The 144,179-nt window shown below is 35.0% G+C and overlaps 9 protein-coding genes, 2 long non-coding RNA genes and 1 other non-coding gene across 20 annotated transcripts; 6 read left to right on the top strand and 6 right to left on the bottom strand.

The window, feature by feature from the left end:
- The first annotated feature begins 3,412 nt into the window (after nucleotides 1–3,412).
- On the top strand, nucleotides 3,413–6,982 carry LOC109155406 (probable protein phosphatase 2C 34). The gene is made up of 6 exons (XM_019303107.1): nucleotides 3,413–3,678; nucleotides 4,567–4,840; nucleotides 5,384–5,692; nucleotides 5,821–5,938; nucleotides 6,041–6,264; nucleotides 6,659–6,982. The coding sequence occupies exons 2-6, from the start codon at nucleotides 4,598–4,600 to the stop codon at nucleotides 6,887–6,889; spliced, it is 1,125 nt and encodes a 374-aa protein (XP_019158652.1). The 5' UTR covers nucleotides 3,413–3,678; nucleotides 4,567–4,597; the 3' UTR covers nucleotides 6,890–6,982.
- A 1,687-nt stretch (nucleotides 6,983–8,669) lies between these two features.
- On the top strand, nucleotides 8,670–8,741 carry TRNAG-UCC. Its single transcript has one exon. It is a non-coding gene; the product is annotated as a tRNA-Gly (tRNA).
- Nucleotides 8,742–17,432: 8,691 nt separating this feature from the next.
- Nucleotides 17,433–29,875, bottom strand: LOC109155424 (phospholipase D zeta 1-like). Of its 3 annotated transcripts, XR_002049910.1 has the most exons (22): nucleotides 29,490–29,875; nucleotides 26,447–26,548; nucleotides 26,181–26,296; nucleotides 25,906–26,047; nucleotides 24,802–24,969; nucleotides 24,104–24,277; nucleotides 23,495–23,737; nucleotides 23,295–23,411; nucleotides 22,957–23,096; nucleotides 22,687–22,836; nucleotides 21,698–21,854; nucleotides 21,344–21,620; nucleotides 21,145–21,266; nucleotides 20,697–20,807; nucleotides 20,181–20,327; nucleotides 19,895–20,092; nucleotides 19,549–19,650; nucleotides 19,177–19,308; nucleotides 18,942–19,007; nucleotides 18,050–18,111; nucleotides 17,678–17,964; nucleotides 17,433–17,630 (listed from the first exon to the last, which is right to left on the bottom strand). XR_002049910.1 is itself a non-coding variant. In XM_019303129.1 (21 exons), exons 1-21 carry the CDS (start codon nucleotides 29,691–29,693, stop codon nucleotides 17,736–17,738), a joined length of 3,159 nt encoding a protein of 1,052 aa, XP_019158674.1. In that variant the 5' UTR covers nucleotides 29,694–29,875; the 3' UTR covers nucleotides 17,433–17,735. The 3 variants fall into 3 exon arrangements, 2 of the variants coding, with proteins under 2 accessions (XP_019158674.1, XP_019158675.1); XM_019303129.1 differs by having other exon boundaries at nucleotides 17,433–17,964; XM_019303130.1 differs by lacking the exons at nucleotides 26,181–26,296; nucleotides 29,490–29,875 and having other exon boundaries at nucleotides 17,433–17,964.
- Nucleotides 29,876–35,670: 5,795 nt separating this feature from the next.
- LOC109155368 lies at nucleotides 35,671–36,584 on the top strand. Its single transcript, XR_002049897.1, has 3 exons — nucleotides 35,671–35,833; nucleotides 35,918–36,152; nucleotides 36,184–36,584. It is a non-coding gene; the product is annotated as an uncharacterized LOC109155368 (long non-coding RNA).
- Nucleotides 36,585–51,829: 15,245 nt separating this feature from the next.
- On the top strand, nucleotides 51,830–53,109 carry LOC109155418 (F-box protein VBF-like). Its single transcript, XM_019303120.1, has 3 exons — nucleotides 51,830–52,216; nucleotides 52,325–52,443; nucleotides 52,556–53,109. Exons 1-3 carry the CDS (start codon nucleotides 51,959–51,961, stop codon nucleotides 53,034–53,036), a joined length of 858 nt encoding a protein of 285 aa, XP_019158665.1. The 5' UTR covers nucleotides 51,830–51,958; the 3' UTR covers nucleotides 53,037–53,109.
- Nucleotides 53,110–53,902: 793 nt separating this feature from the next.
- LOC109155417 (aldose 1-epimerase-like) lies at nucleotides 53,903–56,132 on the bottom strand. 2 transcript variants are annotated; one of them, XM_019303118.1, is made up of 6 exons: nucleotides 55,793–56,132; nucleotides 55,538–55,712; nucleotides 55,399–55,448; nucleotides 55,194–55,320; nucleotides 54,743–54,847; nucleotides 53,903–54,653 (listed from the first exon to the last, which is right to left on the bottom strand). In XM_019303118.1, exons 2-6 carry the CDS (start codon nucleotides 55,638–55,640, stop codon nucleotides 54,028–54,030), a joined length of 1,011 nt encoding a protein of 336 aa, XP_019158663.1. In that variant the 5' UTR covers nucleotides 55,641–55,712; nucleotides 55,793–56,132; the 3' UTR covers nucleotides 53,903–54,027. The 2 variants fall into 2 exon arrangements, with proteins under 2 accessions (XP_019158663.1, XP_019158664.1); XM_019303119.1 differs by having other exon boundaries at nucleotides 55,809–56,132.
- A 1,583-nt stretch (nucleotides 56,133–57,715) lies between these two features.
- On the bottom strand, nucleotides 57,716–61,462 carry LOC109155320. 5 transcript variants are annotated; one of them, XM_019303005.1, is made up of 9 exons: nucleotides 61,181–61,462; nucleotides 60,657–60,788; nucleotides 60,117–60,206; nucleotides 59,780–59,920; nucleotides 59,412–59,468; nucleotides 58,740–58,766; nucleotides 58,537–58,632; nucleotides 58,259–58,464; nucleotides 57,716–58,081 (listed from the first exon to the last, which is right to left on the bottom strand). In XM_019303005.1, the coding sequence occupies exons 1-8, from the start codon at nucleotides 61,397–61,399 to the stop codon at nucleotides 58,264–58,266; spliced, it is 963 nt and encodes a 320-aa protein (XP_019158550.1). In that variant the 5' UTR covers nucleotides 61,400–61,462; the 3' UTR covers nucleotides 57,716–58,081; nucleotides 58,259–58,263. The 5 variants fall into 5 exon arrangements, with proteins under 5 accessions (XP_019158550.1, XP_019158552.1, XP_019158551.1 ...); XM_019303007.1 differs by having other exon boundaries at nucleotides 57,716–58,019; XM_019303006.1 differs by lacking the exon at nucleotides 57,716–58,081 and adding an exon at nucleotides 58,092–58,184.
- A 7,693-nt stretch (nucleotides 61,463–69,155) lies between these two features.
- LOC109155364 lies at nucleotides 69,156–72,396 on the bottom strand. Its single transcript, XM_019303048.1, has 4 exons — nucleotides 72,219–72,396; nucleotides 71,159–71,895; nucleotides 70,798–71,064; nucleotides 69,156–69,970 (listed from the first exon to the last, which is right to left on the bottom strand). The coding sequence occupies exons 1-4, from the start codon at nucleotides 72,280–72,282 to the stop codon at nucleotides 69,305–69,307; spliced, it is 1,734 nt and encodes a 577-aa protein (XP_019158593.1). The 5' UTR covers nucleotides 72,283–72,396; the 3' UTR covers nucleotides 69,156–69,304.
- A 14,552-nt stretch (nucleotides 72,397–86,948) lies between these two features.
- LOC109155348 lies at nucleotides 86,949–89,261 on the top strand. The gene has a single exon (XM_019303032.1). The coding sequence runs from the start codon at nucleotides 86,949–86,951 to the stop codon at nucleotides 89,259–89,261; it is 2,313 nt and encodes a 770-aa protein (XP_019158577.1).
- A 12,160-nt stretch (nucleotides 89,262–101,421) lies between these two features.
- On the bottom strand, nucleotides 101,422–104,215 carry LOC109155347 (subtilisin-like protease SBT5.3). The gene is made up of 11 exons (XM_019303031.1): nucleotides 104,121–104,215; nucleotides 103,914–104,023; nucleotides 103,701–103,798; nucleotides 103,449–103,616; nucleotides 103,210–103,318; nucleotides 102,576–103,119; nucleotides 102,389–102,495; nucleotides 102,068–102,313; nucleotides 101,872–101,986; nucleotides 101,575–101,788; nucleotides 101,422–101,480 (listed from the first exon to the last, which is right to left on the bottom strand). The coding sequence occupies exons 1-11, from the start codon at nucleotides 104,196–104,198 to the stop codon at nucleotides 101,422–101,424; spliced, it is 1,848 nt and encodes a 615-aa protein (XP_019158576.1). The 5' UTR covers nucleotides 104,199–104,215.
- Nucleotides 104,216–111,168: 6,953 nt separating this feature from the next.
- Nucleotides 111,169–115,853, top strand: LOC109155346. The gene is made up of 5 exons (XM_019303030.1): nucleotides 111,169–113,306; nucleotides 113,520–114,127; nucleotides 114,307–114,600; nucleotides 114,688–114,875; nucleotides 115,059–115,853. Exons 1-5 carry the CDS (start codon nucleotides 111,169–111,171, stop codon nucleotides 115,851–115,853), a joined length of 4,023 nt encoding a protein of 1,340 aa, XP_019158575.1.
- A 677-nt stretch (nucleotides 115,854–116,530) lies between these two features.
- On the bottom strand, nucleotides 116,531–118,587 carry LOC109155366. Of its 2 annotated transcripts, none has more exons than XR_002049895.1 (2): nucleotides 118,265–118,587; nucleotides 116,531–116,649 (listed from the first exon to the last, which is right to left on the bottom strand). It is a non-coding gene; the product is annotated as an uncharacterized LOC109155366 (long non-coding RNA). The 2 variants fall into 2 exon arrangements; XR_002049896.1 differs by having other exon boundaries at nucleotides 116,531–116,644.
- Nucleotides 118,588–144,179: the final 25,592 nt, after the last annotated feature.

Here is a 144,179-nt window from a genome sequence, read left to right as displayed (position 1 = left end):
GTGACATTGATAATTGACATATTATGGAGGGGCATAAATTATAATTTTCCCTATTTTCAATAATTGAAAGGTCTTGTTTTATGAGTTTCAACTTAAGAGTTAAAAATGGAAAATAGTAGAATTAACTCGGATTACCCAGTATTGAACATTTGAAAATTGAAGGTGACGAATTATATATTTCTTCAACAACATTATTATCAATTTTGTTGTTTTGCATTTGGGTCTGTACAAAACGTGCTATATATTCTGCAAATAATTACAATGAAAATGCTTTATGATACTGTGAAACTGTGGAATGATATGACACCAAACCAAACGGTCCTCAATCACTGACTTCAACTCAGTAATACTGGCAACTCTCAATTTTTCTACTATTGGAGATGCTTTAACAGTGGACGCACATTCGGGTTAAGAAAAAAAGTCATATTCTTTCATTTTTAAAATAATATATTTTAAAAAAGACATCAAGAGGAGTTTTATTACTTTTTCATCAATTAAATTTATAAAAAATAATTTCAATATGAAATTAATTAACATGTTTGTGTTTATGCTAAAATCATAATAATCAAATTGGTATATGATAAAGTTATTTCAAACATTTGATTCGTTTAAACTTTTTTCAAATTTTTCTTTTAGAATAACATGATATATATGTGTGTGTGCGCGCGCGCTAGAATATAATATGTTTAGTAACGAAATACGTACAAAGAAAAATTTTTCCAAAAAAAAAAAAACACAGTGACATACACATTTTTTTTAATATGTTGTAAATTTTTGTGGTAAGTTGAGATTTTTTATTTTGAATGATGAAGTATTATCTTTCTTCAAATATGTATAACAAAAGAGAAATATGATATATTTATAAGAGAATTTTTTTAACTTGACACTAAAATGATAAATATATAAAAATAAATTTTATACTTTTTCAATTACATTATGAAAAAAGAATCCCACACTTATAAGTTGAATTTATTTTTCTTGATTTTAAAGGATCTGGTTCCTAATTGATATGAACTTTCAAAGTCAAAATCTTCATCAAGCGTAAGAATAATTTCCACTTTTTTGTTTTTTTTTTTTTTTTTTTTTTTTTTTTTTAAGGAAGAACTTTTCTGAGCTACCAAATGCCTTCTAAATTGTTGTTATTGTGTTGTTGATTTTGTGATATATCTAAGGGCATCAATTCTTTTATTATTTACTGGTTGGTAACATATACTCAACATTTTTTTTGGGAAAAGGGTCAAATAGGCCCTCGAACTTTAGCTTAAAAGTCAATTAGGGCTCTAAACTTTTTAAAGGTGCAATTACACACATGAACAATTCATTTAGGTGCAATGAAGCCCAAAAACAAGTTAATGACCTACTATCACAGGTCATTAGGGTTCAGGCCACCTTCCGGTGAATTTTCCGACAAAAAAATGTGACGAGCAACCGACCCAGATTTGCCGAAAATTTCACCGGTCACTTCTTTTGTCGAAAATTTCGTCGGTCACTTTTTTTTTTTTTGGCCGAAAAATTCGCCGGAAGGTGGCCTGAACCCTAATGACCTGTAATATCAGGTCATTAATTTGTTTTTGGGCTTCATTGCACTTAAATGAATTGTTGATGGGTGTAATTGCACCTTTAAAAAATTTAGGGGCCTAATTGACTTTTAAGCTAAAGTTCGAGGGCCTATTTGACCCTTTTTTCCTTTTTTGAATGCTACTAGCTTCTCAACCTACTGAAACACAATGAGCTAATAACGCCTCCAATTAGGCTCGAACTTACAATCTTCCAAATGGAAGTCCAACCCGAGTACCATTAGACCACATAATTAAATGTATATTCACATTATTATATTTTAAATGTTCCTTCATACGTTGAAGTGGCAATCTCACAGTTTTTGTAACTTTATCTTCCCTTATTATTATTACTATTATTAAATAAAAAAGAACAAGGATATTTGAGTAATTCTGTACTGTTAATATAGTCAGAGTGAGTTTTAATTTGACAATATCAATTCATGTCTTGATTGGACTGGAATCCAATGCCTAACAATATGAGGAGGGATAAGACTTTTTTTTTTTCTTTTTTTAATAAAAGACTTTAATTAAATATATAGATAATATATTAATTTTTTTATATTATCTTTTATAATATTTTTCTTATAATAATTATAAGTTAGTATCGTTATACATTTATTTTGATTATATAATTTAATCTTCATTTTTATTCATTGGACATTCTTTTCATTGTGCATTGTGCATTGTGCATGTTTATAACTAATTAGATTATTGAAAGTGGACCATTTTTAAACTTCACAATTAAAAGTGAAAATGTCACTGTAGTTGAAAATGATAATATTAGAGTTAATACTCAATTGAGTTCTACTGCATCAACTTTTAAATCTCACTTTTTAATTTTTATTTCTTGATGTGGCGGACATTGATAAACTACTTTTTTCATGTGGGTCCCAATACAAGTGTCTATATCAAGATTTTATGTGTGGGAGTAAAAATTGGGAGCAAAAAATGGTAGTACACATAGTATTTTTCTATTCAATTTAGTTCTTGATTGAGTTCTACTACATAGACTCCCAAAATTCTACTCCCTCATTTATACTCTCTGATGTGGCAAATCAGGATTGGTTATTTTCATCATGTGGGTCCACAAAAAAAATGTCTACATCAAGAGTATGTGAGAGGGAGTACAAGTTAGTGCTAAACTTTATGTGCTCAATTACGTCCTCGACTTTGATGATTTTACTCAACTGAGCCATCTGTTAAGATAGCTTGATAATTTTACCTCTATTAATATCCAATTTAGTTATTCGACTATATTGATTTTTTCGATTTAGTTATTGATTCTAACAGCCAATGATTCAATTGGTAAAATTGTCATAGTCGGGACCTAATTAAACATAAAAAGTCGTTTATGATTAAATTGAAAAAAATTACTATAGTCAAAGGCTAAATTAGATATTAACTCGAAAATAATAGAATTGTGTGTTATAGTATATATATGCTATTAAAAATAATGCAACAGCAATTTTAACTAATTTTGTTTTTTGTTTTTTTTTTTCAAATTTAATGCTTTGGATATATACATTTCATCATATTAATTAATGAACGCGGCAAATGAAACAAAAAGGAAAAAGAAAAATCAAAGAAAATCTTGTAGGGAAGAATTTCGGGATAACTCGAGTTCGATTTGTACAAGTGATGATTCTCTTTGGACCAATTTTTGTGTTTATCAAAGTGAGCGAGAATTAATCAGGTAGATCACTTGACCGTAAGACGGATGGAGAAAGACTCGAAACACCTAATGGTTTATACAAACGGAAAAAAAAAATGTAAAACATGATCAAGGCTAAAAATGTCATTTCAGACGTGAAGCATACTTTAATGGAAACTACCGCTTACAAAATGGCTGAACACCACACGTTGCGAAAGTACGTTGGATGTATGTATGTATGTGTCTACGCTTCCTCTTTGTTTTCTTCCTCTCTCTCTCTCTCTCTCTCTCTGCCCATAAAAAAGATCTCTTTGCTATGGATTCTCTTCTCTTCTCTCGGTTTCTCAGCTCTCTTAGTCGGACCTTTGTCGCTTTCCGGCTATCTCCCTCAACTCTCCGGCCACTCATTAAGCTTTTGGCTTAGTCTTCTCTTCTTCTTCCGATCATATTTCTCCGGAAAATTCTAAGGTTGTTCACACATATTCCCTGTTTACACCTCTAATCACTCTCTGGGTTTTCTTCTTTACTCAAATTCTCTATGTTTTTTAGCTTCATCTCCAAGCAATAGGAATGCAAAGTTTTGAATGTTTAGTTGATTTTAGACAAATTATCAGTTAATGTTTTTTTTTTTTTTCTAAAAAAATTAAGTTTTACTTTGTTTCTTTCTGCCCTTTTCTTTAAACAGAAATTTTCTTTGGTTTGGTTTGGTTTGGTTTTCAAGAAAATTTGAGAAAGTCGAAGAAAAAAGAAATGTTTTTTGCACAACTGTTAAATTTTTTGTACTTATAATGAAATTGGGTTTTTCATTTCTTGTTTAATTCTGCAATTTTTGTACTTTTTTCATTTTCTTCTGTGAAAAATTATTCTGTTTGGTTGCCCAAAAAAACAAGAAAGATAACATAAAAGGTAATGGGCTTTTCTAGTATTGTCTGAGCACATGTGGTTGGAAAAAGAACAAAAGTCTATGAAGAACTCTCTACATTCAAAGGCTTGATAAACTGTGTATTTTCTGACAGCATATTAACAAACAAACAAACAAGAATTCCATGTATAGTTGGAATTCCATTTAAGGAGTGCTAGTTTCAGTATTGTCTGCTTTTCTTGAACTGTTCACTAAAAAAAGTTAACTGAGCCCATCCAGATTCACCCACTCCTCTTGCAGTTTATTTATTTTATAATCTTTAGATTCTAAACTTTCCTAGTCAGATCAGTTTCTCTTTTTCATTAGATTGGAATATCATAGTACATGCATCATGTGATTATATATGTATGTATATAATAATCCCAGTTGTGGATAATATGTATCTATATATGGTTTGAGTGATATAAAGATCAAGAATTGTGGATTTGTTGTAGGGAATTGGGTAGCTGAGAGTGGGGGGGTGATATGAGGCTTTCATCCATGTTCAATGGGCTTGCTAGGACCCTCTCATTCAGGAAAGGGAAGAGCAATTCTGAGGATGGTGGGAGAGAAGCTGTTGTGGAAGCCATGGCTAAGATGGCCAAGAAAAATGATCTGATACTGAGATCTTCTGGTGCCATAAATGTTGATGGCTCTAGGAATTTTGCTTCTGTTTTCTCCAAAAGAGGAGAGAAAGGCACCAACCAAGATTGCTTCATTGTTTGGGAGGTAATCATGCCCTTCTGCTCAAACTTACCTTCAAATGTTTATGTTTCTTTGATTGTTCAGATTTTTCTCCTTGTTCTTAATGATTTTGTTAGGATCAAGCGCTTACAACTACACCAGAAGGTATAGTTAGTAGCAAAAAGGCTCAAGTTTCGAGAGTTAGGGTGCTAGACTTGGCCCTTTACTGGCCTCTGCCCAACAATTCCCTAGCCACGTGGTGTTGGACTTGGCTCTTACTAGCCCCTGCCCAACAATTCCCCTAGCCACATGGTGCTGGACTCTGCCCTTTGTCGGCCTCCGCCCAACAATCTCCTAGCCACGTGGTGTTGGACTTGGCTCTAACTGGCCTTCGCCCAACAATTCTCCTAGCCACATGGTGCTGGAGTTGGCTAGTTGGCCCTTACCGGACCCTGCCCAACAGATTTAAATATTAGTGTTGGTTTTTCAACTTTTTCTTGTGGACCAGTTTTTACTTTATTTAATATGTGGAGATATGCAACATTTTAGCCATCTCTTGAATCTTGATAGAGTTTTTGATGATGATAGGAATTTGGATGCCAAGAAGACATGATATTCTGTGGTATATTTGATGGGCATGGTCCTTGGGGACATTTCGTGGCAAAGATGGTTCGAGAATCTATGCCATCATCGCTGCTTTGTCATTGGCAGGAGTCACTGGCCGAGGCTTCAATTGATCCAGATTTTGGTTTGGATGCCGACAAAAAGCTTAATAAGTTTAATATATGGAAGAATTCTTTCCTCAAGGCTTGTGCTGCTATAGATCAGGAGCTGGAGCACCACCCGAGAATTGATTCATTTTATAGCGGAACCACCGCCTTGAGTGTTGTCAGACAGGTAAATTCATAAATTTTTCGATGAAGTGTTCTTGACTCTAAAACATGAAAGCGTTTATTTGCAAGATTAGTATGTTCACGTACTTGGATCCATTTCTTAGTATTCAAATTGAAGTTTTTAACCTACAGGGTGAGACGATTTTTATTGCAAACGTTGGGGACTCTCGTGCTGTATTGGCTACGACCGAGGATGATGGAAACATGGTCGCAGTTCAGCTCACTATCGATTTTAAGCCCAATCTACCTCGTGAGTCTCTCTCTCGCTCTCACTGTTGTACGTGTGCGTGTTCTCTTTTCATTAGTATTATTCAAGAACTCACTGGCATTATCTGTTTAATTTTGTTTCCAGAGGAAGCTGAGCGAATAACGCAGTGTAATGGGCGCGTATTCTGCTTGGATGATGAACCGGGGGTGCATAGAGTGTGGCTGCCCGACGATGAATCCCCGGGCCTCGCAATGTCGAGAGCCTTTGGAGACTTTTGTGTGAAGGATTTTGGACTTATTTCTGTGCCCGATGTGACGCAAAGGCATATAACAAGCAGAGACCAATTTGTCGTGCTGGCAACAGATGGGGTATGTTCGATGTTCTTCTCTCTTTGCCCCGTAACCTAGCTCTGATACCACTTGTTAGGATCAAGCGCTTACCATTACGCTAAAAGTTATAGCTCATAGTGAAGGCACAACTTTATTTCTTTATAGACCGTCATCACATTTTTGAGAGGCAGAGTGCTGGACTTGGCCCTTCACCGGCCTCCGCCCAACAATCCCCCTAGCCACCTGATTGACTTGGCCCTTTACCAGCCTCTGCCCAACAATAGAATATTAATTATTAAGAACTACTAAGTTATATTTCTTAATTATGTAGTTAGGAATATCTAACTAGAAATCACAAGGATTGAGTTGGCATACATGATTGGCAGTTGTGATTCTTCCTACCTTTAACAAACACTTTGATTGAATTGTGAAGGTGTGGGATGTGATATCCAACCAAGAAGCGGTGCAAATCGTGTCGACGGCTCCAGACAGGGCGAAAGCGGGCAAGAGGCTCGTTGAGTGCGCTGCTCGGGCGTGGAAGCGCAAGCGGAGAGGGATTGCAATGGACGATATTTCTGCTGTTGTACTCTTCTTTCATTCTTCTTCTTCTCCTTTGTGTCAGCAAATTGTAAGTAGTGGTCTATTGCTGGATGATAGCAGTTGATGGATGGACATCTCAAGTCAAGTCAATAATAGGGGTTTACTATTTCCTCCCAAGAATGGAGGGGGCCTTCAATTTTTGGTTTATTTCACTGCTTTTTTTGAAAATCATGATAGGTCACATCATCTAGTTACAAGAGCAATACCAATAGTTTGGTATTTTAATGGGTTTTTGCATACATAATTGGGAGATAGAAATTTGGAGAGAGCAAAAAAAAAACCTGAAACATGTATTAACGTGCCCAGTTGGCGTGTGCACTGCATGTGCCAGTTGTGCGCGAATGTTGCGCCTAACGCGCCTCAACCTTAGCTTTTGCTTTTTCTTGTTTTCCTAGTAGATTCCACAAAAAATCACATCTAGGAGTGTTAGCGAACAGAGTTTTCGATAAACTACTCGTGTTTGTGTTCGGTAAGCGTTTGTTTATGTTCGTTTATTAAAGTAAATGAACATTAACAAACAAAATTTAGAGCTCGGTTAATAAACGAATAGAGTTTAAACAGTTTTAAGCTCGTTTGCTAAGAGATTGTGAACAAGCTCGTTTCTGTTTGTTTAATAATGTTTGCGAACAAGCTCGTTTGTGTTCGTTTAATATTTGTTTGTATTTTCTTTGTAGTTGTGTTACTTGTTTGGTTATTTTTCGTGAACATAGATTATTTCTTGTTCACGAATGAATTGTGATCATGAACATGTTTATATGTTTGGTTATTAAGCATTCACGAACATGTTTATGAACGTGAACAAACATGTTCACAAATATTAATGAACATGTTCGTGAACGTGCTTGTTAACAAACATGTTCGTGAATGTGTTCTTTAATGTTAACAAACATGTTTGTGAACGTGTTTACGAACATTAACAAAAACTAATGAACGCTTAACAAACGAACGCGAACATAATTTTCAAAAACCTTAACAAACGAACATGAAAATGAACACTCCAAAAATCTTAACAAACAAACACGAACAATCTGTGCTCATTTATGTTCGGTTTGTTAACAACCCTACTTGCAGGGCATTCCTAATTTTCTCTCTCTTACGCTGTTTCTTCTACTCACAGTGGCTTTGTCCTCAAGGCTTAAAATCATGGAATTGTGCCCCTCAATACATATGTAAGCCCATAGAATGTGATTATCCATGGAAGCACTGTTTCAACTCCCAAAGCTAAGTTTATCATTATATATCACACCAAATTTGTTTTCTTTTCCAACAAGCTAAGAACTGCAACAACTGGAATACAGGATTGGAGGAATGTTCCAGATGATCAACAACTGAAAATACATTCCAGGAACCCCCTCCCTCCCTCCCTCCCGTTTCGAAGAATTAAAGCGAAAAAACAGCACATAAGAATACAATAAGTTTAAACGACAGAAGCGTCCCACACCGGAAACCTCTGAACTTGTATACATGAATATAAGCTGCTAAAGGAAGCAAAAAATCACGACCTTACTTGAACAAAATATGTTCTATAGGCTTGTACCTCTATATCCTTGAGTTCTAAAGAGACAGGAAACTAAGCCTGGTGGATGAACTGTGGTCAAGGAGCTAGAGCGTGAATAATAGTGCTGTTCCATTGGAGCGGAGCCTCGCCATAGAGGATGGCTCCTTGGTTGTTTGACTGGCTTCCCATCTTTTTTTTGCAGTTTGGCCACGCCAGAAAATGGAGATTCTGGGAAAGCTCCGAACCAGTATGGGATTGATTCTTGAAAGCGTGGATGCAAGGCTGGCTATTAAAGTTCCAATATCGAAATAATTCTTAAATATTTGCAATCCTAAGTCAACAACAAGCGTTTGTAGTCCAACGGTTAGGATAATTGCCTTCCAAGCAATAGACCCGGGTTCGACTCCCGGCAAACGCAGTTATTTTTTGTAATTTAGTTGTGCTCCACTCCAGCTCATTTTATGTTGAGTTAATTAATAATTTAATATTACGATGCTTGAACCTAGAACTTCTACCTCATGTTGGATATTACAAAAAACTAAGTAAAAATCATAAATGGGAATTGATCTTATCATTCTTATGCAAACTTAAATGTCACATCTTTTAACTACATTGTTTTATTCAACTGTGTTTATTAACAAAGTTAACAAATTTGTTTGGGATAAATATTACATACTCTTCTAACTTCTTCTTTTTTTTTTTTTTTAATAATACGGAAACAGTTAAATATAATAAGTCGTTCAATTTGTAACAATAGTACAATTGGACTTTTGTACTTTAAAAAAAATAAAAATAAAAATTCAATAGACCTTGAATTTGTAATATCACTTTTAGCATGTTACCTCTTAAGAATTAAGATATTTGATTGGGCTCTTTTAAGCGATTTAACATTTTTGAGTTGTGTATTTAAGAGTTGATGTGCAAAATAATTTGATAGTAATAGAAAAATTATATCATGGACCTGTTTATATATTTTTTTAATTTACGAGAAAGTCCACAATTATTACAAGGAGTCAAACATGAAAGTTTATGATTATCAAACAACCAACTATATATCCAAGCAACTCAATTAGGGTTGTCCCGATTCATTAAAATTTTAAATGTATCAAATATCAATATATGTTTTTTTTTTTTTTTTTTTAAAAATTAAGAGGAGGGCCAAGCCCGGGTGCCTTTAGCTTCGACACCCAATGTTGATGTCATGGTTGGATGGAAAACCAACCTTGTCCTCTAGAAGCGCTTTCGCTAAGTCCGCCGATTGGTCTTTCCATTCAATCCATCTGGTCTGCCTTGACTAACTCTCTTGGCCAAGCTAATCCCTTAAGGATAGCCCAGCCTTTTGCCACCTTAGCGTTATATTTATTATAACAATATGCAAGTTCATTAAAATGACATAAATTGGTAAATTACTACTTAAAACATTTTTTTTTTTTTGCATAAATAAAATCTATATATAAAAAATATAGGAAAAATTGTCAAATAGACTCCTAAACTTTATATGAGAAATTAATTAGGCTATAGAACTTTCAAAAGTAGCAATTAAATCTATCAACTAATAATTTTCGTACATCTAGGCCCAAGAACCGGTTAATTCCTATTAGTAAATGCCGGTAACCTTTTACATGGCAATTGTTGCAAGATTCTTCTTAAATAAATAAATAAATAAATAAATAAATAATAATTTAAAATTTTAATATTAAATTTTTCATAAAAAAACAAACAAACAAAGAATGCTACCATATCTTCCTTCCTCTTTCATTTTTAATCTCTAGTTTGGAGACGAAAGAAGGGAAAAAGAAAATTCTTTCAATTCTTGGTCTTTAGATCTAGAGGTGAAGAAGGAGAGAAGAAGAGGAAGGCAACCATGACCGTCATTTTTTTTTTTTTTTTAAAATTCTTTATCTTCTTTAAACCTTCTTCGTGTTTAGATCTGAAGACAAAGGATGATAGAAAAAGAAGACAGTCATGGCCGTCAGCCATGCCTTACTTCAACCTTGTTTTGTTTTGTTATTTATTTATTTATTTTGGGTTTTTTAAATTATTTTTTCTCTTCTTCGAACCTTCTTTGGGCCTTCTTTTTCTCTAATTTGGAGATGAAGGAGAGAAGAAGGTAGCTATGGCTGCCTTCAACCTTTTAAATAAATAAATAAATAAAATTTCCCTTCTTCCTTTCTAGATCTTTCAACCTTCTTTGTCTCTAAATTTGGAGATGAAGAATGGGGAAGACGAAGGAGGCAACCATAGCTTCCATCTTTGTATATTTTTTTTAAATTAATATTTATTTATTTATTTATTTATTTATTTATTTAAGGAGATTGATGTGCCAAATGTTGGAAATATATTCAAAATGGCAACAACATTTTTGGATATTCAACAATGACTAGTCCGTTATTTGTATACAAAGATGTGGCGGCATGGATTTGTTCAAATCCCACTCCCCTTGCTTTTCGTTGGTTTGTGGCTAGAGTGAGAAGTGACATCACTTTCCTATAGTATATAAAGAAGCAAACTAATTTTGTCGAAACACAAGAAACATACTCCATTTCCTTTCCTCCTCTCTCATCTGCCACTAAAGTTTGAGCAATAGTGAGGTTTGTCTATGTCTAAGCTAGTGCAAGCTTAGCGTAGTTTATTCTATGTTGCCTGTTGAAAGCGTACCGGAAATCTTGATTGCACTATCACCGAGCACATAACGCTTTTAAGGAAGTCTTATTATAACACGCCATTGACTTCGTTTCCAACTTGTTTTTGTTCTCCTTTAATAGAAAGTGTGACAACCTTCGTTGACGTTGCTTTTAAATTCCAATAGTTAAAAGCGTTATTCTTACATCAACAGTCAAATTTTCAGCTTGATGGCTCCTTCTGTCATACCCGATCTATCCAAGATCATTGCCCTTGATGGGAAAAGCTACAAGCGGTGGGCTCAAAGAATGCTTATACTTTTTGAACAGAAAAAATTGGTTTATGTGATGTTCTCAGACCCACCCGAACCTACTCCGCTAGTATTCCCTCTTCTTGGTCCTAGAGAAACCAACCTTGAACCAGATTGAACTCCTAGCCAAGAATTGAGAGAAAACAGCCCTGAGCTAGACTACAATCCTGGTCAAGAATCGGGTGTAACCGCGATGCAATTTAAAGATGACAACATGAAAGCCAGAGGATACCTTCTGTCACAAATGAATGACAAGTTGCTTGACATCTATGTCAAACAAGACTCAGTAAAAATTATTTGGAAAACGCTGTTAGAAAAATATGGTGCAATGATGCTGAAAGTCGAAGTGTCAGAATTGAAAAGAACAAAAGGAGTGGAAAAGTTGAGAAACTCAGAGGATGCTGTTCCGTGTGCGGTAAGCAAGGACACCGAGCATACCAGTGCTATCACCGCAAGGGAAAAACTAGTAGAGGATAAAGTCGAAGCAAATCGAACCTCAGATCAAGATGAGTATTCCATTTATTTTTAGTAGTAGTGATTTTGAGTAACACTTATTTGCTCTAGTTTCAAAGAGCTCACATAAAAGGTGATAATATTAGTACTAAATGTTAGTTGAGTTGACTAAATTTTGAATGCCAATTAATTCTTATTTATTTTTGTGTTGGTAGCATGAAAATGTCATCATTCTTGAACACTCTGTCTATGAAGGTGGCTTTTAAGTAAACTTCAGTTTCACCACTCGACCTATGAGTTTTAAGAAGTAGGGTGTTAATCATGAAGGCTAGTTGAAGCGCCACTTGATTTTCACCTGAAATGAGGTTGACTTTCATATGTTATTAAATAATCAGAGCCTTGCAATAGAAATTGTTGAAGTACGGCAATAATAGTGTTGATTTGCATTATATGAATACTTTATATGAGTTTTGAATTTCCTCAAGTGAAGGAAAAATTGTGCAAATGGAATAACTTTGAATGTTAAAGTTATACTTATTGAATTCACATTGTTGAAATATATTCTCTAATAAATGCTAGTTTGAACATATTCTTTGCATATGAGAGTAATTTCTTTTAAGAATATTATGCGAAGTTTGTGTTTATGTTGTTCAACATGAAGAATGCGAACAACTTTACCTCTTTGGCTTACGTGCAATGGACATTTATACATATGATCTAAATCTTGGTTGATAAAAAGTCTTTGTACTTGTTGCATTGTGGGGGTGATTAGCTCCTTATTTCTTCACAATAAGTTTCTCTATAGTACCGAGAATAACGATAAAAGATAATATTTCATGTTAAGTATGAAAATCTCAAGAGATTGTTTACGAGTAAAAAACACAATGTCAAAGTAGTGTACGTAAGTTTGATAAAAAGGATCAACTTACTTTATTAAAGAAGACCAATTATGAGGATTAGTCATTGAATTATTGATGGAATGACTTATAACCCAAGAGATGATGAATTCGTGGTGGATCCCCACTTGTGTGGTAAAATGAAGTCATGGAAAGAGTCACAAACCAAGGAAAAAGGTAGGAAGTAATTTACGTGTACTAAACGAGCTGAGGAAGAATGCGGGAAGAAGAAAAAAAATAAAAGAGAAAAATGAAATAAATTTGAAAGGACCAAAATACCCTTCTAATTATAACATATTATTTTCCAGTTGAAATTCCGGTAATATGTGACCGGAAAATTAGACCGAAGGATCAAAAGTGATACTAGTTAAAAAGTCATGCACCTAATTAGAGAAAAGCAATAGTTAAGGACTAAAAGTGTTCCACCTATGATAGTCAAGGGACCAAAAGTGATATTTACTCTTTCATATAATGGTAATAAGATAATGATTTGTATGCTTGTCCACAAAAAAATAATAATAATAATAATAAAATAAAATAAAATAAAATGGAGTAGTAATTCATGAACGGTTGTTGTGACAAATCTTGAATAACAACAGTTCACGAAACTGTGATAGGAAATTTATTTGTTTTTTTTTTTTTTTTTTTTTTTTTTTTTTTTGTAATTGTATAAAGTAGGAATGGGTATTTGTGAACGTTGAACAGGTGAAACTAGCCGTGGTTATATTTAACAGTGTGCAATATAGTTAAATGTTTGGATAGTTTATTCTCATTAAGCATATATAATTTGGACCACCTCTTGAATTGTGTGATTTTTTTTTATTATTATTATTTTTATTTTGCAAACGTGTGATTTTTTTTTTAATCATTCCTTTATATTGAGGAGTTGTACGTTTTGATCTATTTCATTTTCTAAAAACATAATAAGTCTCAATCAAAGTTATATCCTTCATTTATGTCCATGTTTTTCATGCTAATCATTTTGTACATTGTGCTTTTAGAGTTGTACTATACAATTTTTTTGACAAAAAAAACCCTTACCGTTATAACTTCCGTTATCTTTTCCATTACTTTTACTATACACATGCATCCACCATATCTTTTATTTTTATTCTTTAATGATAACAATATTTGTAAGACATTATATATTGAAATTAATATAATAAATAATTTTTATTTCATTTAGATTTTAATTAGTAAAAATTTATTAGTTATTTTTAAAAATATAAATATTGGGCATATATTTTTGCGCATCGCGCATAGAAAAGACTAGTCATCACAATACCTTTCAAATTTGGTATTTTCTTATTTTCATTCATAATCAATTTTAATGAAAGTGATGTTATAGAATTCCCATTCTACACTTTTCTTTATAACTTGACAAATTCGTTAAGCATAATTTTGAAAGCAAGTATGTGTACAGGTATATCAAGAATAGTCATTAATAACAGTACATAATAATTATAATTTATGTCTCTTCATAATATATCAATTATCAATGTTACCCCTGAAATATTAGTGGTGTAAATGTTGCCCTTTAATTTTCAAAACAGTACATATATCGCCCCCCTTGTAGTGTAAATGTTGTCTCTCAATTTTCAAAACGATACATATATTATCCCTCCTATACTGTACGGGAGGGACAATATATGTACTATTTTTGCGCATCGCGCATAGAAAAGACTAGTCATCACAATACGTTTCAAATTTGGTATTTTCTTATTTTCATTCATAATCAATTTTAATGAAAGTGATGTTATAGAATTCCCATTCTACACTTTTCTTTATAACTTGACAAATTCGTTAAGCATAATTTTGAAAGCAAGTATGTGTACAGGTATATCAAGAATAGTCATTAATAACAGTACATAATAATTATAATTTATGTCTCTTCATAATATACCAATTATCAATGTTACCCCTGAAATATTAGTGGTGTAAATGTTGCCCTTTAATTTTCAAAACAGTACATATATCGCCCCCTTGTAGTGTAAATGTTGTCTCTCAATTTTCAAAACGATACATATATTATCCCTCCTATACTGTACGGGAGGGACAATATATGTACTATTTTAAAAATTGAGGGACAACATTTACACCACTAATAATTCAGGGGTGACATTGATAATTCACGTATTATGGAGGGCCATAAATTACAATTTTCTCTTAATAATAACAAAACACATTTAGGACTAAATTAGAGACCAGTGACTTCTATTAGTCCAAGTAAATCCACATGCAGAGTTAATGCCATATGGGGTCATTCGAGTAATGTTTAGGGGGTGTTGGTTGGAAGTAAGGAATTAAGGGGGAAAGTAATTGTAATTCGGTGGTGAAAGAATAAGGTGGAAATAAAGTAGGAATTCAAATTACAGTGTTGGGTATGCAGGTGGGAATAAAGTAGGAATTCAAATTATAGTGTTTGTATGCAATAATAAGGCATGGAATTGAAAGGGAATAAGTGATACAATGACTAAAATGCCCTTATGTACTACTAATAATAATAATAATAATAATAATAATAATAATAATAATAATAATAATAATAATAATAATAATAATAATAATAATAATAATAAATTTTGGAAATAATAATAGTAATAATAACAATGATGATGATTTTTTTTGAAGTAATAATAATAATAATAATAATAATAATAATAATAATAATAAAGAAGAAGACAGCTAATAGGACAAAAGAAGAGTGAGGGTAAAATGGTCATTAACCTATTTTTTTTCTCCCTTCAATTCGACGAATTGTAATTCATAGGGGAGGGGGTATGAATTACAATTCAGTATTTGGAGGGAATTGCAATTCCCTCCAACCAAACGACGTAATTGTGGGTTGTGCTGAATTACAATTCAACTACGACTTAATTACGTCCAACTAAACAGCCCGTTAGTACGTCCTAGACTTTTAAATTGACCACGCGTGATCCTTTGACTTTCAAATTGTTACCATCGATGGTCCAAATTAACCACTCATGGTCCTTCAACTATCAAACCTTCAACTTTCAAAATTTAACCAGTTGTGGTCCTCCTGGAAGGACCATGAGTAGTTAAAATTTGATAGTTGAAAGACCATGTGTGGTTAACTTGGACCACGGATGATAACAATTTGAAAGTTGAAGGATCGCGAATGGTCAGTTCGAAAGTTTAGGACGTACTAAACGTGACAAAATCACTATACTCAAAGGACCCCATATGGTATTAATTCTTCACATGCAACCATTATAGAGGTCTAGAATGACAACAAAATTTATAGGCTTCTTTGACACACATAACATAAATGCATTTTGACATATTTAATTTTGGGCAACCAACTACCATAATTTTAAAAAATTTTGAACGGAATTCAAACTTGGCATATGGCATATCGTTGTCTTTTATGCCAAAAAAAGAAGCTATCTTTGACTAACAAGCTAAGCATTTCACATTTGATTCAACCATTGATTAAGATTTAATAAATTAAACTTATAATGAAAATTACCTTCTTTATGTAAATTGTAAAGTAAAGAGAACATTGTAATATTTTTATCAAACATGGTACAACCACTTGTAGTAAAAGAAACTTTATCACCATTATCACACATGACTAATGCAAAGAAAATTAAATTTTAATCCTTCAACCACAAGTAACACACCACTAAGAGAGAAAAAAACTATTAATACATACGTTTATTTATGATTTTTTTGTATACATTTGCCTTCAAGAGTAATTTGATCATTAGTTTTGCATTTCATCAATTTTATGAACCAAAAAGTACCACTCGTTGTGCATGTAAAAAAAAAAAAAAAAAAAAAAAAAATCCTCTATTGATATGGATGGATCCACAAAATCATTTGAGTGAGGTAAAGTTTAAAATACGTTAGAAATTAAATGTCAATTACAAAATATCAAACAACCATATATATATATATACATACATACATATAAAGGGGTGGGTGGGAGGAGGAGGCAGTTGCCCCACTGCCCCTACAATGGCTCCGTCTCTGTCTATTGATATATATACCAAGTGAAATTTTGTTTGATTTATAAAATTCAAATCAATATGTAAATCTTTTGACTTCTTGAGAGTTGGCTCTTGTGCATTTAACAACCCATCTTAATTTTTGCAAATACAATTTTGTCTTACTAACAAGTAAAACTTTTCGTTTGATTGGAAAATTACCAACTTAATGTTCATATTTTCACAAAGGAGGAGAAGATTTTGAAGTATCTGCGTGTAAAAAACAAGTTGGCTATTTGGCTGAATGAGTGAATGATGTACAGTCTAGCTAGTTGTATATAGCAACGCTAGCACCCATATTCTTTTATTTTGTAGATTTACTAGTGCGTTTAGACCAGGCTAATTTGACATTTTCGCAACACTTACAATTAACTCAGCCCCAAAATTAAAGGGAAAAAGAATAATTAAAAGCATAAGAAAATTATATTATTTTAATGACATTTTTTTTATCTCTTACAATGATGTCGACATGTCTAAAAGGAAAATAAAATAAACACTTTTGAAATAATTTACATTTTTTTTCAATTCTCATTTCGATCACTTAATATAACCAAAATATCTTCTTCTTTTTTCCCTTTTTTTTTTTTTTTTTTTTTTTTTTTTTTCCATTTTGAGAACAAACGGAGTAGTCAAGTAAGTATAACATGATTTTCGTACTTAAAGGTCATACGTTTGATTCTTACCAACACCCACAAGAATGATTTGAAGCTCAATTTTGAGTATACTATCAAATGCATAACATAATGTAAATATTATTTATTTTGGAGACATTTTCACAAATATGCCATAAACAACAATAGAAACATGTGGTCAATAACTTAATTCAATCATGAGCGTATTATTGAATATAAATAATCTGTACATCCCTGTGGTGCAAAAAAAAAAAAAAAAAAAAAAAAAAAAAAAAAGTACAACACTAACTGTAAAACATATGTTGGCATGAAATAAGATTCAGAAGTCCTGTTGTAACTCCTACTTCACAAGTTCCCTAACACTATGGGGTTTATAATTGTACATGACATTGATGATGATATACATACGTGTACCAATAATATAATTTTGGATGCTTGAAATTTGAATGGAAGACTGAAAGAATAGCGAGCCCTGCCCGGCCTGAGTGATCAATGGAAAACTTGAGGAGAAGTATAGAATTCACGATTACTTAGCATTGGTCTCAAATCATCATCACGCATGAACTCTAATGGAAAACAAACAAGATGCCCTTTTACTGACTTCAACTTTTCTACTACTATACTTTCCCCCTTCTCACAAACTTCAACTTTCTCTGCTGCAACTCCTAGATCCACTATGGCGTGCCCCAGTTTCTCTTTACATTGCCTGAATGCTGACCTGCATGCATGTATTTCGTCAAAACTTTGGGATATAATCATAAATCTCAAGTGTAATTGAAACAATGAGAGAAAGAGCAAAACACCTTGAGTGTATGGTGTCATTTGGGACACAAGAGAACACTTCTTGGTAGATCGCTTCATTATTCTGTGAAAATATATAAAACAAGTTATCAGAGGTTAGGTCTACATTAAAGAGGATTAATATATATATTCTCTGTATACAAGGCATTCTTGAGAAGCAAGAATGAGTAAAATTTCATAATTTGAAAATGCAATGGCTAATGAAGGGCGAAATATAATGTTTGATTAGAATTCATTTACTTGTTTATGAACAAATAGAAAAGAAAAAAATATGTTCATTTTTAAGAATGGTTGGAAAATCCATCCCCTCAACTCTCTTCTTTGGCTTCCATCCCTTTGAAACTAAAAATCCTTTACCCCCAATATTTCAATTACTTTTATTCTCGTTTTTAGGCTCAAAACCTACAAAGTACAAACTAGACACCCCCTTAGTACATTATATATATATATATATATCATTAAGGTGCGGACCAGCTTTCCCTTGCGAACTTCTGAAGGAATGCATGGTAAGTATTACATGAATACACAATAACTACTCCCATGTGCGGTAATACATGAATGCACTATACATGCGGTGCATTCGTGTAATAATTTTTGTGCATTCATGTAGTAGGTACGCACAGAGTTGAAGTAGTTGTTGTGCATTCATGTAGTACTTATCGTGCATTCCTTCAATTCGTAGGTTTGCATGAGAAGGGTGATTCGCACCTGAAGTGGACCCTTATATAAAATTAAGCTCAAATGAGAACCTCTATTAACATGTGAACCTGTGTACCATTGTACACCGTTGATCTTGCTCGACTAGATTGAAATTGCTGATTAGAGATAAATACTACTGTACTTATGACGCCCACTTAGTCTAACCACACTACTCCATATTAAATAGTCGTTCACCTTAGCAGTTGCCATCAGCAAGTCTTTGTATGTTGTATCAGCTATAGGATCTTTGATTTGGCAAATCTGGAAAAAGAGACAGGCATATTAATTGCAGTATTTCCTACCCTGCACGTAATATGTGAATTATTTTTGCATATAAAGCCCCCAAAAAGGGATGTCTCAACAGGAATTTTCACAAGGCATGTTAGTTGCAGTCTTAAATGATGCATATTTTGAAGACATTGTGACTGACCTCTCCAGAATGTAGACCCAGGTGCTCTGCCCATAATGAAACCCGAAGGCTATAACAAAACTTTCCAGCCATCCAAGGCTTTCCATTCATTGATGAGTCGATGAAACATTTATCCTCAACGACTACACAAATCTGAGATCAGAATTGAAATTTCTAAGTCAAAATGATCAAAGGATAAGGAAAATGAAAGGCCTAAAGGATCTGCTAGCTATTTTTTTAAAAGTGTGTGATAGTAAAGGATGACAAACAGGAATTAAGAGTTTATCTTTGCAGAGAAATTCAACATCTAAAACATAAAAGATGGTCTATCCTGTCCTGTCCTGTAACATTGATAACGCAACGATTAATCATGGGCGGGCTAGCAGAAATTACCTCAGAGTCCCGAGATCCAAGCAAGCTTCTGTCGTTAATATTAGATGAGCCAACCAAGGCTATACGGTCATCGACTATCATGACTTTACTATGAACATAAATCTACATAAAAAATTTAAAAATAAATAGATAAACAAATATTTGAAACTAGGTTCATGAAGTGCTTTATCAAGTATATAAAACTGCAATGTCTCTAATGTGGTTAAAAACAAGAAATGGCAACATGCAAGCCCATGCAAAGCAGATAACTATTCTGATGTGAAAATTAGACTAGTAAAGCAGACAATCTATGACCAAAAAAACACAAATATACATTAGCTTACAGGAATACTACATAAGAAACTACCTGATTCGTGACTAATGGACCGTCATCAGAAAGTCGGCCATAAGTTCTGAGACCATAAAAAGATATGAAATCGGATGTTTTAGGGCCCAACAATGCATTCAGGTTATGCAATATTGAGTTTTCTCCCCGGCATATTGTTCGATATTGCCAATGCATTAAGGCTCTCACTGTTGCTGCTCCACCATCATCCAGAGCGCCCTGTTAATTAGACAGTTGATGAAAATGAAAATCTAATTTAAAAGAAAAAAAAAAAGGCATTTGAAGGATCATTTAAATGAAGCTCTACCTGGTATCCTGGTAACAGTGGAATGACTATTACAACCCTGAAACATATCTTCTCTCTATGTGCTCGCAAAATGCGCTTGTATAAAGCATCAAGCACTCGGTTTTGTATGATTTCATCCCCAGAAAGGCCTGATATAAAAAATTGATTCTGGAAGTAGGGATTGGCAAAATAAAGAAATAATAGCAAAAAGTTAGACTCAACATTTTTCACTCTGATCATTATAGTAAGAACCTTAAGAGGAACATAAATAATGAGAAACAGAAAATATGCCATTTTGTTAGTGAGAAACTCAAATTAATCTATATTCTAAATAAAGAAACACCCCACCCCAAAAAAAAAAAAAAAAACTACCCTGCACCTTCATCAATCCACAACTTCAAGCAATGTTTGGTGGACAAGGATCTGATGATCCCCAACGCAAATATTATAATAAGAAGATAGAAGAAGCCACTAGTATGTGACACTACTTACTTGAATAAGTTTTATAGAGTATCGTCAGTGATGTTATATTAGTACCTCAATGAAGACAAAGTGTTCGGCTTTCTCAATGAGAGAACAATAAGCATTATGAATGCTATCTTCGGTGTGACTTGTTCCAGCAGACCACTGGCTTACACTTCTAACGACCTATAACACATTAGACATTGGATTTATTAATAATTTGAAACTTAATTCAAACACATGTGAAAAACAGGAAGTTAATGATGACATTGAGGAGAGACTATTTTAGTCCATTCGAAAAAGTTCATTGAGGAAGTACAGACAGTAACAAATTAACCAATACCAATGAAAACAAGTAACCGGTAAACAACTGAAAACTTCAAATCCTCTGATTCCAAGTTTACAAAATTGGCTGATAAAATAAGGGATCACTTTTGTTATTTGTTTATTAATAATTTTGGCACTGAAACAGGCTAACATCAGATATCACCTAACATTATCATATGCAATAGAAAATGCTAACCTGACAGGAGCAATTAGTTCGAGGACCAACTTCTGCCACTTCATCAGCTGAAAATTGACAAGCCCTCTCTTGTGTTTCCCACCAATCAACTTGCAGGTTTGTCATTGTTTGTTCTGGTCGGTCTGAAAATATTCATCTCAGATCTAAGATTAAAGTGTCATTTATAGGTTATTAATAGATGGAAAAGTACAGAACTGACCAGCTACAGTTGGCTGATCAAAAGAACCATGAATTTGAGCAAAACCATTTAGTTTGTTGTCTATATTAGAAGCTTCCATGTCACTGGCTTCTGGGGGCAAAAGCAATGGAACATCTTCAGGTGGTGACTCTGAAGGAAATGAGTCGTATTTTTCATTCACTTCAGCATTTTTATTTTCAATATCCACCTCTCGGCTTCTTCCCATGTAATGTGGGATAACCATGTGATGCTGTGGCATTAGCAGTGGTATCGTGTGTTCATTTGGAGCTTTACTTCTCTGTTTAACAACAGGTTATATTAGCAAATTGAAATTGAAAATTTTTAGAACAACCAAATTAAAGGAGAAAAAGAAACCTTGGCATGATTCCAGCGCTGAACAAAATGTCTAGCAATATCTCGGCACGGTGGTCCCCAAAGAGCAAAGTGGACATCATGCCAAGGCATTCGGGGGTATCTCTCTCGGTCAAGCTCATCTGTCATTGCATCTTCCCAAGAATTTGGTTCAGATTCTCTGTATAACCCAAACAGAAAGGTTAAACATATGAAACTCCACATTGTTCATTAGCTACACGCCTACACATCAAAGGTAAAAATCGCAAACAGTGGTCCATGATTCTTACTATCAAAATTGTTTGCCCTTCCCATTTATATGCAGGGTTGCAATATAAATGAATATATTTATTAAACATGGGTTTCAGTTAAAAGTTGGTCAAGATGACACTTTAATTTTCACAATCGATATGTGGTAGTTGCAGGGAATTGATCCTTGGAGGCCTGGACTTCTGTATGAAGTGTCAAGGCAATATCACCTGATTAAGAGATCCAACTTCAAAGATAAATGCTGATTAAGAATTGAATTTTAGTTTCTTTTCATTCCATGACTATTGATTAGTAATGCACATTCTGAAGAATGTCAAAAAAAGAATCTGTATAATATTGTTAGTGAAGTTGCAAAAGCATGAAGATGTAACCACTAAGATTTGATCAAATTGACATGTATACAACTGATCAATATGAAAGTTAAAGACAAATAAACATGCAACAAGTAACCCCTAATACAAGCTACAAGTCTAAAGGGACCGCCCTTTATTTATTTGAGATTTTGTGTTTCTTCCCTTTAATAGTTCTTACTAATTGGGGTGAAACATGAAATGCATATAATTAGATCGACTTTGCCCATGCTTAAATATTTATAATCAGGAAACTGAGTTTCCTACTCCAAGGGTCTCGAGGGGGGTTTCATTTGTAGAGCAACTACACCAAAGTCACAACTACCCAAACTTGCTTACAAAAACTAAATCATGAGAGTTGGTTCATAGGTGTGAAATTAGGACTGAATTTACCTTGGATTGTAATAGTCCTTTCCAGGCCATATTGAAGAAGGGAAATCACCAACTTTGTGTTCAGGTGTATCATAACGGCCAAAGCATAAATCTATTCCTCCAAAATGGCATATATGGTGATCTACAATAACAATTTTTTCATGGTGAGACCTGCATGTAGCAAGAAAAGTCCATAATTATTTCATGGTGAGACCTCCAAAATACAGAAACACATTTTATTCTTATATCAATTTAATTACAACAATGAGACAGTAAAATCAAACAGCATACCAATAGTATATCCCAGCAGGGAAACGGTCAGGATAGCGTAAAACTTTCACATTCTTGTGAATGGTAAGAAGCTTTCTTTTACTGTATGAGCTGTTAATTTTCAAAGCAAGAGCAACTTCCTTGTAGAGAAGAATGTAAATCTGTGTGACAATTGAAATCCAGTCAGATAGATAATTTGAAATCAAATTGGGAGTAAAAAAAAAAACCTACAAAGTAAAGCATATTAACTTATCATGTTTAACTTAGTGAGTTCAAATAAACATGACAAGAAACTTGTTAAAAAATAATAAAAACAAACGAACAAATAAAGAGCTTGAAGAGAGCATTCTGAATTGAACCTGAACCCCTTGGTTAGCTTTAGCTTCAAGTAAGGCATCTAGTCTGGAGGAACTGTGGTTGTGAAATGGACGTCTCAAGTACAGTTCTGGGCAAAGCCACCATCCAGTAATATATATCTGCACATACAACTTGCAATGAATTCTATATCACATATAACGGATAGATGGACACATTTGATGTGCCTAGTTAAGAGCTGAACCTCAGACTTTGCACTCTCAATTGATAAAGCAATTGCTTCAAATGATTCCTTTCCATCTATAAACCATTGGATGCAACTACCATCCTCAGTCAACCCACGTTGTGGAGAAAAAGAACCAAATCGCTGAGGGCTACACCAACCATCTTTGGGCTTTAGACCAGCTTCATTAATCATGGAAACCCAGTTCTTTACTTCAGCTGAACTTGTGGTTTTAAATTTTATGCTTCGATTCCCACAAGTAACCTGTTGGCCATTCCAAGTGTTACAAAACATGAAAATTAGAGGAAAATGGGTAGTTTAGCTGAAATTTTGGTCCTAAGTTCATGCATGGATCCCCCACAAGTAAACCTTCAGCCATTATATTCCTAATATTACAAAACATGAAAATTAGAGGAAAGTGGGGAAGGGAAGGGGGGGAGAGGGGGTGGAGGAATTAGAAAAGCAAATGGGCAGCAAGTATTGATGAAAGAGGGCCTCCAAGATTTACTATAGTTGATAACAATTACAAGCATGAAAAATTGACAAAAACAAGTAAACATGAAATAATTTTCCAATGTGAAATTGTTTCATTATCACTGAATAAATGATACCAAAGTTCCAGAAGCTTACCTTAAATGCATAGCGCAAAGGATTGCGTTCTTTTATCTCCTCTGCCAAATTTACTCGATCTTCTCCCTTTCCATTAACAAAAGGAAGTGCATCGAAGACAAATATGTCCAAGAGTTTGGTGTCAAAAGGGTTTATTAGCAAGGCCAAGAAACCAGGTTTCAAAACAGCCCAAATCTACAATAAAGATATTGAACTAATTAGCAGATGAATTACAAATGTCTCTCTGAGAAACAACAATTAGCCTGATTAAGTGTGTAGATGATAATCCTTTTACAAGTTGAAGAATCAATATACAGCAATTTGATGAGCTAACCAATGAAAAAGGAATAAAGAGGCTTTGATTACTCAATGCTACAGTCAAATGGAAGGCAATGTCAGAGCTTACAAACTTCTTTTGATTATGCATTATCTTTTCAAGTTCCCATTCTGTAGATTCATGGAAAATCCAATTCTCCTAATGCTAAAAACATCAATGAAATAGATATAAGCCCCTTTGCCAATAACTATTTCATTTATTGCTCAATCTGAATAGAGACAGAAGTCTTTGACCACATATGTCCATAGTATTATTTATAAATAACATCATATCTTCAGTTACCATAAATCTTACTTAAACTTGACTAGATGCGCTATGGTCATTCTAATCATTGAGGGTGGCAATGGAACAGTTAGTAGAGTTATTGATTAAGAGCATTTACCTTTTGCCAATTATTATTGCAACAGCCAGGCCAACAACACAAACAACATCTATTGTCATCACCCTCTGAAACCAATGATAAATGCTTAACCATTACAAAATTCTCTTTAAGCTTTGGGCCATACTCAGGTAAAAATGATAACTTTGAAACCTCTAAAAACCTGCACACCTGGAATTGAGGTAGCACCCAGTGGATTAACACCAGGGAAAAAGTGTAATGAAACAAATATAAAAACTAAATGGCAGAATGAGTTTCTCAGTAAATAGTTTTAATAATAGAATTTCCACTATTAGTTAAACAAAATAGGGAAAGCAGTTACTGGAACAACCAATGACTTGCCTGATGACCCCCAACAGTCTTAGACAAAAGAATTGAACATAAAATAAATACATTTCTCAAACATGAAACATAATGTTGATAGCTTAAAGATAGTAAACATACATTATACTATTTCCTTAAAATTGTAAAGAATTTAGCCAGTACTCTTATTGCAGTTTAATGTAACATTCGAAAATCAAAATTAAAATGGAGATAATGGTGAAAAAAAATTGTGGTTTTTCTATTATTTCCATCATCATAGAAAATTTTGTAGTTCTTTCTAGACTTGTGCTAATCTCAAATTACCTTCACAAGTCACTGCTTTTCAAATGCCAAACCCATATTTTAAATCATGAATGTTGGCCATTGGTCATCTAGAAACTTCTTTACAATAACCCTAATCATGAGCAGTACAGTCCTTTGACTGACAAGAAAAAGGAGTGCTTCTCCAAGCTCACTTATTATACCACACAGAGTAAGTTCCCAAACTTTTAGCATGAGCAAAGATGACACTTGTGTCACCCCAGATATGAAAATAATTAGGACAGTTAAATACCAAACAAGAAGTGCATAAGATTTTTTAGTTTTTTTAATTTTTTGATTTGCTGAAAAGTAGATAGGAAATAAAAGGTCCAGAGGTCTAAAAGAATGTAACTTGCAATATGTATACCATCTCTCCAATGATATCAAGAGATAAAATATGCATTTCAATCATATAACTTAAATTCCTTTCCATGAATAAACCAGCACTGAATATCATAAAGAATTTGAGAATCATGATCACACCTCTCTAGAGTTTACAATATCCAAGTTTCCCAGAAAATGATTCAGGTATTCTTGCATTGCACGTTTTGCTCTATCTGAGATGGTCTGCTGCTTACACAAGGATGGACGAATGATTGGCAAAGCAGCTCTGGATGGTACATACCTGCACAATTAAGCTGTGTGTCAAAAGCACAACTTTTACTGCACAAGAAGGTTTGGCATAGGAGAAACTGCAAAGAACTAGCCATTGGGTCAAGGGAAGTGAAGAAAGAAAAGGGTTTGGTTTTTTTCTTCACATTTTCTTAACACTATCTTCATTATACAAAGGGATGACTCCATCATCTGGTTCATCATCATCCAGCAGGCCTGTTGTTTGTTCTCCTATTCCTATGTGGTGAAGCCATTCCTTAACCTATCACATTGAATCCATATGAAGCATGCTAAGTTGCTTAAATATTCATCCAAAGCACACAATACAGATGACACATTAATATATGATTATATGTTGATGGTGAAATCAAAATTATGAATGGAAAAGATAAGCCAAACCGATAAAGAGAACCTGCTCTTGTTTTTCATGGAATTCCTCAATTATAGAGCGCTTCTTCAATGCAAAGTGCAAATAGATTACTTGTGACGCCTTCTTCAACAAGTTCCATTTAAACTGTTAATAGGACAAGAGAAGTAAGCACTTTGATATATGAGTAAGCAGCACTTCTCAAGAAAACAAAAACCATGAAATAAACTGGGTCTAAGGCAGTACAAAATCTCAAGAAAATAGGGGTCAATATGTTTTTTTTTTTTTTCTTAAAACACTCCATGTGAGTATTTCTCCCAACATTAGTTATTTTCTAAAGCATAGAAAGGGAAATCATAAACACCCCAAAAAAAAAAAAACTTTTGTAGATGAGGTATTGAAAATATCTACCACATAACACTAGTTGCAGAAGAAAACAAGTATAAAAGAAGATCTTTCCAGTTGTAATAACTAAGATAAAACTAGTAAGTGTGGTTCACGGAATGTTAGATTACCTTAGAGAATGTTAGATTGCTGGGAATGTTAGACTCCTGTGTTTGGTTTAAAACTAAGGTATGTAAATAAGGCAACGGTAATAAGACAAATTGATTAAAATGCCAAAAGCCCAAAATTAGTAATAAGACAAGGGAATGTGAGAATACCTAAAAAATTGGAGGGTATCTCACATTCCCTTCCAAGAGCTAAAAACTTTATGTGGAGGTTATGTGACATTCCCGGGTAAAATTACATAACCCGAACCACACATGGGAATCTTATATTCCCAAGCAAATATAACCTTAGTTATCTTATATAATTGAACCAAACACCCAAAAGTGAAAGGATTGACATAGTTGCAGATACAATGTACTATCCTACTGGCCAAACTGTCAAGCTGTCTGTAAAACCTTTTTGACATTAAAGTAATGTAATATTCCCAAGAGCAGGCATTCAAGATTTAGCTAGTAACTGTTTGAAATGTCAATCGCCAGGAAAAAATGGAAAAAGGAAAACAACTAAGCAGTTTTTGAAGCATAGCTGGTGGAAAAATTACACCATTTCTGGATCAGCTAACATTGTCTACATATAATTTCTCATCATGTGCAACATAAAGAATAGAAGACAAACTGACAAACCATATGGTACAGACTTCAACAGTATAGAGAACAGAATACCAAGTTTGCTTCCCACTGGCCAAAGGAATTATGGTATACAGATTTTACCCATTAAAAATAAAGGCTTAACACCTAGGATTATGTATCATTTGATTCCTTTAGCAAAGAAAACTCAAGCAAAATAAGAAATCAGATTGATTAATGAGCACATCTATTTTTCAGAGCTTTAAGAATGTGTGCTCCTAGTAAAAATCAACCAAACAGTTAGTATATTATACCATAATCCATTATCTGGAGAGTCAAGGTATCCTTGTACATGCAATATCAACTACAGTTCAAATTTTATCAGGAAAACCAAAATTCCTCTGCATTTAAAATGTGTTGCTATCACCTTCAAATAGGTGTCATAAGAAAACCAGAAATTCACTTTATTCCGAAACTTAGAAATTTGTCTACATTCCTTCCAATAATTTGTTTTAGAATAACTCTGGTGTAAAACTATTCAAGTGAGATGTATAATACTAAATACTTTTTAACTAAAATGTAACACTTTTGTAATCCATAAAAATATTAGTACACTTTAATTAAAAATTATTATGTGAGACAATCTAACACAATTCACTTATGCCAACATAATTAATAACCTTAACTTAAGCCATCATTTTTTCTGTGAAAGCTGCAATACAAACTTATTGCCCTGCCAATCATAGGCATTTTTTTTACTCAAAACTCATAAAAGTCAGAGCATATAATAGAAAAAAAAAAAAACAAAAAAAACAAAAAAAAAAAAACTATCTTTGAAATGTGATTCTTTCACTGTGGATAGGTATTATCACACGGGATGAAAGACAAATATCCTCAAATTAAAAGATGTTTGAAAATGGCTATTCAAATGTTTGATACTAAATTGAAACTTTAATTGCTCACTCTATGCTATAAACTAAGGTATCACTAAAACCTCAATAGAGAAAAACTAATACAGAGTAGTAATTAGTTTGAGTCCTACTAGGAACAAATTTGAGTATGGGGTATATAGTCTACATATTTCTGTATTTAGTCCCTTTAATTTGAGGAATAACATTTGGTGTAACTAGGGGTGTAAAGGAGCTGAGTCAAGCTCAAGTTCGAACTCAAGCTCGATAAATAATAGGTAGGCAAAAATTGAAGCTCAGCTCGGTTATGAAACGAGTCAGTTCGAACTTGAAGTTGACCGAGCTCGAGCTGAACTTTGACCGCACAACTCGCGAGCCATTATATATATATATATATATGTGTGTGTGTGTGGTGTGTGTGTGTGGGGCTCACGAGCAGAGCCACAAGCCTAAAACATTTGAGCTCGAGCTCGATTACAAAATGTGCTGACTCGAGCCAAACTTTGACCGGGCAGCTGGTGAGCTGCTCAGCTCATTTACACCCTTAGGTGTAACTAGTCACTAAGAATATTAGTATTTGGTGGAGAGAATTTGCAATTGCATCATCGTAATAATTGTTTAAAAAAAAAAAAAAATCAATGCTGAAATCGAATCCGATCATGCATATATTCCACTGGTTGCTAAATATATCGACAACACCAACATTTACCAAATAAGCAAAATTCACTAAAACTACCGCAGTTAAACCTCATTTTAACAGGCGTGAAAAAAGGACTGAAAAAAAAAAAAGTCATAGAAATTAAATTCAAAAAAGTTTGGCTAATATTGTTGTCACTACTTCTTCGAATGTATAAAATAATTATTTAAAAAAAATGGATACGGTACGAACAAAATAGTGGCCACCACATTTAAAAATACATTTATGCACCAAATCCACCAACGATCAATTATACATTCATATATGCATAAATGACATAGATTACAGACATCCATGAGGCATTAATGCCAAATGCATAACTACGTTCATAACTTAAAAAATTGAATGCAATGAGAGCACAGCTTAATAATTAGTATATACTCCGTAATATATAAGACGATGAATACCTGTTTGTATTGGAGTTGAATTGTGTAGGACAAGAGCAAAGCGCTGAAATCGCTAGCCTCCGGTCTGGACACTGAAACAACGGTAGCTTTTGGCAATTCGTCGAAAATCCTCGCCGCCTCCGCACAGTGCCGGAGCGACTGCGTCGAAGACTGCGGCGACAACGGACCGAACTCTTCTTCTCCGATCAGCTTTTCCGTCAACATTGTCCTCAGTTCCCAGAAAATTTGAACTCAACAAAATGATTTATCAGAAACCCCGGTCCCTTCGATTCGCATTTCCTTTATTCACACTCCAAAGCAACAAGCTAAGAAGACAGATTCAGAATATTATGTAGAGTATTTTGTTTTTCTCTTTCTATCACTATATATGTGCATTTGTGTGTGTATATAACTATATATATAGGTGTTGTATATATATATATATATACACACAGTTATACACACACACACAAGTGTTTAACTTAAACATGGAGAAGAGAGAACGAGAGGGGAGGCGCACTGGCGCACGTTATGGTTGGGTAAGGCTAACAAGACGTTTACGCAGTTAAGTGACAGTTCAATGATGAAGTGACACGTGTGATTCTTGTTTCCAAATTCCGTTTTAGTTACGCGTGGCGCAAATTTATTGGTTGTTAGGAAACAAATGTATGCTATGCCATGTTTAAATAAGGTGCCTCCGACGGCTGAGTTGCCAGTTATTTTAGGGCCATATTAAGCCCCTACAAAAACTGTAAATACAGTTAACTCCGAGATAAAATGTCATGTTTGCCCCTGCCGAGATGGAAGCAAGTTTATTTCCCTTTAATTTCTTTTTAAAACAATATCAACTTTTTCAATTTAAACACAACTAATTTTTTAACTTTTTTTAATGCTACTGACTCTATTACGTTGTAGTATCTGTTCAAACATACTTTCTCAACCTAATGAAGCACAAAGAGTCAACAACACATCCACCAAGGCTCAATCTCATGACCCCCCACATGAGAGAAGCCACTACATGTCATTTGAGCACAAGATGTTTGACAACTAATTTTTTAATTTAATTTATCATTTATTCATTTTACATTTGTATATGAGTTTCAGATTACTCATTTGTAAAATATTAAATTTATAAAAATACATCAAATTTCATTTATGCAGCATTTAACATAGAAAATAAACAGTGATATCTTAGTTTCAGACATAATTAACAGGTATTAAATAATTAGATAATTCCCGCCAATACAGGAGCGGAGGGGGTAATTTGGTCATTGGGATGAGAAATGCGGGCGGGCCCACGGGAGCAAATTGTGTTGAGCACGGTAGGAGCAGAGGCGGAATATCCAGTATCTGGTGCCATGGGAAATGAGAATATGCCAAAATACCAAATAGCCCACTTGATGGCTGCCATGGTATCATCCGCTTATGCCTTTTCCATGATTCCACTAATCAATTCATTAATTAATTTAATTAGTTAATTAGTTAATAATCAATTATGCCCCCCTAATCATTAGCACTAGTTTGGTGCATAGTACTTGATGCAAGTCTAGTTTAGGCTACACCCGATTCTTGTTGGATGGTAACGTACGAAAGTGATGTTGTACAAGATTTGTGTTAAATGGAATTATGTGATGCTTTTCTTGCACCAAGTAATCACAACTTTACTTTCTAAACTTTATTTTAAAAAAATGTCAAATAAGCCATTAAACTTTTACACTTTTTTTTGTGACTGAATTATCAAATAAAAAAAAGTGTAAATAAATCATTAAACAAATAAAAATTATGCAAATAACATTTTTTTACATGTTACTTTTAAGTTTCTGGTAAAATATGATGTCATTAATGCTAAATTATATATATAAATTATTTTAGTTATTGTTTTTAAAAAAATTTTAAAAAAGGCTATCATCCGTCTGTTGTGGATGAAGGATGGGGCAGCCATGGCACTATGGCAGTCTCCACCTTCTTCTGATATTTAAAAAAATTATTTTTTCTTTTAATTTTTTAAAATAATAATTAAAATAATTTTTATATAAAATTTGACATTATGACATCATATTTAACGGGAACTTGGAAGTAACCTATAAAAAAATGTTATTTGTACAATTTTTGAGTTTTTAATGGTCCAATAGCACACTTTTTTTGTTCGTTGGTTCAATTGCACAATGTGTAAAAGTTTGGTATCTGCCATATTCGCGTGTTACCAGGTCAACATGGCATTTTAGGTTGAATTGCATTATTTTGCATTGTTCGGAGACCTAATTGTAATTTTTTTTTAGTTCGAGAATCCAAATGCAATTTGTTGTGTAGTTGGATGACCTATTTGATCTTTATTCCTAAATTTTTTGAACTCAAGCTCAATTTGGCTTGGCTCATTTTCACCCCTAGTGTATATTAAATCGCATCCCAACCAAGATTGTGTTGGAAATAATGAACCAAAAATCGATTTAATATCCCAAAATAATATTTATATATAAACACGAAAATATATAAAATTTTATTGGATATATATATGACATATATATATACACACAAATATATATATATATATATATATATATATATATATATATATATATATATATATATATATATATATATATATATATATAACGGATCCAACGGTTATATATACATATTATAATTTCAATCCAACCAAAAAGACAAAGGATTTTTCTTAGAGCACGGGTAGAACCCCCAGCAACGCCTAAAGATTAACCACATAATTTGGGATTTGATTTGCACCCCCTGCGCGCACGAGAGAGCCTCTATGCTATACATTCAATAAGCTTTTAAAAAACTCTTGTATAAATGGTGGGGCAAATTCTCTTCCCAAACCAATATGGGACAAAATCTCACTTTTTTCCTTCATTTTTCCAACTCAATAGGTCTACTTTGATAATCAATATCACATTCACTCATTATCCGTTTTGAGCGTACAATATATCAATCTCTTCGTTTCACTACGAAGAATCCGAATCCACTTTGACCCGACCCAAATCGAAAGTGAATCAACTGATAATTGTACCACAAAATAGTCACTTAAAATGTCATTTTAATGCTATTTTTCCAACAGATTGTCCTAAAGAAACAATTGAGTTATTCAAATATTGGAACCCAAATTTGTAACATTTATATTCCATCTGGGGTAATTATATATAACCCATCAGAAAAGAAGTTAGACTCGAATACTATTAGTGGTTTCTTTGTTGGTATGCACAATTCTTTAAAGAGTACAAATTTTATTTTCCATCTCATACTACTAGTATTATGGAGTCAAGAAATTTCAAGTTTTTTAAGGATAACTCAATTAGTGGGAGGACATAGTTCTTGCTCATGATCATAATGAATCTCAACCTTTTACCTCATCTAGTAGGTTGATAAAATTACACAACACCCCTCCTCTCCCAACTAGTGTTATGTAATCTATTATCTATTATTGCGATTTAACAAATATTGAAATTTGAAAATATTCCACCGGATAAATCATTTTAGGAACTACCTCAAATTCCCAAATAAGTGAATAAATCAATTTATGCTTAAGCAATTCGGGGAATGAATTCTCCATAATTGGGCCGATCCGGTGTGAAGAGAGATTAGTCTGAGTATGATACGAGCTTAAATATACCTTCTACAGTTAGGGTCTGCTCATCAAGACACCATATGACCTGACCAAAAATTCTATTTCTGAGCTAAAAAAAAAATTATTTTGATGGATTATTAAGATTATAAATAACTACTTGATGTTACAACTAAAGAACTTGATGTTACAATTGAAGGTAACAATGTTATGACTAAGTAACTGGTAGGTTGATTACGTGACTCGCAATTTACCTCTGGAGTGAGATTGCCTAAGTATTATTAAAAAATACAGAGCATTTAATATAATTAATTTCTTCATCCTCAAAGAAGTAGCACTAACAGGGCGTTTGGTTGGAGGGAGGGAATTAGGTGGGAAAGTAATTGCAATTCCATGGGAGATGAATAATGTAAGAATAAAGTGGTAATTTAAATTTCAGTGTTTGGTTTGCAGGAACAAAATTAGTGAAAATTTACTTCTTCTTCTTCTTCTTCTTCTTATTATTATTATTATTATTATTATTATTATTATTATTATTATTATTATTATTATTATTATTAAAAAATCCTAAATGACCAAATTCAAAATTTTAGGTCAAACATCAATTTTAGGTTAAAAAAGAGAGGTAATTTTGTCTCAAAATTATATTTTTCTTCATAAAATCCATAGAACTAAAATACCAAGGGAGGCATGGGATTCTAATTCCATGAAAATGAGAAAATTTTAATTCCGTAAAATTGCAATTTTTTTCAACCAAACGAAGAAATTTACTTGCCTTCAGAATTATGTGAATTATATGAGAATAGAATTGTAATAATTCCACCAGGACTATGTGGTCTAATGGTATCCGGGTTGGACTTCCATTTGGAAGGTTGTAAGTTCGAGCCTCAGTGGAGGCATTATTAGCTCTCTGTGTTTCAGTAGGTTGAGAAAGTATATGAACAGATACTACAATGTAATAGAGCCAAATGACTCGTAACATTACTCCTTATGAACTGGGTTGGGCTCAAAATAGCAAGTTGAAGATGATCTAGATGAGGAATCGTATAAATGGCTTAGACCAATAGCAAATTATGTTGTGCATCTGTGTGCACCATGCAAATTATGTTGTGCATTCTGGGTTGTCGTGCGTCCCACTTTAAAAAAAAAAAAAAAAAATCAGTTTCGATTCCCGGCAATAACATTATGTTGTCCATAATTTGAACTATATATCCAGAATCAATGAACTAAAAATCTAGAATCAATGAACTAAAAATACAGAATGAATGAACTAAATATCCATAATGAATGAACTAAATATCCAGCATGAATGAAAAAAAAAATCAGTTTCGATTTCCGTCTAAATATCCAGAATCAATGAACTAAAAATCCTTTCCGGGTTTTGTCCCTCCTTTTGTTCCAAAAAAATCCAGAATCTATGAACTAAAAATCCAGAATGAATGAACAACATAATGCTGTTGAGGGGAATCGAAACTGATTTTTTTTTTTTTAAGTGGGACGCGCGTTTTTAGTCAAAACGACGTCGTTTTTGCATCTGTGTGCACCATACATGGATGCACAGCATAACGATTGAATAACTATGGCGATTTATATCATGAACCAGGGTCCATATAGTATTATGAACCATGAATCGAAATGACGATGTACAAAATTCATACTCGTAAGGTACAAAATTTCATAACACAAGACACAAAAAATCACAACACAAGACACATACACATCTTATATACTTATTTATTTTCCAAATTTGATTTAGGTATATAGAATTTCACAACACAAGATAAACAAATTCATAACATAACACAATTACTAATTTGTTTCAGATACTGAATTCATACTTTTAAGGTACATAATTTCATAACACAAGACGCAAAAACTCACAACATATGACACATACACATGCATCACGTCCACAGTGCACTATGAACCCCCGGTCCATGATATAAGGATTGAATAACTACTACTGAATCCAGTTCTACAAAAGAAAAGAAAAAGAAAAACTTCATTTGTGTGCTCTTACTTTTATAAATGAATTTGGGCTTGCTAAAGAAAAAGCTCTCAAAGCTCGGTACGTGAATTTTGAAACCCCAGATAAAGCAGTCCATTCATTCTTTAAAAACCATGGGCTCATAGAATCCCAGACCTCAAATTAAATTGGTCAGAAGGTTTCCTTATGTGATCCAGAGAAGACCCTTTTGCCCAATATTGAATTTTTCAAATCTTCGGTCTTTCACAGGAAGACTTGACTGATTTACTGACTACAACTGTTGGACAATTTTAATACAGTCTAGTAAAGGCACAAATAGTCAAATAGTAGCACAATCTTAGAAGGAATTGTTTATAATCCAATAAAATAATTAAACAACGATATAGGTGAATATAAACACTAAATATATTAAAAGAATAAAGTTTAAGAAATAGAGTGTGTTTAGAAGTTACACTTTTGGTCATGTGACTATAAGAATTTTGTTAATTTCAAGATTTGACTTTAAAAACTAACAATTTAGTAATGTTTAGCACATTTGGTCCTGCCAGACAAATCACCGGCAAAATTTTGCCAGAAAAAGGGATCCCATTTTAAATTAAATATAAATAGGGGCAAAATGGTCAATTTAACTTTAAAAGGGCAAAATCGGATGTCTCAACGACTATGGCGGCTCTTCAGATTGTCTGTTGAGTCCACCTAAGACCCAATCTAGGTCGGTTTCTGCCGGAAGCTATGGAGATTTTCCGGCTGCTAATCTCGTTCTACTTGACAGTAACACCATCAATTTTGAGTTGGAAGGTCAGAGAGCGAGAGATAGATGGTTTTGTTTGAGAAATTAGTTAGTTTAATTTTAATTGATTTTATCCATTTATTCTCCTACAGGTCTTTCACCGCCAAAGGGAAAGAGAAATCACTACTTGAACATAGAAGATGAATCTGCAGAAAAGCAGTTGGCAATTTACAATGACGAAATAGAGTCGCCATTAGAGAAGTTGAACGAACTTATCCTATGCAACTCGTAAGAACCCAGGAAGCTCCGGATCACCGGAATCGATCTCCCCAGCCGGGGTTCAAGCCGGCGGAGAGAGTGGAGGCGCCCGGAGCGACATCGTCCTAGGTTTTCGACAGCCCGTGCGACATCATCCTAGGTTTAATCAAGCAAATCCGCCCCGACATCTTCATCCACGGCGTCGGCAACGGCACGTACAACTCCCAATTCTTCACGACGCGGTTCCGGGAGGCCGTCTTACACTGTAACACCCCGAGGAAATTGAAGTAAAAAACAAAGAGGTGGAAGAAGAGAACGGTGCCGTTTTACTGCAATTGAGAGTTGTTGGGCTGAGATCCAAACAATGCCATTTCAACTTAGATATTTTACTGTGCTTCTGTTTTGCTTGTTAGAGGTTGTTAGAAGTCTAGATTTTAGATAAATAGCAGACATAGATGGTAATTGGTAGGGAGGTATGTGGATTTTGATATTGAAAACACTCTCTAATGGGGTGTTTGGTTGGATGTAATTGTAATTCTTTTCCTACCTTATTCAATGACAATGGAAATTACAATGTTTGGTTGGAGGGAATTGCAATTCCCTCATTTTATTGAACTAGTATTTAAACCCGTGCGATGCACGGTATAATAATATGATGAGAACAATTATCTATCAATAGTGTATTATAGACAGAGATGTAATTATAAAATACAAAATACAATTGGACATATACACTTTAACTATAATAAAATAAAACTAACGTTTATCAAAATAGTTTAAAAATTATTAAATACTTCTTTTATATACAACATTTGTAGTTTAAAAATCTTTTATCCATGCATCGCATTGGTTTCTTAAGATGATTTATAACATTTTCAAATTTGTATTTATTTTATAAAAACCAAATATCAGAATTTAGATTTTCAAAACTATACTTTATTATTGATTAGTGACCATATATTTATCTAAATATAATTTAAAATTTTACAAAAATTAATTCAATACTTCAACGAATTAAAAAAAAAAAAAAAAAAAACCCCTAATACATGAAATAAATTAACCCAACAGGGTAGCTCAAGTGGCAAATGGGCTCTCTTTGTGGGGGAGAATTTTGGGATAACTCGGGTGCGATTCCCACAAGTGATGATTCCCTTTGGGCCAGCTTCTGTGCCTCCCGGAGCGAACTGGGTGGACCTGGACCGTTAGACGGGCAGAGAAGGACCCGGATCACAATGTGTGGTTTACATCCAAAAAAATGAAATAAATTTAAAAAAAATCAAAACAAACCAAAAAAATGAACAAAAACACATATCAAAAAAATATAAGATGATTTATAACATTATCAATTCTGTATTATTTTTTATAAAAAAAATATTGATTTTTCATTCAAAAATATACTTTAGTATTGATTAATAACCATATACTCACCAAAATTTAATTTAAAATTTTACAAAATATTAATTTAATACTTCAGCGAACTAAAAAAAAAACTGCCTAATACATGAAATAAATTTTTAAAAATTACAAAACAACTTTTATATTAAAATTCATTTCAAAAAAATAATAAATAAGCTGCACAAATAAAAATAAATTACAAAACAAAATAATTACTAATTATTACAAATTAATAACAATAATATCTCAACAAATTATTTCCAAAAATAAAACTAAAAATATAATATTCGCTAATAACATTTCCATATCCAAATCTTATAAAACATAACATATACTAAAAACAATATATATATATATAAACTAAACCAGCCCAAATAGCCCAACTAACCTATCCGTATATATAAATATATTTACGGCCCAGTATTCTAACCCAACCCAGCAGCTCATACCCGACCCAAACCATACACAGATATAACCAAACCCCCTCAAATTAGAAACCAAATTCCCCTCCCCTTTTCCCGTACATTCCTCGTCACTCCGCCTGAACAGCTAAGCTCACCGGAAATGGAAATCGTGCCAAATCACTAACAACAACCTACAATCGAAGCTCTAACAGGCCCAAAATAGTGCAAATATTGTCGCAATTCCGTCATTTCTATCTCTCAAACCAAAAACACAGCAGATCCAAACTCTACTACCACACAGTTTACCGGAGAAAGAAGATTATCAACGGCGGCGAAAGAAAGAACCTACCGTAATTTTTATTTCATTCTTCAATCTACGCATCTTTTTGTACCTATCTTCACACAAACCCTAATTTTTTTTTTCTCAATACAAAGTGTAGATAAAAACACAGTAAAACTATCTGCAAAAACACTCCAAGATTATGCAGCACAACACAAATTGGAAGAGAAAGCAACAAACCAACAAAGATAAGTATCTGACTCGCATTTTCCTGTGTATTTAGCGAAAATATGTAACATCAGCAGCTATAATTTGTATATGATGTTTAGGTTTTTCGAATTTGATGGTTTTTAGGGCATGCATGTATATTTATCTTCAAATTTAATTGAATAATTGCTTCTATTATTACTTCATAGAAATATAGTTCTAATTTTTTAAATTTTTCTAGTGTCTAGGTTCACTCTCAGAATATTTAATAATTCCATGAATTTGTTCCATAATTTTTTAACAACATCCATTATTTGTTTAATATCAATTTGCATGCTATAAATTTTTTTTTTTAAATGCAAACGATAATTTACTTCTACACATACATTATTTTTAGTATTATATTACAAATACTATGAGAGTGACTTAAATATAGAATTAAAAAATATATATAATTGTAGAAATGAGATTATAACTTTATTTCCATGCTCATGTTTTCTCTTGCTAGTGATTATTGTAGAATTCTCTATGTTCTTCATTTGACTTTAATCTATAACTTGTTAGCTACATTTGAAATTTGAAATTGGAAATGAATATGGTTCATTCACACATGTGAAAGATACCAATTTATAACACCTACAAAGCATTGATAATAGCAATACAATGATTACTATTTCATAGGCTGGAAGCAAAAATCATGACCTATCTTATTGGTAGTATAAATTTTATAGAGATAGTACTTCAATCTCAGTCTACTTTAACCATTTGGTTATATGATAAATACACTGATTTGATATGGGTTTGGATTGTTAGGTGTTAGAGATTTGTAGGAAAAAGTGTATTTGTAGACTTCAATGATGTTACTAATCTCTTTCTATCACCAATAGATAGAAGTCATATGTTAAGACCAAATTCATATTGAAGAGTATATAAGAAAACATTACATTTATTTGGGGGAATTTAGGCTTTTATTTATTTTTTCTTATTTTATGGAAGGATATCTAGGTTTTTTTAATATTTTTTGGGTTTTGAATTTTTCTGATTTGTTTGTTTTTTGATTGGTTCTTTTTTATACAAGACTGATTTTTCTAATCATTTGTTCTCTGTGAAATGTGTGTGTTTAGGGTGTTGATTTCCAATGTGATCTTTTGTGTATCTAGACTAATTCTAATAATTTTGTATAACTATATATATATTTTTTACTCTAATATTCAAAGGTGATTATGGAAACTTGCGCTTCTAAGTTCTAGATGACAATACAGTCTAATACTAAGAAACTATGATTTGCCTAGAGCATGAATGAACTTCAAGTCAAACATTTTTCTTGATTTTTAACCAATTTACTAATTCCTCCCATATTTTACTGGGAATATTCACACTTAGTTGCTTCTTCAAAACACTAAACTCCTACACTTGTGCAGTTTTGATTTGCTTATCATATTCCAGGACAATGGGGGTTGAACACAAAATAGCTGCACATCATAAGAGGAAGAAGTGCTAGTCTCCTTTTGTCAAGCATTCTTTTTTTTTTCCCCAAACAAATAATCGATATTAAGAGATGTGCATTTTGTAACCATACTACAAAACAGCTTAGGGGTTGCAACCATTGAAAACCATTTTTCCAAATTTTTAAGTTAGAGCAAGTTTTATGTCCATTGATTTCAGATTCATAGAGCACATTAGTCAAGATGTGCATGTTTTATTGATATCCCTCTCAACCTGTATATGTTAATTGGCTCCAAAAAGAGATTTATAATTATGTGAAGCTTGATTAGCTAACTGCAAATAGAAACATAGTGTTTCAGTGATATCTTATTCTCAAACTCAGTTTATTGTTTCTAAGATAACACCATGTAAAGATACCATTTGCTGGTTTTATCTAAGTAAAGAGTAACACCATATTAGTGTGATATATCTTCTTGGCATATGGATAGTCTATTTGGACTCACATATGAGAATCTGTAATATTGCCTTCCACTTTGTTTTTGGTAGATCACAATCAATCCACACATGAAGCCAAAGAGATTATAAAAAAGAAAGGCAGATTTTGCAATTAGGCAAATTACATTTTCTGTGGTGGAGATGTTGACCATATACACCCTTATGTTCCTTATGTGTTTTATGCATTAACCTTATTAAAATGGACTATTTGAGAGAGAAAGCCATTAATATTAGAGAATGGAAGACATCAATTTACCTGGATTCTCATGTGAACAATTCAACTACCACCTATCAACTATTACATCCAAACCTTAGAATAATTCAATCAAATCTTACATTCACACTGTAGTTTTTATAATAAAATTGATGTCATTTTTTTGATTGTATGAGACACATCTAAATGAAGAGCATTGAAATATCAAGGGGATTAACATGCCAAGAAAACGAAGTGAAAAAATGAACATTCAGATCTCTAGGCTGGCAGGTAACAACTGTATTCTTTGCGGTGGTATTTTGTAAAACTTAGACAATAACTAACTTGTGTCAATTTTTTTTTTTTTTTGTATGACACACGTCTAAGTGAAGAACACTGGACTATCAAGGGCATTAGCAGGCCAAGAAAAAGGAAGGGGGAAAAGGATCTGTTGAGACTGGTAGGCTGGCAGGCAAGAACTGTATTCTTTGGTATTTTATAAAACTTAGACTGTAACTCCAAATATAAGCTATACTTGCTATCTTCATTCTAATAAAGAAATTAACAACATGTTCTTTTTATTTTCATATAAGTTACATGTATATGAAGAACACTGGAATCCAGAGGACAAATAGCCAGCTAAAAAATGAAAGGGGCAAAGTAATAAGGTAAGAAGTTGACTCCCTTTGTGAATGTATTGTATTTCAAATAGAGGATTAACATTACTGCCAAATATGAATGCTTTTATAACTAACAAGTTTTTTAATTGGAGAATGTAGAGAAATCTCAAGAAAGGGAAGAACATTAGAAACTAACAGCAACTACTAAAAATATTATTGCTTTGAACAAAAGGAAAAAAAAATTACTTACTGTCGAATCATGAAACACACATTCACGACTTCTAATGACTTTCTCATCTGTTCCTTCAAATACCAAATAGGTACGCACCAGACGCAAACACATTGCTTTGGAAGTCTGCTGAGGATGGATTTCAGAGCAAAGAATAAACTGGCCAGGCATGGTTAACGCTAAGAAGCTTTTGGAGTGGTTTACAGGGAAGAAGAAGATCGGAAGTGGAAGAACATTAGCACAACCTACCTATTTATATTGTTAAAGAGTTGTATTAGAGATGTAAAACCCATGATTAAAAGTTAGGCATGCGCCGGCAAGCAGTAGAAGGACTCTTCGAAACCAATACACAATTATTAGAATTAGTATAGATACACAAAAGATCACATTGGAAATCAACAGCCTAAACACACACGTTTCACAGAGAACAAATGATTACAAAACTCAGTCCTGTATAAAAAAAGAACCAATCAAAAAACAAACAAATCAAACAAATTCAAAACCCAAAAAATATTAAAAAAACCTAGATATCCTTCCATAAAATAAGAAAAAAAAAGCCAAAATTCCCCCAAAACAGTTTGGGCGGGATTTGAGGGGCAATTTGATTGGCCAAATCTATGGGCTTTATTATATATAAGATATAAGATTGCAATTCATGGGGTACCCCCATGAATTGCAATTCAATGCTTTTAAGAAAGGGAAAAAGTAAGCAAATGACAACAATACCCTTAGTTATTATATTGTTATTATTACACAAGGACATTTTAGTCTTTTACCACTTCTTTCATTCTCATTTCCAATAATTATATTCTTTCATACCAAAGAATGTAATTTGAATTCCTACATTATTTCCACCTTATTCTTTTCCTACCGAATTGCAATTCATTTCCTACCTAATTCCTTCCTCCCAACCAAACACCCCGTTAGAGTTCTTCTCCCTTCTCTACAACCTTTCTCTTCCCTATCCCTCTGAAATCTCTTCTTCCCTACCCCTCTTCTGTCTGTATTTTTCCTTGTCTTTACTATAAATCCTCAGGTCCATTACAAATGGTATCGGAGCCCTATCACCATTCATCAATGGAAGCTCGACTGAGAAAATTAGAAGCTTGGACGACTGAATTAAGCGTCAAAGATACGCAATCCAAAGCCACTGAAGATTTGGTGGAGAGAATCATGGCTTAGATAGAGTCTAGGATTTCTAGTTGGAGAGGTGAGATACTGGAGGCCATCGAACTCAACAGATCGGCTTCTTCGGTTCCGAATGAAGAATTAGGAAATTTCGTCGGAGATTCAGAGTCGGCGATTCAGAAGCGGCGATCTTCGCCGGAGAGTCAAAAGTAGTAAAGGTGAACCCAGGTGTTGAGGTTTTGGTGCCGGTGGCGAACGGGACGGAGACGATTGAGGCGGTGGTGCAAATTGACATACAGCGGAGAGCTGGGGCCGAAGTTACGGTGGCTTCGGTGGAAAAGGAGCTTCGAGTCGATGCCGTACACGGAGTCAAGATCGTTGCCGATGCACTCCTTTCCGATTGCGCCGATACTGAGTTCGATCTCATATCTCTCCCTGGAAGGATGCCTGGTGCATCTACACTTAGAGACTGCAAGACTTTGGAAAACATCGTTAAAAAACAGGCTGAAAGCAAACGATTATTGTAACACCCCCTTTTTTTTTCTAAAATCTAAATCCCAAATAATTAAACTTAAACAAGGTAAAATGCAAGGTTTAAATAGCTAAAACCATTTTCAAAAAAAAAAAATAGCTAAAACCATTCAAAAGATCACTAAGGGGTGCTACCGCCACAGCCACCACTCACAATGACTGCACAGGCTGTAAAAACAGTTAACCAACTAGAGTCAAGCTCTACAAACATCATAAACTTGGGGAAAAAAAACCATTGTCCACGCACCACAAAAGATCAGTTTAAGCAACAACTAACAACAGTTTAACTAAGGTAGAAACTACTCTAGTATATACCACCTCAAACTACGGACTAACTACCACGTGCGCTCTCAGACACTGGACCCACCTGAAAGAGGTTATAAAACAAGTAGGAAAATAAACCTGTTAGCAAATTAATGCTAAGTATAAAACCACTCAACCATGTAAAGTACTATAGATATAGATTTGGAATACATATGGCATTCACACGTAATCTCAAGTATGAATATAACCAATTACAACACTTAGTCAACAACCTCAATAGATACTCATAAACACTTCTATATGCTTGTAACCTATACTTCATATAATCATGCTTTCCTCAAATACTCAACTTTAACACATTCTCATGCATTCAAACAGATATCTCTAAACATAGCTCATTATGCAATACTCAAACTGATAGATAAAGAGATAACTGAAACTCAACAAGCAAGATCATGCTATCATGCTAACTCTTAAACAACAACAAAACTGTACTTCTCAAAATGATCTAAATGCAATTCATGTTAAATCATGCAACAAGATATGACAGTCTGCTTTAAATATAGATATACTCTCGCTCTTTATATAAAAAGAACATTTTCTGTGGAGGTTTCTGTTGAGTCACTTGACTCACTTTTATCTTCTTTCTTCTTTTTTGCTTTCTTTCGGAACTCATGGGCGAGGTAGGAACTTCACAAATCGTGAACGAACCTATCTGGGCTTGACGTCTAGCCGGCCTAATATTCATCTCGCCCACAGAACCACTCTCTTGGTTCTTATATAATCTCTGTATCGTACTTGTCAGTGTGCACACCTCCTAACCAGGATTCCAAGCCCGACGGGTAGTATTCAACCTAGCAACTCGGAAATATCGACCAAGTTACTTCATAAATATCCGTCGGTCCTCTGTGACCGTTTCTTTCCTTTCTCAAACTTCTTTCTTCCTCTTTTCCTCCGAAAGGACCTAGCCCTAACGGGCCTCCAAAATACTATTTTCCTCACAATAGATACCATATATATATATATATATATATATATATATATATATATATATATATATATCATGCAATAAACTCTATAATATGCAAGCTTTGCAATGCACATAAATATCAAACGACTTCTCTTTCTCACATTTTAGAAATCAAATTATCATGCAATCTTCTCAATGCAAATAGATAATGATTTTCCAAAATAGATATAGGTTTTTGAAATAGAACTTAGGCTTAACTTAGAGCCTTAAATGCACTTAATCATTGAAATATGCCCAAAACTCACTCACTGTGAACATGGAAAATATGCACTGTTTCATGCAAAAATCTCAACAACTTAGCAAATCATCTCAACAATTACTTATCAAATATTAAACATGCTTCTCAACAATTTATAAACTCAAATACTTCAAATTCCCTTTACTGAATCAAGTTCACAGACAACCAAACATATACAGAGTATACAACTTTGAATTCTTTCAACAGCTAAACATGTTTTCTAACTCCAAATCAAACGAAATCAATCTCTACTAGCGCGTCGTAACAAGCCCGAGCGTCCGAGCCTCAAAGGCCCACGAGTCCCGGTCCGAACGACACTTAGCTGAGCTACAGAGGGCCCGACCAGTACAACTTTTGGCATGTCGGAGCTTGGTGATGGGGCTTGTGAAGCCTCGCCACTTGGCTCCGGATCCTCCTGAGATCCGTTCCCATGGTCCGTCTCTTCACGGGTCTAGCCAGTGGACCTTGTCAAGGTCTGTTGGCTAGGTATGTGAGACCATCTGGTGCACAGACAGTGTGCACCAGTGTCTTCTTCTTCACCACAAAACAACTCAGATCAATCAAAAACACTTCCAACCTCAATAAATCAATCATAGATCATCAACAACACATAAACAACTCATCAATAAGCATTATCTAGCATTTCTAAACATCTATCTCACATATCTAGCATTAACAGAGTAAGAAAATCTTAGTTTGGGAGTCCATTGTTTATACCTTGTGCTTAGCCTCCTCTTGTGTGGATCCCCTTTTCCTCTCTAACTCAGATATTACTTCCTTCACCACCTATTCTCCTCAAACAACAAAGATACACACAAGCTTAAGGGAAAGAACTCAGAGATTGAAGGTAAAGAATGGATAAACTTAAAAGCTAAGATGAAATGGAGGGATGAGATGAAGACAATGATACTTACTGTGTTTTTCTTCTTCTTCTTCTTTAGAGCTAGAGTTTTGGAGTGGAGAGGCCAAAGAGGGGATCAGAGAAATCAATGGAATAGTGTTGTTTAAATAGGGTCCAAAACCCTAGGTTGCAAATGATTGGTTGGTGAGGGTAGAAAGGTAATTTGCTTGCTCTAAAATATCAGACAATGGCTTTGGCTTGTAGAATTCATCAGGATCCATCTTGCAACATATACCATGGTCTTAAAAATAATTTTAGACAACTTGGGGTCAAAAATAGATTTTTCTAAAAGATGACTTCTAATTAAAACACTTGGTTTAGGTTTCACAGATTCATCCCAAGTTTTACTCAGATTGACTTTTTAGGTCAAAACTTGGCCGAAACTTAGGATTTTTAAAATAGAATAATTCTTGGTGTTGAATTTATTTAAAAACTTGATTTAAAATATTTAATTCATACACCACTTTTGAAAAAAAATTGGAAGAGTGAAAATAAATATTTTGAAATTTTATAAAATAGAATTTAGGAAAAATATTTTTGAGATTGTCACAATTATATGCTGCAATATGTGCCTCCCCTGCAGTAGCTCTTGGATCGTGGAGACTGTTGAAAGGGCTTAAGGCAACTTGCTACCCATCTTTCATGGAGCAGCTGTCATCTTCTACAAACGTTGTGGAATCCAGAGTGCAGGTGGATGGTAATGAGGTAATTGATCTGTTGCTCCTCATTTGGTTCCTAATGTCATGCATAAGGATAGTTTACAATTTCTTGAAGAAATTGATGTTGAAATTACTGCTTAAAATGATGCAATGTTCCTGATCGACTGACTGATCACCATTTTAGTTGTTCACCATATACACATTCGTAGTGTAGTCGTGACCCCCGATCCAATTTACGATATCAACTTATACTGAAAAATGTAATACTAATCAACAATAAAGTATTTGCTACTTTTAAAGAAAAATGTAATACTTTTATATTTTAATTTAAAAGTATTACGGAGTATATTTTTTCTCAAAAGTATTATACTCTCTTATAGGTAACAAATATTTGATTCCTAATTAGTATTACATTTTTCGGTATAAGTATTACATTTCTATCTTGATCCGACCCGTTTCACGGATCTTTATACGGTCTAGAGAGTCACTCGTTAACTTTTCAGACGTAAATCAATTAATATTTTTTAAAAAATAGTTTACCAATAAAAAAATAAAAACTTTGTTCAAACATGATGCATGGTTGTTAGTATTCAAGGCTATCTAGTCTACATCCTAATTTAAAAAGGTGTTGGACGAGACATATGAAACACGTGATAAGATAACAAAAGGTGGTAAGCAGTTAACCACCAACTTACTTGTCGGCCGTTCTTTGTTGAATAATCACCATTTCGTCATTATCGCTTAGCTCTTCTATTTCTTCATTTCGTGGTCATTTTTTTTTTTTTTTTTTTCATTGCAATCTTTTGCTTTGCCCTATCTACGTAAATACCAAACTAAAAGGATGATGTAAATGGACTTTCTTATATATTATTGTGTACTATGTAAATACAAGAATTTACATAGTACACAATAAAATAAAAAGATAACTATATGAAATTATTTTTAAAATAATTTGTAAAATCCAAAACATGTAATTATTTTTTTTTAGTAATAGAATTAATGAAATTTATTTGGTAGAGGTAGTTAATAGGTTTTGATTAATAAAATTTGATAAAAAAATTCAATTTAAATTAGTTTGGAAATCAGTAAGAAACATACAGGCCATGTTTCGTAAAATAGTTAGCCTAACCAATTTTGACTTATTTGAACACTATTAATTGTTTGACTTGATTAAAAAATTAATATAAGTGTTTGGTTAATTAACTTTTTGTAACTTCAAAATGCTAAAATTTAAAAAGCTGCTCAAAGTAACTTTTTCAATTAGCTTTTTTTTTTTTTTTTTTTTTTTTTTTTATAAAAATAAGTTATATCAAAAGCTATCAGCTAACAGCTAATTTACCAAACACATTGCTACAATCAACTAATTTTATCAACTAGTTATACCCTCTAATTAACCTAATCAGCTAACAGCTAACAGTCATTTACCAAACAGGGCCATAATTTTTGTTTTTAATAGTTATAGAGAACTATATCTATATCTATAAAATAAAGTTCTACCAAAGAGTTTTTCTGTCTATTTTCATATGTTGTATGATATGTTGGGCGTCGGTCGAGTTGGCAGAGTTTAGCCTCTTCTCAATTTGAAGCGTGGTGTTGTGATTATCAGGGAGAGTTGTGATTAAATGTTTAATATTCACCTACTTATCACCAATTGATTTTAAGAAGGATATAACAACCAGATAAACAAAAAACTCTGTAGTTAAGCTGCTTGACTTACATAATAAGTGACCAAAGTTGATAGTACCTCAAACTTATTAGAGAACCTTTAGTGGAATTTACTCTATTTCTAAGAATACATGGTCTTCTCTTTTACTTAAATCAAACATTGTTTGTTGTAGCACAAATTTTAATTTTCTATTCTAAATCTATATTGCTTTAATTAAAATGTACATTTTATTACAAGTTGATCTATTATGTATGAGACAAAATTTCTCTCTATTTTAAGAATTTAAATGCAAAAATTTCATTATCTAATCAATCTTATAGGGGAAAAATAATATTTCAAAATATCAATGAGTTCACAAGATGAATATGTCAAATATATATAACAACAATTGAGGTCCAAATCATATACACAAGAAAAACTTATGAATTCATATGTTATAACTTAATTATATAACTCTTTAATTACTATTCGACAACACCATATCAGTAAGCCTATTAGAAACATGTCACTTTTAACAACTCATTTTTACTACTACATTTATTACATGTTGAAAATACTCACTTTGATTATATTAAAAATAATCATTTATATTTTATATTAATTATTTAATATTAAAAAATTGTATTAAGTATTTATTATTTTGATGTTCGTGTTGGCAGTAATTTAATCGCGCAATGCGAGCAGTATAACTAGTATATATATGAAGACTATATAATACTCAACTTCAACATAAACATTTGCCTCACATCACAATATACGTAGAGATTTTCTCAACATAAAATTTCAAAATAATACATTTTCAAAAGAAATCATTTTTAGTAAGTATGGAGGAATATCACATCAACCAACCAAATAATGGGCAATGTCCTAATTACTTAAGCCCTAGTGAACAATAATAACTCTAATGAACACTACACAGAAATTCTATTTAAACCAATCAAATAATGGGAAAGGTCTTAATTAATAAGCCCTAGTGAAAAGTAATCACTCCATTGAACACAACGCAAATTAAAAATTCATTTAAGTGGAACATAACTAATACCTTAAGTGTGCGCACCCCTAATGGGTTTCCAAACCCAATGAGTAGTAACTAGTCCTAGTAATTAGGATGTATTTCTATTGACTACTACTCAACAGGGTAAATACCCTAGTGGTGGACTCCGCTAACCACTCATAATTGTATCAAATCTTAACAATTTTGAGTGAGCAGCAATGCATTAAAAACAAACCTTTTGTTTATACAAGCAATTCAAAGGGTATCTCTTTAAAAAAAAAAGAAGTAAAATTAGTGTTATTTATTAAAAAAAACACTGGTTTCATAATTTTTTTTTTAAAAAAAAGGATTTCAAATTTCGGTTTGGTTTCTGTTGGAAACCATACTGGTTTCCGCATCTTTTCGGCTGTGGGTTTTTATTCCCACAGCCGGAAACCATCTCAGGTGTCCGATGTTCGTTAGATCGGTCACCGGAGACTAAAATAAATTTAAAAAAAAAAAAAGAGAGAGAGAAATACCTTGGTGATTGATGGAAGAAGAGATTTGGGAGATAATTATATTGCTAGATTTATAATTAAGATAATTATATTTAGAAATATAAATTTTATTTTTGTATGATTAATATAAGTAAATAAGTATATGTATGCAGATTTACAAATTGTGAAGCACATTTATTTAATTTTATAATTTCATTTCCTTAATTATATTTCATATTACCTTAATTATAATTAATAAATTGCACTTAGAAATTAAAAAAAAATTAATTTTTAAATTTTGTATGAGTTAATGTAGTCATTCACTAACAATATGTAACATATTTAGGTATATTTATAAATGTTTATGAATTTTCTAATTAAGAGAATGAGTTTAGGCAAATTTTAAAATGAAATTTTCTTAATAAGTAACCATTGTAGCAATCAATGTGTATAATTATTGTAGTAATCACAATTTTATAAAATATATATATATATATATATATATAGAAAAACGCTCATATGTGGTCATGTCATTAGGTGTGGTCGTGTGGTCGTATCTGGGTCGTTGAATCAGTTTAATCTAAAGGCAATGGTAATTCTGAGAATTTTCGCGCGTTTTAGTAAGTGGGGGTGTTATGGTAATTACAGTGACCATTTATAGCGGGCGGGTTCCAGAATACACCAATAGTGTTGACAACATACACCAATAGTGTAATAAAACACACCACAGTGAAACACACCAATGGTGTATTCCCGTGTTATGGTAATTACAATGGCCATTTATAGCGGTCGGGTTCCAGAATACACCAACAGTGTTGACAACATGCACCAATAGTGTAATAAAACACACAACAATGTGATTTTCCCTATTCCGGTGTTTTATGACAAGTTTACCCTTACACTTCTCTGGGTAGGAGAATGTGCGCGAAAATACTGGAAAAAATCTTGATTAATATGAATCATTAGATCTATCTAATCTAATGGTCTATAATTGACCATATGACCACACCTAACAACATGGCCACATGTGAGCGCTCCTCTATATATATATATATATATATATATATATATATATATATATATATATATATATATATATATATATATATATATATATATTTAATAGCATACAAAATACTATAAATATAATATATCTCTATATAAATGGATAGAAAGAGATGTTGATAATACTGTTGTTATTATATAAATATAGATAATTAAATATAATATCATATTTTTTCTTGTATACAAAAATATTCTTATTTTAAAATTTTACATTGATACTCGATTTTTAATTTAGGGACTATATTAGCCCTACAAAAAATTTTAATTTTAATTTTGTATGCTATGAAAATAGATACCTTACCAAATATATATGGAAATTCCTATTATATTGTTATATGTAAATATCTTTTCATTTTCTTTTCAAAATTTTTTTAAATAAATGATAACATAAACCGTGCATCGCACATGTAAAATACTATTTGATTTTATAATAAGAGTAATATCAAGTTTTTGTTATAAAGTAATACAACACATACTTCAATTTTTTACTCTATTTTCTATCTTTACTTACATGACACATCTTGATTTATTAAAAAAAAAAAAATGTAAACCATAATTTTAATTCTTTCTTTTTTCAATAAAATTAAGACACCAGACGAAAATTTTATTTTCCGAAAAGTACACTTCCTTGCGTAGAGTGGTTCAAGAAATCCAACTTAGATGATCATTATATTGCCAATTTTGGCGGCTTGGAATCACATGCTGCCCATATTGGCCTACTATGACACTAGCCTCCAGCCCCCTCTCCCGCCGCTATACACATTGGTTGATGTTCAGAGAACTAAGGTGGTTTGAGAAAAAGGACCCAGGATGCTAGAATGTTTAGATTAAATTTTTGGTGTGTATATGAAGATTATAATATAATTAGTGGGTCAATTGTATAACTCATGATTTTCCTTTACAGTGATTTTAAGAGTAAAGTTCTGCAAGTATAAGATTAGTATGTTAAAATTGAGATCATCTAAGTTTAAAAAAATTAGTTACATACATAGCATAAGAACAATTGTAACTATAATTGTAGGAATATCAATTCAAATAATAAGTTGAATATTAACGTGGATAAAAAATAAAAAAAAATCAGTCCGACGAAGCATGTGAGAGGATGTAAATCACAGTGACTCAATGACTAATGTCGGTGCGCTGCCGCTATGGATATTTGAATCTTAGTTTTTTCTCTCAAATATTGTTTATCGAACCAGTGAGTTAAGCTCGTGTGGCAACAAAGGATAATGAATTGAAATTGTGTGGATATATAAAAAGTAATGGGTAAATTGTAATAGAGTCTTATTTTTGAAAATGAGAAAGCACTGCATGGATAAATAAAGCCTAACCATTACTAATTAATTAAATATTTTAGATGGATAATGATTGGACGGAAAGGAATTAGGGTTCATGTATATACTTGATTTTGTATGGATTCTAGATTTAAGCATTATATTATCAAGAAGTTTCCCTCATGAAGCAAGAAGCTTCCTGGGAAGAGCCAAGAAGCATGCAGCAGTACGCGTAGTGGAATGATAGATAATAAAGTCATAAAGACCAAATAAATATAATAAAACTCACCTAAAACAAGTGTATATAAGTTGAGCAGAACAGAGCACCTCACCAACAAACAAACACATAATTCAAACTATAACACCCACCCTCAAATTACCCATTCTTTCAACTCTTCTTCTTTATTGGCTTTCTTGAATTTTCATAGTATTCTTAGAACATGCCAATAATGGAGATGTTGCCGGAAGATTGCCTTTCCACCATTCTTTCCCTCACTTCCCCACTCGACGCCTTCCGTCTATCATCGGTATCTTCCACCCTCCGCTCCGCCGCCGACTCCGACTCCGTCTGGGGCGGATTCTTGCCGCCGGATTATAAAGAAATCGTCGCAAAATCTGTAACGGCGACCACGTTTTCGTCAAATAAGGACCTCTTTGTCCGTCTCTGCAACTCCATACTCATAGATGATGGTAAAAAGGTACTGTACTGTTTCCCAGCTTAATTTCTTTCAGCTTTGGAAATTGGAACTACTCTAAAATCAAACCAATAAGAAATAGTACTAAAGATGTAAGATTTATATTTACAGAGCTTTGCACTAGAAAAGTCAAGTGGTCTGAAGTCATATATGCTGTCTGCAAAAGAGCTCTCAATTTTATACAGTGACGAGCCTGAGCATTGGACATGGAAATCCATCCCAGAATCAAGGTAATTAAATCCAATTCTTGCAAAATCTTGTCAAGAATTCAAATTGCAAGAAACCCAAAATTCTCCAAACTTATTAATGCGTGCTAATTAAACTTCATTCAACTGCTTACAGGTTTTCAGAGGCGGCGGAGCTGAAAATGATCTGCCGGCTAGAGATTGAAGGGAAAGTGAAACGAGGGATTTTGTCGCCAAACACCAACTACGGCGTTTATCTGGTGATGAACATATCGGACGGCGCCTTTGGGCTTGATTCGAGGCCGTGCGAGATGTCAGTCAAAGTGGGTGATCGAGGAGCCGCCGCCGCCGGCATTGCGTATTTGCAGGCCGCCGGCGGTGCGGAAGAGCGGCGGCCTTATAGGAACCGCGTTGGCGTTGAAATGGCGAAGCCGCAAGGGATTGAAGGCGGCGAGAGACGAGATTCACGGCGGAGGAGCGATGGGTGGATGGAGGTTGAGCTCGGAGAGTTCTTCAACGGCGGAGAAGACGGCGGCGATGAGGAGATTACGATGAGTTTGTCGGAGGTCAAAGGTTGTCACGTTAAAGGCGGACTTATCGTACAAGGCATTGAAATTAGACCTAAATTCCGATCATAATTTTAATCTTTTTTTTTTTTAATTATCATAAACTGTAATTTTTAATTAGTCACGAAAATGATTGTTTTCATTCTTTGAAGGATCAAAATAGAAAGGACTAAAACAATCACAAATAAAAGTTACACTTTTAATTACTAAAATATTTCTAACAAGTAAGGATTAAATTTATATTTTGATGTGACTTAAAGATTAGAAATGCAATTATTATCTTTTTAAAAAGAGGATATTGTTTCGTTGTTGTCTGTTGTTGAATTTCAATCTCATTTATATTTTTATGTTAATTAATTCTACAATAAGTAATGATTAGCATTAGGTTTAGACTAAAAAAAATTAAGGGACAGGAGTTGTTGTCCACTTATCCACAAAGACTTCAAATATAGTCTTCTCCCCATACATTTATGATTTATTCTTGTGGGTAGCCTGATTTGTTTGACGCGTTGACTTATCTTGTAAACTCATTATTTAAACTGTTGATTAATAATATACATAAAATCCTTTCAAAAAAATATACATAAAATATTAATATAAATTATAATTAAGGAAATTATATTATAGAATTTGCCTAAATACATATTAAGTGTATATACAATGTATTATACAATTGTATTAAGAAATGTGTCCGGGGCACCTTTAAGAGGCAAAGTATTAGCCAGATTGATTGTTCTATCAAGAGGGATTTTGAACTCCCAACTCCTGCCAATTAATAAATTTACTCCACAAAAGTATACCATTATACCAACATCAAATATGTAAATTAAGACGAGATTAATTGTAATGTGGTACCCAATCGAACAAGTCTAATCCCTTCCCTATAGCTTTATAATGAAATAATGGCCTCAACTTTAGATGTATAGGACTATAACATGTAACATAAACAGCAAAATGAAGTAATCATTAATTATTTAGACTGTAAAGATGTCTGATTACCAAAAGTGAGGTTGAAGCAAAATGTGCATAAAGGCAGTAACTTTATTGCAGAATTTACCATCTTTTACTCAACTGAGAACTCATACACCATGGTGTGTTGATACTTTTCACCAGGCTGGACAATAACGGACGGGAAATTCGGTGTGTTGACAGCATTCGGGAAGCCCTGAGTCTCTAAACAAACCCCGGCATGCTTATTGTAGACGGCCCCACCTTTTCCAACGACCCCATTCACATAGTTCGCGGTGTAGAATTGCATCCCAGGGGCGTTCGTCCATAAGTTAAGAACCCTGCAGCTCTTGGGATCCTTGATCTTCACCGCATGCTTCAACCCGGACTTCTCGACTCCACAGTCGAGTACGTAGTTGTGGTCGTACCCTAAACCAACCTGCTGGATATCTCGGCCAATCTTCTTTTCGGTGGTGAAATCAAACGGAGGAGTGTCTTTAACCGCCTTTATTTCTCCGGTAGGAATAGTGTTCTGATCCACCGGGGTATAGTGATTAGCCCACAACTGAGCAGTGTGTTCGAGAATGTCCCCTGAATTGTGGCCCGCGAGGTTCCAATAAGTATGTTGAGCCAAACTGACTGGAGTTGCCTTGTTTCCAAGAACAGCTTCCATGTCAAGCCTCAGTGTTGTCTTAGCAGTAAGACTGTATGTTGCAGTAATGGAAAGATCTCCCGGGTAACCTGGACATCGAGATTCCGATGATGATGATGAGTTCTAAGGATATAAAATTATTCCATAAAATAAAAATCAAGAAAGATGTGATATGTACCTTCCTCCCCATCATGACTATGATATTTGAAGGAAATTGATGGATTTTCACCCTCCTTAAATTCAGAAACCTCCCAGACAACCTTGTCATATCCCTTCATTCCACCTTAAACAGAAAAAACAGTCAAAATAATTCAATATTCCCTACATAATGTAGAAGATCATCATCCTACATAATAAACCAATAAAGGACCGTTGGCTCGATAAACACAAGATTCCAATTTCAACTCCTATATTGGTAACCACAATGTTCCAAGTTCAATTATCTATTGGCCTTCTTGGCTTGAGCCGGTCAGCTCTGAGCTTAAAGTACACTTCGGGTAGTGGTTGTGGGTTTCTCCGTAAATCAAAACCATCCTGCTTGACTCAAACCAAGCTACTATCCAATATCTCATCGAATCAAATAGCAATGAAATAGAATCTATACTACATTCTGATTATGAAGAACTCACCATGGAGACTGTTAGGGGGCCTGTTTAATGGCAGAGAATATCCAACTCCATTGAGTGTGAATTTCCCATCTTTGATCCGATTGGCCACCCGCCCCACAATGCATCCAAAGTATGGACCCATCCCTTTCTGAACTCATATCATCATTATCACCAATTCCTCGTAAGAAAACACAAAATATATATGAAATGGGGTCACAAAACTCACCTGGTAGGGTTCAAGCGTGTCGAATCCAAGAACCACATCATCCAATTTCCCTTCAAAAATCACACACACGCAACAGAGATATGAGATAAAGATTGGATCTTTATATGAGTGAATAAATGATCGAAGGAAGGCGGCATACCATCTTTATCTGGTACAGACAAGGAGGTGATGGTGCAGCCATAGTTTGAAACCTTAACTTGGATTGTGCCATTGTTGAGTTCAAAGATATTTGCTTCCGCCATTGTTCTACAATCACCAAAATTCTCGAGATACTTCGTTCGATGTGTTGCAGCAGTGGGAAGGCATTGTTATATCTAATGGGTTGTGGGCTAGGGTTAGAAATGGGTCATGGACAGCAGGCTTAACATTAATAATAATTAATAATAATAATAACACCACCCTGAAATTACCCAATCTTTCAACTCTTCTTCTTCTTCTTCTTCTTCTTCTTCTGGGCTTTCTTGGATTTTCATAGTATTCTTAGAACATGGCAATGAAGAATTTGGAGATGTTGCCGGAAGATTGCCTTTACACCATTCTTTCCCTCACTTCCCCACTCGACGCCTTCCGCCTATCATCGGTATCTTCCGCCGTCTGGGACGGATTCTTGCCGCCGGATTATAAAGATATCGTCGCAGCAGATGGGCGGATGGAGGCTGAGCTAGGAGAGTTCTTCAACGGCGATGAGGAGATTACGATGAGTTTGTCGGAGGTCAAAGGTTGTCACGTACAAGGCGGACTTATCGTACAAGGGCATTGAAATAATAAGACCTAAATTCCAATCATAATTTTAATCTTTTTTTTTTCTAAAGTAAAAGTGATATTACTTGATAATTTAATTCTAATTTTGAAAATTTTACCTCAAATTTGAAAAAAAAAAAAAAAAATTAATGTTTAAAATTCGATAACGGCAATGTGGAGATTATACTCAAAGTGAGCAAATCTTTTGTGGGCATCAACATATTTACCTCATCCTATGTGTTCTGTAGGGTTATGGAGTGGGAGAGAGGGTCTTGGGGTTGGAGATTCAGTCTTTGAGAGAAAAAAATTAATGTGATACGGACTTATTTATCTTGTTGTAAGTTATAAGCTTCGACTTTATGTAATACATGTATATTTTTTCAATAATTAATTTCATTATTGATTTATTGGCTATTATATTTTTTTTTATTTCAACTTTTGTGTTTGCAATTGATCAAATGTAGTATTGAACTATTAAAAATGTAAAGAGTATTATTTTGTCTGTCTAAGACATTAAATGAAACTTAAAAGTCAAATCATAACTTTCACAATGAGTGGAATAATCTTATAAAATTCAAATTTAATTTTTGGTTAGAAAAAATGTGCAGCAATATCAATTAAAAGAATTTTATTAAAAGAATAATTGCTTCTTTTTTTTTTTTTTTTTTTTTTTTTGTCTTTTAAGTTATAATTTTTCTTTTAATTTTTAAGTTATAAAATAATACGGAGTATAAATTTAGTCTTTAATTATCATAAACTATAATTTTGACTTTTAATTAATCACGAAAATGATTGTTTTCATTCTTTGAAGGATCAAAATAGAAAGGACTAAAACAATCAAAAATAAAAGTTACACTTTTAATTACTAATAAAATATTTCTAAACAATGAAAAAATTATAACAAGTAAGGATTAAATTTATATTTTGATGTGACTTAAAGATTATAGAAGTGCAATTATTATCTTTTTAAAAAGAGGATATTGTTTTGTTGTTGTCTGTTGTTGAATTTCAATCCCATTTATATTTATATTTTTATGTTAATTAATTCTACAATAAGTAATGATTAGGATTAGGTTTAGACTAAAAATATTAAGGGGCAGGAGTTGTCCACTTAGGCACTAATCCTCAAAGATTTCAAATATAGTCTTAAGGGGCAGGAGTTGTCCACTTAGGCACTAATCCTCAAAGATTTCAAATATAGTCTTCTCCTCATACATTTATGATTTATTCTTGTGCATAGGCTGATTTGTTTGACACTTAGACTTCGTCTAGTAAACTCATTATTTAAACTGTTGATTAATAATATACATAAAATATTAAGAAATTATAATTAAGGAAATTATATTATAGAATTTGCCTAAATACATTAAAAAAAAAAACTAAATACATATTAAGTGTATATACAATTATATAAGGAAATGTGGGCCAGTAACATTCAAAAAAAATATAAGGAAATGTGTCCCAGAGACACCTTTAAGAGGCAAAGTACTAACCAAATTAATTGTTCCATACAGAGGGGGTTTGAACTCCCGACCACTCTTAAGGAATGAGAGTGCACGACCACTTATGTCAACCAAGCTAGTTTATACTCATACAAAATTGGTCATGTCATAATAATATTGGGACCAAAAAGGAATGTTATGATAAAAAAGGACTAAAAATACATTATTTGTATACTGAATGTACATTATTTGATAGTATAGTCCACATAGCTGTGTGGACCATGGTCCACGCAATAGTGATTGGCGAGAATACAAAAAGATGCACACCCAAAACTAATTATGTTTATGTCGGGTAGAACCGAGGCCAGTACCATCTCATCCATCCACACCCCGTATGTTGCATTTAATCTTCATTAATTGAACTTTGGTCTGGAAAGCCTAAATGCAGAGGATGCATATGTTCATTCCCTTGCTAAACTGATCTCAATATCAACCTTCACCTAAGAGTGGTGAGAATTTTTTAATTTTTTAAATTCCAAGCCACTTAACATTTGCAATCTTTCAAAATTTAGATTGCAAAAATGCTAGTCTTTTCAGCCTCACCTTGCAAATGTCAAGATATTGTGACATTCCAAAAAATGAAAAATTTCTTGGGTGACATAAAATGCTATCCTTACCTCTTTCAGGGGCTCGGATGGTCTAATGTTGTCTCTATGGTATCAATGCAGCAGCCGACTGATCGCCCCGAACCCATGGCCTCTGCTAGCCTTAATCTAACTTCACGATAGCCAATTAATATCACTAAGCTGTTAAGGACTGCCCATCTTAAGTGCAATTCGGCATCGTCCTCTCTGGAGTACAACCATTTCAGCACTTTGTCCAACTATCCCATAATGCATTTCAAGGTAGTCGGTCATTGCTACTTAAACCAGGAAAATCACAGCACTACACTAACCTTCTCAACATCCGAGTGAAGTAATTCTGAGTATCCAAACTCCAAGTACTCCGCAACCAGCCCTCCCAGTGTTACGCATAAGAACCTGTTCAAAGCCTAGCGTCGAAGACAAGATAGCAAGAAGGTCAGACGTTTGGAAAATTATGAAGATACGGTTTCTTAAGATGATGCCTGAATTGATGAAAACTGAGAATGTATCTGACCTTTGATGACACTTTGTTTGTGTTTACCTGAAAGGATGCGTAATCTGTTACAGAGTGAATCCAGGTAGAACCACAAAACAATAACACTATAATGACTTTGGCCTTGTTTGGTAAAATAGTTAGCCTATCAGCCAATTTTGGCTTGTTTGACCACTATTAGCTGCTTGACTTGGTTAAACAACCAATATGAGTATTTGATTAATTAACTTTTTGTAACAACTTATTGTTTCAAAACACTAAAATTCAAAAAGCTGCTCAAAACAGCTTTTTCGATAAGCTTTTTGAGAAAGTCATTTTGTATGTAATCAGCTATCAGCTAACAGCTAATTTACCAAACATCTTTCTACAATCAGCTAATGTTATCAACTAGTCAAACACGCTAATCCAATCAGCTAACAGCTATTTAACAAACACCCCCTTTGTCAAAACTGCATAAAGTCCGCAAAGTTTTGGAGAAGTATAGTTTGCAAGATGGAAGGGTGAAATTAACACTCGGAAGGAAAGAAAACTGTCATGGTTTGTCTATCGAACAGGTATCTGAAGCTCTTAATGTCATTGCATTATGGTGTACACTCAACATAATGGCATTATAAATACAGTACAATAAGAGAAGAAATATTTAGTTCTGGGTAAATGTTGCTTCTATTTATGATTCAAACAAATTACTCTCACCTCAACCTTTTGCTTTATTTTCGTAAGTTTTTTGCATGGTACAGTTGAAGCACCAACCTGGAATACATGGAAGTTCAGAAAAGTAAACTCTAGGAAATAACATGAGAAAGCCATAGGAAAATAGAACCATTTTTACCCATGTACTTCAAGAAAGACAGTTACCATGTTGCAAGTACAAATATCAAATTATTTTATGAGTAACTGAAGAAGAAAATTTCAGAAGGAATTCACTATAAATACAGGAAGAAACCATTATAAGGGTATCTAAGCGAGAATTTAACATAATGAAGAAAAAACTCTAAATAGCAGTCAATTTTCAAAAAAGAAGTTTGGCTGATATCCTACAACATAAGGGCAAATGATCTTACTTCTCTGAGAAAATCAAAGCCACAGAACTCAACATTTCCCGGAGCAAACTTGTCCTGCATTAAATCTTCCACACTAGGTACTTTGTATCTATATGGTAAAACCCCCACCAAGTAACCTACAAGAAAATGACCTGCCTCGTGCTGCCAAAGGTGAGTGAATTAGTGAAATTAGTCAAAGCACTAAAGCAATTTCCTTTGTAAACACATCTGAAGCTTTCTAGAGAGCTTAGTTAATTGCAGTCACCACTCCTTCAATTCATGGGCTTCGGTAATAGCACATTTGAAGCATGTGACCTTATTATTACTAAAAGGAAAGAGGATGAAAATGATGGCTCACTTGAATACATATTTGATGGTCTTCAAGAGCGGAACTAGAGGCTTCACTAGAATCAGTGTCCACAGAGTTTTCCATTGCCAAAATTGAGGCCTACAAGAAGAGATTGAGACTAAGTCATCTGATTAACCATAAATCTGCATCTACAGAGTTAAGAAAGTTTTGCACTGTAAGAATATGAAAGAAAACTTTTCTAAGTAGCAAATTAAGTCAGTATGTCATGTCTCTCAAGCGGCAGTATTGGAGACCAAAAGAAAAGAAAGGCTAGTTGTATCAATATCTGCTTACAAGACTATATAAATACTTCTTACAAGTTCCTGATTCTTGATTACACAGGTGAACAAAAGAAAGCAACAACCTCACACAAACATTCAAATGCCATATTTACCCATTATTTTGGTCTTGATGTTATCTTTCTTCCTCTACATCTACTTAGTTCCAACTAAATGTGAATGCTAGCAAGTTATAAGGTTTAAACACTGCGGTCCCAATATCCAATTATGGACATAAGTACATTGAGCACCATAAATGCAGATCAAATACCTCCTCATCTAACGATGCAAACTCGATGCTGCACTTGATCGAATGTATAATAGAATCAACTAGCCGCTCAAGAGACGTTGTATCAAGCAAATTCACGTTCAATCCATCAAGCTCCACAACCCTTTTAGGAACCTAAGCAAATATTACTAAAATAACTGAGAAAACACACATTTTATTTCGTAACCACAAAGCATACTGCAAATTAGAGTGCCACACCGAGCAAGGTAGCCGGCTAGCCCCAGGTAGATGTTCATTGCATCTGAACTACATGTTCATAGAGTTTGAACTAAACATTTGGTATCCAAATGTAATCATGGTTGAACTATACATTAAACCGAAGTTTATGTTAATCCAATTAGTCAGAGCTCATATAACTTTTCACTGGTCCTAAATTTTACCAATTAATATAATAAAAGCATGCCTATTTAACCTTATCATATTCGATTAACAATTCCTTTTTCCTCTAGAATGCAAATTTTTATAGAATTTGAGAACAAGATAAAATGAAACTATAAATGCGCTACCAGTTGGGCGGCGGCGAAGCCGCGGAGGCCACCGGGCTTTCCTTGCAGCTGCTTAACGAGAGATACAGCCGCCTTGTAATTCCCCTTCTCTAGTTCCCAGTCCACTCTTCTCAGTGCCCGTCGTCGTCGTATTCCCTCCGCCCCATTCGCTCTCGCCCAAATCAAGGCTCGATTCCTCGCCGGCGCGGGAGCTGAAAGCTCTCTCAACGGGAAACTCATCCACGGGCAAAGGCAGGTGTATGGTACGAAGGCTTCCGTTGGGACAAATTTGATTTTTGGAAAAAATGTAATTTTAGTTTCTTAATTATTTCTTCTTTTAAAAAATAAAAAAATAAAAATAAAGGCAAATTAATTAATCATAAGCATAAATGTTTACAATACAGATAATGCATTCTTTACCGTCAAACATAGAAATAAATTTCCTAGCAATGTTATAGAAAATTCGGATCGCTGATTGTTTTACAAACTTGAAGCCGAAGTTGTTGGATGAACTTGGTGCTTCTTTCTTCACAGATATGGTCAAACATAGCCAAGCCTGACTTTGGTGAGACCATTTTATCATTCCATGCTTATGAGAAGAACTCGCCAAAGAAACAAGAGGAAAACTCGCCAAAGAGACGAGAGGGAAACACTAGCCAGAGAGACGAGAGAAAACAAACTAGTCAAAGGAACAAAAGGATAATGTAAAACCAAAAGAAAACAACATGAACAAAAAAGAGGGTGGAAAACTTGTCAGATCTGTAGAGTCTCTGAAGCCTTCTCTGAAAAACAATCGGAGATGATCTGAGATCTAACACTTAATCCTAAAACAGTCGGAGGATAAAGTCTACTAATGGCACCGCCGGCTCAACCCTCTATCAGAGCGTCAGCTGGTAGCACCAAGTCGTCGGGCCTTTACTTTGTGGGAGCAACCGAAAATGGGAAAGAAAGTGATTGAGTTTTGGGAGAGAAAGCGGTTTTTCAGTTAGAAGGGATTATAATGAAAGCAATGTTTCTTAATTATTTCTAGTTAGTTTAGTTTCAAACTTTTTATTTTTACAATATATACTCATCACTCTTCAAAATTGTTACAGTTTTAACACCTAGGACAATAAAATTTAAAAATTATTAGTAAAATTTTGCTTAGTACGTGTTATTTTAGTATTTTTTAATGTTTATTCTTTAATTATTATTATCTTGTTTAGTCACGATATTTTATCTATATCTACATCTACAAATCTAATAAGAGCCAATAATATTAGGCTCTTAACTGGAACAAAAAAAAAATGTAGGTAGTAGTTGTTTCTTAAAATGAATGGTTCATATTATTTTGATTTTAGTAATTTAATTTTTAATAATTTTTCTTATTTACCCTTTATTATATTATTTTCTTCCCTTAAATAACCCTAAATTTCGTTGGTATAAACTTTAGTAACGAAATATTTCGTTAACTATTTATTATTCTTAACATACTCATTAATTTATATAAGAAAGGTCTTAGGTTCGAACCACATCCCAATTAAAGTTGGCATAATTGTTAAACATATATTATGAATATGTTAAAATGCATTATATATATATATATATATATATATATATATATATATATATATATATATATATATATATATATATATATATATATACGCCAGGGGCGCGCGTTGCTTCCCACGATCCCAGAGACGACGTTCCGCGGGCGTATCAAAGGCCCGGGCTTTGGCCGCCCCCCGAATCCTCGCTGGTCCGCGCCCCGAGTAGATCGGCGGACCGGCTCTCACCGTTCCACATACTACCGGGGCGCATCGCCGGTCTCCATCCGCATTTAATTAAGTAGTACAATAAGCTCTAAAACAAATGTATATGCCATTTTGGCACGAGAACGACGTATCGGATCCCATGAGGTCACTTATATGGATGAGGTCATGAGATCTCATCCCATCCATTAAATCATTACAAATAGAAGGTTGAGATTGAATGAGATTTCTTATATATTTAAGGTAGTAGTCTAAGCATAAGGGTGAATTAGTCATTGTATTCTTAAACTATTTTTTGGTTACAAATCAATTGGGATACATACCATCCGAATGGTAATATGATTAGATATATATTAACAGTAACAAACGCTATTCATTTTGTAGCCTGAAGTGTTTGTTCCTGAAGTCTACATGTGCTCTGTGCAAGTTCGTGTTATGTCTGTGCAAGATTTCTCGGTAATTGAGTTTAGCCTTTTCAATTTTAATACTATTGAAGGTATGTGCTACTTATATGTTTTTAGCGTTTGCATGTTAGAATACAGTCTGTGTAAGATGTCAGTCATATTTAGGTAAGCGTGTCCAAAATAGTTTAATAGCGTGTGGAAATTATGTTTTAGTTGTGCAAGTTTGTGTAATAGCATGTGCAAGTTTGTGTAGTAGCCTGTGCAAATTACTGTAAAGTGTATGCATTGTATTCGTAATGAGAGTGCAAGATATGTGAAAGTGTTTTGTAATACCGTGCAATTCGATTTTAATGATGGATTGTATTATGAGCAATTCAATTTTAATACGAGTGGAGGCTATGTGATAGTTATATGTTTCTAGCGTATGCATGTTAGCATAATGTCTGTGCAAGATGTCTTGTATGTTTAGTCTAGCGTTTCCAATAAAGCTTAATAGTGTGTACAAATTTTGTTTTAGGGTGTGCAAGTTAGGGTAGTTGCATGTGCAAGTTAAGGCAAAATATGCCCTAGCCTTTATTGAGATTGGCAAGCAATTATAAATTGATAAATTCTCCATTAGACGACGAATTGTACATGCGTGTGCATCATGTGCGACCAAATAAAACTGCGTAATAAGTCATGGAGAACAAATTAAGGGGCAGTGTTGTTGGGTTTTGGTGGTCTGTGCGTAGGAATCACACGGTTAGTGCAAGTGTAGTAGGTTGAGTTGAATGACGGTCACAAATGTATGTGTAAACTGCTCAAAAAGGTGTATGCGTTAGCTTATGGAGCAGTGTGCGAATAGTTGTTAGTTTAATATGGGCTGGATAATGTGGCATTCCGATTTATGGGTGCGTTGGTGCGATTTAGAGTGTTAGTTTAATGTGAGTAGGATAATGTGGCATGCCGATTTATGGGTGCGTTTTTGCAAATTAGAAGGATTTTTCCATTGAGATAGCTTCTTAAAATGATTTTAAATGATGGTTTTGCGTACATGTAGACGTGAAGGTGTGAAGAATTTGCCCTAGGCTTGTGCACAAAAATGAAATAGCCTGTGCGTACACATTTGCATTTACAACCTGCATTAATAATGGTATACATAAAAACGTAAAGGATAAAGTAACTGCATTCAGTACAACATATGAGTGCACGACGTAGTAATATCGAAATGCAAAAAAAATAACAAGTAACTAAAACCCATCTGTACAGACCAAAAGACCAAACTGCACAAAATATCCTTGGTAGAAATTGTCATTTCATTAATTACTAGTTGATGTGTAAAGGCAGTAAAGCTCATGCATGATAAAATATCCTTGTTTTGTTGCTTTTGCTAAAATTTTCCAATTATGGAGTTTTTATATACTAGAAAACAATTGATGTGACTTCCCCTTTCAAATTTTCTGCATCATTACAAGTTCAATCAAGAAGTTAGTTCTACAAGATAGGTGAGTAGTCATAAAGGAGGCTAATATTTCATCTATTTCAAATGCTCAAGATACATGCAAAGATATTTAGTATTCAATTTAAAGTGGTTGCTCCTGTAAAATGGTTGTAAAACATGTCTCCTCAGCATCATGCTCTTAATCTTCACTATGAAAAAGTGAATGATAGATGATGTTGGACAAGTATTGGAGCTGGATGTCATGAAATTGTTGGAACTTTTGCATTTGATCTGGAGATGTCAATGTTAAGAATTTGCCTGCTATATGAAGATCTGGAGGATCTGAATTCCCCATATCTGCAAAGCCCCCCCATATTCCCAAACCCCATATTCCCAAACCCCCTCCCCACAAACCCCCCCCCCCCCCCCCACCCCACCCGCACTCTGCAAAGCAGTAAAAAAAATCACCCAAAAAAAACAATCACCCCAAAAAAAAAAACAGCGAAAAGTCCGTCTAAAAATCCTAAAAAAGGGAAACAACCCACCAAAAACAAGCAACATACCTACCGGCGCAGAAACACCACGCTATGCCCCATCAACGGACACCAACATCGCACACCCCACATGCAACAACATCCCACACCCCATATACACAAAACACGTCGAACTCAAAGTGAATGCAGACGGGATACATGGAATGCGCGCAGAAGATCCTTGCCTCTGTCGCTTGGAACGCCGTGATGAAGACCCCGCCATGAAGACCGCCCGAGACTGAGGTGGAGAAGTATTCGCCGTCAACCGCACGGAAAAGGAACGACACGCCAGAGACGCCAACACCCTTCTCGGAGAGGAACAGACGGACGAGAAGAGAAGAAAGCGAAGAGACGGCAGTCTGAAATATTTAATCATCTGATAAATACCATAATTAGTAGTGCACAAGCCCATAAAATTTGCTAATCAATTATTATAACCTAATAAAGACACCACCAAAAAGACATCAACACCCCCACATGCACACTTATCACACGCACGTGGCACCTTAGACAACCAAATCTCATCCATCCAAAAAAACAAATAGACGTACCAGATCAAGCCTCACCACCTCACCCGACAAAGGTAACCTCACCGGATCCAAAATCTATATATATATATATATATATATATATATATATATATATATATATATATATATATATATATATATAATATAAAATTTAACATAAACTTTGGTCAAATAATTAGTCCGACTAAATACATAGCATTTAAAGTTGAGCATCAAAGATTATAAATCAGGAACTTTAAAATCATTTGATTTTTTTTTTTTAAACAAATTTAGGTTAATTTTTTTTTTTAACGTTTAATTAATCTTCTTTTGACTATTTAGAACAAAACTTAATATTTCAATTTTGCTTTTGCATTATTGGAATGATTTAGGTCATTATGGTATTAATATTTTTTTGTATTTTTTTATAATGGTACAATTGTACATTACTTTACAAATATTATACTATTATTTTTTCTATCAGACAAAATTGTTGTTACATCATTGTGAGACCTGCGCGGCCTAACTACAAAGTTGTTGATAATAAATACAATTACACATGCACTCTAAAATGGTAGGACCATTTTTTAAATAATTGACAATGTTAACATCCTATTAGCTCCAATTAAACAAGTTTACACATCAAAATTTTATCAATACATGAAAGCTTCTAAAGAAATTCGTAAGTTAATTTTCACTATATCATTATAACGATATCTATTGTAACCATATATTTTGAATTATTTATTATCATCCTCTATTCACAGCAATTGTAGCAATTGTCATTGACAAACTTTCAAAACAATTTATCTCAACAAAGAATGAAAATTAAAAAAAAAAATCGTTGACTTCATTATTGTTGATGAAAAGTATGTACGACACTTTATTACTCTTATTAAATTAAATAAATTAGTAGTTACACAAAAAATTATACATATGCATTTAATTAATTTAGAATTAGAAGTCTATAATGCTTTATTTTGAAAAAAATATTCATTATAAAAAAAATAAAAGAAATATAATTTCATTAGTTATATTATCTTTATTTTCTACAATTCAAAGATTCGTTACTTTCAAATTTATTAATTTATTATATTCATTACATTATCCATTGTCTTCGATCTTTTTACATTATCTTGTAATTAGATATCAAAGTTAGAATACCAAACATGTTATATATATTTATTTACCAAGTATTATTTTATACAAATATAATAAATAGTAATATTTTGTTCAATACTTTCACATGATAACCTACGACACACATCTCACAACACATGAAACATGTATGAGAAAAACTACTACTACTAAATATCAATAGGTGTTTGTAAGATAAAGAGTTCATATTACAACTAAAATCTTAGTCATATACACATAATATCATTGTATGATGAATCCCTCTATGCTGCCACCAGTAACCTAATTGCACATGACACACTACCAATAAAAAAAATAAAGGACATGTACTGAAGATGAAAACAATGACAATACTATCCAAAAGAGAATTAAGAAGAATTACTGAATTAGAGAAATTTAAATCAAAAGTAGTATTTATTTAGACTATCGTTGTAAGACTAAGTATTTAGACTAGCGTTATTACAAAGTTGCAAACATTTATTTTAGTGACAATTATAATCAATCTCTCATATATTATCTTAAATTTATATACTTTAAATTACTTAAATAAACAACGTCAGCATTTATTTACCTATGCATAAACATTTCCTATATAATATTGCATTGATATACTTTAAAATACTTATTTAAAAATAATCACTGGGCATTATCCCATTCGCGCAAAGCGCGCAAAAAAACTAGTTTATATAATAAAAAGCATGATTTTAGCATGGTCATTAGAGAAAATAGGGATAATGTAACAAAGTTGAAAAAGGAGATTTTATCAAAAAATGTTGTCAAATATGTAATTTGTAAATGAGATACCAAAATTGTCAATGTTATAAAGAAGTAAAGAACAAAGATAATAAAATTTTAAAATTTCTGTACTAAGTAAAATTTTAATATAATTTAATAATTTTGCTGTTCTATGAGTTAAAATGTAATTTTTTTTAAAAATATTTATGAGTATATATTATCATGGTAATAAATTAGGGACTAAAATAGCTAGCAATTAACAATTGAGGACTAAATTTTTTATTTTTTTTCCCCTTTTTTATGTTTTCTAGTATGCTTAATGTAGTTTTAAATTTTTAATTTTTTTTGAAAGGCGTAGTTTTTAAATATAAATCTTATATATTAATATTAAAATTACGTCGGTGTATTTAATCATGACTTTTAAAATTATAGATTTTTATAATCTTTTATTAACTTTCATAGGTTTTTTTAAAAAAAATTTGTAAAAGTTTATATAAAAAATATATTCATAAACTTTTATTAATTTTTATGACCTTTCTTTTAAAAATCAATGAAAGTCATTAACTTTCAATGACTTCGATTTTTATTATTTATAATTTTTATACAAAAATATTATAATATATCATAAAATTCTTCTTCTAGTTCTTCATCCACATCAAGACATCAACATTATCAATATTATTATTTTGACTTAATTCCATTGGAGGTCCTTTGTCTTTGGTGGCAATTTTAAATTTAGTCCCAAACTATCATTTTTACCATTTTACACCCCAAACTATCATTTTTGGACACTTTTAGTCCTTCTCATGATTTTTTCTATTTTTAATAAGGGCATTTTTGTCTTTTCATATTTTTCTTTTGTTATTTTTCCAGTTTCAACCAGTTTAATTGATTTATGACTTTACTACAAATTGATTGAAAAATATAATTATTAAAAATCAAAGGTTACCTAAAGTTCTAAACCAATTAAACTGGTTGAAACCGAAAAAATAACAAAATAGAAATATGAAGAGACAAAAATGCCCACACTAAAAATAGAAAAAATAATCATGAGAAGGACTAAAAGTATCCAAAAAACAATAGTCTGGAATGTAAAATGGCAAAAACGATAGTCTGAAACTAAATTTAAAATTGCCACCAAAGACAAGGAACCTCCGGTGAAATTAACTCTATTATTTTTATCCATAGTATGATGAGACATTGTATGCTAATTACTTATATATATTATTAATAAACATCTACAAACTAAACTATTTCATATGAAAATTAATAACAATATTGAATATTAAAAATTATAATAACATCAAATAAAATATTCATAAAATTTAAAAATCTTTAAAATATAATAATAATAATAATAATATAAAATTTATATCCGATATACTACTTAGACAAGTAGACATCAAACATTTAAATGAATATTATGAAACATATAATAAAATTTGATGATGATGATATACGAAATGTTTGTTAGACAACTTCACTAGTAGTCATTCTAGTTTAGTTGAGTTCTATATATACTTGAGAGTCCACTCGATGCGCAACTACATACTCTGGACAAGTTAAACATGAGTGCAAGGGCTTTTTCCCCGACTACAAAACAATAAACATGCGCAACGTTTTTATGTGTGGGGATTGGTAATGTGTTTTAAACTAAGCAAGTTGTGTGTCTCGGGTCACACAACAACATCTGTCCACACTTTCCTCGATGGGATGTCCTTCGTCCAACGCCACACTTTCCTGGGCGGGATGTCCTTCGTCCAGCGCCACACTTTCCTGGGCGGGATGTCCTTCGTCCAGCGCCACACTTTCCTGGGCGGGATGTCCTTCGTCCAATGCCACTAATGTCGTGGCAGCAGCTGTGAACTCCCTGCCGTCCCCATTGATCTCTGTCGAGTTAGGCATCTTGACGTCTTGGGTCAAACCCGTGCTAAAACTAGGCATGTCTCTAAGGGCTTCCCTCATCTCAATAGCTTTCTCTATAACCTCCATGTCTGTTGAGTCAAGCATCTTGACGTCTTGGGTCGGACCCGGGCTAAAACTAGGCATGTCTCTAAGGGCTTCCCTCATCGCAATAGCTTTCTCTATAACGTCCAACGTTTTGAGGTTCTCTGGCTTGGCCCAAAAGGGATTGTCCCGCAGACCCCGGTCACTCGAAGGAACTTCCCTCAACCCCAACAGCATCTGCGTTACATCCACCATATGCTTGAAATTCTCGTCTAACGCAACCTTTGGGGGGGCATGTCTCACCATTTCTACCATGTCCACCACTGAAGCAGCAAGTGCTTTTACTGTGTCGGTAAACTGAGCGAGAAAAATCTGTCACCAAATTGTACACGGTTAGTATGGGATAGAGAGTATATATACAGAAGTAATTCTACAGATGCACCCAGTGCATCCTAAATTACACAGTAAGATTAAAAAGTTTATTAACTATATATATTCCTAGAGCCCCTAAATTATATTATGCACTTGGAAACTGGATTCTACTGGTTTAATACCCCCCAGTAAAAGTATAATATCAAAAACTCGGATTCTACTTTGGAAATAACTAAGCCTAAAGAAAACAGTATTAGATTTGCCCAAGTAGTTAAAATGGCTGTTAGTATGGGAGTGGGTACAAACCTAATAAAGCTACATACAGAGCAGTGTACAGTGTTTTTGCCTGAACAGCCAAAATACAGTAGAACAATACACTCACAAAATGCACTGCTATTCTGTCATAAATACACACAAAATTGCACAAACACTAAATCTAACAACCCATCATGGTAGATCCCATCCACTAGGCTGCAAAAGGGTTCAAAACTCACTAATGCACTATAGTAAAAAAGAAACAAACGAAAACAATGCTGGTTTGACTCGATTAGTGTTACCAAAACCGGAAAAAGAGAGCTTGATTTACCCGAGTAGTGGGAATGGCTGAAAATATGGGATGGAGGCAGGATTTAGCGTGAATTATACATACCAAAATAAAATAAAATTTTGAAAACAGAGTCCTCAATGATGTTTATGCCTTAAAAACAAACATCAAAACAATTCATTAACAAAATGCGCAGCAATACTGCCACAATATAATGCACAGCTAAATATACAATAACACATACAACAAAACACCAATGCTCTAAGAATAATTTCAGAAATACCTGCGGCTCACTAGCTTGGTCCGTACGCCCTGGTACATGATGTGAGAGACCATCGAGCACCGTTGGCGAACCTGGCACGGAGGCAGGGAGTGAAGGAAAGCTCATTCCAGGCCTCAACGGCACGTCAATGTCGCCCATCCCAAACCCCCCACCCTTTATCTCTTGGAGTTGCCGCTGATTCAGAAGTTTAGTGGTCCACCCCCTGAGTGCAGGATAAAACCTAGGAACACTCCGGCTGCCAAACACCACACGATCCATGTATAGGATCTGCTCAATGGGAAATTAATTAGTTAAGTGCATGAATTATAAGGATTTTATAATTTATACCATGTCAAACAGATTATGTGCATAGAAAACTTACAGTAAGGAACACTATGGGTCCGGTGTATTTCTGGACCTTATGCTCCGACCAATCACCATGGGTGTGCACCAAGCGCTGAAGTAGGTAACCACACCAATCCAGATTCTCAATCTGCATCACATCATCGAGCATGTGAAGTATCTGCTGATTAGCATACCCGTTCTGGTTGCTCTCAATTAATGTGGTAGCCACGATAACCGAGAAATGGCGCTTAAACCAAGCACCACCGGCTTTATCTGCCAGTAAAGCATCACACACCTCTGTAGGCGTGATATTGCCTTCCGGGGAACCTAAGATACTCCTCCACTCGCGCAGCATTGGACCGACCTCGTGTTTCCCCCGTACGGTGATTGCAACTCCACCCATCGGAAGTCCAAGACACGCAGCAACGTCCTCCCTGCCAATCCGAATCTTCCTATCCCCTTGAACCGTCAATGACAGGTCGCACGGATTGAAGTTAGTGACCAACCAGTGGCCTAACCGTTGCGGAGTTTCCCTGAATCCCAAATGCAGAAGGTGCCCAAAACCGATTTCCCTCACCGCCTGCCGTTGCCTTGCATTGAGAGAACTCACTGCTCTCAAGAGCTGCCTCGTGGTACCACGAGTCTTAATAGTCGGATACCTAGCCTCCTCCTCCGGTGTGAGCACCATTTCTGCCATCTCGGGATCGTTTCGAATATGCTCTACAAACTCCTGTGCAGATGTTTCGAAATCATCATCAGAGCCTGAGCCTGAGCCTGCCATAACACGATGAACTTCAACATGACCCTATTTGACGCATAAACCACCCACACTGATAGTGCACCACTAAACTCTAAACCTTGGTGATTTGTTACTCGCTCGTCAACCCAAAACCCCCACGGGAGATACAATCCCTTCCTCGCAAAATAAATAAATTAGCCCTAATTTACGCAATTGGAAACGGCCGTCTACCGGCGCCGGCTAACACCTACTATACATTAGGCACACCATGCAAGTATGTGTGGCTTATAATATAATAATAATCCATACGCTAAAGAAGTGCAGTAATCAAAACCCATACAATGAAAATCCTACTTACCTCCGCGCTCGTCTCGTCCGGCTTGGAGCCTCATCGAGCGTCGTCTCTTTGCGTCTCCGACCATTTGTTTGACCTCGTCGCCGGCTTTCTTCAAGCTTCACTGCGTGCGCTCGTCAGGAACGACTAGTGGACTTCGTCGATCACAACAAAATTTGGGGACCAAAAGCTTTGGGGGGAAGCTGCGCCTATTTTGTAGGGAGTGTTTGGGATGGGTTTGGCCCATACTGCCCTCATCAATTTCTTTCCTATTTATCCCGTGACCCGAGTTTAAAGATACACAATTTACCTTTTAAAATTTTATAATTTGTGATTATCATGTTTTATATTTACAAATTTTTAAAGTTTAGAAACACAATTTATATTTTAGATATTCACAATTTCAATACTAAAAATACACAATTTAGAACCAGGGTCCACCTTGGGTCCAAAAATACACAATTTACTTACTAAAATGTTACAGTTTTACCTTTTAAAAATTTATAGTTTGTGATGATCATATATTGTATTAATAACAAATTTTCAAGGTAAATATTTACAGTTTTACCTTTTAAAAATTTGCAATTTGTGATGACCATATATTGTATTAATAACAAATTTTCAAAGCTAAGAAACATAATTTATATTCTAAATATGTCCACAATTTCAATACTAAAAATATACAATTTAAGAATTTACCTGATAAGGTGGACCCTAGTCTATGGTATAACAATTGTGTTTTAACTTCTAACTACCGGTACATAATAATTATATGAGATGCACTCAAACAATAGTGGCATGCCTGTTTCTATAGCGCAAATTATGCTGTGGACTCGTGTCCACAATGCATTGTGGACACGAATTCCAAACGACGTCGTTTTTAGGAAAAACGTGGCATTCTAGTTTTAAAAAAAAATTAATTTTGTCACGTCGTTAATGGCGTTATTCGTTTGTGGAATTATGAATGTACACTTATGTAATTATGAATATACAGTTATGGAATTATGAATACAAAGCTCTGAGATTATGAACTTACAATTATATTAATTGTATTTAGAATTAATTTAAAAAATAGTTTTTATTTATTTAATACTTGTTTTTGAATAAATAAATCTATTGTCTATAGATCGGTATACTTGTGTATTATTATGAATCTAAAATATTATTACATTCTTTTTAAAATTAATTTTTTTTTTTTTGAAAATTTTTTAAAATTAATTTAAACTTCTATATGTTAACTATTATATAGACATTCCGGTTATCATTTCAAATAGGTGGTCATCTACAAAGGTGGGGGTGCAGATTCTTTGATTTGAAACGGTTAATTCGGTTATATAGACATTCCGGTTAATTCCGGTTCGGTTAAAACGGTTCGGTTAACCGATTGAACACCCCTAATCATGTCTATTCCAAAATTTAAAAAAAAAAAAAAAAAAAAAAAAAAAAAAAAAAAAAAAAAACTTCTATATCATATCATAAAGTAGTAGAAAAATTTAATGTATACAATTTAATTTAAGTTTAATATCAACATTAATAATATTTTTAAAATAAAATTTTCACAAAAATCTAAAATAATTAAAAACATAATTGAAGATATATTTTAATTAATTTGATAAGAAAACAATTAAAAAATTAAAAATATTAAAGAACTGTAAATATTATTCATTTATTTACTCATATATAATATGTTATCCATAATAATAAATTAATTATAGATACAATTCTGAATATTGAGAGGGAATTACACTAGGTAGGTAATATATAAAATAAAGCCATTAGCTGGATAAAATATATTATTGCTTTAATTAATCTTTAGTAGCTTACCAAGGCAATAAACAATGAATGCTAACCTCTAACACCTTTGTCCAAAAGTCAACAACTATATAAAATTATAGTAGCACTGCACATTGTAATTTATAATGGTAATATATTAATTAATTTCTATACATAAAAGTCAAGACCCCCATATTAATATATTATATACTTTTTGAGTTAAACTCAACCATTATTTCATAGATCATGGTTCATATAATTATGTAAATCATAAATAAGAAGTTTATTTTTAATATACTAAAAGTACATTAATTATTTGTGCACGTAAAATACATTATTTAAATATTAAAAATACATCGTTTTATATATATTATAAAATAACGTATATTTAGTATACAAACATACTTTTAGTATATTAAAAATGTACATTATATTAATGGTAGATGCAACTGTATGGACCTGGTCGATAGACAAATTTGCCAAACTAAACCTAGACCAATCACATGTCAACAACCGTTATGCTGTGGAACCGTGTCCACCTTGCAAGACGGACAAAGTTCTATGTTCATAATTACCGAACTATATGTCCATAATTATAAAGTTATATATTCACAATTATTGAATCTCTATATTCATAATTAGAAAACTATATGTTCATAATTATAAAACTATATGTTCATAATTTTTTGAATTATATATTTATAATTATGAACAGTTTTGAAACCGAGTCCACCTTGCAATGTAGACACGTTTTCACATGTATAAATAAAAAGTGCATTGCCCTCCAAAAAAAAAAAAAAAAAATGAATGAAATTTCCTCTATAACCTGCATTATCATTGCTTTTTTGTTTCTCTTGATTCCGGCGAATAATGCATTCACCCCCTCTGCCTTGACCTCGCCGGAGTCCATATGCAACGCCACTCCAAGGCCGGCGTTCTGCATAGAGGGGTTAGAGCCGATGTCCGGCTTCACCTTCCACGACGTCGCCAGGCAATCATTTAAGTATTCGCTTTACATCACACAGAACATGTTCTACCCCCACGTCGACCACGCTTTCTATAAACTTTGGGAGTCGCTGGGTTCTGTGTCACCCGAGAACCCAATGCTTTACGCCCTGGGATCCTGCGAAGCTCTCATCCGGAAGAACAAGAGGATCTTGTTTCGAACCCTTGAACAGATTAAGTGCAGAGACAAGGTGGAGAACCCGTCAGAAGCCCAAAGCTTGACGAATTTGTTACGCAGCGTGGTGAGGAACCACGAGACCTGTTTTGATGCTCTTACTGGAGCTGTGGCATCGGCTAATAACGCTACGAATGGGATGGAGATTGAGGGTCTTTTGAGTGACCGTTCAACTGGGAGTGAGTCATACAATGAAACTCTGGAGCTTTTCATGCTAGGTTGGGGTCAGGACCAAATCATCACACATTCTGCACCGCGCGTAGATGACTTCATCACACCCTTGCATAGTTGCATTCATACATTCTTGAATTACGTACCCTACCTGTAATAATCATCCCATCCTGGGAGGTGAAGTAAATTCTACTAACCCAAGGGGTCTGAGTCGAATATCAAATTGTATGTTTTGTATTTATAAGGGGATATGCTTGATGTTAATGAAATTGTTATCTTTCTCTTAGCTTTTTTCATTCTCTGTTCTTTACCTCTTTTTCTCCCCTCCTGCTGCACTCTTTTTTTTTTTTTTTTTTTTTTAATCCTTCGAAAATCCATTAAACATACCCATTTTCTAAATTCATCATCATATCATAAAAGGTATTGTCGTAATGATTTATAATGTTAGGCTGATGACAACATACAATAATATTTGCAAAATCTTTTATTATTCATCAATTCTAATTTTAGAGTACAAGATTAGGCCATATATCAATCGTTATACCCTGCACCACGGCGCCTCCCAAAACGACGTCGTTTTGGAAGACGCGGTAGGAAGTTGACATGATTATGTATATTTTTTATTATGTACATTTTTTTATACAATTATGTACATCTGAATCAGGAAATTTTTGTGTATTATGTTAAGAGTTGATGTGTATTAGGTTAAAAGTTTATGTTTATTATGTATTATGTTAGATTATGTGTATTATCTTTTAAAAAAGAGTATGTGTATTTTGTTATATAATTATGTACATTCATGTATACAATTATGTGTATTCTAGTATAACATTATGTACATTTTTGAACATGAGATTTTTTTTAAAAGAAAATTAACTGCCAAACACTGGGTAGCGAAATTTCAAAAAAAAAAAAAAAATGAAACGATGTCGTTTTGCATCTGGGCGCACAATGCAACGCGCGCCATGGTGCAGGATATAAATTGCCGCCATATATATAGGTACAAGAATTAGAGATGGCAAAGGGGTGGGGCGGGGCGGGGAGTATTACCCGTCCCCGTCCCCATCCCAACGGGGAATTGAAAATTTCTCCATCCCGTCCCTGCGGGGAATTAGGTAGGGACATGTATTCTCCATTCCCCGTCAACTCCTAGTCAAAATGTTAAATAATTGTAATTTTTAATAAAAAAAAATAATAATAAAATCTAAGTCTTAGTTTCAAAAATTAAAAATGAAGTCTACGTGCGTATATATCTATATAGGGTTGAGTTCACATGAGGACCACAATATATAGAGAACTGTGCGGACTGATTATGGGCACCACGATAAATTAGTATCATTAGGCACACAACTTAATACACAATGGCACACAAGAATACATGTAAACATCAGGTTTCGAACCCAAATTATGTCACACGACTACATTCGGCCATGCACACGACATATAGACTAATGACACACGACTACATCCGTCTTCACGGTCCTCTATAATATAGTGGTCCTCATTTAAATATATGTGTAGTATATTGTCTGTATATATAGTTCATTACATATATACATAATATACTGCCATATATGTGGCATTATATATATATATATATATATATATATATATATATATATGTGTGTGTGTGTGTGTGTGTGTGTGTGTGTGTGTGTGTGTGTGTGTGTGTTCGTCCGGAAATTGGCTCGGCCGAAATCGAGAGCAGTGCGCCGAGAGCACAACTCGTGCAACGGTGACCACGAGAGATGCAAAGGCCGACTCTCGAAAGTTGAGACCGAACCCTGCACGCCAACGGTCTGGAACCCGAAAGTTCTGACTGTTATGGGGATTGAATTCATCTGTTACGGAATTAATATCCTATTAACTCCAATTTTGAATTCTGAATTCAATTCCCAAGTAGTGGCCTGCTGTTATAGCTGTTGGAAGTCAGCTTTAATGTCAGTTTTGATTGCCATATTAAAAGCTATTGACTCCTCCACCCCTATATAAGAGAGGCAGTGAGAAGCAGATTTTTATACACATGAGCACAAGCACTCTACACGAAACTTAGAGTTTTCAAGCCTCAAAATTCTGCTTCTACTCCTTCTCTTTCTAAGCCTACTGTGTTCAAAACCGTGTCTTGCTCGCCGGATTCTTTGTTTGAATGCTCAAACATTGAATCATAGCAAGTTTTATCCTGGGAAGCCTAGGCCACAAAGCTCCTAGCATCTTTGGGAGGTGGCAAATAAGGTTTTAAGGAAAGAGTGATCACTTGACTCTTGCAAAAACCCAACACCAAACACGAGCCAAAATTCTCCATCTTTCCTTCCCTATTTTTCCAGAAAATAATAATCTTATTTTTGATTATTATTTGTTTTCCTACCAACGGCTCCAACGGTCCTTCTTTATTAATATTGGAATGAAAAAAAAAAAGTTTTAGACGAAAAATCGATTGTGACAAGCTAGCATATAAAAGCCAATGATATAATGTGATAAAATCATAATATATAGTTGATGACTACAAGTGGAATTATTATTATTATTTTTTTTAAAAGAAAACATATTCTGATTTCTGAATGTGAAGTATTATATTAAAGTATGATTTTTTTTTTTAAATGAGAATTGACACGGACTATGCTTTTTGTACATACCAACCATACATGTTATTCCTTTTCTCATCTAATAAGACTTGGAGTAAATTAATTCCTTAGGTCAATAATATCATCAAATGATCGATCTCTTGAAATTCAAATAGATGAGTTAGTTGTGATGAATGCAGAGTGCGAATTTTTTAATTAATCTGATGACAATATTAATAAATATAATTTAAAGTTTGATATAATCTATTTGCTGATTCATTGTGCTGTTGTGCAGACCTCAACTCGACGTGTTGGGTAGCTCGAATAAAATATTTGTTGAATTCATATTAGTGGTCGACTAATTGTTGTTAGGTTCGCCTATTCAAATATATTATAATTTGTTTTTGTCATGTACGACCATCATTAGGTTGGATATTTCGATGGTAAAACTCAATAATAATCCTACAAAATAAGGATTATTATTTTATAGAAAAATTGGGAAGGAAAAGGTGAAGAGAATTAACTCGGGTTGAGTGTAGGTGGTTAGCACGAATCGAGCGAATCACTCTTTCCTTAAAACCTTATTTGCTACCTCCCACAAGTGTTAGGAGCGTTGTAGCCTAGGTTTCCCAGGATAAAACGTGCTACGATTCAATTGTTTGAGCACCCAAACAATGAACCCAGCGAACTAGAGCAAAGTTTAGAACACAATTGGCTAAAGAAAGGACTAGAAGCAGAGAGTTTTGGAACTGAAAATTATGCTTTCTTATTATGTAAATTTCTGCTGTTCTACCCTCTCTTATATAGGGCTTGAGGATTAAATAACATTTAATAGATGGCATTTAAACTGGTATTAAAACCAATGGTACAACACCTGAAACAGACTGCCCATTATGCGTGACTTAAATTAAAAATTAAAAATTAAAATTAATAGAAAATTAATTCCGTAACTGTTGAAATTTAGTCTCACAACGGTCTGGTTGCAGCAGAAGTCTCGAGCTATTAACCTACTGCCATGGCCGAACCACCATTTCAGTCTGGTCTGGTCACCCAAGCTGTTCAGTTTCGGCTCCAAGGCCGAACCACCAGTTCAGTTTCAGCCTCAAGGCCGAAACATCAGTTCAATTTCGGCATCAAGGCCGAACTGTTGTGGCTGTTCAGTTTCGGCCTCAAGGCCGAACTCATGAACCTTGGTTGAAAGTCCAGTGGCTTTGTGTTGGAAAAAGTGTATCGAAGTTTGGCATAACTTATGCTTGCAAGGCGTGTCAATTTTCGGACAATATTCGTGCCCGCAGGTGCCGACACCTTTCTAGTCTCAATTTGTGATTTGAGTACTAAAAGTACCTTATTTTGTGTAATGTACATTCAGTACACAAATATAATAATATACTTTTAATATATTAAAATTTAAAAATGTACTTTTTATTATGGTTCAAATAGCATTGTCTGGATCATGGTCCACATAATAATTTGGGCAATTTATATCCTACACCACGGCGCACGTTGCACTATGCGCCCAGATGCAAAACGACGTCGTTTTAATTATTATTTTTTTTTGAAATTTCCCGCCCCAGTGAATGGCAGTAGTTTTTTCTTAAAAAAAAAACCCGCTGTTCAAGAATGTACATAATGTTATACTAGAATACACATAATGTTATACATGAATGTACATAATTATATAACAAAATATACATACTCTTTTTTAAAAGATAATACACATAATCTAACATAATACATAATAAACATAAACTTTTAACATAATACACATCAACTCTTAACATAATACACACAAATTTCCTGATTCGGATGTACATAATTGTATAAAAAGAATGTACATAATTGTATAAAAATACACATAACTGTATGAACCAATACACATAACGTTGTGAACAAATACACATAACGTTGTGAACAAATACACATAATCTCAGCAACTTCCTACCGCGCCTCCCAACACTACCCCAAAACGACGTCGTTTTGGGAGGCGCGCGGCGCACAGTGCTATGTGCGTCGTGGTGTAGGATATAACGATTGAATAATTTGCCCATGTGAGAAAGCATGGTGGCCCAAAAAGTTTGAGTTGGGGGCCCAAAGTTATAGAGAAAATTTACCATATCAGTTGACATTAGTACAAACCGTGCAATATCATTATACATATTATATGTGATTGTGTTAATTATTATTGATAATTATTTTTAATTATACTGTGTGCAATAATGTTTGCAATATATAATTATATGAATACGATCGACACTGTTTTCGAATATTACTTAAATTTTTTACATAAGTCAAAATATATACAATAATAAACAAATATTTATATTTATTTAAATATGGATTGTCGCTCTTTTATCAAATATAAAGTTATCAATTGTTTTGTCAACAACAACTATTTTGAGAGTTTTTTTGCACTTTTAGTCCCACGACTATAGTGGCACTGGCAGAATTGATCCACGACTTTTGAACTTTGCAATTTTAGTCCACGACTATTGCTTTTTTTGCAAAAATGGTCCTTCCGGCCACTTTTCCGTCAAAATTTCACCGGAAAAAAAAAATTCCATTTTTAACCGGATTAAAATCGACATTTTACTTATCTCAAAAAATTAAAAGAAAAAAATTGATATTTGACTACATACAATATTACTGGGCTACATACTACTGCCCCAGGCGGCGGAGTTCCTGGAGCAGGTAGGGTTGTCAGTAAGCGGCAGAGCGGCCGTGGCGTTCCCCGGGCTCCGGCAGCAGCATTGGAGTGGTACATGTACTCCGCCGCCTGGGGCAATAGTATGTAGCCCCAGTAATATTGTATGTAGTCAAATATCAATTTTTTTCTTTTAATTTTTTGAGATAAGTAAAATGTCAATTTTAACCTGGCTAAAAATAGAGAATTTTTTTTTTCCGGTGAAATTTTGACGGAAAAGTGGTCGGAAGGACCATTTTTGCAAAAAAATCAATAGTCGTGGATTAAAATTGCAAGGTTCAAAATTCGTGGATTAATTCTGCCAGTGTCACTATAGTCGTGGGTAATCAATTGATGTTTATTTTACTGATTAATTGAATATTTTAAAATTTTGGAGATGAAGACCAAAATCACGAAATAAAGATTCATTATTAATTTTTGTCAATATCGAAACTAATCATTTAACCTAATAAATTTACATCCTAAAAGTGTAAATAATAAAACACACAATAAATCACTATGTAAGCATTGAAAAATTTAAATAATATTATTGGACCGTGGTGGATAATTGGTTGCTAAATTAATTACTTTAATTAAGCTAATTGGACTAATATTTATTTAATCGGGTTAATTAAATGGCCCATTAAATATTTAATTGGTTTAATTACTTAATTAAATGTAATTGGATGTTGGATTGTTCAGCCCGAGATGATGAAATATTTAATCGAGTTGGACCAGGCTATTGAATCAATTGGACTGCATAATTAGCGGGCTTGACTTGGTCTTGGCCCACTAAAATTATATGTGGATTATATAATTTTGAGGAATTTGAATATTTGATATTATTTGGAAATTTAATGAAATGATGAACCTGGACGCAATGGTGTCCCGATACATTCCTTAATTTAATTAAAGAAATTAAATTAAATAAGGAATTAAGAGTTGGTTGGAGATTTTCCCTCACCCTCACCACTATAAATAGTGGTTTCATTTTCAAGAATTGAAGCTGGAAATCTGCATATCGAAGCTCTGCCGAAATCTTGTCAGGATATCGTCTGGAACACGCCCGCAGTTGTACTGCGTATATTGCGCTGAGGAATACGCCATTTGAACACCGGAAGCCCTTCTTTGAAGATCAAGCTGCATATTAGCCCTTCATTGAGGAACAAGCTACCAACTCCGAAGGCCCTTCAGCAAGGAACTACTCCAATTCGGCACACTCCCGAATTCGGCATACTTCCAGTTCGGCATACTCCCGAACTCGGCATACTTCCAGTTCAGCATACTCTGAACTCAACACACTTTCAACAAGGAACTCGGCATACTTCCAGTTCGGCCATACTCCCGAACTCAGCATACTTCCAGTTCAGCATACTCTGAACTCAACACACTTTCAACAAGGAATTCGGCATACTTCAAGTTCGGCCATACTCACGAACTCGGCATACTTCAAGTTCAGCATACTCTGAACTCGGCACACTTCCAATTTAGCATATTCCGAATTCGGCACAGTTCTAATAGGCATACTTCTAGTAGAGAATCAGAGGACTTCTCATATACAGAGATTGTACCCCTTCCCGTTTGATATATACTTGATACTACTTGTAACCGATACTTTGAATTTTGAATATATACAATTCAAGTAAATTGAAGAATCAGAGGACCATCCAGATACTTTTACCCACACCCCATTGATACTTGACATGTAACCAGAATTTTGAATTCAAATATATTATATTCAATTTTCTTTGTTTACAAATTGGCACGCCCAGTGGGACAGCTCTGCCTCTCATCTCTCTACTACTACTATACCCCTACCTGCGCATCAAATGGCATCGAACAATCCCATGTTCAGGAGGACCTATGCCCAAGCTACCAAGTCCAAGTCTACGCCTGTAGCTAGTTCTGGCACTACCCAGAAAACACAAGGTCCGCTGACAAGGAACCGCGCAAAAGATTTGGGTGTCCAAGTGCCTGAACCTCAGTCCATGGCACGACGTGTGGTTCGAAGGCTCAACAAGGCCCCTGCTGCCTCAAAGGCAATTGCTTTTGCTGGATGTCCACCCTCTCCCAAGGGAGCTACCGATGGTGGTAGTCCAACTTCTATGCAAGGGAACGCTAGTAGCGGGAGCTCTCCCCCCGTAACTCCGCCACATCCATTATGGAAGGCTGCACCTGAGTGGTCGCATGTCTACAACGTCATGCCGGCCATGGCGACAAACACAGAGTCTGTGAAGGAGCAATTAGCTAGAATTGCTAAGTCTCTGGAAGGAATGGCTGTCACTCTTCAAAATCAAGAGAAACGGCTTAACACCCTCGATAATAGGGTAGGAAGCATCATGGAGGAGCAAGGAAGCCGTGCTCCAGGAAAGCAACCTGAAGGTCAAGAAGAGGTTGGTCAGCAATCACCACCACCTCATGTTAGCCATGTGGTAGGAGAAGCTGCTTCCCACTTAACTGTAACTGAGAAAACTATTCCAGTTACCGAAGGCATGATACCGGTGGATCAGTTGAAGGACTACATAATGGGGGCCATCAAAGGCAAGTTGGATGAAGGCCAACCTTCATATTCCTATGCTAAGCCCTACACACAAAGAATTGAGGAGTTGAAAATTCCCTACGGCTATCAACCTCCTAAGTTCCAGCAATTCGATGGCAAGGGAAATCCCCGACAGCACATTGCCCACTTTGTAGAGACATGCAATGATGCAGGGACTTATGACGATCTGTTGGTAAAACAGTTTGTCCGTTCATTAAAGGGAACTGCGTTTGATTGGTACACTGACCTTGCGCCCGGCTGCATCGATAGCTGGCATGATATGGAACGTGAGTTCTTAACTCGTTTCTATAGCACAAGGAGAACGGTCAGCTTCTTGGAACTCACCACTACTCGCCAATGGAAGGGTGAACGCGCCGATACCTACATCGAAAGGTGGAGGGAACTATGCCTGAATTGCAAAGAAAGAATATCCCAAAGTTCTGCAATTGAGATGTGCATCCAAGGAATGCACTTTAAACTCTCCTATATCCTACAAGGGATTAAGCCAAAGTCCTTTGAGGAGTTATCCAGTCGTGCTCACGACATGGAATTGAGCATCGAAGCCAGCGGAGGGCACAACATATTGAACTTGCCTAGCTCCTCCAATGCACCTGGAAAACAAGAAGTTAAAAAGTGGAACAAATCTTTTCCAAAGCAGGAAAAGAAAGAAGTGATGAATGTGAAGGCCACTCCTATGACAGTCTTCACTAAGGCAACTGAAAGGCCTAGGTCAAGATCATTTTCTGGCCCGTCAAGGGGTGGTAGAAGGCCGACAATTGAAGAAAGGCAGGAGAAGACTTATCCTTTCATGGACTCTGATGTATCTCCTATTTTTGATGAGCTACTCAAACTCAGACTCATTGAGTTGCCGGAAATGAAACGTCCTGATGAAGCTACAAGGGTGGATGACCCATATTACTGCAAGTACCATCGTCTTCTTGGTCACCCAATTGAGAAATGCTTTATCTTCAAAGACAAAGTTATGGCACTGGCCAGGGATGGAAAAATTGAGCTCGCTGATGCTAACGCGAGCTCGAATCAAATCTCAATTACACTCGGGCGGTTCGCTCCGCTGTGTACTGAAAAGGAAGATGGGAAACAACGGAAACGTCCACTCCCCTTCATTGTTAAGCACGCTGTCGGTCAAAGTTCAGAACCGCAGCGGAATGATAACGCATCCGAAGGTAAATGGGTGATTATCACTCATAGAAAGAAGAAATTCGAGCCTGTGAAGCATCAAAAGCACATAGTGAAAAGTTGGGTTGAGAAAACCTCAAAAAGTACCCATGCCCGCAAATCAAAGACGAAGGGCCATGTCAAACAGTTATGTGCACCAGTTCCTTTGGCTCAATATATGCCAAAGGGATTTGATCTTCAAGGGGCATGCAATTCTAGCTCCTGCCTAAATACAAATGACAAGACAGAAGATGGAGGTGAATGTTCATCTCCTAAAAACATCAAGGATGAGGAAGTGTTAATGCATAAGGCTACTTCCTACTCCACAGAAATTACCTTCAAGGATGAAGACTTGTTACTTGGAGGCACGCCACACAATCGCCCATTATTTGTTGAAGGCTACACCCGTGGGCAAAAACTCAAAAGAATTATGGTTGATCAAGGCTCAGCTGTGAACATCCTATCCCTCCGAGCTGTGAAGGACCTTGGTATATCGACAGATGAGCTTGCCCAAAGTCGTCTAATGATACAAGGCTTCAACCAGGGAGGGCAAAGAGCAATCGGCATCATCAGACTTGACTTAAGAATTGGAAGCCTAAGTTCAGGTGTCATCTGCCATGTCATATATGCGAGGACATCTTATAACTTGTTACTTGGAAGGCCATGGATACATGAAAATGGGGTGGTACCCTCGTCTTGGCATCAATGCCTTATGTTTGAAAGGAACGACGTAGTTGAAAAGGTTGTCGCCGATGAAAGCCCTTTCACAGAGGCTAAGTCTTACTTTGCGGATGCAAAGTTCTACATTAAAAGGAAAGTTATTGTTGAAGATATTGAGGAAAGCAATGACGATCCACCTTCCCAATCAAAGTCAAAGGGGAAACAAGTTGTAGAGGGAGATTAACACAACGCAAAACTCATCTTCCCGCTTGCAAGGATTGATACACTAAAAACAAATGCAGCAAAATCAACCGAAGAGAAATGTGGTGATAAAGTGGGCCAAATATTCCCCGCCAAACGTACCGAGGGTTTCGACCCTAATGCTTATAAGCTTCTAGCCAAGGCTGGCTATAACCCCAACGAGCTACAGAAGTTGGGAAAGCTTATCCCAGAAGCCGGCGGTAAAGGCAAAGCAAGTCACCAAGAACCTCAAACGCGCAAAGGGTTGGGCTATGTTTCCCCTAAACCAGTGCGAATTCTTATAAACAGGGCTGCAAGTAATTGTATCTCCGCGGAGGGAAGCGAGTATGACCCAAAGCTCACTCCTACCAATGATAATAGGCAAGACAAAAGGAAGTCAGTCTTCGACCAAATCGGTAAGGCGGACTCTCGACGCTTAGTCTTTGATCGACTTGGAGTTGTCCAAGTTATTAAAGACAGTGTCAATGTTCCTGCTGAAGTGGAACCTCCCAAAAGGCTTAGAAGCATGATTCCTTCTCAGATGATACGATAAACATATATTCATGTTTCATGCGGTGAAGTGTTGAAAGTCCAACCGAAGACCATTGTACACACTCGTGTACATAAAGAGGAAAATGAGGAAAGCGTAGGCTCAAGTGATGACGTACCACCAACCACTCAGGGAGAGGTGGCATCGTCGTTCCATATCACTTTGTGTGATGAGACTCCGATTGAGGGAAAAGATGCAGAAGAGGCACCCCATGAGTTAGAAGAAGGGGTACGAGCCGCAGTGGATGAATTAAAAGAAGTTAATCTGGGAACTCCTGAAAATCCTCGTCCTATCTTCATTAGCGCACTCCTATCTGATGAAGATGAGGAAATCTATGTCACATTGCTGAAAGAATATATTGATGTCTTTGCATGGACATACAAGGAGATGCCAGGGTTAGACCCAAAGGTAGCTGTGCACCGCTTAGCAGTGAAGAAAGGGTGTCGCCCGGTCAAGCAAGCTCAACGACGCTTCCGCCCCGAGCTCATTCCCTCGATTGAAACAGAAGTTAATAAGCTTATTGAGGCTGGCTTCATTCGTGAAGTTAAATATCCAACCTGGATATCCAGTATTATGGTCGTGCGCAAAAAGAATGGCCAGATCCGCGTCTGCGTAGATTTTCGGAACCTCAATGTGGCATGCCCGAAAGATGACTTCCCGCTTCCTATCACGGAGTTAATGATAGATGCCGTGACTGGGCATGAGATCCTGTCATTCATGGATGGCTCCTCCGGCTACAATCAAATCCGCATGGCGCCGGAAGATGAAAATTTAACTGCATTCCGAACGCCGAAAGGCATCTACTGTTACAAAGTAATGCCCTTTGGTTTGAAAAATGCAGGTGCTACATACCAAAGGGCTATGCAGACAATATTTGATGATATGCTCCATAAAATGGTCGAATGCTACGTAGACGACCTGGTTGTGAAGTCGAAATTGCGCACAAATCACTTGGTGCATTTAAGGCAAGTCTTCGACCGCCTACGAAAGTTTCAACTGAAAATGAACCCCCTGAAATGTGCTTTTGGGGTTGCTGCTGGAAATTTCCTCGGGTTTACTGTTCGACACAGGGGCATCGAGATTGAACAAGCAAAGATTGACGCCATAATGAAGATGCCTGAGCCGAGAAACCTTCATGAGCTTAAAAGCTTACAAGGGAAGTTGGCTTACATCCGAAGGTTCATATCAAACCTAGCAGGAAGATGTCAACCTTTTAGTCGGTTGATGAAAAAGGGCATCTCATTCATATGGGATGAGGCATGCAAGAACGCATTTGAGAGTATCAAGTCATACTTGATGAAGCCGCCTGTGCTAACTGCTCCTGTTCACGGCCGCCCGCTGATCCTTTATATTTCCGCCCAAGACAGTTCTGTGGGAGCCTTGCTTGCTCAGGAAAATGACAAGGGGAAGGAGAATGCTCTCTACTATCTCAGCAGAATGATGACCCCGAACGAGTTAAAGTACTCCCCAATTGAAAAGCTATGTTTGGCACTTGTGTTCTCTATCAAAAAACTTAAGCACTACTTCGAGGCTCATACCATCCGGCTTGTTTCCAAAGCGAACCCGGTGAAATATGTTATGGCGAAGGTCGTTCTCTCCGACCGCCTCGCAAGGTGGTACTTATTGTTTCAACAGTTTGAAATTGTATATGTGTCGCAAAAGTCTGTAAAGGGGCAAGCCTTGGCCGATTTCCTAGCGGACCACCCAATACCTGCTGAGTGGGAGTTGTCTGACGATTTGCCTGATGAAGATGTGCTTGTCATTGAAATACTACCCCCATGGAAGATGTACTTTGATGGAGCTTCACATAGAGAAGGGGCAGGTGCTGGAGTTGTCTTCGTCACTCCAGAAGGTGAGGTGTTGCCATATTCATTCACCTTGACCGAGCAATGTTCAAACAACGTTGCTGAGTATCAAGCATTGATACTCGGGCTCGAAATAGCGGCTGACATGAAGCAACTGAGAATTAACATTTATGGAGATTCAAAGTTGATCATAAACCAAGTGTTGGGTCTATATGAAGTGAAAAAGGCGGAGTTAGTCCCATATAACAACTATGCAAAGATACTAATGCAATGGTTGGGGGACGTCACAATTGAACATGTACCGAGGAAGGAAAACAAGCAAGCTGACGCCTTAGCCGCATTGGCTTTGACTATTGCTCATCCTGCGGCCCGAGTGCGAGTATGCCAAGAGTGGGTAGTTCCACCAATCTTCAATGAAGACGGCTCAGTTGATGAAACTGTTGAACTCCCTACTGCCTCAGTTTATGATATAGGCAAAGACGACTGGAGGCAACCACTGGTTGACTACCTCACTGGTGGAAAGTTACCTGAAGATTCACGTAAGAGGGTGGATATAAAGCGTCGAGCTCCTCGCTTCATCTACTATAAAGAGACGTTGTATCGTCGTTCATTCGAGGGAGTCTTTCTCCGATGTCTAGGGGAAGAAGAAGCTTTACAAGCTATGCAAGAAGCTCATTCTGGGGTTTGTGGTGCACATCAATCCGGTCCCAAGTTACATTTCCACATTAAGCGAATGGGATATTATTGGCCTACAATGGTAAAGGATTGCATAGACTATGCTCGAAGGTGTCAAGCTTGTCAATATCATGCAAACTTTATTCATCAGCCACCAGAACCTCTACACCCAACAGTTGCATCTTGGCCATTTGATGCTTGGGGACTTGATGTGGTTGGCCCAATTACGCCTAAGTCATCTGCAGGGCACGCATATATACTAGCTGCCACCGACTACTTTTCAAAATGGGCTGAAGCCGTGGCATTGAAGGAGGTGAAGAAAGAAAATGTTGCAGACTTTCTCCGTGTCCACATCGTCTATCGATTTGGTATCCCGCGATATATCTTAACAGATAACGGGAAGCCCTTTAACAACAAGTTAATGGACAAGATCTGCAAGCTTTTTGACTTTAAGCAGCGAAACTCATCAGCTTACTATGCAGCTGCAAATGGGCTTGCTGAAGCTTTTAACAAAACCCTATGCAATTTGTTGAAGAAAGTGGTCTCAAAATCGAAAAGGGACTGGCATGATAGAATGGAAGAAGCTTTGTGGGCGTATAGAACCACATATCGCACACCTACTCAAAGCACTCCATATTCTTTGGTGTATGGTGTGGAAGCGGTCTTGCCTCTAGAGCGCCAAATACCTTCCTTAAGGTTGGCTATACATGAGGGTCTTACTGATGAAGAGAATGCTAAGCTACGCTTGGCTGAGTTAGAAGCCTTGGATGAAAAACGTCTGCAAGCGCAACAAAGCTTGGAGTGCTATCAAGCTCGTATGTCTAGAGCTTTTAACAAAAGGGTAAAGACCCGTTCCTTTCAAATTGGGGACAAAGTCCTAGCTGTTCGCAGGCCCATCATCGTCACGAGAAAAACCGGTCACAAGTTCACTTCAAGGTGGGATGGTCCCTACGTGATTTTAGAAGTTTACACCGGTGGGGCTTACAAGCTGATTAGTGAAGATGGTTTGAAGATCGGTCCAATTAATGGAAGGTTCCTAAAGCTTTACCACCCTTAAACTTGGGGTGTCAACACAAGTCATGAAGATGTGATGAATGACTGATCCACCAAAAATGCAGCACGTGGTTAAACTGCTAATGCATCTCGCTTTGTCTATGGGTGGGCCCAAATCATAGACACTCCTGGCCCGCATGAGTCTAAACTGTGAACGGCTCTAGTTTATAAAAAAAAAAAAAAAAATCATTTGAACTACGTTTGACTTGATCTCCTTCATAGGAGTAGGCAGCTTAGAAATCAAACTATCTAAGTTTAGTCATAACAAAAACAAATCCAATTCATGTTGCAAGAGTGGTTTATCAAGACATTCGCTCAGCTCAACAAGCCAAAGCAAAGATGTACGAGTTTGCTAAAAGTCAAGCACAAAAATGAGAAACACCCAATTATCAAGAGTTGAGGAAAGAAACAACATCAGTCTTGCAACAAAAAGAAATGACTAAAGGGAAAATGGCCTCATTCAAGCTCTCCCCATCTTTTGGAGTCAACAGAGTCAACCCTTAAATGAGAGAGACTTCTACTTTGGCATTTGAGATTGAATTCGCCTCAGAAGCGATAGAAGTGTCATAATCACAGCCATAGGGGCAAACCCTTCATGAAATCTTAAAGGGAAGAAGCTACAATTTTAAAGGAAAGAAGCTACAGGATACTCCCTGGCATGAGTCAAAACTGCCTCATCTTTTAAGACTCCCTGGCACGAGTCGAAACTGCCTCATCTTTTAAGACTCCCTGTCACGAGTCGAAACTGCCTCATATCTTTCAAGGCTCCTTGGCACGAGTTGAAACGGCCTTATATCTTTAAGTTGTAGTGTCGAGACTTTCTTGCACTACATACTTTCGAGTGTTATATGCTCTCAAGTGGTGTACAAGCAAGTCTCGAGGGGGCATTTGTAGATACTTAAATTTTGATAAATATTGATTATTTATCAATATTAGTATATTTGAATATATTTAAAATAGTTTGGATAATATTGATATTATCTAATTTGTTAATTAGATAATATCAAAAGAGTTTGAGCTTATCAAAATTCTCTATCCTACACCTATAAATAGGGCATTTCATTTCTATGTAATCACACACATCCTAGGAAAAATTCATAGAAATATCTTAAAGCTTTGAAGCTTATTCAGGGATCACAATAAAAATGTGATCCTGAAAGTAAAAGCCCCTCCTCCAATCCAATCGTGCCTGTTGCCTGTTGATCCAAACCTCCATTGAAGATTAAGCCATTTGAACCAGGAGGCCCTTCAAGAAGAACAAACTATATATACAAGCTCTTCTTTGAAGATCAAGCCACTTGAAACCCGGAGGCCCTTCATGGTGGAGTGTTCAAGGCATCAAATTGAAGAATCAGAGGACCATCCAGAGACTTTTACCCACACCCCATTGATACTTGACATGTAACCAGAATTTTGAATTCAAATATATTATATTCAATTTTCTTTGTTTACACACTAGTTAATTAATCAACTAATAAAACTAAAATATATACTTCAAATTTAAAGAGTTATGAAGTTAAATTATATTGGATACTTAATGCCCTCTATTATTGAAATCTTGACGAAGGAAATAAGTTTATAAAAAAAATGGTGAATTTGATTATTTGATTGATTTATTTTTATTTAATGAATTTGAGCTTTAATATATATTTTGACTTGATTTAGGAGGGGTCAAAAGTGTATTTTATTCCTATTATAATAATATTGGAGATGAGGGGTAGGGAGGGGTGCTGGCCCCTACGTACCCCAAGGGTGGCTCCACCTCTGAGGGAAACTTACACTCACTATTCGAAGGAAACTTGCATTCACTATTCGAAGGTGTGCATTGAATAAACCCTGTCTTCTAACTCATGTCTATAGTTGACTTGCTTAAATCAAGAAAACTAATAAACTGCTCCTATTGGGTGTCGAACTTGTAATATTGTTGTATGTTGCTAAGTTGACCGTTCGTCGAACTTAGTTAGGGCTGACCGATTCCACCAATATTTGATCTTATCTTAAGTGTTTATATATGATCTAAAAAACAAGCTAGATACCATTTACTTTGATGATCAATTTATCCTCTTATTATCACATCACTTAAAAAATTTGGCACACTCTTTACATCCAAGTCTCAGAATAAGGGGTGTGTTAAATACTAAAACACTGGTGTTGTACTTGTTACGCAATAGAATTAGCCAACTTTGTAATTGTATTTTCCTAATACCATAAACAACTTATTAATTGTGTTATCTTAATCATAGTAGCATTTGTAGACTCTTATTATAAATAGAAATGATAAGGATAGAATACCTGACGGGTGGTGTTGGCATTTCCAGTTGGATACATAAATATATACTAGTTTTTCACGGGCATTGCGCGATTGGGATAATGCCCAATGCTTTTTTGTTAAATAAGTACTTTAAAGTATATTAAAGCAGAATTATATTGAAATTGTTCATGCATAGATAATTGAAGGTTGAATTTGCGTAGTTAAATAGGTAATTCTTCTCCCAAAGGTTGAGTCCCCAACGCCAAGGGTCCCCCACACTCCGACCCGACAGAGCATTGTGGGAAGTTGTAAATCACGGTGACTCAATGGTTCAGCAGACAAGGTCATACATAATTCCCGCACTGCCGCCGCCGAGGTTCAAACCTTGGTCTCTTCTCCCAAATACTACCCACTAACCCATTGAGCTAAGCCCGTGCGGGTTAAATAGATAATTCTAAGTTTACAAATGCAAGATAATATAGTCAAGATTGATTATAATTGTCAATAAAATAATTGTATAGGTATAGTTGAAACCAAATACGGGATAAGGGAGAACAAATAAAAATTAGGGCATAAAATATTAAATATATACTAATATTGTTTAAGGAGATTCCGACATTAGGATTTGTGGTTAAGTTTTATTAAGACTTTAATATTAGAATTAGATTAATGGTGTAGTTATAATTCTATATTAGACTTTAATATTAGAATTAGACTAACGGTGAATTAACGAAAAAGTTAAATGGATAATCATATAATTAAGGATAAATTAGAAAATCTTACAAGAAAAAAATTAAAACCTGAACAATATGAACCATTCATTTGATTTAATAATTTGGCGGTCATTTTTTCTACCCAATGTTAATAATTAAATAAATTCGCTGGTCAAATCCGCTAGTATAATCTGCTAACGCTAACCGCTAACTGCTGATTGTCAAACAAGGACATTGCAAGGTAGTTCTCACTTCAATTTGTTGTGTGATTTGAATACTCTCTTTGTCACAAAATCTCTCAAGTAGTTAATATGATTGGCTTTATTAATTATATTTTATTTTTTATTTTTTTCATGGTATTAATAAAATACTTGGTAAATAAAATATATAGCATTATTTTGTATTATAACTTTGATATTTAATTAGAAAAATAGTGCACAAAAAAGATAATAGATAATGTAGTGAGTATAATCAATTGATGAATTTGAATGTAAAAATTTTTACATTTGAGAAAAATAAAGACAATATAACTAATGAAAATATTTCTTTTAATTAATTTATTGATAATTAATAAATATTTTTTTCACTGAATAAAGACATTGTAAGGACAATGTGCGAATATAATTAATTAATAAATTTGAATATAAAGAATTTTTATATTGAAGAAAAATAAAGACAATATAACTAATAAAATTATTTCTCTTATTTAATTTATTGATAATGAATAATTTTTTTTTTGAATAAAGGCATTGTGGACACATAATTCTAAATTAAAGAAATGCATATGTATTATTTTTTGTTGTAACTACTAAATTATTATTTATATAATTTAATAAGAGTAAAATAGAGTACTAATTATGCCAACTTTGATTGGGATGAGGTTCGAACCTACGACTTTTTTTTTTATTAAAATCAATGAGTAAGTTAACGGTGAACTAACGGCAATTCTTAAAATTTTAACGAAATTAGTAACGGTGTGTGGATATTTTAAGAAATTTTAGTGTAAAATTTAAATCTGATCAATCTTTTAACCAATCTGAGTCATTCATTTGATTAAAATCTGTGACCGCCATTTTTTCTACCCATTATAGGCCTAACTCTCTTGGGCTCTTATTAGTATAGTATAGTATATATATATATATATATATATATATATATATATATATATATATATATATATATATATATATATATACTAGTTTTTTACGCGCATTGCGCGATTTGGATAATGCCCAATATTTTTCTTAAATAAGTATTTTAAAGTATATCAAGTCAAGATTATATTAGAATTTTTCGTGCATAGATAATTGAGTGTTGAATTTGCGTATTTAAATTGGTAATTCTAAGTTTACAAATGCAAGATAATATAGTCAAGATTGATTATAATTGTCAATAAAATAATAGTATGGGTATGGTTGAAACCAAATACGGGACATAAGGGAGAGCAAATATAAATTAAAGTATAAAATATTAAATATATACTAATATTGTTTGAGGAAATTCCGGTAGTATGATTTGTGGTTAGAGTTCTATTAAGACTTTAATATTAGAATTAGATTAATGTTATAATTATAATTCTATATTAGACTTTAATATTAGAATGAGACTAATGCTGAATTAACGGTACTTAATAGAAAAGTTAATGGATCAGATAATCATATAGTTAAGGATAAATTAGGAAATCTCAAGAAAAAAATTAAAATCTTAACAATCTGAACTATTCATTTAATTTAATAATTTCACGGTCACTTTTTCTACCCAATGTTTATAATTAAATAAATATTTGAAAGTATATCAATGCAAAATTATATATGAGAAGTTCAACTTAAGTAATTTAATGTCTAATTTGTTTATTTAAATATGTACTTCATAGTATATGAATACAATATAATATAGGAGATTCATTATAATTGTTACTAACCTTTTTTTTTTTAAATAGTTACCAAGTATTTTTGTTGCAAAGGGTTCTAATATATTTAATGAATGCACATATATACAAGATCAATGATGAATAAATTATTATGGATAAAGAAATTCTTAATTTAAGGAATTTAGATGTAGTAAAAATTTAAAATTTTTAATTATAATGTAACCCAAAGATATTGAACGATTGCTAAATATGATGTAATCCAAAGATCAAAATGCTAAAGAAAGTGTTTGGTTATTCAACAGTTTGAAGCAACTATTTGTTCCAAACCACTGAAAATACAAACATTGCAATTTACAATATTTTCACTTAGCGTTTTTTAGAATGATTTCCCAAAACACATCTATATCTATATTTTTTTAAAAAAATTATTATTATTGTTATTTTTGAATGCTACTGACTCTATTACATTGTTTTATCTGTTCAATCAAACTTTCTCAACCTAATGAAGGTTCACACAGAGTCATCAAAGCCTCCACTGAGGCTCAATCTCATAACATCCCACATGGGAGAGGTCACTACATGTCATCTGAGCACAATGTGCTTTATTATTATTATTATTATTATTATTATTAGAGTTTTTTCCCAAAATGGTCCCTCGACTATCGCTTATTCTCAATTTTGCATTTCGACTTTCAATTGCACCCAATATGATCCCTTGACTTTTAAAAACTATCCCAAATTGGTCCTCTGTTACTTTTTCCGTCAATTGGATGTTAATATTGGGGGTATTTCCGTCCATTCACCTCCTTTGCCTATTACAACTGCTTTTTGGAGCAAAAATCGAAGTAAATGCATAACTTGCGTAAATGTAGAAATAAACAAAACATTTAAAAGAAAAGCAAATATTATTCTGTAATATATATATAAACATTTCTCCGCTGAAGCCACAATCTTCTGGTACAGAGATGAGACCATAATCCATGAGGCAAAAATCTGCAAAAGCACACGCCATGGCAAGGCCATGAGAGTCTATATTTGGCAGCCACAATCTGAGCAAATACACGTCCTTTACCCTTGCGAATCCTCCCGGCTTTCGCTCTCAGATAAAAGAACAAAAAAATAAAACGAGTTCAAGAAAACAATATTTGAAAGACAAAGGAATTTGGAAATGCTCGTGGGGAAGTAATCAGAGGATATCCATGATCAGAGAGGGTTGAAAACCCATCCATTTTTACTCTCCTATTTGTCTATCAATCAAACTTTATTTCTTAAATTTCTCTTTACAGAATCATTATAATCCTGGGGCACCACACAAAATTAATACGAATTCCAAATATAATCTTAAAGCTAACAAACATTTATATATACGCATAAAAGTACGAATATCGACACGTAATGGTAAGCAGGTCGCTGGAGATGCGCAGCCATGTCTGGGGAGTTGCAGCTCCGTAAACGCTCACAATATAGGCTAGCTTTTTCTGTAGCTGGCAGGAAAGCTCGAATGACACGCAGAGAGCTTCGATATCAGCGACGGTAATCTTATCCAAACCTTTGTATTTCCGGTGATCAGCCATTTGTTTCCGGGAAGGGTCGTCTGAGATGAAGACGCCGTGGGACTCTGAACTTACGGTTTGTACTTCGCCATTTTTATATACTTTATTTTCCTCTATTGAACTCATCTTCTTGAAATCCGATCAAAATAGAGTTAGTGTCCGACTTTAACTCATCATCTTCCTCGATCAACTACTTCGCCGCCTCCAGGACCACCAGTGGCGAAATGAACTTGGGAGACGAAGAGTTGGACGGTAAAGATGGAGGTTCCGTGAAGAAACAGCTGGAGCATCAGGACAGCGGCAACAGCAGCAACTACCTCATGCCGGCGGAAGCAGTGTTCGACCTCCGGAGCATAGCGGAGCGGATGATTTCCGCTGGATATTTGCGGGAGTGTATTCAGGTGTACAGAAGTCCTCCGTTGACGCGAGCTTCCGGAAGCTGGGGATAGATCGAGAAGCAGTTGTAATAGGCAAAGGAGGTGAATGGACGAAAATACCCCCGATATTAACATTCAATTGACGGAAAAAGTAACAGAGGACCAATTTGGGATAGTTTTTAAAAGTCAAGGGACCACATTGGATGCAATTGAAAGTTGAAATACAAAATTGAGAATAAGCAATAGTCGAGGGACCATTTTGAGAAAAAACTCTTATTATTATTATTATTGTTATTATTATTATTATTATTATTATTGTTATTGTTATTGTTATACCCTTAGGTCATTTTAAATGTTAATTTAAACAATTAATTTTTTTAAATATCTTTTTACCAACCGTTGATATAATTCGCTGGTCAAATCCGCAAATGTAATCCGCTAACGCTAACCGCTAACTGGTGTTTGTCAAACAAGGACATTGCGTGTTAGTTTCTCATTTCAATTTGTTGTGTGATTTGAATACTCTCTTTGTCAACAATTTTCTCAAGTAGTTAATATGATTGGCTTTATTAATTTAAATTTTTTCATGCTATTAATAACATACTTGGTAAATAAATATATAACAGTATTTTGTATTATAACTTTGATATTTAATTAAAAAATAGTGCACAAAAAAAGATAATAGATAATGTAGTGAATATAATCAATTGATGAATTTGAATGTAAAGAATTTTTACATTGGAGAAAAATAAAGACAATATAATTAATGAAATTATTTCTTTTAATTAATTTATTGATAAAGAATAGTTTTTTTTGGGGAAAATGGTCAAATAGACCCTTAAACTATAGGCAAAAGAGCAATTAGGCCCTTCAACTTTGACAAGGTGCAATTAGGCCCTTCAACTTGTTATTTTGAGTCAAATAAACCCAATAGCAGGTTTTTCACCTGGAATAACCGGTTAAAAAATTCCGGCGAAATTCCCGACCTTGTTTCCGGCGACAACAAAAAAAAAAAAAAAAAAAAAAAAAAAAAAAACTTGCCGGAGAAGACAACCGTTCGGTTGTCTTCTCCGGTGGAGAAGGCGACCAGATCAGGTCGCCTTCTCCACTTGAGAGGGCGGCCAGATCTGGTCGTCCTCTCCACAGTCCTCTCCCTTGGAAAGGAGTGGAGAGGACGACCAGATCTGGCCGCCTTCTCCACTGGAGAGGACGACCAGACTGGTCGTCCTCTCCAATGGAGAAGGCGACCTGATCTGGTCGCCTTCTCCACCGGAGAAGACAACCGACGGTTGTCTTCTCCGGCAAGTTGTTTTTTTTTTTTTTTTTTTAATTTGTTGTCGCCGGAAATATCGCCGGAATTTTTTGACCGGTTATTCCAGGTGAAAAGCCTGCTATTGGGTTTATTTGACTCAAAACAACAAGTTGAAGGGCCTAATTGCACCTTTTCAAAGTTGAAGGGCCTAATTGCTCTTTTACCTATAGTTTAAGGGTCTATTTGACCATTTTCCTTTTTTTTTTTAATAAAGACATTGTAGGGACAATGTAGCGAATATAATCAATTAATGAATTTGAATTTTGCATGTAAAGAACTTTTATATTGGAGAAAAATAAAGACAATATAACTAATGAAATTATTTCTCTTATTTAATTTATTGATAATGAATAATTTTTTATTTTTTTTGAATAAAGGCATTGTACGTAGACACATAATTCTAAATTAATGAAATGCATATATATTACTCCGTATTTTTTGTTGTAGGTACTAAATTATTATTTAATTTAATAAGAGTAAAATATAGTACTAATTATGCCAATTTTGATTGAGATGGGGTTTGAACCTAAGATCTTTCTTATTGAAATCAATGAGTAAGTTAACGGTGAACTAACAGAAATTAACGGAAAAGATAATAGTTAACGGATAATCATATTCATTAAGGATAAATTAGGAAATCTCAAGGAAAAATTAAAATCCGATCAATCTGAGCCATTCATTTGATTTAAAAATTTGACCGCCATTTTTTCTACCCATTATAGGCTTAACTCTCTTGGACTCTTATTAGTATGTGTATATATATATATATATATATATATATATATATATATATATATATATATATATATATATATATATATATATATATATATAGGGATGCACTCAGGTGCGAATAAGTGCTCAGGAGGGAAATGCGAACGAATCAGCGCGCGACACGTGTCCAGATCTAATAACTTAAAAAAAAAAACGCGGTGGCATTTTCGTAAAAAATTGAACATCGAAGTGCAAGTAAAATCACTTACAAGTGCACCTACTTTCACCTATAAGTGGATGTAATTTTGCCTTGTTAGCATTCACTTTCCGCAATCATTCATGCACCTGGGTGTGCTTATAACTATATGTGCAACTATTTATAACTATAGGTGCAACTACTTATAACTATAGGTGCACCTACTTTCACCTATAAGTGCATGTAATTTTGCCTTGTTAGCATTCACTTTCCGCAAACATTCATGCACATGGGTGTGCTTATAACTATATGTGCAACCATTTATAACTATAGGTGCAACTACTTATAACTATAGGTGCACCTACTTTCACCTATAAGTGCATGTAATTTTGCCTTGTTAACATTCATTGATCTGAGTTCTGCGGATAGTAATACCCCTGAAAACCACTCGCAAACATTCATACACCTAGGTGCAACTACTTATAACTATGTGTGCAGCTACTTAGAACTATAGGTGCAACTACTTATAACGATAGGTGCAACTCAGTATTGATGCTCAGTGTAAATTTTTACTTGCACCGATAATACATTTTACATGCACTTGTAATACATTTTACTTGCACTTCGATATTCAATTATTTACGAAAATGCCACCGCGTTTTTTTAAAAAATCAGTGTTTCTCATCCATTAGATTTGGACACGTGGACGGACAGAATCCATTCCTATTTCGCACCTGGGCGAAGTATTCGCACCTGAGTGCGATTCTATATATATATATATATATATATATATATATATATATATATATATATATATATATATATATATATATATATATATTATTGCTTTAAATAATCTTTAGTACCATACCAAAGCTGGCAATGAATGGTAACCTCTGTCCAAAAGTCAACAACTATATAAAATTATAGATGCATATATGCACATCGTAATTTATAATGGTAATATATTAATTTCCACATAAAAGTCAACCCCTATATTAATATATTTTATACTTTTTAAACTAAAGTCAATCATTATTGATCATGATTTACATAGTTGTGTAGGCCACAAATAAAAAGTGTATTTTTAATAAGGAAAATGTATAAATAGGCCATTGAACTATTTGGGAGATAGCAATTAAGCCACCGAACTCAAATAAGCTCCAAATTAATCCATGAACTTGAAAATAAAAAATGCAATTAGCATTTTTAGCAGGTTAACAACAAGTTTGGATTGGCATGTGTATATTTTATTATTTTTATTATCTTTAAAAATAATTTTTTAAATTTATTTTAATAATTTCAAATAAAATAATTATTTTTTTTAAAATAAATAAATAAAATAATTATTTTGATTTAAAAAAAAAAAACAGACTTGCCGGAGACGAAGGCTCCATGGCCGGCCCATCAAAATAATTATTTTACTTTATTTCAAAATAATTATTTTATTTAAAATTATTAAAATAAATTTAAAAAATTATTTTTAAATACAATACCCGACAGGGTTAGGAAATAAAATTAGGAAAACATGACATCATGAAGAGTGTCAAATTCATAATAGGATAATAAAATAATAAAATATACACATGGCAATCCAATCCTGTTGTTAACTTGCTAAAAATGCCAATTGCATTTTTTTTTCAGGTTCATGGATGAATTTGAAGCTTATTCGAGTTCGATGGCTTAATTGCTATCCCCAAAATAGTTCAATGGTCTGTTTGTACCTTTTCCCTTTTGAATATACTAAAAATATATTATTTAAATATTAAAAATATATTATTTTATATACTATAAAATAATACTCCATAATGTATATTCAGCACACAAATAATATTTTTTTAAGATATTAAAAATGTCCCTTGGTCAACAAAGAAATTAGCCAAACTAAACCCACACCAATCACATGTATAAATTAAGATAAGAAAAAAATGCATTGCCCTATTCAATTCAAAAGTGTGCTGCGGCAAAAAAAAAAAAAAAAAAAAAAAAAAAAATGAATGAAATTTCTATAGCCTGCATTATCACTGCTTTCTTTCTCTTGATTCCGGCGAATAATGCATTATTCACCCCCAAAGCCTTGACCTCGCTGGAGTCCATATGCAACGCCACTCCAAGCCCGGCGTTCTGCGCCGTAGAGCCAATGGACGGCTGCACCTTCCACGACGTCGCCCGGAAATCATTTGAGTATTCGCTTTTCATCATACAGCACGTGTTCTACCCCTTCGTCGACCGCGCTTTCTATAGACTTTGGGACTCGTCGAGTTGTGTGCCACTCGAGAACCGAATGCTTTACGCCCTGGAATCCTGCGAAGATCTCATCCGGGAGAACAAGAAGCTGTTGTTTCGCACCTTTGAAGTGATTAAGTGCAGAGACAATGTGGAGAATCCGTCAGAAGCGCAAGGCATGACGAATTTATTACGCAGCGTGGTGAGGAACCACGAGACCTGTTTTGATGCTCTTACTGGAGCTGCTGCTGCTTCAGCTGACGCTACGACTGCGAGAGATATTAAGCTTAATCTGTTGAGTCCCTTGTCAATTGGGAGTGAGTCATTCAATGCAACTCTTGTGCTTTTCAGGCTAGCTTGGGGTCAGCACGCAACAAGACCAAATCACACATTCTGCAGCCTAGTTGACTTCATCACACCCTTGCATAGTTAATGAAATACCTATTTTTCACCTTTTATTTAAATCCTTCGAAAATCTCAAGGCATTTTCTAAATTCATCATATCATGAAAGGTATATATATTGGCATAATGATTTGTGATGTTAAGCTGATGACAACAATACTATTTGCAAAGTCTTTTTTATCCATTAAGACACAAAATTTTTGGGTTCTTAGCAGTTCAATCTGTTAATAAACCGAGAAATGTTATTGTTAAACACTTACATGTTATATTCGTGTTTGATTTCGTATTGTATAAAAATTTGTCAAGTTCATTAAAATGAGAATAAATCTTTAGATAAATTCAGATTCACCTATGGAGTGGTATAAATAGCAGATGATCTTTAGGTGCAAATGGCGGGAGAGGGGAGAAGATTGAGAAAAAGATAGGCTAATTTTTTTTTTTTTTTTTTTTTAGGTTAAATAAGGGTCAAATAGAAATTAAAATATATAAGCTACTATTGAGAACTCAAGAATGACTTATTATCAAGAGGGACGGTAATAGCTATTCCCCTTATAAAGAAAATAGCTCATCGTCAGTTATGGCCTTCCCTGAGTTGGCTCTTACTGTGGCTGTGAAAGGTAATACGCATGTTAGTGCATATATATAAGTACATCTTGAAATCATGAAATACATACATACATACATACATACATACATACATACCGGTGGTCATAATAGCAGATCTGATTGCTGCAGGGCTCCATGAAGGATAGAGCGTTTTGAGAAGGCCAACAACACCAGCTACATGAGGGCATGACATTGAAGTGCCTGATAGTAAGTTGAATGAAACAATTCTCTTATCATAATCTTCATCAGATGGCCCTGTGGCTTCTGTGAAGGCAGCTATCACATTCACTCCAGGCGCAGATATATCAGGCTGGAATACATACATACATACATAAAATATATTTAAAAAGTATATAAAAACATCACAGAATGGCTTATCACAATTACACAAACCTTGAGAATATCTGGATTAATGGCGTTAGGACCTCTTGATGAGAAAGCTGCTATTACTGGAGCTGGCTTCACTCCCAATAGTGTATTTGGATGAGTAATGTGAGCCACAGGATTCCTACTTGTCATGCATTATTATTATATTATGTATGTAACAGATCAGAATCTGATTATATATGTTAGATTCTTACGCGCGTACCTGGTTTTATTAATGTAATCAAAGATTGCAAGTCCATCTGAGTAGGTGAGATGTGTAGCTGGGAGAAACTGTGCTTCAGCCTCAATATCATTCCCAGAATCCTCATCGTTGGCAAGAATCATTCCCACAGCACCCGCCAAAGCAGCTTCGTGGCTCTTATCAGTTCTGGCTGTTACGCCTCGTAGGCAAACCAAAACTTTTCCCTTTACCTTTTCTGGGTCCAGAGTTCCAGGCTTACAATGCAGACTGCACGAGTTATATATAGCAGTTTGTATGATATTAATTATATAGATAATAGATGGAGTTTTAATTTATCCTTACGCATCTTGGGTTGAAATGGATGCATTAATCTTAATTCTAGCGGATGCAGCAGAAAGAAGTGGATAGAATTTCCCAGTTGGAAGTTTTAGCGGCACTGCACTTTCGCCCTACAAACACACACATATATTAATAAGGTCTGTTTTATGTATAATGCAAAGAAGAATTGAAGCAAAGAATGGAAACTAACTGTGTAGTGTTTGTTGTTTCCCAACACTACATTACTCTGAAACCGTCTGTCCATAGTGTTTGCCCCAACAGTGATGAGCCAGGGTGCAACATTAGTGACAGAACCGGCAACAGGTCCTTCATTACCAGCTGAGGCAACCACAACTATACCATTCTTTACAGCATGAAAGGAACCAATGGCTATACTGTTTTCAAAATATGGCCGAAGGGGGTCTCCTACAATCGATACTGACAGCACATCAACACCATCCTCAATCGCCCGATCAAAACCAGCCAGGATATCTGCATCAGTGCAAGCTTCACCTGGGGAGGTGGGAGGCCAGCAAACCTTATAAGCAGCTACCCGAGCTTTGGGCGAGCCACCCTTTGCTGTTCCATTGCCCAAACCGAAAACATTTGCCCCAGGAACAAAATTACCACCCGCTGTTGATAAGGTATGGGACCCATGACCATCAACATCTCGTGGGGTGAAGAAGGAACTGGAATTAAGAGTGCCAACACCAAAAGAATACCCTTTGTTCAAGTATCTAGCTCCAATGAGTTTCCTTTGTTATCCAAATCAATAAACAAAGCAAGTTCAGAACTAAAATTTTTATCTAAATTTCAGATAAGGAAAACACCAACAAATTAAAGACCTGTTGCAGTGAAAGCTTTTATCTTTCTGATTCTGGCAAATCCCTTTCCACCTTTTGGGAATTGGTCCGAATCCTTCCTCACTAAAGCTTTTTGATTCAGGCCATACTCCTGCAGCTCCAACACACCACACAAAACATCATTATTGGGCAATGGATATAATTGAAATTCAATTCTGATCTGAGAAACAAAAGCTATGCTGCAGACATAATGGATAGCAGAGAGAGTTGAAGATACATACTGGTATCAAGATTAGCAATGATGATATCTTCTCCAAACCTGGCCTTTTTCCATATTGAACCCTCCTGGATTAAGCCACCTTCACCTTCCAATCCAAGAAACTCCCAAGATCTGGTTGTCTGCAATTGTCTTGCCTTGTTCAAGAACACTGATATCACCTCCGGATTCTCTGCACATTACCATATTTGATGCCCGCACTTAAATCCCAAAACCCTTTGAAAACCCAAAATGATTATAGATTAATAATGCTTACTGGCAATCTCAGCAGCCTCTTCTTCCTCAAGCATAGCAGCAAACCCATTGATGTGTCTGGTGTATGAGTAAAAGATTGCATCTCTCGCCTTATCTGAACTTTAGATTATGCAACAACACATTGAACCAAAGAATCAGAACATTGAGGGATCGGAGAGCATACAAAAGCAACCAAAACTAAAAAGAAACTGCTTCTAGCTATAATATTATATACCTTCCAAGATATGTTCCAAGGAGCTGATGATGAGAATGTTTAACTCTATCAAGATCAACAGAAGAGACTTGTTTTCCATGTGAATGACCACCCAAGTACACCACATATGACTATTTCCACATCAAAATTAATGTCAAACATAAATCATAGCATTAGCAGCATTATCATCTAAAAGGCCTTCATGAAAGTACTTGCATGAATATTTACCTTTTTGATGGAATACGTGGGTCTAATAAGAAACAGAGTAAAAATGAGTGAAAGAATGCAACACGGAATTGCTCTCATGGCTGCTACGATAAGCTAGTCCAATTCTTGCGCACTAAAAGAGTGCTGGGGCTAGCTTCTTTTTATAGGGGTAACTGTTACTCTTATGTTGATTAGAATAGCCAGGCATAACTAATTTTAAGGTGTGTTTAGTGCTAGAGGTAATGTAAGATTATGAGAATGTAAAATTACCATGTTTAGTTGGGGTTGTGAAGATGTTATATTAACATGTTTAGTTGAGTTATATTTTAAGTTAATAGTTTTGCACACGCATTGCGTGACTAATTTAATGTCAAATATTTGTATTTAAATAAGTAATTCAAAATATATCTATGCTAGATTATATATGAGAATTTCATTATATATAGTTGGCATTAAAATTAATGTTTAATTTGCACTTTAATTTTGTTCAACTATTATCTAAATACTTCTCCCAAATTATTATCTAAATACTTATTTGTATAGTTGGTATGGTATTAGGTAGTATATACTACCTTTTTGTTCGAATTACTCTAAGTTTTGTTAATTCCGATTTGGATAGGTTTGTCATTGTCTTCGTCTCCATTGTTAGTCCGCTTTTTTTTTTTTTTTTTTTTTTTTTTTTTTTTTTTTTGGTAGTGTCTCATGTGTAATTGGGTTACTGGTGCTATTTTGCAAAAAAAAAAAAAAAAAAAAAAAAACAGATTTTATCTAATTAGTTTTATTTAGAGGTGTTAGCGAACAGAGTTTTCGACAAACTACTCGTGTTTGTGTTCGGTAAGCATTCGTTTATGTTCGTTTGTTAAGGTAAATGGACATTAACAAACAAAATTTAGAGCTCGGTTAATAAACAAACAGAGCTTGAACGGCTGTAAGTTCATTTGCTAAGAGATCGTGAACAAGCTCGTTTGTGTTCATTTAATAATATTCACACACACACACACACACTTTCATTTAGGGACTACGGTTTTTCACTTCAGATCTTCTCACTCAATCGCTCCTCAGTCATCCCGTCTTCTCCGCTCAGTCGCTCACACCTCCCAGGCTCCCAGCCAACGGCGAGCGCCGTAGCTACCTACCCAGCCAACGCTGTTCGCCATTCGCCGTAGCCACCTGCCCAACCAACGCACCCCTAGCCAATGTCGACAGTCGTAGCCATCACCACAGCCAACGTCGATCGCCGTAGCCACCACCCCAGCCAACGCCGACCACCGTAGCCACCACCCCAGCCAACGCCGACCGCCACCAGCCCACTACCCAGCCAACGCCTCCGGCCTCTGTAAATCCTACGGTCTGCTACTTTGCTGTTTAATCCTACTATTTAATCCTCAAATCTCCTTGCTTGCCTGCTGACTGTTGTTTTAATCTTCCTCGAAGCTTTAAAAACATAAACGGTATTTTTAATTTTTTTTTATACAGATTAATATTATTGAGTTTAGATTCACTTTAGAGCTACTATGCCACTTTGACATTGTATTTGTGTGTTTATTTGTTCTTTGAATTTTATTGTTTAGCTTGTTGGATAACTGGACAAAATGAAGAAGAACAATATAACATATTGTATAGAGGGGTGGAGCAGGGTTGTAAAAATCCCGCCTAGGCACCGAGTAATCGGCGCCTAGGCGCTAGGCGCCCATAGGCCGTGACTTTTTCCCCCCTAGGCTCCCGCCTAGGAGACCGGCCGCCTAGGCGCCCGCCTAGCGCCTAATTCAGCCGCCTAGTGCCTAACTCGTCCGATTACGCCGAGTTAACTCGTCAATTTCTGTCGAGTTAGTTGAGTTAACCCGACCGACTCGACCTTGCTAATTTTTTTCATATATATATATATATATATATATATATATATATATATATATATATATATATATATATATATATATATATATATATATATACACTCGTAGACTAGTTTGATACTTTCAATCTTTGGATGATTGAAGTATTTGGGTATTTCATTTGAGTTTTTTTTTTTTTATAATATTCTTTTGATGTTATGACTGAATTGTCATTATGTCATTTATTTGGATGTGTTATTTGATTGAATGTTGAAAACAGCCTCATTAAAATTGTCAAATTGCAAGTCTGCTACTGTTTTTTTGGCGACCGCCTAGCGCCGCCTAGATTCCGCCTAGGCGCTGCCCGGGCGCCCGACTAGCGCCCAGCGCCTACTGCAACCATGGGGTGGAGTAATGAGTATCGTATCCACAAGGACTACAAATACTAGTATTATCCGTTGTTTAATTATGTAATCTAAAGAAATTGTGAAAAAGAACTAAGAAAAAGTGAAAGTAAATAATTAAGCAATAAATAAAAACAAACAAATATGAGGGAACCAAGTAGTGAGGAAATGGTACTTGGATCTATGGATCCCTTAGGATATCATTGACCATAAAAGGTACATGCCAATAACAATTGTTCAATCCTAAGCAATAAAACGAAATGAAGTTTGGGAACTTATTCCAAGATTAGGAAATCATAATATCATAGGTATAAAATGGGTCTTTAGAAACAAAGCTAATGAAGATTGAAGCTTGTTTCTTAGTTCAACAAAAAGCAAAAGTCTATTGCTACTCGTGCTGCAAAAACAGAATATATACATAGTAGCAAGAAGCGTGCTATTGTGCACAGTACAAATTCTTTGGATAAAGCAACAATTAAAGGATTATAGGATTGCATTCCAAAAAAAAAAAAGAAAAAGATTATAGGATTGGGGATTGCAAGCAAGTTAGTATTTTTTGTGATAATATTAGTGTTATTGCTATTACTCAAAATCTAGTGTTTCATAAAAAACCAAACACATAGATATTCGACATCACTTCATAAGAGTAAGGATGAACCACGGTTCGGTTCGAACCAGAATCAAACTGTCTGTACGGTTCCAGTTTCGGAACCGAACCGTCCGTACGGTTTCAGTTTCGAAACCGAATCGTCCATACGGTTCCGGTTTCAGAACTAATAAAGTTCCGATTAAGGTTTGTGAAATAAGGAACCGGAACCGCCGGTTCCGGTTCGGAACCGGACGATTCCGGTTCGGAACCGGACGATTCCGGTTCGGAACCGGACGATTCCGGTTCCAAACCCATATATATATATATATATATATATATATATATATATATATATATATATATATATATATATATATATATATATATATATATATATATAATTGATAACTGCAGGCCGCATGCCTGTAGCATACTGCCTCATCGCCGCATTGGGCAGTGGGACGTGTCTCACGTCTGGCGCAAAGACCAAACTTTGGTCTTTGTCTCTTTGGCCTTTGGTCTCATGTTTTTTTTAAACAAAAAAAAATAAATCTAGTTAGAACCGGCGGTTTCGGTTGGAACCGTCGGTTCATTAACCGGAACCGGAACCTTACTATAAGGTTTTGGTTCCGGTTCCGGTTCCGATTTGGCCATTTGTGGAATCGGAATCGGTAATTCCGAACCGAAACCGGAACCGCGTTCACCCCTACATAAGAGATCTTAAGGATTGATCATATAACCACTAAAATTAAATTGCAGATATTCTTACAAAACCCTTATATGAACCAAGATTTACTAATCTAAGACATGAGATAGGAATGATTGAAATAAGCTAAGTATAGTAATAGTAATAGTAATAGTAATAGTAATAGTAATAGTAATAATCCAAACAAAACAATATACCAAAAAAAAATAAAAACAAATAAGAAGAAACAAAAAGGAGTCACGGGCTCCCATTTGTAAATGATGTTGGATCATTTTGATCCCACATTGAAAATGTTTGAAAAATGAGCTCTTGAGCTCCTCTATATAAGAGGAGCAATACTCCTCTTACAAATATAATAATTGTTTGTCCATCAATGTGGACAAGTATTGAGAAGCTCAAATTAAAGGCAAATATTTTATTTTTTGAGTACTATTGACACGTCAAATTATGCTGTGGAATCGTGTCCACATAGCAAGTTAGACACGATTCTAAAATTGCTCATAATTATGAATATATAGTTCAAAAATTATGAATATATAGTTTTAAAATTATGAACATAGTGTTGTAAACATATAGTTATCTAATTATGAATATAGAGATTCAATAATTGTGAATATGAAGTTTAAAAATTATGAATATATAACTTTATAATTATGAACATATAGTTCAGTAATTATGAACATAGAGTTTTGTAGTTGTGAATATAGAGTTCAATAATTATGAATATGAAGTTCAAAGATTATGAATATTTAGCCTTATAATTATGAACATATAGTTCAGTAATTATGAACATAGAACTATGTCCACCTTGCAAAGTGGACACGGTTCCACAGCATAACTATTCAATTCACCGTGTTACATGTAGTATCTGTTCATATAAACTTTCTCAACCTATTGAAGCCCAACGTTTCAAAAGGGGCAATTTAAACAGGGGAATTTCTTAAAATTTTGGTGAATTTGCCAAATAATCAAATTACAAGAACAACAACAACAACAACAACAATAATAATAATAATAATAATAATAATAATAATAATCCAAACAAAACTATATACATAATAAAATTAAAATTAACAAAAAAAAAAAAAAAAAAAGGGGAGCCACAGGCTCCCTTTATAAATGATGTGGGTTCATTTTCATCCCACATTGAAAATGTTTGAAAAGATGAGCTTTTGAACTCCTCTATATAAGAGGTACAAACATAATTGTTTGCCCATCGATGTGTCGAGTATTGATAAGTCAAAATGTTCTTATTTATGAAACTTAGCTTTGTCTTTTTATTTTAGTTTGATTTATTTATTATTTATTATTTATTAGTGGGGGTTAAGAAAGATTAACCCAAAATGTACGTATTGTTTTGGTTTTTAGCAGTTTGGAGCAAATTACTTAGTTTGATTAAAGATAAATTGTTAAAATTGCGAAGTTGTCAATAATAATAATAATAATAATAATAATAATAATAATAATAATAATAATAATAATAATAATAATAATAATAATAATAATAATAATAATAATAATAATCAAAACAAAACGATATACAAAATAAAATTAAAATTTTTAAAAAAAATAAGAAGAAGACAAAAGGGAGCCACGGGCTCCCTTTGTAAATGATATGAGATTATTTTGATCTCACATTGAAAATGCTCGGAAAAATGAGCTCTTCAGCTCCTCTATATAAGTTTCTCCTCTTACAAACATAATTGTTTGCCCATCAATGTAGGCAAGTAACCTGGAGGACTAAATTGCGCGAAACACAAAAATCTAGGACGATATTAGGTCACCAAAGTCGTTTAGGACGAAATTGAGAAAAAACCACTATAGTCGAGGACGATTTTGGGTATTAACTCATTGTTTATTATCTTTTTTTGTGCACTATTTTTTTTTAATTAAATATCAAAGTTATAATACAAAATAATGTTATATATTTATTTACCAAGTATTTTATTAATACCATGAAAAAATTAAGAAAAATATAATTAATAAAGTCAATCATATTAATTAACTACGTGAGGAATTTGTTGACAAAGAGAGTATTCAAATCACACAACAAATTGAAGTGAGAACTATCTCGTAATGTCCTTGTTTGACAATCAGTAGTTAGCGGTTAGCAATAGCGGATTATTAGCTGATTTGACCAGCAAATTATATTAACGATTGGTAAAAAGATATTTAAAAAATTTAACTTTTTAGATTAACATGTAAAATGACCTAAGGGTATACATATATTTAATAATAATAATAATAATAATAATAATAATAATAATAATAATAATAATAATAATAATAATAATAATTGTTTTAAAAAATAAAAACAATAAAAAAATATATAATTAAGCCAAACATATTAACTACTTGGGGGATTTATTTACAAAAAGAGTATTCAAATTACACAACAAATTGAAGTGAAAAACTACCTCGCAATGTCCTTGTTTGACAATCAACAATTAGCTCTTCAATATTAGTATATATTTAAAATTTTATGCCCTAATTTTTATTTGCTCTCCTTTATGTCCCGTATTTGGTTTCAACCATACCTACACAATTATTTTATTGACAATTATAAACAATCCTGACTATATTATCTTGCATTTGTAAACTTATAATTACCTATTTAAATACGCAAATTCAACATTCAATTATTTATGCATGAACAATTCTAATATAATCCTGCCTTGATATACTTTAAAGTACTTATTAAAAAAAACATTGGGCATTATCCCAATCGCGCAATGCGCGTAAAAAACTAGTATATATATATATACTAACTTTTTAATAGTTTGTAATTCTGATTAGTTTTTTAATAATTTACAAAGAAAGTTAGGTAATTAAAGTAAAATCAAGTAGGGAAAATATTTTCACGTCTAAGTGTGAATGCATATCAATAGATTTGTAAGATTATTATTATTTTTTTTTGTGTGTAAATCACGAGGTGGTCTGTGTCTTTCTCTGTCTGTTTAACTTTGTAAGATCATTATTACAAATGAGATTTGCAATATGAATGCATTTATTGTCTTTAACATTTAAGTATTACATCTTATCTTACTATATAAAAAAGCCACACACCTTGAGATGCACAATAGAGCCAAAAAATCTCGCCTAAATAAAACGTTGCCGTTTAATTTTGCAAAGAAGGAGAAGATATTAACGGTCAGTAGTCATTTAATATGTTAATGGTTCATCTTTCCAAAGTAATATTCAAAATCAACTCAAATCTGATTAAATAAGGAATACTATTCAGCCTAATGTCAAAATCTCCTCAAACAATATTAGTATATATTTATTGTGATTCTCTCCCAAACTAGGGTTTTCTCTCCTTCTCTCCCAAACTAGGGTTTCTGGCAATTCTTACCGTACAATCTGCATCGGAGCTTTGTTTCGAAGGTGTTGGCAGTGCAAATCCGACAAAGCTTACCGTACAGCTTTCACCGGAGTTTTGTTCTAGGGCTTCGACGGTGAGTTCCCGATCGTTTCGCACCGATCAGGTTTTCTCGCGGCTTTGTCCTTCGGCTTCGACGGAGTTTTCTATTACGTTACCATGGAAGCAGCGTCGCAACAGCAGCATGATGAGGGGGTGGCAAGGATAGCCGAGCGGTGGAGTGACATGATCTTACAGGATGAAGAGGATGGCGTTGAGGCCGGTGGTCTCTACCAACCGGTTGAGATTGAGGGTGGCCAAGTTTATTCTGTTGTTGGGCGGTTCCTCACGGCCAAGCTGATAAAGGTTGAATATATGCGTCATGTAATGGCCTCGGCATGGATGCCTGTTATGGGGATGCGAGTCACGGAGCTACAGTCTAATTTGTTCTTGTTTGCCTTCTATCATGTCACTGATATGAAGCGGGTATTGGAGGAGGGGCCGTGGTCGTTCGAGAATCATACTCTCGTATGTCGTCAGGTTTGTGATGGTTTTTTGCCGGGAGAAGTCAAGCTGGATACCGTGGACATGTGGATACAGGTCTATGATTTGCCAATGGGGTATACATCGAAGGTTGTATTGGAACAGGTTGGAAATTTTGTGGGAACGTTCATTCGGTGTGATGATCGTAATGTGGGAGGGCCCTGGAAGACGTTCTACCGTGTCCGTGTGTCGGTACCGGTGGATAAGCCACTCAAGCGGAGAATGAAACTGATACGTAGGGATAAGTCTTGGGGATGGGTAAATCTAAAGTACGAACGTCTTCATAATTTCTGCTTTTGTTGTGGACTATTAGGCCACCTTGATAAGTTTTGTGTGAAGGCTCGGGTGTCCGGTATTATGCCTGAGTCGTATCCGTATGGGCCGTGGATGAGAGCAGGGAAAGTTAGGGGTCCGAGGCCGGTGGGTGCATCATGGTTGTTACCACCGGTAGGTGGAGTAATTCCCACGGTGGCAGAGAACAAAGGTGGCGAATCGGTTGCAGTAGATGATGTAGTGATGGTACAGCAGCAACATGTTTCGGATGAGGATGTTATAGCCTCATCGAAGCGCCGCCGTGCGGAGACAACTACAGTTGAGGGGGCGGAGACGGTGATGAGTGGTGAAGTGGCAGACAACACGGTTTCAAAAAACTTGCATACGGCGGGCGGGTCTTGTTTCACAGACCCGCCCAGCCCAATGAGTACGCTAAGCTGGAACTGTCGTGGCTTGGGCAATCCACGTACAGTTCGTGAAATAGAGGGCATGGTGTCCCGAAAGAAGCCCGATTTTGTCTATCTGATGGAAACTAAGGTAGGCAAAGATAATGCAGAAAGGTTACGAGTGAAGCTTGGGTTTGAAGGGTTATTTTATGTTAATCCTGTACGAATGGGTGGTGGTTTGGCTTTGCTATGGAGAAAAAACAATACGGCAAGACTGATAAGTTATTCGAAAAATTATATTGATCTGGAGATTAGCATATCTGGTTTCCCGAACTGGCGAATGACTTGTTTTTATGGTTACCCACACCGGAGTAGAAGAAGAGACGCATGGGATCTTATTAAATTGTTAAAGCCACAGTCCAATCTGCCATGGATTATGATAGGAGACTTTAATGATCTCTTATTCCAGCACGAGAAGAGAGGAGGTAACCCACATCCTAATTATCTTTTGCGGGGATTTGGGGAAGTTATTGAGTATTGCGGTATGACTCAACTACCAATGGAAGGGTATCAATTTACATGGGAGAAAGGGAAGGGCACAGATCGGTGGATGGAAGAGAGATTGGACAAAGTGTTGGCCACGAATACCTGGCGTGATAGTGTCCCTGGGGCAAGAGTGACTAATATTTTAACTAGAAAATCGGATCATTCTTTTCTCTTTCTGGGGATTCATGACCCGGTAGGGAGGGGGAGACCACGGCAAAAACAGTTCCGGTTTGAGATGGCATGGGTCTATGATGAAGGCTGTAGGGCTGTAGTGGAAGAGTCATGGAATGAGAAAAGGCAGGATGGGTTGCATGAGTGCATTGCGTACTATGGAAAACGTTTATCTCGTTGGGGGGGTGATCACTATCATAAGTTCGGGGAACGTATTAAACAACTTCGGAGTGATCAGTTACGGTTGAGAGGACGAACGGACTCAGAATCGTTGACTGAATTCCAGCGATTGGAGGAGGAGTTGAGCCGTGTTGAGGCCCAAGAGGATGCATATTGGAAACAACGAGCAAAACAACACTGGTTGAAGAATGCGGATGCCAATACAAAATTCTATCACAGGTATGCCTCTCACCGTAGAAAGAAAAACTGTCTAACTAGAATTATGAATAATACTGGGGATTGAGTGGAAAGGGAGGCAATGAATGATGTAATCTTGGACTATTTTGCTAATATCTTTTGCTCTAGTAATCCTGAGGATGGGCATGATTTATTTGAGAGTGTGGTACCGAAAGTTACATAAGAGCATAATGATGAGTTGCTACAACCCTTTAGGGTGGAGGAGGTGAGAAGTGCTCTCTTTGCTATGTTTCCTGATAAGGCACCAGGCCCGGATGGGATGAATCTTGACTTTTATCAGCATTTTTGGGATGTGGTAGCTGGGGATCTGGCGAATTATATTGTTCAATGCCTTAATACTCGAGTTTTTCCATCTGCGTTAAATGAAACGAATGTTGTGTTAATACCAAAAAAGGATATGCCTGAACTGGTAACAGACTTACGACCCATAGCCCTGAGTAATGTTGTCTATAGGGTTATGGCGAAAATGATTACACAAAGGATGAAGCCCTTAATGGATAGTATTATATCTGGCACACAGAGTGCATTTATACCGGATAGACTCATTACTGACAATATTTTGATAGCAGCGGAGGTGGGGCACTTTCTGAACAGGAAACAGTGTGGAACGGTTGGGTGGGGAGCTTTAAAGTTAGATATGGCAAAGGCTTATGACCGAATGGAATGGTCGTTCCTAAAAGGGATGTTAAAAGCATTGGGTTTTGATGAGAGATGGGTGGAACTGATTATGATATGCGTAACTACAGTGTCTTATAGATTCTTGATAAATGGCTCTCCTAGTAACCTGGTCACGCCTACACGTGGTCTCAGGCAGGGGGATCCGTTATCACCCTATCTGTTTATTATATGTGCAGAAGGACTTTCCCTATTACTCCAACAGGCACAGAATAATGGATTAATTCATGGCTGCAGAATGGCACGAGGAGCACCCCCGATTTCTCATTTATTCTTCGCTGATGATAGTCTCTTGTTTTTTTTTAAGCTAATCAGTATGAGGCAGTTGAAATTAAAAGTTGCTTGGCCAGGTATGAAGCTCTCTCAGGACAGATGGTAAACTACCATAAGTCTAGTATTTGCTATAGTAAGAATACTGGCAGTGGAGACAGGGAGATGGTGGTGGCGCAGATCCTGGGAGTTATTCAAGCTCCAAATTTTGGGAAATATCTAGGTCTACCGGCCTTTATTGGACGGAATAAAAAGGCAGCTTTTGCATATATTGAGGATAAGATCAGGCAAAGAATTGGCTCGTGGAACAAGAAACTTTTAACGCAGGCAGGTAAAGAAATATTATTGAAAAGTGTAGCTCAGGCAATGCCTACCTTTTCAATGAGTGTTTTTCTATTGCCAGTATCTGTCTGTGCAGCTATTGAGCGAACAATGAACCGATATTGGTGGGGATCAGGAACTGACCGGGGTATTCGTTGGAAGGCATGGGATAGATTGTGTATACCCAAGAAATATGGTGGCCTAGGTTTCAAGGATCTGAAGGCATTTAATTTGGTTATGTTGGGAAAGCAGGCTTGGCATTTCCTAACAAACACTGACTCATTGGTATCCCGTGTGTATAAAGCTAGGTATTACCCTAAACTAACTTTTTCAGAGGCAAGTATGGGGAATAATCCTAGCTACTGTTGGAGGAGTATTATGGCTGCGAAAGAATTAATTACCGGTGGGGTGCGATGACGGATTGGGAATGGTGAATCGACCTTAATATGGAAGGATCCATGGCTCCAGGATGAGTTGGATCCTATGGTCCAGACTGAGATGCCATTACAGTTAGCAGATGCTAAGGTTGCAGGATTGATTGATCAAACAACTGGAACGTGGGATCCTCACATTTTAGCTGATATTTTTCAACCAAATGATGTGCCTAGAATCTTAAAGATCCCTATCCCCCCGGAATATGTGGATACTTGGTACTGGTATGGAGATCCAAATGGATGCTATTCGGTTAAGAGTGGATACAGACATATAGTGGGCACCTATAATACTAGCATGGGTTTTGATAAATGGAATACTCTATGGCACCTCAAAATACCACCCAAATGGAAAATGTTTCTATGGAGAGCAATGAGCAATATATTACCCACCACTACTAATTTGCTTATAAAGAGGGTGGAAATTGATCCGACATGCGCAATGTGTGGATTAATACATGAGGATATAATGCATTCATTAGTGTTGTGTGACTATGCAAAAGCCATATGGAGCCAATCTAACCTTCCAATCCCCCAAATTGTGACAAACGTTTTTTATGATTGGTTTGGAGCATTATTAAATGTTTTAGATTCTGATGCAATCTTGTTTGCAGCCGCAATACTATACAATATTTGGAGGGCCTGGAACGATGCTGTGTGGAATGCTTACTTATCAATGCCGAAGAAGGTTGTAGCCACGGCCTTAGCAGCCGTGAAGGCGTGGCAACAACTGCAAACTGCTGCCCAAATAACGCATGTGGCTGCCGAATTAAATGCCCCCTTCCCACCGTACCGCCCCAACCTTTGCTACTGCCCAGTTCGGCCGAAGTAGCGCAGCAGCAGCCCCAGCTCAGCATGGTGCAATCACCTACCGTGGATCAACCACCCCAACCGAGGCAATGTTACATCGATGCCGGCTACCAACCGTCGTCCATGACGGCCACTGTTGGAGCAGTATTATTCACCAACACTGGCAACTATATATCAGCTTTTTGTGCACCTCCGCAAAATTGCTTTTCACCACTTATGGCCGAGGCTCTGGCATGCAAGGAAGTGTTATCGTGGCTCAAGGACCGAGGGGAACAATCGGTTAACCTCTACACGGATTGTCAGACACTACTCACTTATTTGACGTCAGCTACTATTATCCTATCTTGGTTACGTCATGGATGACTGCAGGACCTATTTAAATATGTTTGATTATTGTTCGGCTAATTTTATTTCTAGATCGCATAATATTTTAGCTCATACATTAGCAGCAACTGCTTTTAGATATACGCTACCTATGTACTGGGACAATGTCCCTCCTGACTCTATTACGATTCATCTATAAATACAACCCAATGGTTGACTTTCAAAAAAAAGGAATACTATTCAGCCGCTTGGTATTTCCCATAAACAATTTCAATGTCTACAACGATTGGGATTTTCAAGATAAATATAAACGATTGATATACAGTGTTTAACCTACTTATAAATACACCACTTTGTTTCAAATACAAACTCCAAAACTATAATTCAACATCAAAATTCCGGTGAACTATCAGAATACATCATTGCTTTGACTACAATTACACAAGAACTCAGTCTGAATGTATCCCCTCTCCATCTTGGACGTGAAATCTGAACTTTGAATACCAGGATTGCAATTGAAGTCCCGTGTTGTGCGTACATACCACATACCAGATAGTGACTCAATCAAATATAAAGAAGTCGTATTCCATGACTCATAGGTATGTTTTCACTTTTGAGAGGTTTTCCAAAACACTAAAAGCACACGGTATATATATATATATTTGTGTTTTTTCAGAAGGCTGAAAGCATGGTTAGGAATACAAATAGCTTCTTTACCAATATAAGTTAATCTGAATAAATATCCCCCACACTCTATGTATATGTTGGGTGAAATTGTTATACAGGCTTTGTGTTCAACACACTCCTCTGCAGAGTATTGTAAGTTTGTCAAGTTTGTCCTGTGGGAACACCTTTGACGAGTACACAAGTGGTTTGATGGTTGTTTCTACAATTATTGATGAGTATTCTAAGTAAAATGTACCATTTTTGTATGTTTTTTCATTTGCTTAGCACTGATTTTAGGTGTCAGCCCGTTTAGTACTGAATTTCTGTCTTTCAATGGTGTCCCTGTTGATTTATAATACTCATCATTCCACCATTTTGGGATTGAGATTGAAGGAATGAGTTGTTGATAAGGATGGTTATGCACCGTTATTCATTTTATGGGATATGGAGGGCCAACAACTCTTGGGGACCATACTAAAGGATCGGAGAAATATGCTCAGGTGTGTTCACATAATATCCACAGATCTGTTAGCAAATGCATGGTGAGGTATTTTTATAAAATGTTTACCAGGATTTTGTTTTTACTAAGACATTCAACAGTTATTCCTTTTTATATTGTATTGTTTTCGCTTTTGGAATTTTTGGATATTGAAGAAGATGAGCATCCTATTGCCACTAACAATTTTGTTGGTGGTATTGATAGTGCAGCTGTGAGTTTTCATAACCTAAATTAAATCTCAAAGAAGAACAAGTAATGTGTTAGTGTAAAACTTAATAAATTGGAACTTGATAATGAGTTGTTTAATTTGAAATTGTGGTTGAGTGAACATGTTGATGTTGATCAAGAAAGGTCCTATTTCGAAAATGATAGAGTAATGTGAAGGTGATGAATCAGACATGGTAATACTATAATCCTACCATATTGATGTTGCTTATCAATTCTTCAATTTATTTTATTCATATACTAATTAAGATTTTTTTACACTTATAGAGCATTACAGTGGCATGAATGGATTTATAAGTTTGAAAAAAGTAAGAAATGTATTGAATTTCCTGTGTATATTTCAAATGTACCTTTTTATCTCAAATTTTATATGAAATTAGCTTTGAAGAAAACCAAATGTATATGCTATTACTGTATTAGGAAAGCATGTACAGAGTATTTCATAATATATGAACACGAAATGCAATGAAGAAAAAAAATCAAAGCATTGTAATTTGAATTTCACACCATCTGTAGAAGCATGATGAAAAAAAATCAAAGCATTGTAATTCAAATTAATCTATATATCTATGCACCCTAACAAGATTTGGATCTAACACTAACTTTACATTGATTTGTATATTGGTGGAAAATAATTAGATTCGTAGAACATAATCAAGTGAAAAACCCTAAATATGCTTACAAATACATATATACAAAATAGAAATAAATATACTTACAGATGTTGAAGACGGTGTAGCCGGGCAGTGCAGTTTACACAATATGTTCATAGAAGCCACAGAGGTGCTCTCTGTTGAAAGTTTTTTCAGATCGGCATCTGGGAAAGAAATGAACCCACAACTGCCAAAAGTTGCGGTGAGTATATCTGAACAGCTCATTAGCCGTGGATTGATTGGATGTGTGAATGATAAAAATTGACGGTGTCACTTTTATTGTAAGCAGAACATGTTGAGAACATGCCGGTAACAGAGATGATTGAAGAAACATCGAGAAGGACAAGCGCAGCAGAGAAGAAAGAAGCTTAATCGTCTAAATATTTGAGGTGAATCTGATATTTCAGCTTAATCGTCTAAATATGTGGGTCATGTTTTACAGTTGGGTTAATGGACTTGGAAGTTGTGCAGAGAGAGAGTATGTTCTTTGTATTGTTATTGGCTTAGCATTATATTTCAGGTGAATCTGATATTTTTTTAACAGTGATTTCTGAATCATGAAATTAAATATTTCATATTTCATTTGCATTTATATATAATATTCTTAAATGTGTTTTTCATATTTGAAAAATATTTGAGATTGATAATAAAGTTCAATTATTTTGTAAACAAATAAAGGGTTTTTGTTTATGAATTAGAGTTATAGAATTATTAAATGCACAAGTAAATTAGAAATAGAACAAAAAATACAATTGTGTAATTGTTAGGCAAGTTACGTTTAATTATTTAGCTATTTAATGAAGAGGTAATAATCTTCAAAAGACACTGCATCTCTATTTTAATTAAATGTAATGGGTGTAATGGATGTTCAATGATTTATTATTGTGGAATAGAATACTATATATTTACATTACAGTTATATTTTATATTAAAATATTTGAACTTATAATACAAAGTCTTAATTTATGATAAAATAAATTATTTTAGTGAAGAAATAAAATTTTATATTAAATTATTTAAAGTTATATTACAAAGTCTTAATTTATGTAAAGAAAAACAAATTATTTTAGTGAAGAAATAAAACTTGGTACAGAATTTTGTGTAATGGGTTAAAGATAGAAAAAAAAAAACTTAAAATACGACTAAAAATGCCATTGAGTGAGAAGTTTTCATTAATGTGTAATACAATTTGCTAAATACCATTTTTTCTTCATTTTTTAATTATTATTATTACGTTATATTGTTTAATTATATTATTATTATTATCTATGGTCGTGCATCGCACGAGTGCACATACTAGTTGTATAACTATACTTACATTTTTAATAAAACTAATTCTTCTTTGTATCATAACATATTAACATTACAACAATACTAATAAATTTTTGTCTGTACATCGCACGAGGCAAATAGTAGTATATAAAATAAAGCCATTAGCTGGATAAAATATATTATTGCTTTAATTAATCTTTAGTAGCTTATCAAGGCTGGCAATGAATGCTACCTCTAAACCTTTGTCCAAAAGTCAACAACTATATAAAATTATAGTAGCACATTGTAATTTATAATGGTAATATATTAATTTCTACTCATAAGTCAACGAACACCCCTATATTAATATTATTATATACTTTTTGAACTAAACTCAATCATTATTTCATAAATCATCATTATTCATAATTTCATATAGTTGTGTAGTCGTGCACATAAAGTACATTATTTGAATATTAAAAACACATTATTTTTGTATATTATAAAATAATATACAATAAATAAATAAGGTATTTTTAATATATTAAAAATGTATCTTATATTAATGGTGGACACAATTATATAGACAATAAGGCTGACCTTACCCCTACAAGTGTACCCATTTACAATCTTATTTGGCATGCCACATGGAATTATTTTTTTTTTTTATTTTTTTTTTTGTTATATGATGTGTAATGCAAACTTGCATCTTTTGCAAGTTTGCAAAGTACAAAGAAGGCTGCCGAATGGCAGCCTTCTTTGTACTTTAGTATTGCAAGGCAGTCATGCTGCCTGCAAATATGTACTTTTCTTTACTTTTTTATTCTTTTTTATTTATTTATTTATTTATATATAATATAAAATAAAAGTGGGACCCATTTTTTAGAGTAAGAGAGATTTGTAGGGATGTAGTGTGAATAGGAGATGATTTGCAAATAAGATAATGTGGAAGTGGGACCCGTTTTTGAGAGTGGGAGATGTTTGCAGGGATAAGGACAGCCTAATGGTTCACAGCAAAAATTGTCAAACTAAACCCTGACCAAGCACACGTGTATAAATAAAGAATGCATTACCCTACACAAAAGTGTGGTGCGACAAAAAAAACAAAAACTGAATCCAATTTCTATAGCTTTTTTCTTTCTATTGATTCCGGCCAATAATGCATTCTCCCCCTCAGCCTTGACCTCGCCGGAATCCATATGCAACGCCACTCCAAGGCCGGCGTTCTGCGGCATAAAGGAGTTAGAGCCGATGGACGGCTTCACCTTCCACGACGTCGCCAGGAAATCATTTCACTATTCGTTTTCCATCACACATCACCTGTTCTACCCCTTTGTCGACGACGCTTTCTATAGACATTGGGAGCCGCCGAGTTGTGTGTCACCGGAGAACCGAATGCTTTACGCCCTGGAATCCTGCGAAGCTCTCATCCGGGAGAACAAGAGGATCTTGTTTCGAACCTTTCAAGTGATTAAGTGCAGAGACAAGCTGGAGAATCCGTCAGAAGCCCGAGGCATGACGGATTTGTTACGCAGCGTGGTGAGGAACCACGAGACCTGTCTTGATGCTCTTACCGGAGTTGCTGCATCAGCTAACGCTACGACTGCGAGAGAGATTGAGAGGGCTTTGACTGAGCTGTCAATTGGGAGGGGTCCACTCAATGAAACTCTGGAGCTTTTCAGGTTAGGTTGGGGGGACCAAATTACACATTCTGCAGCCTCACTTCATTACCCTTTTAGTTGTTTTTCCCATCTCCTACACTCTTTCCTTTTCTTCTTTTTATTTAAGGTAGTATAGTGGCACAAGTTACTCTCCCATATGAAAGATTATGGGTTCGAGTCTTGGTGAAGGTGGGTGTGTTCTCTTTGTGCAATACTGCATTGTAACAGAATTTTCGAAAATCCATTACATACCAATTTTCTAAATTCATCATATCATAAAAGGTATTGGCATAATGATTTGTAATGTTAATAAGCCGATGACAACATACAATAATATTTGCAAAGTCTTTTATTATTTATCAATCGTATTTTTAGAGTACAGGCTGGATTAGGCGCGCACACGCGCACACACACATATATATAAAGGCTATGGATCCAATGAAATCACCTAATTAGGTCATATCAAGAGATCTCATCTTATCCATTGATAAAGTTTCAATGGATGGATATGATTAAAAGTCAAACAACAATTAAATAAGAATAAATTTGGAAGACAATGATGAAAGAGTAATTGTATTTTGATTTTAATTTCAGTTATATTTAAAATAGAATCTTTACCAGAATATTAGGGACCCTATCAATGGTAATTATAATTAATTATATTTTGTACATCTGTAATTTTAAATTATGGGAAATTTTATGGTGGTGTGCGTGGGTATGGAATGGTGTGTGAGTTTTATATTTTGCAATGGTGTACACCTCTGGTTACAGAAAACCACACACGTCATTCCACATCTGCGCACACACCACCGTAAAATTTCCTACAATTAAAAAAATACACAACAAGCATAATACTATATTTACTACGCACTGATTATCTAATAGAAATTCAAACGCCGATACTCAAATTAGATTCGTATATTTTTTTTTTCTTTTAGATACATTTCTCACACGCCCGAAACCATTAACACACAAACCAAAACACACACGCCCGAATCACGTAACGCACATACCAAAATGCATAATTTTATGAAAAAACCCGCACGCAATGGTGTACAGCTCTTGTTACAGAAAAACTCACACGCCATTCCACACCCACGCACACACCACTGTAAAATAAATCCCCATAATTTTTTTTTTTAAAAATAAAACAACCTGACACGCACAATACTATAGCTACTATGCACTGATTATATACTTGAAATTCGAACGTTGAAACCCAAATTATATTCGTATAGTCGTTTTCTTTTGGGTACGTTATGCACACCCTCGTATCTATTAAACACACATACCAAAATACATAATTTTGGAGAAATAGCCAACACCTCATGGTGAATAGCTTCTAGTCCAGAAAACCACACACGCTATCCTACACCACACATACACCATCGTAAAAATTCCCCTCAAATTTTTTTAAACCAACATGCACAATACTATAGCTACTATGCACTGATTAACTACTTGAAATTCAAACGCCAGAACCCAACTTATATTCGTATAGGTGTTATTTTTTGGATACGTTACGCTCACGTCCGAAACTAGTCACGCACACACCAAAACGAATAATTTTGGGAAGAAAATAAGCACACCATGGTGAACAACTCCTGGTCCAGAAATACGCACACGACATTTCACACCCACACACACACCACCGTAAAATTCCCCACAATTAAAAAAAAAAAGACAAGCACAATACTAAAGTTACTATGCATTGATTTTCTACTTGAAATTCAAACGGCGAAACTCAAATTATATTCGTATAGTTGTTTTCTTTTGGATACGTTACGCACACGCCCGTAACAAGTAATGCGCACACCAAAACGCATAATATTGGGGAAATAACCAGCACGCCATGGTGAACAGTTCTTGGACCAGAAAACCCACACACCATTCAACACCCACGCACACACCACCGTAAAATTCCCTACATTAAAAAAAAAAAAAAACCAACAAGCACAATACTATAGCTACTATGCATTGATTACCTACTTGAAATTCAAACGCCGGAACCCAAATTATATTCGTATAGCTGTTTTCTTTTGGAAACATTACGCACACGCCGGTAACAAGAAACACACACATCAAAATGCATAATTTTTGAAAAAAAAAAAAAAAAAACCAGCATGCCATGGTGAACAGCTCCTAGTCTAGTAAAACGCACACACCATTCCACACTCACACACACCACCGTAAAATTCTCCATAATTTAAAATTACAGATGTACAAAATATAACTAATTATTATCATTGATAGAGCCCTTAATATTATGGTAAAGATTCTATTTTAAATATAACCAAAATTAAAAATCAAAATACAATTACTCTTTCATCCTTGTCTTTCAAATCTATCCTTATTTAATTGTTTTTGACTTTCAATCATATCCATCCATTGAAACTTTTTCAATGGATGAGATGGAATCTCATGATCTCACATGATTGGGGTGGTTTGGAACCAAAATCTATATATATATATGTGTGTGTGTGTGTGTGTGTGTGTGCAAAAATTAGTCATAGCTAGGGCATCACTAGTAAATGAAAAGTTACAATAATACACTAAGAGGAAAAGAAATTTTAAGGTTGATAAAATACAAGGTCTTAATATGTCATCTGATCTCAAGATTAAGGTTACATTCTCTAGCGAAAACATTGAGCTTGTATTTTAAAAGATTAAATTTGATTGTGATGAGTAGTTTGGTGAAGATGTCTGCTAATTAATTAGTCCCTTGTAGAGATGTAGTTCACTTGCAGCTCCTTTGAGACTATTTTGTCACAAACAAAATGATATGTTTCTACATATTTGATTTAGGCAGGTAAACGGGGTTCACACATCGATAAGTAACACCACGATTGTTGCACCAAAGTAAATATGTTTTTGCTACTGTTAGTTCAAGTTTATAAATGAGAGTGACTATCCATGTTACTTATGCTGAGACATCCACTATAGCCTTGTATTACAACTTTGGTGAATTGTACTTGGAAATTAGGTGGCGAGCTTAATATATAATTTGATAAATCTCATATTATGATCACTTTAATTACAAGGCGGACACATGTATTCAACCACAGTTACAAATATTTACCCAATAGGTTTGAATTCAAGACATTTTATGTAAAATGTCTTTTTAATTTTACTTTGTGCTCAAATGGCACTTCTGTGACTCCTTTTGAGGGAAGGTCATAGGATCGAACATCGGTGGTAAGGTCACAGGATCTAACCCCGGTGATAGCTGCAAACACTATCTAGCTTGTAATAGAGTCAATACTATTCTAATTTTAATTAGTTATGGATTATTGTAGCATTGACACATTTATTAATCATACCTTTTTAATTTTGACTCATTATATTCGTGATTCATTTATTTGTCACAATAAAAAAATGACTAAGATGTAATTTTATCATTTAAACTTCTTGCCTCACCATGTGATTTCTCTCCCTATCTCTCACGTACTTATAATTGAATGATAAAATTACATCTTATCCTTCTTTATTAATATTGGACAGGGTTGTAAAAATCACGCCTAGGCACCGAGTAATCGGCGCCTAGGCGCTAGGCGCCCATAGGCCGTGGCGCTTTCCGCCCTAGGCTCCCGCCTAGGAGACCGGCCGCCTAGGCGCCCGCCTAGCGCCTAACTCGTCCGATTACGCCGAGTTAACTCGTCAATTTCTGTCGAGTTAGTCGAGTTAACCCGACCAACTCGACCTTGCTAATTTTTTCCATTTATATGACAAATACATATAATATGACATATATACACTCGTAGACTAGTTTGATACTTTCAATCTTTAGATGATTGAAGTATTTGGGTATTTCATTTGAGTTTTTATTTTTTTAATATTCTTTTGATGTTATGACTTATGAATTGTCATTATGTCATTTATTTGGATGTGTTATTTGATTGAATGTTGAAAACAGCCTCATTAAAATTGTCAAATTGCAAGTCTGCTACTGTTTTTTTCGCGACCGCCTAGCGCCGCCTAGATTCCGCCTAGGCGCCGACTAGGCCGCTTAGGCGCTGCACGGGCGCCCGACTAGCGCCCAGCGCCTATTGGAATGAAAAAAAAAAAGTTTTAGACAAATGACTGATTATGACAAGCAATGATATTATATTATAATATTATAATGTGATAAAACCATAATATACAGTCAATGCCTATAATTGGAATTAGTTTTTTTTTTAAAAAAAAAACATATTATGATTTTTGAATATAATGTGAAGTATTATATTAAAGTATGATTTTTTAAAAAAATGACAATTGACCCGGACTATGCTTTTTGTACATACCAACCATGCATGTTATTCCTTTTCTAGCCTCATCTAATAAGACTTTGAGTAAATTAATTCCTTAGGTCAATAATATCATCAAATGATCGATCTGTTGAAATTCAAATAGATGAGTTAGTTGTAATGAACGCAGAATGCGAATAGTTTAATTAATCTGATGACAATAATAAATATAATTTAAGGTTTGATATAATCTATTTGCTGATTCATTGTGCAGATCTCAACTCGACGTGTTGGTTAGCTCGAATAAAATTTCTGTTGAATTCATATTAGTGGTCCACTAATTGTTGTTAGGTTTGCCTACTCAAATATATTATTATAATTTGTTTTTGGTCATGAAGGACCATTAGTATGTGAACCATGGTCCATATAGCTGTGTGAATCATATTATCAAATAATGTTATTATTTAGTACACTGATAATGTATTTCTAGTATATTAAAAATGTACATTGTATTAATAAAAAATACATTATTTGAGTACTAAAAGTACATTATTTTGTAATGTATATTCAGTACACAAATGATGTACTTTTAGTACGTATATTAAAAATGTACTTTTTATTGCGATCTACATAGCATTGTGTGGACCATGGTCCACACAATAATTAATGTACCCATGAGGGAAGTAGGGCTGAGCCAAAAAGTTTGAGTTGGGGACACAATGTTATAGAGAAAATTTACCATATCAGTCGACATCAGTACAAATCGTACAATATCTATACTATATGTAATTGTGTCGATTATTTTTGATAATTTTTTTAAATTATACTATGTGCAATAATGTATGAAATATATAATTATATGAGTACGATTGACATTATTGTCAAATATTACTTCTAAATTTTTTACGTAACTCAAAATATATACAATAATAAAAAATATTTATATTTATTTAAATATGAATTGTCACTCTTTTATCAAATAAAAAGTTTTCAATTGTAATGTCAACAACAACTATTTTGATAATTAATTGATATTCATTTTACTGATTAATTGAATATTCTAAAATTGGGGATGAAGACGAAAATCGTGAAATAAAGATTCATTATTAATTTTTGTCAATATTGAAACTAATCATTTAACCTAACAAATTTACATTAAGGGTAAATAATAAAATACAAATAAATCACTAATTAATTAATTAACTAATAAAACTAAAACATATACTTCAAATTTAGAGAGTTATGAAGTTAAATTGGATACTTGATGTCCTATATTATTGAAATCTTGACAAATAAGTTTATAAAGAGAAATGGTGAATTTGATTATTTTATTGATATATTTATTTTTATTTAATGAATTTGAATTTGAACTTTAATATATATTTTGACTTGATTTAGGAAGGGACCAAAAGTTTATTTTATCCCTATTATATTATATACAGTAACAGCACGTTTGATTCACAGAATGAATTTTGAGGTAATATGAATGTTATTCCATAAGGAATGGAATAGGCAATGAATAGAATAAGAATTGTATTCTATTGTTTGATTCGCGGAAGGAATAGACTTTAGGAATTATATTGCAGTGTTTGGTTGATTTAAGGAATAGAAATGAAATATGTTTTAAAGACATAAATACTCTTATAAAAATATGTGAGGGTGGTGGTGGCAGTGGCGTTGGTGGCGGTGGTGGTGGTGGTGGTGGCGGCGGTGGTGGCGATGGCGGGCGGTGGTGCTGGTGGCGGCGGTGGTGGGGTGGTGGCAGCGGCGGCGGTGATGGTGGCGGCGGTGGTGATGGTGGTAGCGGTGGTGGCGTTGCTGAGGTGGTGGTGGCAATGGTGGTGGCGGTGAAATAGGAAATAAATTTAATTGGGGGTAAAATAGGAAATAGAAACCTTATGCTATTCTTGAGAATTCAGGAATAGCCTAATACCAGGGGGCCAGGAATCTCTATTCCCATTGCAAGGGGAATAGGTCATTCCTGGGAACAATATTCCTAAGAATACAAGTGGTTACCAAACATAGGAATAGACCTGGGAATGCGCGCTATGTCATTCCAGGCCTATTTCGTGAACCAAACAACCCATAAAAGTTTTGGGGATGAGGGGTGGGGGGTGTTGGGTCCCTTACTCCAAGGGTGGCTCCACCTCTAAGGGAAACTCGCACTCACTATCAGAAGGTGTGCATCGAGTAAACTCTGTTTTTTGACTCATGTCCATAGTTGACTTGCTTAATTAAAAAAAAAAAACTAATAAATTGCGTGCTCCTACCGAAAGTTGAACTTGTAACCTTGTTGTATGTTGCTAAGTTGACAACCCGTCAAACTTAGTTAGGGTTGACCCAGATTCCACCAATATTTGATCTTATCTTAATTATTTATGATCTCAAAAACTAGATATTATTTTATTTGATGATCAATTTATCCTCTTATTATCACATCACTTAACAAAATTCCAAGTCTCTGAATAAGGGGTGTGTTAAATACTAAAACACTGTTGTACTTGTTACGCAATAGAATTAGCCAACTTTTCAATTATTTTTTCCTAACATCATAGACGCGCGACTTATTAATTGTGTTATCTTAATCCTACTAGCATTTGTAGACTCTTATATCTACTATACTAATAAGATCCCAAGAGAGTTAGGCTTATAATTGGTAAAAAAAATGGCGGTCACAGATTTTAATCAAATGAATGGCTCAGATTGATTAAAAGATTGATCAGATTTAAATTTTACACTAAATTTCCTAAAATATCCACACACCGTTACTAATTCCGTTAAAATTTTAAGAATTGCCGTTAGTTTACCATTAACTTACTCATTGATTTCAATAAAAAAAAAAAGATCTAGGTTCGAACCTCATCCCAATCAAAGTTGGCATAATTAGTAATCTATTTTACTCTTATTAAATTATATAAATAATAATTTAGTAGTTACAACAAAAAATAATACATATGCATTTCTTTAATTTAGACTTATGTGTCCACAATGCCTTTATTCAAAAAAAAAAAAATTATTCATTATCAATAAATTAAATAAGAGAAATAATTTTATTAGTTATATTGTCTTTATTTTTCTTCAATATAAAAATTCTTTATATTCAAATTTATTAATTGATTATATTCGCTACATTGTCCTTACAATGTCTTTATTCAGTGAAAAAAAATTATTAATTATCAATAAATTAATTAAAAGAAATATTTTCATTAGTTAAATTATCTTTATTTTTCTCAAATGTAAAAATTTTTACATTCAAATTCATCAATTGATTATATTCACTACATTATCTATTATGTTTTTTGTGCACTATTTTGCTAATTAAATATCAAAGTTATAATACAAAATAATGCTATATATTTATTTACCAAGTATTTTATTAATACCATGAAAAAATTAAAAAAAATATAATTAATAAACCCAACCATATTAACTACTTTGAGAGATTTTGTGACAAAGAGAGTATTCAAATCACACAACAAATTGAAGTGAGAACTACCCCGCAATGTCCTTGTTTGACAATCAGCAGTTAGCGGATTATACTAGCGGATTTGACCAGCGAATTTATTTAATTATTAACATTGGGTAGAAAAAAATGACCGCCAAATTATTAAATCAAATGAATGGTTCATATTGTTCATGTTATAATTTTTTTCTTTTAAGATTTTCTAATTTATCCTTAATTATATGATTATCCATTTAACTTTTCCGTTAATTCACCGTTAGTCTAATTCTAATATTAAAGTCTAATATAGAATTATAACTACACCATTAATCTAATTCTAATATTAAAGTATTAATAGAACTTAACCACAAATCCTAATGTTGGAATCTCCTCAAACAATATTAGTATATATTTAATATTTTATGCCCTAATTTTTATGTGTTCTCCCTTATGTCCCGTATTTGGTTTCAACTATACCTATACAATTATTTTATTGACAATTATAATCAATCTTGATTATATTATCTTGCATTTGTAAACTGAGAATTACCTATTTAACCCGCACGGGCTTAGCTCAATGGTTTAGTGGGTAGTATTTGGGAGAAGAGACCAACGTTTGAACCTCGGCGGCGACAGTGCGAGAATTATGTCCAAAGTGGGCAGATTCCTTGTGCGTATCAGCATTTGGCCCTGTCTACTGAACCATTGAGTCACCGTGATTTACAACTTCCCACAATGCTCTGTCGGGCCGGAGTGTGGGGGGCTCTTGGGGTTGAGGACTCAACCTTTGGGAGAAGAATTACCTATTTAAATACGCAAATTCAACCTTCAATTATCTATGCATGAACAATTTCAATATAATCCTGCCTTAATATACTTTAAAGTACTTTAAAAAAAAAAAAAAGCATTGGGCATTATCCCAATCGCGCAATGCGCGTAAAAAACTAGCGCAATGTCCTTGTTTGACAACCAGCAGTTAGCGATTAGCGTTAGCGGATTTGACCAACGAATTATATCAACGGGTGGTAAAAATATATTTGAAAAAATTAACAGTTTAGATTAACATGTAAAATGACTTAAGGGTATACATAATAATAATAATAATAATAATAATAATAATAATAATAATAATAATAATAATAATAATAATAATAATAATAATTGTTTTTTAAAAATTAAAAAATATAATTAAGCCAAACATCTTAACTACTTGGGGGATTTATTGACGGGCATTCAAATCACACAACAAACTGAAGTGTGAAACTATCTCACAATGTCATTATTTGACAATCAGCAGTTAGCTCTTCAATATTAGTATATATTTAATATTTTATGCCCTAATTTTTATTTGCTCTCCCTTATGTCCCATATTTGGTTTCAACAATACTTATACAATTAATTTATTGACAATTATAACCAATCTTGACTATATTATCTTGCATTTGTAAACTTAGAATTACCTATTTAAATATGTAAATTCAACATTCAATTATCTATGCATGAATAATTCCAATACAATATTGCTTTGATATACTTTAATTTATTTATTTATTAAAAAAAATACATTGGACATTATCCCAATCGCGCAATGCGCGTAAAAAACTAGTTATAGTAATAAATAGGAATGATAAGGATAGAATACCTGATGGTGTTGGCATTTCCAGTACCTTACCAAAGCTGGCAATGAATGCTAACCTCTAAGACCTCTGACCAAAACTCAACAACTATATAAAATTATAGATGCACATTGTAATTTATAATGGTAATATATTAATTTCTACACATAAAAGTCAAAACCCCTATATTAATATATTATATACTTTTTGAACTGAACTCAATCATTACTTGTTAAGAACCTTGTAGTCCAATGGCACCCAATTGCTCTCTTATAATGGAGGTTGTGAGATTGAGTCTTAGTGGAGGCGATGTTGACTCCTTTAAGCTTCATTCATGGTCCAAACTAAACTTGTGTGTGCAAAGTATATTATTAGAGTTAATGTGGCATGACTATTTTTGGTACTCCGTCAACAAAATAGTTGAAATGTCTAAATACCAAGGTATTTTTGTCATTTTTATACAAAGTCAGTTGACCATGCTATATTTTTATGTTTATTTTTTTTAAAAAAAAAAATCCGTAATTGAAGATCGAAATGCCTTTGAATTTAACCGCATTAAAATTGTTTTATTGATAGAGGATCAAAAATAGTTATGACACAATAATATTTAGACCAAATGTGGATGTTCCGATAGAAAAGAACTAAACGTGGCTGTCACCTATAAATCTATGACTAAAAATGGAATTAACTCAGTATTAAAAAACATTATTTTATATTATAAAATGATGTACATTCAGTATACAAATAATATACTTTCAATATATTAAAAAGAGTTAATTTCACCGGAGGTCCCTTGTTTTTGGTGACAATTTCAAATTTAGTCCAGACTATCGTTTTTACTATTTTACATTCCAGACTATTGGACACTTTTAGTCCTTCTCTATTAAAAATGTACGAATCATATTCATGGTTCACACCGCTATATTGATAATGGTGGACAGAAAAATTTGCCAAACTAAACCCAGACCAAGCACATGTATAAATTAAGAAAAAAAATGCATTGCCCTATTCAATTCAAAAGTGTGGTACGGCAAAAAAAAAAAAATGAATGAAATTTCTATAGCCTGCATTATCACTGCTTTATTTCTCTTGATTCCGGCGAATAATGCATTCACCCCCTCAGCGTTGACCTCGCCGGAGTCCATATGCAACGCCACTCCAAGGCCGGCGTTCTGCGGCGCAGTGCAGACGGACGGCTGCACCTTCCATGGCGTCGCCCGGAAATCATTTCACTATTCGTATTACATCACACAGAGCGTGTTCTTCCCCTTAGTCGAGCGCGCTTTCTATAGATTTTGGAACTGGCCGGCGAGCTGTGAGTCAGCGGAGAAGCGAGTGATTAGCGCCCTGGAATCCTGCGAAGATCTCATCCAGGAGAACAAGAGGATCTTGATTCAAACCTATGATGCGATTAAGTGCAGCGACAAGCTGGAGAATCCGTCAGAAGCTCAAGGCCTGACGAATTCGTTACGCAACGTGTTGAGGAACCACGAGACCTGTTTTGATGCTCTTACTGGAGCTGCTGCTGCATCAGCTGACGCTAGGACTCAGACCGAGATTAAGCTTAATATGTTGACTCAACTGTCAATTGGGAGTGAGTCATACAATGCAACTCTGGTGCTTTTCAGGCTAGGTTGGGGTCAGCAACAAGACCAAATCACACATTCTGCAGCATAGTTAATGAAATTGTTATCTTTCTCTCCTTTCATTATATTCTCTCTTGTTTCTCCCTTTCATACTCTGTTCTTTACCTATTTTTCTCCCCTCCTGCACTCTTTCCTTTTCTCTTTTTGTTTAAATCCTTCGAAAATCTCAAGGCATTACATGCCCATTTTCTAAATTCATCATATCATAAAAGGTATATATATTGGCATAATGATTTGTAATGTTAAGCTGATGACAACAATAATATTTGCAAACTCTTTTTTACCCATTAAGACACAAAATTTTTGGGTTCTTAGCAGTTCAATCCGTTAATAAACCGAGACATGTTAAGGTTAAACACTTACTCGTTATATTCGTGTTTGATTTTGTATTGTGTAAAAATTTGTCACGTCTATTAAAATGAGAATAAATCTTTTAGATAAATTCTGATTCAGCTATGGAGTGGTATGAATTGCAAATGATCTTGTAATTGTGGTACATGTAGGACGTTTTCTAGGGTAAGGGAAGAAGATGAGGTAGGTATTGTGGCATGACCAATGTTAGATATGTGTAAAGAGTTACCGTCACCCAGGCGTACTTCATTAGGACCAGTATAATCGATTAAGTTCTGTAAGGGAGCAACAGTGGGTGTAGCATGATGGGAAGCCCCACTATCGAATAGCCACTGCGAGGACGAGCCAGCTGTTGAGTTCGTCGTAGGAGATGGCGTCACCTGCACAGGAAGAACATTATTTTCCTTTAAAAATCTGGCTAGTTTGCGGCAGACTCGCGTTTCATGGCCAACGACATTGCAAAACTTGCATATGACATTAGGTCGGTTATTTCCCTCATGTTGCGAGTTCTTAGCACTGTAGTTGTTGTTATTGGTATTTGGACGAAACCTCCGTCCGGCAGCGGACGGTTGATTATTCCGAGATGGGAACGAGGTTCGTTGAGTGGCATTGACAGTAGCCAACATGGTCTGGCGTGTTTGGTCACTAGCCTGGAGTTGGCGTTCATGATCTGTCAGAATGTCTGCTAGCTCTTCTAAGGAAATGAGCTTCTCCCTTACGCGAACAGCAGAAGTAATTGAATTGTACTCCTCCCTTAGTTGAGTGAGGATATATACAACCAGGTCTTCATCAGAGACCGGGGACTGCGCCAAAGCGAGTTCATCAGCGATGGACCGCATGTCGTTCAAAAACGTGGTAATCGACCGAGCACCTCTCGAATTTTGAGTGAGCTTAGCCTTGAGGGAAATGATTCGACCTCGAGACGCACTGGCGTAGCTAGTCACTAGGCATTTCCAAGCATCACAGGTCGTGGATGTCGATGACACAAGAGGTTGAATTGTGTCAGAACAACTCCCAAGGAGAGCACTGACGATGATTTGGTCTTGACGAAACCAAAGTAAATGAGCCGGGTTCGCGGTGGTTTGGGCAGTGTCGGTGAATTTGGGCGGTGCTTACAGAACCGTCAATGTAGCCGAGGAGGTTGAAGCCAATGAGCGTAGATTGAACTTGGCGCCTCCAGACTGGGATGTTTGTGGGAGTGAGTTTAATGGGAAGATTGGATGTAGCAGTAAGGTGAATGATTTCATTGGTGGCAGCCATTGATAGATAGGAAGAGAAAAAAAAATATATGTATTCTTGTAGGAGGTTCTGGCTCTTGATACCATGTAAAGGCTGGGAAGAAATGATACTTGACATTAATGAGGAAGGAATTACAGACTATATATATAGTGATACAACAGAGCAGAATTATGGAGAAGTTGTAACTAAGCTAGTCTACAGGAATGAAAATAGAACACATAAAATACTAAATATAATCTCAGCCACAAGTAGGTTTAACAGAAGATAGACTAAATTTTTTTAGGTTAGATTAAAATAAAAATAAAAATATATAAGTTATTCCTGAGAACTCAAGAATGACTTAATACCAGGAGGGACAGTAATAGTTATCCCCTTGTAAGGGAAATAACTCATTCCCAAGAACAATGTTCTCAAAAATACAAGTTCTTACCAAACAAAGGAATATGTCTATTCCTGAGAATGTTATTTCATTCCAGGCCTATTCCGCGAACCAAAAGTGTAGTTAGAGTATTAATTATTGAAATCATTTAATTAGTTAGATAGTTAGTTGGATTAGACGTTTATTAACCTAAATTTGTAGTATTGTATTAGAACATGATTTTTATTTTGGGTGGTTTATGCTTCCGTTATTTTAATGGATGTTTAATTAATTCAGTTAATCCTTAATAATTTATTTTGGGTTTTAAAAATGGGGTGTTACAAAATGGTATCAGAGCCTAGATTTTTGGGTTTTAAAAATGGGGTGTTACAAAATGGTATCAGAGCCTAGGTTCGTTTCTGTTTTTACAGAGTGGTATCAGAACTTAGAATGTGAAATCTTGGGCATAAAAAATAGAAATAATTATCTTGGGCATAAAAAATAGAAATGATTAGGCTCTGATACAAAGTGGTATCAGAGCTTATGTATAAAATTTCACATATCAAAAAAGAGTTCCTAGCATATGACATGGGTAGAATGAATATAACATAACAATCGAGTTGTTATTTTTTTTAGACATAATTCAATAACTTTATCTATTTTATATCACAATTAAAAAAAAACATTATTTATATGTGAAATAGATAGATTCAAGATCAATTCTCGAATATTTAATGATCGAATATTAAATAATTAATAACATGATTTTTTATTTCATATGAATATAATGAAACCATTTCATAATGAATCTTTCATTTTCTTTTGCACAAATTTTGTATCATTCAATGTTTTGTGTTGGTTCATTCACACTATCTTAATGCTATCAAATACAATTTTTGTTCTAAATTCAATTCATTATAAGAAAATCAACCATAAAAATTTTGTTCTAAATTCAATTCATTATAAGAAAGTCAATCGCTGTAATCAATACAAATACTTATGTTTGGTTACCCTGTCTACTACATGTTATATACAATATAAGCCAACACTGATTTGGTCAAGTTTCACAGGACAACCCCAGCTATTCATCCTATATCTACCCTTGGAAGAGATTAACTATTTTCAACAGATAAGTTGAAAAGAACTCCAACTAAATGAATCTTTGAGCTTTGAGTCAATTATTTCATCTTGATGAATGACGTTTATGAACTTTGTAATGCTTGAATGCTTGATATCTAATAATATATATTTTGTGTTTTTCTCCAATCTCCATACATTATTTCTATTTATAGTCGTATCTTTAAATATGTCTGAGGCAAACCAATTTCGAATCGCCACTTATCATTAAAATAATATGCTTGGATTTGACATGTGGAATGATTGCTTGCAACTTGTCCATGAAATTTGACTTTTTCCGACTTTCAAGGATTTTTCCTTAAAACACATGTATCCATCTTGAATATAGTGCCAACAATTCAAAAATAGTAAGGAATAAGTAGAGAACATTAGTTGAAAAGATCGGTTGTTTATCACCCTTTGTCATAAGTTCTGTTGCCTATCGAAAAATTCTTGCTACTTGGTCGTTGAAAATTCTTGTTGCTTATGCTTCCACTGCTTATACAAACTCTTACAGCACGTTTGGTTCACGGAATGAATTTTGAGGTAATAGGATTGCTATTCCATAAGGAATGGAATAGGCAAGGAATAGAATAGGAATTGTATTCTATTGTTTGGTTCGCGGAAGGAATAGACTTTAGGAATTATATTACAGTGTTTGGTTGATTTAAGGAATAGAAATGAAATATGTTTTAAAAGACATAAATACCCTTATTAAAATATGTGATTGTGGCAGTGGTGGTGATGGTGGTGGTGGCGGTGGTGGTGGTGGTGCTGGGGTGGTAGGTGGTGGTGGCGGTGGCAGTGGTAGGGGCGACGGTGGTGGTGGTAACGGTGACGGTTGACGGTGACAGTTGTGGCAGTGGTGGTGGGGGAGACGACGGTTGTGGCGGTGGTGCTGCTGGGTGGTGGTTCTAGTGGCGGTGGTGGTGGTGGCGGCGGCGGCGATGGTGGCGGTGATGGTAGTGGTGGCGGCGACGGCGATGGCGGTGGCGGTGGCGGTGGTGGTAGTGGTGGCGGTGGCGGTGGCAGTGGCAGTGGTGGGGGCGGCGGCGACGGTTGTGGTGATGGTGGTGGTGGCGGCGGCGGTGGCAGCGGCGGTGATGGTGGTGGTGGTGGTGGTGGCGGCGGCGGCGGTGATGGTGGTAGTGGTGGTGGTGGCGGCGATGGTGGTGGCGGCGACGGCGGCGATGGTGGTGGTGGTGGTGGCGATGGCGGCGACGGTGGTGAAATAGGATAAATTTATATATAGGATAAAAAAAATTAGGTTAAAGAAAGTGGTAAAAAAGGAAATAGATTCTAAAATCTATTCCTGAGCGTTCAGTAATAGGCTAATACCAGGGGGCCCCTAATAATAGCTATTACCTTATTTGAGGTGATAGGCTATTACCAGGAATATTATTCCTGGTAATAGAAATGGTTACCAAACAACGGAATAGGCCTATTACTGGGAATGCTATGCCATTCCCGGCCAATTCCGTGAACCAAACGGACCATTATTGTTCTCAATCCATGCTGCCTATAGAGTGCTGCAAAGCTTTGCTCTATTGTCGTATGCCTTATGTCATCTTCTAGTGAAAGTCTTGTTGGCCTTAAAACTCCTTATGTCTATAAACTCTTGCTGATGATGTTAGCATTTGTGTTAGCTACAAACTCTTGCTCTTAAACATTCTTACTGCTTAGTGGACTTATGTTGTTACTAACTCTTGTTGCTCGATGGCTTCACTATAAATTCAATACAAAAACTTTGTTGTGATGAACTCCCTTAGGGGGTTTGGTTGGGAGGATTGGGGGGGGGGGGGGGGGGGGGAAGAAATTGTAATTCCGTAAGAAAAGAATAAAGTGGAAATTTAAATTACATTGTTTGGAAGGAAGGAATAGAATAATGGGGAATTGAGAGGGAAGAAGTGAACAAATATTAAAATACCCTTGTATAATATATTAATATAATAATAATGAGGTTAAAATGATAATTTACTATGGAATTACAATTCCTATGGGGACCCTAGGAATTGCAATTCCATGGAGTTTGGTAGGAATGGAATTGCCCTAGGAATTGCAATTCCATGGTTTGGTTGGAGGGAATTGCAATTCTACGGAATTACAATTCCTAGGGTCCCCCTTATGAATTGCAATTTCACACTTTGTGGAATTATAATTCCATGTTGAATTACCATTTTATCCTTCTTATGTTAATTATATTATTATTATTATTATTATTATTATTATTATTATTATTATTATTATTATTATTATTATTATTATTATTATTATTATTATACAATGATATTTTAGTCTTTATTCACTTATTTCCTTTCAATTCTCAATCATTATACGACCTTCCTACCAAACAATGTAATTTAAATTCCCACTTTATTCTTTTTTCACGGGTTACAATTCCTTTCCCCCCTAATTCCCTCCTTCCAACCAAACGTCTTGGCCTATTAGTGATTTTTGAAGCAACTAAAACCTAAGATTCGATTTTAATCTATAAAATTTAAAGTTTTAGGGATCTCAAGTCTATTCCTATATTACAATCTGGCTCATCAAAATCTAGTTACACTCATTTCTAACATCCTTGAATCTCTTTAAGTTTCTTATGATGATTGGATGTGATCGTATTGAATGCTAGCTTTTATAGAATGCTTGATATTTCTCTTATGTATCTCATTGTTTTCCTCTTGAGCATTCTTCACACACACACGCACACATACATATGGATTTCAAATTTTTCTATTGGAGGGAAACAAATTCAAATCACGATCTTGCCAAGATTTGACAAGTGTAGCATTTTGCAACCGTTGTGTGAAATTTGTCATGGAAATCTAACGTTTATATGGTAGCACTCAAATTAAAGTAGTTTTACTTGTTTTAAAAAGTATCATCCTTAATATACCTCTGCCAACATCCAAATATAGTAGTAATTAAGAATACCTCGTATCCTATTAGGGCATAGAATGTTTGCCATTGAATCTCTTATCAGATTCTCTATATGTATAAGCCTTGATACATCTTACTCTTTCTTCCTTTGTAAAATTGTATTGCTTTTCATTCCTTTTTGTTGGAAAAGTCTTGCTACATACTACCTAAAACCTTTATTGTGTGCAAACTTCTAATACTTCAAGAGTCTTACTACTACGAAGGCTTACTACTCCTTGAAGGTCTTACTGCCTTGAGAGTCTTATTGATGTTGGCATAATAATCATATGTTGTTGGGAAACATTCAAAGCTAAGATGCAAGCTAAGATGTGTGTGGGTGTGCTGTCAGCGCGGCATCACCTCTTACTGCCAATTCTTGTGCTGCCTGGCCACACATAGCCTACAGTTACGGTAAGGCTGTAAGAAGGGATGGTAGCAGTATAAAAGCAATCCTCCTACATTGTCACAACACACCAAAAATCACCATTTCTAATTCCCAAATTCTGATATTGAGCTGCGTATTTGTTTCTGTGTTATCAGTCGAGATATAACGATACCCTGGTCGTTAAATATCTTTAAGATAGTGTTGCCAAACACGACACAGAACGCTGCCGGTTTTTTGTACTAAAGCAACGACACATCGCGAGCTTCCTTCCAGGTATTTATTTTTGTTGTTACGCACAACAGTTAAAGATATTTAAAATCAGGGAGGCGATGTCTACTGCAACGAAGCCAGCTACTGATGTCACATCCATCGAAATTCTCACCGACGGTATGAACTACAAACGATGGGCTGCAAGGATCATCATGCTGCTAGAAGAGAAGGATGTTGACTACGTGATATATGATGATCCCACCACCTTCATCCTGACTGCTACGACCGCGGCCACGACTGCGACCGCCACTACTGCCACAACCGGGGCAGCTGACAAGTAGGACAAGACAGCTGATCAAGCTCCTGCACCGAGGCCTGTACCAAGCACGTCGCAGGTCTGTCCAAAATATGTGAAAGACAACAAAACTGTGCGGGCCTCCATTCTTCAACGGGTAACAAATTCTATTTTTGACATGTTTTTTGGGGAAAAATCTGCAAAAGCTATCTGGGAACAATTGCAAGAAAAATATGGTTCCGATGACACCGGTAGGAGGAAGTACGTCATGGGACGATGGCTGCATTTTTAGATGACCGAATCCAAAACCGTGGTGGAACAGGTACATGACTTCGAAACTATGGTTTCTGATATGCAAACTGAAGGTGCTAAAGTCAACGATGCATTCCTGTGCGATGCACTCGTTGATAAGTTGCCCGAGTCGTGGGTAGACTTCAAAAGTAAAATGAAACACGAGCGACGCAACTACACCCTTCAAGAACTTATTAGTAGCATCAACATTGAAGAGGAAAATCGCACGGTACAAAAATCTGAATCCTTTTCTTTTAATTCAAAGGCTAACATTGTTGAGACTACAGGAAAAGATGATAGGCATAAAAAAGGTGATCAAAATAAAAATAAAAAAAGGAATGCGAAAAATAACAACAATCGCATCAAAAATGGAAAAATTCAGAAAAAGGGCAAGGGCAACGAGTGCTATGTTTGTGGGAAACGTGGACACCGAGTTGCACGGTGCTATCACCGCAAAGGGTCCACAAATAAAAATTCAGAGAAGGACGGATCCAAAAATCAAGCAAATGTGGTAAAAACCACGGAGGATGACAAGGCCGTAGCAGCAGTGATTACTAAGATTAACATGGTCGGAGACCCAGACGAGTGGGTCGTGGACATGGGGGCATCTCGTCACTTCTGCAACAACAAGTCTTTTTTCAAGGTGTTCGAGCCCGTCACTGGAGGAGAACAAGTCTTCATGGGCAACTCCAGCATTTCTGAGGTAAGTGATAGAGGAAAAGTAGAGTTATTGCTTAATTCTGGCAAGAAGTTATTACTGAACAATGTGTTGTATGTTCCCTCTCTGCGTAGAAACTTAATTTCCGGGGGCCTACTTAATAAGGCCGGGATCAAAATTGTCCTTGAGTCAGACCGATTGGTTATGACTCGGTGTGGGACTTTTCTCGGAAAAGGGTATCTACGGGAGGGGGGGGGGGGGGATTATTTGTGTTAGAAATATCTGTAATTGGACCAGAATCTATCAATAAGAATAATGCTTCCCCTTCGGCTTATATTACTGTTTTAGTTAATTTGTGGCATGGTAGATTAGGACATGTTGGCTCAAAGTGCTTAAATAGATTAAAAAGCCTAAATATGTTGCCAAACTTGTCTAATGATGCATGCTCCGAATGTGAAACTTGTGCTGAAGCAAAATTTGCTAGGAAGCCCTTTTCTGCTATAACTCATAGAACTTCCTCTGTTCTTGAATTTATTCACTCTGACCTAGCGGATTTTAAAATCACTGAAAGTAAAGGTGGAAAACGGTATTATATAACCTTTATAGATGACTATTCTCGTTTTACAAAGCTATACCTCTTAAGAACAAAAGATGACACTGAACAAAAATTTGTGATTTTTAAAACTGAAGTAGAAAATCAATTAAACTTGAAAATAAAGAGGCTTCGTTCTGACAGATGTGGAGAGTATGAATCTTTATCGCTAAAAATCTTATGTGAAACTTCGGGTATAATTCATGAAGTAACTGCACCTTACTCTCTCCAACAAAATGGCATCGCTGAAAGGAAAAATAGAACCCTTAAAGAAATGATTAATGCAATGTTGATCAGTTCTGGGGCACCAGACTCTATGTGGGGGGAAGCTGTTCTACCGGCGAACCACATTTTAAATAGAGTCCCACATAAAGGGTTCGAAAAACCCCCTTATGAGATGTGGAAAGGGCATGCCCCGAACCTGAAACACTTTAAGGTGTGGGGATGCTTGGCTAAGGTGGGTCTACCATCCCTGAAAAGGTCCAACATGGGACCCAAAACCGTTGATGCTGTTTTTGTTGGATATGCCGAGAATAGTGCAGCATATAGGTTTATGTGTCTAGAAAACCGTTCTATGTGTGAATCAAGAAATGCAATATTCTTTAAACATATCTTTCCTTTAAAAAATGCTTATGTCTCACTAGTTGATACTCTGTGTCAAAATGATAATGCCAACTTTCCTAGCATTACTAACGATTTGGATGAGCCCAGAAGAAGCAAAAGACCCAGGATAGAGAAGAATTTTGGTTTTGACTTCATAACATATGTCACAGAACTAAAAGATTTAAACGAATTGTGTGACCAGTTTGTGTGCCAATTAGTATTGGAAGAAGAACAAAAAACGTTTAAAGAAGCAATGTAGTTAGTCGACTCCATTCTGTGGAAAAAAGCTATCAAAAGTGAATTGGACTCTATTCAGTCCAACTACACTTGGGAGTTGGTAGAACTACCCAAAAGGTGCAAGCCAATTGGCTGCAAATGGATCTTCAAAAGAAAACTTAGACCAGATGGGTCTATTGAAAGGTTCAAAGCGAGGCTAGTAGCCAAAGACTTTACACAAAGATTCGGTGAGGATTACTTTTACACATACTCACTAGTGACAAAAGTGGGAACCATTCGAGTTCTTTTTGCATTGGCTTCTTTACACATCTGGATAGTTCACCAAATGGACGTGAAAACGGCTTTCCTCAATGGTGAATTAGAAGAAGAGATATACATGGAACAACCACCTGATTGTGTTCATCCAGGGAAAGAAGGAAAGGTATGTAAACTAAAAAGATCTCTTTATGGCCTAAAACAGGCCCCTAAGCAGTGGAATGAAAAGTTTCACAAAACTTTAATGGACCTTGGTTACACTACTAACCGGTCAGATGCCTGCTTGTACTCTAAAGAGGTTCAATCTAGTATTGTAATAATATGTGTAACACCCCGTGTTACGACCCCTAAACCAAACTAATTAATTAATTACTTACCCTAAAAAGGGAATTAAAATCCATTAATTAGCTAAAAAGGGGTCCACCATAGTCCATGGACCCTTATCCCTAAAACCAACCCCTTAGTCCTAAAAGGAATAGAATTGGCAAGCCCATACCATTTAGACCCTAATTAGGACTCTTAGATATATAAATAGGGACATATGAGGCACCTAGAACCCACACCACAATAACTTTCACCACACAAGAATTCCCAAGAATTCCCATAGGAGAAATCAAGAAAGAAGAAATCTTAAAAAAAGACCCTTCATAGCCAAGGAATTTAATTAAGGCTAAGCGGTAACTCATGTCTCAACAAAACCTTTTTCCTTGCTATAATCTTCTTCTTTGGCTCCCTATCCTATGCTTGTGCCCTGATGAAATCTTCTATGATAATTGCGATATGATCTTGATAATTGATGAGATGATTTTATGTGAGATCTTGATGATCTTGATGATGATAAAAGGATCTTGATAATTGTGTGATGTTCTTGATAGATATTGATGTTCTTGATTTTTAAAGATAAAGCATGATTTGTGATTTAAATATAATTAGAGCCCTAGGTTGAATCATGAATTTCGTATTGGGATTTTCTTGGCATATTTGGGTGCGAATTCGCATGTTCGGGTGTTGTTTATGTTTAGAAGTCATGATAGGATATGTTCTACGTGATTCTTGCTTTTGATCCATTAATTGTCTACATGGTGTCGTTATTTGCGTTTAAAAGTTTCTAAGCATGGTTTCGGGTTCCACGGAGGATCCCGGGACGTTTATTTTAAATAAAGAGTTAGTGGGGGGTAGGTGGGGGTAGGGGGACCCGCCACCTACCCGCTGCCTAAAGAAGACACCGCCGGCAGCGGGCAGGCGACTGCCCGGAGGAGTATCGCCGGCAGGTGGCCCTCCACCCACCGGCTACCCGCTGGTCGTTGCCCACCTCGGGACTTTGGCTTCTCCGTTTGATGTTCCCCAACCCCCGTGGTGTCCCAACGGACTCCGTTTGTCGTGCATGAGTCTAGTTTGATGTTTCGGGTACCATTCGTAGGATAAAAGAGTCTTATGTATTGCATGCTAGTTGAATCGGTAACCCGTTGGCCTAGGAGGAAGATGCATGAACCCCTTAGGACTATTCTTAGTATGTGGATGATCACGCATAAGTTTATTTATACGCTTTACCCCTTCCCAATGTGCTAATATGTGCTACTATGTGTTATGTGAGCATGATACCCCAATTTGGTTGCGATCAAATTGGTTATTCCTGAGCTGCGGTTCAGAAGTTGGCTGCGGTCAAATTGGTTACTCATGAGCTGCGGTTCATTCTCCTAGCTACGGTTAGTGATTCACTTCTTGGGCTGCGGTCCACATGGGCCTCGTGTGCTATGGTCCACCGACTGGACGCATCAGGCGGTGTGTAGGGCCACTAGCCCGAGGAAGGCCATAGCCCAGCGAATGAGTGATCAGGCCGTGTGTAGGGCTATGGTCGGCTGCGATCCACCGAGTGTATGGGCCAGCGGTGTTTAGGGTCGCAGTCCCCGAAGATCATTGCCCATCGAATGAGTCCCTCAGGCGGTGTGTAGGGCTTTGATCGGCTACGACCCACCGACTGAGCTCGTCAAGCGGTGTGTAGGGTCGCAGTCCCCAAAAGAGGATCACAGTCCACCGACTGAGCGCGTCAACGGTGTGTAGGGCTGTGATCCGCCGTTGAAACTATCGACGGTCTATACGATTGGTTGCGATCAACCCCTTCATGCTGCGGTATGAGGTAGGGTGCTGCGAGGCCGTGTTAGAGCTATATGCGCTAACCCTCATGTTCGGGGCATGCGATTGGTCCCGTGGCGCCACCAAAGTGTGCTTGTGTGACATGAATATGGATTGAATGATGATGTGAATGATTTGAAAGTGAACTGTGACCTTAGATACATGTTCTTTATGATATTATCTCTATATAATTGATTATCCTTGTTTAATGTGCTTATCCCTACCTGTTGAGTCTATTCCTGGTTTTAAAAGCTAGAGTCTCCTAAGTATATATCTTCCTGCTTCAAAATGGTTTTCGTATATCTATATATATATATATATTTACCTATATTGTATTTCAACGCGTTGGAGTGGGTTACCAGCATCATTCGCTAAACAGATATATTTGGCTTTCAGGCACAGATGAGTAGACCCCAGAGCGCGCTAGAGATCCGAAGCGTAGATTAGTTAGTTTTCCTTTCAGCCTGCGTGCCATGATGATGTATTGACATTTCTTT

The sequence above is a fragment of the Ipomoea nil genome, unplaced genomic scaffold, assembly GCF_001879475.1.
Source record: "Ipomoea nil cultivar Tokyo-kokei standard unplaced genomic scaffold, Asagao_1.1 scaffold2701, whole genome shotgun sequence".
Lineage (NCBI taxonomy): Eukaryota > Viridiplantae > Streptophyta > Magnoliopsida > Solanales > Convolvulaceae > Ipomoea > Ipomoea nil.
Note: the sequence above shows the minus strand (reverse complement) of the source record. Positions and strands in the feature narration are given on the sequence as shown.

Excerpts from the sequence above, each read along its gene's own strand:
- LOC109155320 (XM_019303005.1), bottom strand. The coding sequence starts at position 61,399 with ATGAGTTTCCCGTTGAGAGAGCTTTCAGCTCCCGCGCCGGCGAGGAAT. Across the intron at positions 60,207-60,656 it reads TTGCATCGTTAGATGAGGAG|GCCTCAATTTTGGCAATGGA; the intron begins GTATTTGATCTG and ends CTCTTCTTGTAG. Across the intron at positions 59,921-60,116 it reads ACCATCAAATATGTATTCAA|CACGAGGCAGGTCATTTTCT; the intron begins GTGAGCCATCAT and ends CACCTTTGGCAG.
- LOC109155348 (XM_019303032.1), top strand. The coding sequence starts at position 86,949 with ATGAAAAAGGGCATCTCATTCATATGGGATGAGGCATGCAAGAACGCA.
- LOC109155417 (XM_019303118.1), bottom strand. The coding sequence starts at position 55,640 with ATGGCGGAAGCAAATATCTTTGAACTCAACAATGGCACAATCCAAGTT. Across the intron at positions 55,449-55,537 it reads GTCTGTACCAGATAAAGATG|GGAAATTGGATGATGTGGTT; the intron begins GTATGCCGCCTT and ends TGATTTTTGAAG. Across the intron at positions 54,848-55,193 it reads GCCCCCTAACAGTCTCCATG|GTGGAATGAAGGGATATGAC; the intron begins GTGAGTTCTTCA and ends TTTCTGTTTAAG.
- LOC109155364 (XM_019303048.1), bottom strand. The coding sequence starts at position 72,282 with ATGGTCGGAGACGCAAAGAGACGACGCTCGATGAGGCTCCAAGCCGGA. Across the intron at positions 71,896-72,218 it reads CGGACGAGACGAGCGCGGAG|GCTCAGGCTCAGGCTCTGAT; the intron begins GTAAGTAGGATT and ends GTGTTATGGCAG. Across the intron at positions 69,971-70,797 it reads ACCAAGCTAGTGAGCCGCAG|ATTTTTCTCGCTCAGTTTAC; the intron begins GTATTTCTGAAA and ends ATTTGGTGACAG.
- LOC109155418 (XM_019303120.1), top strand. The coding sequence starts at position 51,959 with ATGCCAATAATGGAGATGTTGCCGGAAGATTGCCTTTCCACCATTCTT. Across the intron at positions 52,217-52,324 it reads TCATAGATGATGGTAAAAAG|AGCTTTGCACTAGAAAAGTC; the intron begins GTACTGTACTGT and ends TTATATTTACAG. Across the intron at positions 52,444-52,555 it reads AAATCCATCCCAGAATCAAG|GTTTTCAGAGGCGGCGGAGC; the intron begins GTAATTAAATCC and ends AACTGCTTACAG.
- LOC109155424 (XM_019303129.1), bottom strand. The coding sequence starts at position 29,693 with ATGTTGACGGAAAAGCTGATCGGAGAAGAAGAGTTCGGTCCGTTGTCG. Across the intron at positions 23,097-23,294 it reads AAGCTAACCAAGGGGTTCAG|ATTTACATTCTTCTCTACAA; the intron begins GTTCAATTCAGA and ends ATTGTCACACAG. Across the intron at positions 18,112-18,941 it reads TGCTGATGGCAACTGCTAAG|AATAATGAAGCGATCTACCA; the intron begins GTGAACGACTAT and ends ATATTTTCACAG.
- LOC109155406 (XM_019303107.1), top strand. The coding sequence starts at position 4,598 with ATGAGGCTTTCATCCATGTTCAATGGGCTTGCTAGGACCCTCTCATTC. Across the intron at positions 4,841-5,383 it reads ATTGCTTCATTGTTTGGGAG|GAATTTGGATGCCAAGAAGA; the intron begins GTAATCATGCCC and ends TGATGATGATAG. Across the intron at positions 5,693-5,820 it reads CCTTGAGTGTTGTCAGACAG|GGTGAGACGATTTTTATTGC; the intron begins GTAAATTCATAA and ends TTTAACCTACAG.
- LOC109155347 (XM_019303031.1), bottom strand. The coding sequence starts at position 104,198 with ATGAGAGCAATTCCGTGTTGCATTCTTTCACTCATTTTTACTCTGTTT. Across the intron at positions 102,314-102,388 it reads TCCATTTCAACCCAAGATGC|TCTGCATTGTAAGCCTGGAA; the intron begins GTAAGGATAAAT and ends TAACTCGTGCAG. Across the intron at positions 101,481-101,574 it reads ATCTGCTATTATGACCACCG|CCACAGTAAGAGCCAACTCA; the intron begins GTATGTATGTAT and ends TACCTTTCACAG.
- LOC109155346 (XM_019303030.1), top strand. The coding sequence starts at position 111,169 with ATGGAAGCAGCGTCGCAACAGCAGCATGATGAGGGGGTGGCAAGGATA. Across the intron at positions 113,307-113,519 it reads AATACAAAATTCTATCACAG|GGTGGAGGAGGTGAGAAGTG; the intron begins GTATGCCTCTCA and ends ACAACCCTTTAG. Across the intron at positions 114,128-114,306 it reads CCTGGTCACGCCTACACGTG|CTAATCAGTATGAGGCAGTT; the intron begins GTCTCAGGCAGG and ends TTTTTTTTTAAG.